This window comes from Hippopotamus amphibius, chromosome 6, assembly GCF_030028045.1.
Source record: "Hippopotamus amphibius kiboko isolate mHipAmp2 chromosome 6, mHipAmp2.hap2, whole genome shotgun sequence".
In the NCBI taxonomy this organism is placed as follows: Eukaryota; Metazoa; Chordata; class Mammalia; order Artiodactyla; family Hippopotamidae; genus Hippopotamus; species Hippopotamus amphibius.
The window spans coordinates 74,712,255-74,856,433 of NC_080191.1; the positions used below are offsets into that span (position 1 = coordinate 74,712,255).

Genomic DNA, 144,179 nt, shown 5'->3' on the forward strand with positions numbered 1-144,179 from the left:
TCTCTCTGGATGTCATCACTAATGAACCACACATGACCTCCTTGCTTTTAGATGAGGAAGCTTCCTGCTGTCATCCCAGGCCTCTGTGCAGAAGGGAAACACACTTGACCTCAACTGACCACATGCACAGTTTCTTTGTTCCAGGGAGCTGAGATATGTGATCCCCTTCCCCATTTCTAATCAGAGTGCTCTGTTTTTTCAACAACAGTGAAACAACAGATTGGTTACAAGCTAGAAAAAGAGAAACAAGTTGAAACTTGAATATGATTTTTCTGAGTTTCTGATGTGGCAGAGAAATGGATACAGTGAACCATCACCCCAATCCCAGACAGAAACCATGTGAAGAGATGCTTTCAACCATGGACTTTGGGCATAAGCACAGCGGGGGTCTCTGGTGCAAGGAGGCTGGGGTGGTGGAGGCCAGTGTTGCCTTGTGATGGGAGGCCATGGTTGGAAATAAGTGTGATCTCAAGACTGGCTTGAGGGTGCTGGCCGATCTTTTTCACCTGAAAGTTACCACTTGACCATGGTTTTCTGGTGTCTCTGAGAGCCTGTAAGGTCTATGGATTAGCACAAACAAGCATTTCTAGTGAAGCCCAGTAATCTTGACATCATAGAATTAGTGAGGCATGTACTGCAATGTGAGTTGGACAAAGACCATCCCAAGAGTGTGAAAGAGAAGAATCAACTGGTTTCTTCTTTCAGGTACGACCTGTTTCTGCATTTTCAAAATGTGCTTATTCAACCTCTTAAAAATAACCAATCAAGTTTTGTTGCTTTTTTTTTTTAAGGGACTCTGTTGGCTACAGTTCTTCTTTAATTCTGTCTCCCATTTGAGTTCTCCTGGCATCCCCACAAACCAACAGAAACTAGCAGGTCAGGAGGCTTGTGGTATATGTTTTAAGTAGCTATGTGAATTTTTAAGACCCTTTTAGAAAATAGGCAGCTTCTGCTGTCCACCTGTTCACTTCACAATTCCTTCCCCCTGTTTAATGTGTTACTGCCTTTCCTTGTTCCGCAACCCTTGGCATACAGTCTGACATGGAAATGCTTTGCATATTTATTCTGTCTCATTCTGTTTCTTCTGAGATTGGTAGCTAGTAGATGTTTCATTTCAGGCTATGCCTTAAGGGAAAAAGTCCATCCCTAGTTCCTTCTTTTCCTATTTATATCTTCTTTTGTCCCCAATATACTTTTCCCCCTAGTTCTTTTTCCTGAAGACTTCTAGGTATAAATCACCAGTCCCAAACTCTCTCCAAAGCTCCAGACTTCTAACAAGAAGAGATCTGGTTGTGCAGACATCCCTGAACCTTTCCTTTTGATATGTCCAAGAGGTTACCTGACACCTCCTCTTGGTTAGGCATTTCGAATTGAACCATGACCAATCCAAACAGAACTCTATTCCCACTGCTCCGTCCCTCCCCAAGCTGCTCCTCTGTCATTCGTTCCAGTAAGTGGCATCACCATCCACCTAGTTGCTCAGTCTGAAGTCACACCCCACCCCCACCTTTCACCCACCACCAGTTATCTCTACCTCCAGGATACATCAGAAATCCATTCACTTTTCACGACTTCGCCACCCTTGTCCACACCACTCTCTTTTATGGTGTGCATGGCTGCAATCATTTCCAAAGAGGTCTCCCTGTTTCTCCTCCTGTCCTTATTGTGGGACTTGCTCCATACAGCAGCCAGAATAATTTTCAAAAATGTAAATCAGGTTGCGTCATGCCCTTTCTTAACCACCCCTTGTGCTGTCCCATATGCTTGCTCCACCCATAAAACACTCTTCTTCTTCTTCGCATTGTCTATTACTTTTACTTCCACTGTAGTCCTGACCTGCTGAAGAGGTTAAGCCTCTTTACACTCTCTGGTTCCTTTTTCATAAGTAAAATGAGGGCAAGAATATTTACAGATCTGAGAATCCTTTAAAGTCTTTATTACTGTGCAGGTAGAAGGCTTGCTAGGTAACTCTTGTTTTTGAAACATGGAAGGTGGGAACTTTAGGGACCAGTGGTGTGGTTTGCTCTTATAATCTCACCAAGGATATTGGGGAGAGTTAAGAAAAATAGTGTGAACTTGGGGAGACAGAAATGGAGAATAAAATGGGAAAGTACAACATGGCACAGGGGTTAAAGAGATGGGCACACTGAATAATTTTTTCCTTTATAATTCATTTTATAGTAGAATTGTATAAATTGAATTGCTGTAGAAAAAGGAGTAATAAAATGACATTAATTAGCATCATACTAATAATTATACTATTTCTCCCTGAATTTATATAATCTTTCTGCAAAGAGCTAAAAATGGTTTAAAAAGCTCTAATAATATTATATTATTGGGTAACGTGTCTATAATAGACATTAATTGTATGGTATTAAACCAATCCACAGAGCTTTCTAAAGGTACAATAGGCTAATAAAACACCAGAAACCTAATTGCTACTCTAAGAATTTAGAATTAAAATTAGCTTAATGATAGGAAAATTTTTAATAGGAAAAAATATCCACAGAACACTCACTCTGATGTAGTTTTCCACTGTAAGGAAAATTAAAAAGATCAATAAAAGCAAAATAAGTACTCAGACTTTGTTACACAAATATCACTAAGTTTCTTCTTTTCCTATGCTATCTTATTGTGTGGTTTTTCAGAGCCTTTTATAAATCAGCCACTAGAGAGCAAACTTCTTCTTTCTATCAGGCTGTAGTTTTATTTAAAAAAAATACACACCACATATATTTTGGCACTCTTACAATAACATTATCTCAGACTGTAAAATCTGATCATATAGCTTCTGAATGCCTGGGGTGGTGGGCGTGGGGGATGGAAGTGGGGAATTTTAAGGCCTTTGTATTAAAAACATGAGAAGAACAAGATAAGATGTTGTAACCTGGAACTACCTACCTGGAGTGAAAATGAAACCTTCTGCTAATGGAGCATGAAGTCTTAGGTTTCATCCCATGTAATAAAATATGATAGGCATTGTTTGGTCTGACAGGCATCCTGGGCCTCTTTTCCAGGCGGGGAGTAGCCGGTGTGAGGTGGGGGTGGGGGTGGGGGTCTCTAGGGAGCTCAAAGAAATGATACTGTTTCCAGGTGAAAGGTGGATAAATTACATTGTCAGTTACCTCTACAGCCTTGAGTTCCAGAGGCTTGAGGCAGGCAAAGGAAAGCTGCCAGGTGAGGAAATGTCTCATCTATTGGATGAATTCCCACTCTTGACATTCCTTCCAAAGGTCAGTATGGTCCCCAAAGATCAATATGTAGGAGGATCAGCCCACTCAAAGGTGCCAGGGAACAGAAGAGGGAAGCAAGGAACAGTGGGGAATTTACTGCATGTAGAAACGCCGGCTTCTCAGGCCCCAAGAGGTATTTCTCAGCCAGCTTTTTGGCCCTGATTAAGCGATAAGAGTAAAACTGCTTTCTGTTAACAATTGGCCTTGTCTGCCTGACCCTAGGAACTCACAGCTGAACAAAGTCGTTGGAATCAAATTTCATCTCTGTTGTCTGGGCTTTGGGACAGTTGAGGCTTTATAGTCTAGAATCTGGACTTTTGGGGGTATTTTTACAAAATTATATTTAGTAACTATAGTTAGATTATAAAAGATATCCAAGAAGGGAGATTTCAAAACTTTCCAAGGAAACACTTTCTGGGGTTTATAGGTTATTCCAGTTAGGATATAAGTATATTTTTAGATCGAACTGACTCATGTGAAATGGTCAATATTTGAACAATTTGGCCTATACAACGGCAATTTCACAGGCTTTGACCTAATACTGTATTCTACGTGGCCTTCTGTGGCGAGGCCTCCATCCCACTGCTCTCCATTCAGTCAGGGATCATCCCACGTCCACCATGTGCTCAGCGAAGTCCCAGTGCGGCTCAACAAAGACCAGCAGGGAAGACTTCCCTTGCCAGGCACTGCCGTGAGCGCTGTCAGACACTAAGAGCAAGCAGACCAGTCATGTCTTTGCAGAGCTTCTGTTCTAGTGTGAGATGCTTTCACCTATCGCTCGCTCTAAGGAGAATGAGACCGTGCTGGGCTCTCCAGAGTTCAAGTGCTGTGGGGATAGGAATGGGGCTGAGATTTGGTCCTGACTGGGGGCCTCCAGGAAGATGTCACGGAGGTGGTGGCACTCCTGTTTGGGGGCTGATGCTTACCTGAAAGAGGTGGTTTTAACTGGGACTTGAAGGATGCCTCAAGATTGTTCTTAGAATTTCTCTCAGATATTTGCTGCTGTGATTGTTATTATTACCAGGTGGTAAAGTCTCTGTGGGGCAGGGGTCTGTCTGGACCCCCACGGAACCTGGCACAGAGCGGAGGCTCTGTTCTATGCTCCGGAGCTGGTGCATTGTAGTGGGTGAGAACACTTACCCGGGACCCAGACTGCCCTTAGTGGCTGTGTGACGTTGAGCAATTTAATCAACTTCTCTGTGCCTCAGTGTCCTCACCTGTAAAATGTGGGTGAATAATGTGGTCTCCTCTGGAATTTTGACACCACTGGGCATTTCCACGTGTCTGTGGGTAACCTAACAAAATTCTTCTCCCTGACACACTGAGCAAGCCCCAAGGCAAGAACTGCGGCGAGCTAGACTTGAGGAAGAAGCAGCCAGGCTGGTGGGTTGCCTCACTGAAGCCCCAGGGAATAGGGGGAGTCAGGGCAGAACATCTGTCTCATGAAATGTTCTCCTTTGGCCCAGTTCTGTGTACCAGTTCTTGTGTGTCTCTGTGTGTGTGTGTATTTGTAAACTTTAGGTTTACAAGCAAATAAATGAAATCCCAGAAGAGCTGTTTTTACCTAAATGTCTCTAAAACCCCAGGGTCCTGGTAGAATTTCTTTCATAGCCCTCAAACAGATGGTAACTCAGGGTGGCGGTAGGGTAGAGGGCAGCTGTGGTGGATTGACATTCCAGAGGCCACAGGCCAGTACTGTCACCTCCGAGGCCTCTGGGCTTCTGCTGGCTAGCAGAGGCGCCTGGCAGATCCTTACTCCGTGGAAGCAGCAGCCTCGTCTGGTACCACATGGGACCTGTTCTTGGACGTATTCAAGACAGCTCTTGGGAATGCCCAGAAATTTGGCGGGATGGAGTAGGGGTGGGGTGGGGTGGGAAGGCACGGGGCGGGGGGGGGGGGATGCGGGAATGGGAGCTCCTTGCAGGGAGAAGGGTTCTGTAATAGCTGTCAGGGTAAAAGTCAGCTGAAGGAAGGTTATGGCCCAATGTTGCCCAATTTGTATCTTTCAGGCTCCTGTGCTCTGCGCCACATCAGGTACATGTGAATCCCTGCTTGCAATTCAGCCACTTCCATTGTAACTCAAGGTCAGAAAAGTTTTTGAAAAGTTCTCCTCCTGCTTGAGAAAATCACATATCTTATTGTGTATAGTTACAAAAATATAGAGAGCTACAAAGTTAGATTAAAATTTCCCTTAGCTTATCATGCAGTGATAACTGCTTTTGATGTAAATGTATTTTGATGTATTTCCATCCAGATTTTACCCTGACGGAAGACATGCATATTTGGAATTTGCTAAATTTGGTGAATTTATTTAAATACTTATATATTGCTGTAAAAATTGTACCAATTTTTAGCCTCCCTTTTTCATTTACCATTATGTTTTGACTATTTTCCTACATTAACTATTATTGAAAATACTATTTAATAGATATTTCCTTATATAGGTTGCTGTAAATTTTAAAGGTCATTTTAATTTTTATTAAAGCATAATATGCAAATATTACATGCAAATAGTCTACAAAATGACACAGTGCTAAATGGTATAAAGAAAGAACAGTCCCTTCTCCACTCACCTTTATCTGCTCTGTCTCAAGAGGGACCATGTTCAATACTTAGATAGCAGCTTCTTTTGATATCTACCTCCATATTTAAAACCAATATTAATATCCTATTATTTCTTCATTTACCAAGTTTAGTGCATGTAGTGAGGACTTCTGCTTCCCTTTGCCCTCTCATTCTTGAATCTTCCTGATGTAAACATTTTCATTTTTAGCTAAATGATCACTATGTGTGTGTTGATCACTACTGACATAAGTAACATGCTATGATTATTTTTTTCTTGTGTATTTTTTTGTTTTTCCTTGGGTTTAATAATTGTCATTTTCCTTTGCTTAAATTTCTTTGGCATGGGCTATCTTCCTACCTTCCAATAGCTCTGTGAAATGGCTCTCTATACAATTTTCCACATGATCAAACTTGTTGTATAATTTATCAGTTCTATTTTATCCTGTAAAATTCCTTCCGAAGCCCTTTGACCTCCTGCTGCATTCTGGACTGCTTCTCCCTAGGCCAGCAGCCTCTAGATTTGTTAAGTGATGGACTGTTATCAATTTTTTAAAAAGCACATACCTCCAATATTTGTATTATTTATTTGTTTATAAAATATCTGTTTTTCTGCAATAGTGTGTACATTATGAAACATAAGTAAAAGTAGAAATTTTAAAAGACAAACATGAAAATAAGTAAAAAGAGAATATTGTTTCTTTCTTGTGCCCCAACGATCATCTTTTGCTCCCTTGGAGATGAGACCTGTGCTCTAGACTTACTCACAGTGATTGTCCTGGGACTCTTCTTTAATCTAGGGATTCCTTTCAGCTATTTCTTGTGTTGGACCTTGTCCAGTCCTCCCCTCCCGCACCCTCCTCCCCCTTGGCAACCACAAGCCTGTCCTCGAAGTCTGTGAATCTGTTTCTGTTTCATAGATAAGTTCATTTGTGTCATATTTTAGATTCCACATATAAGTGATATCATATAATACTTGTCTTTCTCTGTCTGACTTGCTTCACTGAGTATAAGAATCTCTAGGTCCATCCATGTTGCTACCAATGGCATTATTTCATTCCTTCATTGACTTTTTAATCTGCAGACTCCTCATGCCCAGTAGTCTTAAGAACTTTTCTTATATTATTTCCTTGATAATTTCCTACTGTTTTTTTCTCTCCTCTCCTATTAATCTGGACCTCTGGATTGATTCCCTAATTTTCTTATCTTTACTCTTTTAATACAGATCTCTGGGTTTTGTTATTATTGAACTCCCTGTTCTTTTCTAGATCCTATGTTCCAAACTTTTAATTGGATTTGTCATTTTTGCTGTCATTTCCCTTCTCTGAAGCTATTAATTGTAGTATCTTTGACATTTTCTTCTGCTTTCTGCATTGTCTCTGTGTTCCCCCTACCCTGCTGATTAATTTTGGTCTCTTGTATTGGAGGCTTTCCTCAATTGTCTGGTATAGCTTGTCTGTCCATTTGTGGTTAAGAATAGGGCACCAAAAAGCTGATTGGAACTCTGTGGATACGTGGGGCTGATGGACTGGTAGATGGTGCCGTGGGGCAATTGGTGGGCATAGAGACGTTTAATTGAGCTCCCAACGTGTTAGTATGCATGGTCTCTTCAGGTTCTTTTCCTCTAAGAATGGTATTACCATCTCCTGCCTTGGGGTATAATACTGGCTGCTTGAGCTCGAGAGTTGGCCGGGGGCAAGGCTGGAGTTTCAGTATCCAGAATGCAGGTTTTCACCTGGTCCCTCTGTTTTCACCTTAGTACTGCATCTCTACTGTCCTCTCTGCCTGTTTATTCTTGTCTAGAGAATTTCTAGTTCAAGCTCTCCAAATACTGTAGGGCAAAGATGCTTAAATTTCTCATTGTTGGCCACTGGGAGCCTCTTCAGGTCTACTCCTGAGTCCTTTTAACATTCTGCTAGTCTTTGGTAATATTCCTGCTATCTGTTATGACAAGGTGTTCCAACATGAAAGTCTCTCTTCTTGACCTGGAATTAAACGTTTTCTTCAAGGATTCTTGGTTCCTTTTCGTCAAAAATGGAATTTGGAGACCAAACCCTAGTGCTAGGATACTCATTGCTATTAAAAAAATCATTGCGGTAGGACTTTTCAATGGGCAGATCTAGGAAATATTTATTTTTTTAAGGTAAAATTAGGAGCTCATAGTGATATTTCCAATTCAAAATCAGGATGAGGCTTTTACTTAATATATCTTATTTTACATCTACACTTTTGCTCTTCTACACTGAGAATCCTGGCTCTCAATGTCACTGCAATGATAGAATCAGAATATCATAAAATTGCACATTTGTTTTTTCCCCACAGTACACACAGAGCAGTGTCAGAATATCAATACCAGCATCACTACCAACAGAATGATTACTGAAAATAGTTTACGATATTTTCTGTAGTTCCTTTTGTTTTTAGAGTCTTTTCTACTATGTGTGAACAGTCACATTATTGTGCTTTAAAGCCATTTGAATCGGTTGTTTCTGTATGGTTGTGTCACCAACCAAATACACATTGGGTTCGCTTTTTTAACTTCAAAAAGTACTGTTTTTTAAAAAATTTATTTTATTTTATTTTATTTATTTTGGCTGCGTTGGGTCTTTGTTGCTGCGCGCGGACTTTCTCTAATTGTGGTGAGTGGGGGCTACTCTTTGTTGCTGTGCTCGGGCTTCTCATTGAGGTGGCTTCTCTAGTTGTGGAGCACGGGCTCTAGGCTCACGGACTCAGTAGTTGTGGCACATGGGGTTAATTGCTCTGTAGCGTGTGGGATCTTCCCGGACCAGGGCTTGAACCCGTGTACCCTGCATTGGCAGGTGGATTCTTAATCACTGTGCTACCAGGGAAGCCCAAAAATGCTGTTTGTAAGTTAATTTTGTTTTATAATTTGTAAGATATATAAATGGTTCCAAAGTCCAATCGTACAAAACAAGATATATTCAAAGAACTTTAGCCTTTACTCCTGTTCTCTGAACCCCATTCCGTCTCTCTCTTTCATAAGTAACCATTTGTTTCTATTTTAGCATATATATGACTATATTTTAAAATATATATATTTAAAATCCATATATATGTAATATATGAATATATACGCGTGAATCTGTATCTTGGTGTGCATATGGACACACACACCCATATACACACAGTGGTTGATCTATACCCACAGGGTCTGCATCTGTAGAGTCAACCAGCCGTGGAGTGAAAATATTTGGAAAAAAAGAAAATTCTAGAAAGTTCCCAAAGCAAGACTTGAATTTGTACAACAACCCAGACCCTTGCCATCCTGTGCTTAAATGATATGACAGTTTTCTTCTCCCTTGACTTCCTTGTCTCCGACACATTTTATGTTCCAAAACTAGGTAGATAATCCTAAAATACTTATTTGACGCTGCTATTTCCTCATGAAAAAGTCTTTGGTAGATTCTTGATGTATAAAAAAATAAAATCCATATTTCTCAACCTGTTCAATGACCCCTCCCTACCACACCAGTCTTATTGCCGCCCTTCCGACTCATCTATGCAAGCTTTTGTTTTCGATTACAAATATCCTGCAAACACAGTTTTCATGTTTCCACCTCCGTGTCTTCATGTGAGCAATTTTATGTGTCTGAAATGCCCTTCTTTTCTTCTTTGTGCATCTAAATTACATAGATTTTCAAGACTGTGTTGGTCATCTTGCAGAAGCAGAACAGGGTGGACCCGTCATCCAATATTTAGTTCCCACCCAAAATACAGTTTGGATGCAAGACTGATGATGTCACGCATGCACCGAGAGGGTATATAAAGGTTTATGTTTATTACTCACTTACTGGAACCTTCTATGGAGAGCAAGACTGCCTCTGCTTTTACTGTGATTAGGGAGTGGGGGTGGATTAAGGGATCCCACGTGGGCCAGTTTTCGTGTGGTTTCAACTTACTGCCAGCACCAAAGGAGGGAGCCCTCGGGTTTCTTATCAGCTTGCCCAGATGTGGGGCAGAAGGGATCTGGGAGTGATGGGGCTTGTAAGCTCTCAGCTGTCACATGTCAAAGAGGGAGCCAGACTCTATTACAAAGACCCCACCCAAATCCCTCTGAGCTCCCCCGTCCTCAGTCCTCACTCTTCTTCTGAATTCCCAGCATTCAGCATTGCTGCCTCATACTGCTCTTATTTTTCCTGCTATTTGACTTATGGAAATAAACTTAATTATTTTAGAGTCATACCTCCTAGAAGCGAAACCAAGTTTTATACAGATCCTGAAGATTATACAGCTTTGGATGTGGCCCTTTTAATGAAAAAAGTGCAAAATAGGTACGAGGGCCTGGAAGGGGCTGTGCTTGACAGGGGCCCTGAAGCTTAAGCTTCATTGGCTGCATGGTAAATCTACCTCTGCATTCCTCTTACGCATTAAAAATATTACATCTTATAAATTTCACTTTTTGATTGGTTACAGTTCTATGAGTTTGTACACATGCATAGATTCTTCTTTTTAAATTTATTTCTTTATTTATTTATTTATTGGCTGTGTTGGGTCTTTGTTGCTGCTGTGTGGGCTTTCTCTAGTTGTGGTGAGTGGGGGCTACTCTTCGTTGCAGTGCATGGGCTTCTCATTGCGGTGGCTTCTCTTGTTGCGGAGCATGGGCTCTAGGCATGTGGGCTTCAGTAGTTGCGGCACATGGGCTCAACAGTTGTGACTCATGGGCTCTAGAGTGCAGGCTCTGTGGTTGTTGTGGCACATGGGCTTAGTTGCTCTGTGGCATGTGGGATCTTTCCAGACCAGGGCTCGAACCTGTGTCCCCTGCATTGGCAGGCAGATTCTTAACCACTGCGCCACCAGGGAAGCCCTGCTTAGATTCTTGTACCCACTGTGACAGGCAGGATACAGAGCAAGGCCAGCTTCTCAAGGAACCCCTTGTGCTGTACCTCCTTGTTCAGACTCTCCCTTGGCCCCTGTTGTCTATTTTGATTTTGCCGCTCTGATGCCTTGCAGGAGTTTGTTTTTGTTGATGATGATAGTGAGAAAAATAATTCTATTTTCATTCTATTTTCCAGCAGGAGTAGCTTATTAGTGCTGAACAGAGGCATTAAGCATATTCTCTGATAAGGATTCCATAGGAAGCCTTCTATTTGACTAAGTCAGAATTCACACATTTAAAAAATGACCATGTTTTGGTTTTAGACCCTCAGTGATGAAATTTGTGAAATTCAACTAGTTTTAGATCCCTCCCTTTGGTTGACATTTGACTCAATTAGCACAGCATAATGCCTTGAACATATAATAGAGGTTTAATAAATGCTTGGTGATTTAAATTAGTGGGCTAGCTGGCAGAATCAGAAGTTACTAAGGCTAAACTCCACGCAGCATTCTTTTAAAGTATACCTTTTCTTATCTTTGTGTGTGTGTGTACGTGTGTGTGTGTAAATACATTTTGACTTTGCAGACAGATGTATTTCCTCTTCTTTCAGAGTTCTAGAAACTAGATCAGGAATCACAGTACTGCAAATAAGATCCTTTAAGGTTTCTCAAACCTAGAGAAAGCTAGGCTTTTCAAATGAAGCAAGTTGAAAAGGGAGAAGAAAAAGTCTTTTGCTGAGGTATCAACTGAAATACTTAACTCCTTTGTAGCCTAAATGCCCCCGTGTCGCAAATGCTTCTGTACAGTACAGATCACATCAATTTCGCCCAAGCTCATCTGCAAGTGATGAATGCTTAACTTACTGTTTTGACAGAACCACAACTCCTGGAACCTAAATTTCCACTTAACCTGAAATGGGAAGTGGCTTTCCAACCTGTGAAGGAGGAAACAGAAAGCTCTTCTCCCTTCCTTAATGCCTGATGATGAATTGTTTTCAGATACTGCTGTGTAGCTGACCTTCAGCAGGAAATCGTGGTGCCTGGGTTTGCTCATTGCAGAGCAAAGAAGGGTCACACAACTGGGTGTCCCAGATAAAAGTCCAATTAGCCTCAAAACAGTTGCTCACAGAGTAAAGAGAAGCAGCAGAAGGCAAAGCTTTGGCTCCCGAGTGCATCTTCTTTCCCTGTGATTAATTGTATTAACCAAAGAGTGTTAATTCAGCCCAAGAGGAAGGTCAGGAGTTTGGTTCCCTTCTGTCTCCCTGCCATTCCCTGAATGTCTCCCCATCAGAGTTTTGTCAACAAAACCAGGTGGTTTGCTTGTTTAGCGGGACTCCAAACAGAAGCACTGCTGAGAATTTCAAGAAAAAGCAGTCTTAGCAGCATCTGGCAGCCAGCCAAGGAAGAGTTCTCTGGAGAACCCAAGACATTTTTATCCCCATTGCTAGGCCTGGGGATCTGAAATAGTGTGATCATTCCCGGAAGAAGAGCACAGGTTTACAAAATGCCATCTTGCGTAATCGTACCTTATTACGTTTTTAAAAGCTGGCTAACAGCTGCTTTATTCACCTTTCTGTGAAAGATTTATCTGCATAGACCAGGCTCGGCTGTGGATTATTTTCTATTGTGTCTAAAATGATAAGACTAGTTATTTCTTGTGTTCAACCCTTGTGGGGAATTAGGTGGCCATGCCTTTGCGTCTTTGGTTTCACTCTGCTTAATTCCCAGGCATTTACTGTCATCCAAATTGTATTTGATTAGCATAAGCTAGATTTCCCACAAGAGTTTTCTGCAGTCCAGTCCCACTTGGACACGGTAAGCCCCTCTTGTTCGTGCAGTATGTCATGCAAATAGATACCAAAGAGAGATGCATGCGATCCTTGGCGCTTGGCGATGACAGAAGAGTGAGGTTGCAGGATGCAGTTCAGAGACCAGTGCAGGAACAGTAAACATAGTGGCAGGAGAGACAACAGAGCCCTTCTGACTGATGTCCTTAAAATCCATGCTGTCAGCCCTCTGTTTAGGGACAAAAACTGATAGCAAGGGAGTTGTGATTTCTTTTTTTTAAAGAACAAAGTCTCTGTAAAATTCGATCAAGTAAAAGAAGACTTTATTGCAGCATTAAAGAGAGTCTCTGGGCTATCCAAGGACAGGAAGTTCGGAATGAAGGCAATTCTCTTTTGAGAGCTGCATGGTCTTTTTCTCTCGTGGTTTTTCCTGAGAGTAGCAGATTTTTCTGGAACTGTGAAAAAGCTTTGAGACTGAGGTTGAAGTTGGGACTACCAGCCCAGGCACTCTAGGAATGGCAGCCTCTGTTTGAAGCTTTTCAGACTACACAGCTAGCAGGGATCTGGACTGCAAGCCAGGTGAGGACTGGCTTAGGGCTGTGAACGTGGAACCACCCAGTCAGCATCAAGATCCAGAGAGACGTGATCCCTGCTGCCACCTTCTGTAGAATGGGGTTTATTTCTTACTCCTCTATATGTGCCCTGAAGGTGTGGCCCTCTGCGGTTCCAACATTATGTGAGGGGGTCTTCAAGTAGATTGCCCATCTTACCTGGGTCCTGGGCTCACTGCAAAGTTCAAATGCTCCAGGGTTTGGCAGAAACTTTCAGGGTGAAAACCAACTTTGCTATTCACTTACTAACCATGGTCCCTGCTCTGATTGAATTTTTGGGATCTACATAAAACTTTATTTTATTCCAGCTCACTTAGAGAAATTAAAAAAAAAAATTTAGCTCCTACTGCAGTTGTCCTAATCAGGGAGTTTGGGGGAAGATCAGAATTAATCTCACAATGTCTTTACTTCTCTATGAATATCTCTGTGTGTTCCTTTCTCTATGAGGCCAACTTGTTTTTAGTTTTCCAGAATTCCAACTTATTGTGGTTTGGACAACTAAGGCCTCTTTAGTTCTGGTACTGCTTTTGTTTCTGCCCTCACTGCTGTTTGCCTCTGTCACTCCAATTCCCAAATAAAAATGAACAAAGGAATCTAAATTTCAAGTTGAGCCATTCAGGTTCATAGGTTGTTGGTCACTGCTGTTGGGTCAGAGTCCACCCTGACTTCTGCCAGGTGTGGTCAGAGTGTGTGTGTGTGTGTGTGTGTGTGTGTGTGTGTTGTGGGGGTGGGGGAGCAGTGGTACGGCCTTGCGTTACGAAACATGGCCACCATTCCTTAACAGGGTTGTGGGCAGATGGTTTCCCATAGAAAAGGGTATGGGAAGGAATCATAAAACATCTTTAGTACAAAACCTATAAGGATAATACTCCCTCCTCCCCCTCCCCTGCCTTAAGAACAACAACAGAAAATAATTGGATGGGTCTAAGGCAGAGATGGCTTCTATCAAATCCATTCTTAAAGCGAGATGAATGTTCTTGCAAGGTGATAACATGACAGCCAAAGTGGAATCCTGCCTTAGGACTTAGTATTATGGCCCTTAAACCCAACTCTCCGTTTATGCCACCTGAAAGACCATGAAATTATTGCAGATACACATGAGAACCAAAATAGACGCACCAAGAGAAGTCGAGGAACTACATTAGCAACTTTTATTAAGTAGTCTTTTTAAAGTATGAACAAATGTCCAAGAGCTCATTTAAGATGCATATTTGTATTTCCACAGTAGTGCAATAATGAAATAAAATAAGGTACGGCATTCACCCCATGTCTCCCTCTTTACAGCTAAACTTGTTGAGAGAGTTGTCTACAGGCACTGCCTCCACTTTTCTACCTCCCGTTTTCTCCTCTGGTCACTGTAATTTGCACCACAATCCTTAGCAGAGCATGGCAACTTCATGGCAACAGGGACGCATCTGTTTTGTTCACTATTGTAGCTATTGTAGCTCCAGGGGTAACAACAATGCCTAACACGTAATAGGCTCTCAATGGGTATTTGCTTAAGAAACCATAACTGTAATGGAATATTAACCTCCCATTTAAATGAAGATGTTTATGGAGGGGTTTCAATAGTATTAGGAAAAGCTTTGATAAAAGCCTAAATAGGGACTTCCCTGGTGGTGCAGTGGTTAAGAATCTGCCTGCCGATGCAGAGGACATGGGTTCAATTCCTGGTCCAGGAAGATCCCACATGCCACGGAGCAACTAAGCCCGTGCGCCACAACTACTGAGCCTGCGCTCTAGATCCTGGGAGTCACAACTATTGAACCCATGTGCCACAACTACTGAAGCCTGCACACCTACAGCCTATGCTCTGCAACAAGAGAAGGCACTGCAATGAGAAGCCCACACACTGCAATGAAGAGTAGCCCGCGCTCTCTGCAACTAGAGAAAGCCCACACAGCAGCAACAAAGACCCAATGCAGCCAAGAAATAAATAAATTAATTAATTAAAAAAAAACCTAAATAGGAGAAAGGGTAGAAAATAAAATACTTCATGTGATCTCAGCTATTACAATGCATGGAAAAAAGACTGAGAGACTGGAAGGAAACATGCTGAAATAGTAACAGAAGGAGCAGGATTATAAATTATGACTACTTTCTTTTTGTCTGTTTTTTTTTACCCCATTCTGCCAGTCTTTAATAATGGTGGTTTATATCATTAAACAAAAATGAAATCCAAGCAACAACATAAAGGACATTGGTTAGTATTTCAATGTGCCTTACTTTCAGGCTCAAATAGCCAATATTACTGTACTTATTAGAGACAATGTACTGGGTAAGATCACATTTGATAAGAGCAGATTAATTGTTCAGATGATAATGGATTTATTGTTACCAATCATTGTAATTGTTTCAGTCTCATCTTCTAACCAGACAGCAACCACTTTACTATAAGGCAGTGGTCACAACAAAAAATGTTTATTTATTGAGTGGCGACTGTGTGTGGCACATACATTATCTTATTTAACCATCACACTAATCCTCTACGGAGAGTATGATTATTCCCAATGTTCAGATGAGAAAACTGAGGCATAGAGTGTGTATGGAACTGGCCCAGGATCACATTGCTAGTGAATGGTCCGGATCTAGTTCTTAACCAGAACTCTTGGGATCATGGGTTTTATCAGCCCCCTTCTGAGTAGTTTATCCTATGTACGGAAGCATGATGCCAAATTCCTACTGTTGCAGGAGTTTTTCAGGCTGCAGCATACATTGCTGTAGGTGTGTTATTTTCCCACTGTGGCTGGCAGAAGTGACAAAAGAGTTCATGGTTGGCTTGGATCAGGCTGGGTATTGGGCTAAAATCAGAAACACTTAGTGCAAATGATTTGAAGAGTTGTCATAGCTGAGGAAAGTATAAAAGCAAAAATATACTTTAAACATCTGCACTGCACACAGATAAATGAGAGCCACAGGAGCTGAGCTGGGCCAGGACACCACGTGTGGGCTGCTGGGGGCCCAGATGTGTGGGAGGGCACGTAGCACAGCCGCAACAGCCCTGACCCTTTGCCTCACAGTCTCTGGGCATGCCATTAAAAAAGAATAGAACTTTCCACCTTTTCTTTCTTTCTTCTTTTTTTTTTCAATTGGGAAAGTTACATGCATATGGTTAAAAAAAAAAAAAAGTGCAAGAGAAAATACAGTGAAACATCCCCCACCCACAACCCTCATTTCTTCTCCCCAGAGGCAACCATTGTTACCAATTTCTTAAGTGTTCTTGCAGAAGTATTTTATGCATAAAAGTATATACTCAGTAATTATATATATGCTTTTTGAAACGCACCGGCATGTTAGTTATCAAAGTACACCCACCTCCCATTTCTCCCCTTAATACATCTTGAAAGAGCTTCGGTATATAATTGTGCACAAGGCACTTGGCTAAGGGGAGAGTGGGAGCGGAGATTCAATCAACTGTGTTCTCTGGCAGGAGGCTGGGGCTGCCTGGAAGAGGAACCTGTTCTTCCTGAATTCACACACAGATACCATCTTGGGCTCTAGAATTTGTCTAGATCAGCACACATACATCTACTTCATTCTTTTTCAACACCGCAGAGAATTTTTTGTAGTGGGTGAAAAATAACTGGTTTCCAACCGGTGGACATGTGAGTTCTTTCTAATCCTTTGCTTTCAGAAAAAAATACTGTAACGAATTTCCTTTTCTAAACATTTTGTGCACCTGTGTGAGTACATCTGAGGGGTAAATTTGGGTCTGCCATTTTTGAGATTCTGAAACACTTGATCTCAAAGAAACAAAATACTTTGATTTGAAAAGACTTGAACTCCAGAGGTATTTCTTCTTTAATTTTTGTAAACAATATTTCAAATTCTCATCCATCATCAGCCTTGGTAATTGACTTCCAGCTGCCAGGGGAAGTGTTTGCTTTCTTCTCTTGGGTCCCAATCTTCCACAGCAGGTGCCTTTTCTCTCTTGAACCTGCCCTTATCACCCCCAGAATTGTCTCTGTCCACAGGGTCCTAGACTCCAGCAAGGCTCCCTCTTGTTCTTGGGGAGGTTCTTACTCCCTGAAGTTGGGAAGAATCAGAAATTTTCACCAGATTTTCATGGAAGGGTGTGGTTTATTCCCACACTTCTGAAGGCCTCCGTTTTCCTGCTATTAAATGTCAATAAATCTTCTCACTCTTCAAAGTACAGACAGTGTAAGGCTGAAGTAAAGGGATTTACATGACAGAATTTTTACTCTTAGAGGCAGTGTGGTGTAGTAAACAGAACAGGGCTTTTACAATCACAGAATGGGGACTAGAATCCTAGATCGCCCTGCTTGATGCTGGTTGTGTAAGGCCATTTGCATGTAGCTGGCAATCAGTAACTGCAATGAATAATGGTGATGAGGGTGACGGGAGTCGGGTACTCTTCGTGAATGAATAAGGAAACAGATCTGTCTGGAGCACTATGCTGGGTGTCCTATAGATGTTAACTGATGTTCACTCCATATAGTGAGCATCATACCTTCATTGTAAACACAAGGCCAGTTTGGGATTAACATATACACGCAACAAGGACCTACTGTATAGCACAGGGAACTCTACTCAATATTTTGTAATAACCTGTAAGGAAAAAGAATCTGAAAAAAAAAATAGATATATACGTATGTGTAGCTGAATCACTTTGCTGTACACCTGAAATTAACACAACATTGTAAATCAACTGTATTTCAATTAAAAAAAAAAAAAAAGACAAGGCCAGAGAGGCGAAAAACTTGTTCAAGAATTCAAAGCTACTAAGGGGCAGGGCTAGTGTACAAACCACACTCTTCCTTGTCTGAGCTGGTATTCCTTTCTCGTTACGTATAATAAAACTTTTTTCTTTTTCAGGAAGTAAGCAATGTTTTAATGATATTCTGAGCCGTGAGTTATATAGGTTCATTCTTTCTGCTTTCCGAAGCCTATTTCTTTTCAACCTATTTGCATATAGCATTTGGATCTTAGGAGTAGCTTTGTTGAGCAATGGTACAAAAGATGCCTTGTTAGGAAGACAGGTTTACTAGCAGAGTTTGGGGATCTGAAGAATTAATAAAGAAGTCCTCGTGAAGGAACATTTGATCTGCAGTTCTGTAAAGATGTATTGTCAGAGTGGAGAAGTGCTTTGCTGATCTTCTTTGTAGACCTGAATATTTTACTGTTATGTATTTTTCTCGGTATATACTTCAGCCCTAAAGAAACTTTCCTATTTTCTTTATCCTCTGTATTCATCTTTCCGGAAACCTATGAAACACATCGGGTCCTTAATTCCTTTCTCCATTGCTAAGCTGGAATCTAGACAGCTTATTTCTCTTATCTCTTTCTAACTCCATGGTAGCAGATTTTCTTGTTTCTTATCTCTTTTTTTTGAGAAATATGACTTGTAGGGTACGTTTTGGGGTAGCAGAAAGGAAGATAAGGTAGCCCTGGGGGAAATGCAGCTGTGAAGCTTTGCCTTTTGGAAAGTGACCTGTGTGGGCAGCTGTACCCCTCACATTGGCCTCCCCTCTGAACCTGACCATTGGTTATCATGTCCTTATAAGGCCGCTTGAGCGAATCACTTGTGTAATGCTGCTATTCAACGCGAAGCTGTTCTCATTGACTCTTCCTGACCGATATCTTCCTTCTTTTTACTTGATCGAGGCATGTTGTTTGCGCAAAAGGATGAACATTTAACATTCTGTCCCCCCACTGTTACCAAACACAAGGTCATGTGCGCGGTGCACAGTGAGGCCAAACAATCCGAAACGTTGGAGTCTGGAGCAGAGAAAGGTTTGTTGCAGGGCCAAGCAAGGAGAACCAGTGGCTCATGCCCCCCAAAACCCCGGATGCCCTGAGGGGTTTCAGCAATGCATTTTTAAAGGCCAGGTCAGGGAGGGGGCGTCACAGGATATGTGATCAGCTCCTGCACAGTTCTCTGATTGGTTGATCGTGAGGTAACGGCAGTTAACATGATCAATCCTTAGGTGCCAGAAGGTCTGGGGGCTCATATCATCAAGTAGTTAATTTCTTCCACTTGGTGCTGGTTTTAGTATCTGAAAAACTCAGGAAATATGCATGAGATACTATTATCTGGGTACTTCAGAGAGGAGCTACAGCAGAGGATATGGGGGAGGGGTCTGTCCTGAAGAGGCCCCGTAGAGTCCTTCATTTACACTCACGTGAAAGTTCACCTTTCAGTGCAACTTGGTGCATCCCTCCAAAAAACATTTATGAGGTGCCTACTGGCTACACAGCATGGAGTGAGGCGGCTATGGTGCCAGTGATGGTCCCAGTCTATTCTGGGCAGAGTTGCCAGATAAAAAACAGGATGCTCAGTTAAATTTGAATTTCAGATATACGACAAATAATTTTAAAGTATAGGATGTGTCTCATAGAAAACTTGGGACATACTTATACTAAGAAATGCCTTCCTATTTATCTGAAATTTAAATGTAACTGACGTTCTATACTTTAATTCACTAAATCTTCATTGTGGGAAACTGACATGTAACTAAATCACATGACAGTGGGATAAATGCTATGACTGGGATGCTCTAAAGCACCCCAGCCATTACCTCTGTGGTGTTTGCAGAGAAGAAACTGCCCTGGCATGGAGGGGCAGCCCAGCAAAAGGTTCTGTCTCCAGGCTGATGAGTCAGAGAGCTGGGACTGGCACAGTCTGGTCTTGAGGAATGAGGAAAATCAGCAGAGTTTTGTGAAGACACTGTGTAATCCCATATACAGGCTAATTAAAACCCTTTCTCCTCCAGCTCCCACCCCCAAAGACAACCCTCAAGAAGACTACTGGTGTTGACATTTTGGGTGCCTCCTGGTTCAGGTATTTAATTGGCAGTTGAGTTTCTTTTTTTTTCTTTTTTTCTTTGTACCGAGCCTTATTATTATTTTTTTTTAGAACTTTTATTGAGATACAATTGACATACAATAAACGGCAGTTGAGTTTCCATGGCCTCTGTGTCTGGCTCTCAAAAAAATGATGAACAAATATTTATGTGTTTAATAACGATAGTGCTAAAAAGACTGTATTTTTTTGATGATCCAGGAAGGATGGGGGGAAAGGCAGAGGACAAAGGGTACAAAATCATCAAATAGATTCTTGCTGTGTGCATGTGTGTGTGTGGGCGGGTGTGGGGGTGGAGGGGGTGGGAGTAGAGGGGGGCGGGGTGGAAGTAGGGCTTGGGGCGGGGAGAACCAAGAACCAAATACTAAAGAGCCATGCTATTTTGAGCAAAGCTAAAAGAATCAAAGTCCATCACAACCAAAGACCTGGAATTTGTTTGCACAGGATTCGACCTTGTTACTTCAGTGTTAAGGGCCTTGAGTAGGTCGCATCCAGCAAAGCTGCCTGGAGAAGATGAATTTGAGTTTGGCCTTAAAGATCTGGAATTTGAGTGGGTGTAGAGGAAGGGAAAAGGTACTGCCCACAGGGAGAGTCACACTCAACTACATATTTTGGTCACTGTGAGCTGGTGCGTGTGTGTGTGTGTGTGTGTGTATGTGTGTGTGTGTGTTTGTGTGCAGGATCATTGGGGCTGGCTGATGTGATGGTGGGAAAGTGAGGAAATCCAAAATGACTCCCAGAATTGGAAGTGGAAAGTTTATTCATTAGCTGATTAGATTTCAGACTCAAGAAGAAAGCAAAAGGAATTCATCTCATCAAACAGAAAAACTGATAAATGGAGATTTCTGGGGCAGGTTGGTGAAAGTAGGGCAAAGCAGTGATTTGAGCTGAGATAATGTCCCGGATAACTCAAGAGCTGTCCCACTTTTGACTGAATTCAGAAAATTGCTTCACAGAAGTTATGTTCTTGCAGTCATATTCTGCCAGAGGCTTCCAGCAGGTGGTATATTAGGAAAAATATTTACATAGAAGAAGATAAAGAGTCATTTTATTTTCCTCTTAATCCATGTTATACCGTAATTGCCTTATGGAAAAATCCTTTTTTGCTTGGCCCTCTTTCTTGCATGGAAATATAGATCATGAATGCTGGAAAACTGAACCGTAGTCTTCTGCCGCAGCAGGAAAATGCATTGTTATTGGGGTTGGTTGTTTTATTAGAGATTTCTGCAGAGGCTGAATATCTTTATCTAAAATTCACAGAAAAGCCTCAGGCCAAGATCCTAAAAAATTAGAATTACTTACCTGGAATCTCTTTCATTTACTCTGTTTTGCTCCTTTTCTTTCTCTCTTTTCTTATCTTGCTGGTTATTTTAGTGTGCCTCTGTACAGTCATAATAATTTCTACTCATCCACTACTTTACCCACCCTTAATTCAATGCAAAGAGAGAAATTGTTTGATTTTTCCTTTTTTCTTTGTGGAAATCAGGGAGGGTAGAAGAGTTTCACCCGAATATACTTTTTCCTGAATTAAGAAAGAACAATGGGCCTGAGTTCCCAGGAGAAGGTAATTTGGAGGCTCCAGACTCTAAAGAGTGTTTCAGTGGAGGTGTTTTCTCTGCATGTTGATTTCCCTTCTTGTAAGTTATCTCTTTATTGCAGAACCACAGACCTTGAAAGGGTCTGTGGAGGATGTGTTGGGATGGCTTGTTGCCTCAGGCAGGCACAGACCACAAGAAGGGTGTGAAGTTAGATTCTCCGCCTGAACAAACTGTTCCAGGAAGGACTCCGTAAACCTTTATTGTTCATAAATTTAGAAAGTTCTAATAGAAATGGCCTGCTAACTTTTGCTGTCAACATTTATAGCCAGTTACTAAATCACCCTTAAAAGCTCATCACAGTACCATTTCTAGAGATGTATGCTATCCAACACGGTTGTTGTTTTTAATCACATTCTACTTTTTAAGGTACCCTTAAAGTACATGAAACCACATATCATGTTTCCAAAGATTTTCATCTTTGTTAGAATTGCACAAACGCATTTTTCTTTCGCTTTCTTTGTTAGTGTTTAATACGAAACTCATATTTACACAGGCAAAGCACTGGTAAAGTAATCACTGTCTGGTAATTTCGACTATAACGTCACTTGACAAACACAAGTAATTGAGGAGAAATGATTTGGGGGAACTTGTAGTACCCAGAAGACTTATCTTTTTTTAAAATAAGGACATAGTTCCCTGTGTCCAGTCTGATTATAGAAAAAAAAAAATGCTGAAGTTGGCCTTCAACCTCCCTAGCCTCTCCTTCTCTTGTGAGGTTCTTGAGACTCTTTTTTCACGTATCCAGTGCCCCAGGAAGCTCTGAATTCCAGTGTTCAAATGAGTGCCTGGCAAGGGTCCTGCCAGCAATCATTTACATCATAGTGTAAATAAGGTGATATTCAAAGAGCTGCTTTAAGGCACTGTCGCTATTTCAAGCCTTTCTCTTTGTAGAATGTGTTTAGGCAATTCTGGTGGCTCTGAGTGAGTGAGGGAAGTGCTCTGGGGGCTGGGGTCTCCTGAAATCCCACCCCACAACTGTCTTTGCTTTCCCCTTCCTTTTCCTCTACTCTAAGCCACGAAGGGAAAACTATTAATCGAGTGCTGTTTACCAGCTCTAAGAATCTCAAAGCTCTTTCTTGCTCTGTAGTAACAGTCCAGGTGTGTGTGTACTGTTTACTAGATGGCAGGCACACTGTGTTCACTCCACTGACTCACAATGATTCCACAGAGGGTAACTATTATCACCCTATGTATGGCTGAGGAGATGGAGGCAGGAAAAGATAAGTAACTTGCCCAAGGCCAAGTGGGTGGAGCTACTGGGTGGGTGGAGCTACTAAGTGGGTGGAGCTACTAAGTGAGTGGAGCCAGGTTCAACCCAGGCAGTCAGTAGGGCCCCAGAACACTTGGCCTAGCTGCCCTTCTAGTTGCCCTTTACTCTGATACCTTTAGTTTTTGCCCACAAGTGTTACTTTTATTATTGCATGATTTGCAACATTTTAAAAGTGCTTGTCATCCAAACTAAATATCATCCTATAGTGAGTAGCTAGTCTAGGATAGCCAAAGGATTAGTTCCCAGCCCTTGTGTGTCAACTCCCATGACTAGAGCCCAGTGTCATTGGTTGAAATTTTTTCATACAGAAGCCCAAGTTCTATTGACCAGAAACAGATGACATATCTAATTTTTAACTTTTCAGAAAAGGTATTTCATACTCCACTCTGAGTTTGTGATCCATGATGACCCTTTCTGCCCAATCTATTCTTTTTCTTTTTCTTTTTTTGACTGGAAAGCTATTTTTAAAATTTTTTATTGGCATATAGTTCATTTCAATGTTATGTTAGTTTCTGCAGTACAGCAAAGTAAATCAGTTATACATATACATATGTCTACTATTTTTTAGATTTTTTCTCCCATGTAGGCCATTACAGAGTATTGAGTAGAGTTTCCTGTGCTGTACAGTAGGTCCTTGTTGTTTATCTATTTTATATATGGTAGTGTGTATATATCAACCCCAGTCTCCCAATTTATCCCTCACTCACCCCCTGGAAACCACAACTTTGTTTTCTACATCTGTAACTCTATTTCTGTTTTGTAGATAAGTTCATTTGTACCCTTTTTTTAGATTCCGCGTATAAGTGATATCATATATTTGTCTTTCTCTGTCTAACTTACTTCACTCAGTATGACAGTCTCTAGTTCCATCCATGTTTCTGCAAATGGCATTATTTCATTCTTTTTTACGGCTGAGTAATATTCCATTTTATGTATGTACCTCATCTTCTTTATCCATTCCTCTGTTGATGGACATTTAGGTTGCTTCCATGTCCTGGCTGTTGGAAATAGTGCTGCAGTGAACGTTGTAGGGTGTGTGTATCTTTTCGAATTATGGTTTTGCCCATTCTGTTTTTGGTACTTCTGGCTTTGCTTTATATATTCAAACCTTATATGGCAGATTTGGCATTTGTGGAGATTACAGTAGTGGGATTTTGTGTGTGTGTGTGAGTGACCCAAACAGGCAGTCATTTGTCATTTTACTGAAGCAAACATTTCAATTTCAAAAACTGCAAGGCTAGTGTCCAGGACCAGTCATGTAGGAAGTGCCTGTCCTGTCCTAGAACCATATCCCAGTGGGGGTTTGTTTTATCTAAAGGGGTATTTGGGAATTTGGGAATTTGAGGAGTTCTCTACCATCATCCCTCACTAATATCACAAGACACTGTACTGAAATCACAGTTTTCAAATATATCCTATGTTCAGTGCACTAGTTTTCTAATGTTTACCATTGATTTTTTGTCTTTGTTTTTGTCTGACTAAAAGTTTACTGAATATAATATATTAATATGATCAGACTGCTATAACAAAATAGCATAGACTGGTGGCTTAAACCACAGACATTTATTTCTCATAATTCTAAAGGCTGGGAAGTCCAAGATCAAGGTATTGACCCATTCAGTTTCTGCTGGGAGACCTCTTCTTAGCTTGCAGACAGCCACCTTCTCACTGTGTCCTTACATGGCAGAGAGAGAGGGAGAGAGACCAACCTCTCTGGTATGTCTTCTTATAGGAGCACTAATCCCATCATGGGGGCCCCACCCACATGATCGCATCTAAATTTAATCACTGCCCAAAGACCCCCCTCTCTAAATTCCATTACATTTGGGGTTGGGACTTCAATATGTGAATTTGTGGGGTGGGGACACAATTCAGTCCACAGCGTATAACATACAATACTATTGTAAGTATATGAATTGTAAGTATACAACTCAAAATATTTTCACAAAGTGGCCAGACCTGTGTAGCCAGGGTCTAGATCAAGAAACAGAATATTACCAGTATTCCTCCTGCGTTAAGGGTAGCACTATCCTGACCTCGAATACCATCGATGAGTGTTGCCTGTTTTGAGCTTCTAACTATTCCATGAAGAATATTCATAGCAGCACTGTTCATGATAGCCTAAAACTAGAAGTATTTGGGTGAATGTGTGTACCCTTTTCTGCTGGCTATAGACCTGGCCGTGGGATTACTGAGTCGTTGGATATATATATATGTTCAGCTTTACTGGCAAACAATTTCCCAAACTCATTGAACCAATTTCCATCCCCATCAGTTTGAGAGTTCTTATTGTTCCTTATCTTCACCACCATCTCATATTGTCAGTCTATTTTATTTTAGCCATTCTGGTGGTATATAACGGTATCATATATGGTTGTAATTTGTAGTTCCCTGATGGCTAATGAAGTTGAGCATCTTTTCTTATTTTTTTTATTACAGTTGCTTTAAATTAGGATTCCATGACTTTTAAGCAGCCCAACTCAACTTTGTGTCATCTGAAGGACTAAGGCATGTAATTTAAAAAAAAAATATGTATGTATTTATTTGGCTGTGCCGGGTCTTAGTTGCAGCACTTGGGATCTTCGTTGCAACATGCAGGATCTGTAGTTGCAGCTTGTGGACTCTTAGTTGCGGCCTGTGGGATCTAGATCCCTGATCAGGGATTGAACCCAGGCCCCCTGCATTGGGAGACCAGAGCTTTAGCCACTGGACAACCAGGGAAGTCCCTAAGGCATGTAATTTTAACCCCAGCTTTCATTTTGATATACTCTATGGCGCTTGGTTTGGGGTCTAGCTGTTGACCATTTAGGTGCTAAACCCTATCTTGATAGGTAATGGCTGAGAATATCATGTAGACCATAATTGAATTACTTGAGGAAATCAGCTCTAATTCTGCTTCCTTCATCCACATACCATGTAGATGAATACTGTGGTTGGAGAGCTGTATGGGCCTCCTCCCATCCTGGTTCTTCAGGGAGGCATGTAAGGTTATTTGAACCTGGCGTTTCTCTGGGTGCCCTTCGAATAGATAGGTTGATGATTTTTCCTAGTGTCTCCATAGGAATTATTGTTGGGGAGATGAGTTTATAATTGTCATGTTTTTCCTATCTTCCCTGGGACTGTCAGGGTAGTAAGACTGTTTATTGGTAGAAGCCTGGAGCATTAACTTCTTTCAGTGTTGCCATTGCCCAGGTCCTTCCTCTAAAATAGCTCTTCTTTTTTTTTTGTTGTGTCTGTTTGAAAATCTCAGATTTTTCAGATGACCAGCAACCTCTCGGTGCGGTCAGTTTGCTGTGGTGTACCAACAGAGCTGATTATGAAATTCAAGGCAAAGCTGCTGACTCTTGTTGAGCTTGGCCTCAGGTGTTTGCATAGTAATCCCATGGAGTGATGTATAACCTTCTCTCCAAAAGGAGCCACTCTAATAACACATTTCCCAGGGAAATTTGAGTTCATTTGAAAATGACACATTGAAACCACTTTGGACTTTGGAAACTACACGTTCAAACCTGTAAAGTTGTCTTTCCTTAAAAAAATGTGTTATTTGCAATCCTTTATATTTGGAATATCTCTTCTTAAAAATATTGGTCTTAATGTATTTTCAGAACTTGCAAGTTTAGACGTCTCTTTGAGTTTTGTGTTTAGATTTGCTATCACAGAGTTCATGTCTTTAACTTCCAAGAGAGAACAAATTGAATGACCCATTCGCTTCCTACCAGGGAGCTTTTTGGATGTCTGGGATTTGAAAAGGTACTTCACTTTGATTAGAAGTGTGTTCTTGTATTTTCTATTAATGAAGTACCAGATAATTATTAGACACATCGTTTAGGGGTGAGTGAGTTTTCTAGGGGGCTGATTCATTTTGGGATTCCTGCCGAGATGGTTATTAAGAAACGCCAGCCAGTGAGGAACTGCTCTGTTTGGCATGGAATTAAGACCTCTTTACTTCTCTTGGACCAAGAAACTAAGACCACACATGTGGCGTACACACACACACACACACACAAACAACAATGAAGAGAGGAGAATGCCTGCCGAGCAGTCTAGACTGGAATCAACTGCTTCTCAGTAAACTCCATGCCCTAGAAGGCATCTCCATCACTCTGATTCTCTTGACCCATCTTGATTCCGTGGTGGACAGCAGGTTTTCTGTTAGAGCTCTGTTTGAGCTCTTGTTACTAACGTACACCTGGTTAATTTTGATTGTCCTGCTGATTGGGGTGTGTGTGCTCAACTGTAGTAGTCATGTGCTTGTCAGAGGAATGGAAAAACAGGGCATTGAGTGGTGGTTTTCAACCTGAGACTCTTTAGGCAAATAATTGTCAATGAACAGACAACTTTTGTGAGATGAATAAGTATGGCAATTTAGATGTATATGAGCTACTGTAAATCTTTTCTGTATTGTGCTTTGAAAAAATGTTTTCAGATTTTTCTCCTTCCCATAGTCCCTTAAATACTGGGAAATAATTGATTTTAGATGATTAAACATAGCATTGTCAACTTACTTGTTTAGACAGTGTCATCTCAAATCCCATTTTTCGATTTCAAAGAAATAAAACAAAAGTTACATTTGGAAGTAGTTTGTCATTAGCTAAAGCAATAGTCTGCTTGGGTTACATTTTTTTTTCTCTCTCTCTCTATAGACCATCTAGAAACTTTCCACTTGGAAATTCACACACTGTTTCCTCTAAGAGGAGTTTATCAGTAGGCAGAAGGTAAGAAGACAAATCAGCTTGCCTTGAGAGGATCTCTCTGTTACTACAGGGAGAGAGGGGGGGAACTGGTTAAACCATGGTCTCCTGATAGTGGATCTGAAGCTGTAGTATTCATGAGACGTACCCGATATAGAAAATATAATTTATGAGTCCCACCTCCAGAGATTCTGATTTCCTAGGTCTGGGGTATGCCTTGGCAATTTACATTTTTTTAGCAAGCATCCCCAAAACTCCAATGTGCATGGCCCAAGACCACATGATGTAGAATACTGATTAGAACATGATGTAAGATTCCCAAAGCAGATGAGAAGACTGGCTATTGTGAATGATATTAACATTATGACTAAGAGAAAAAAAAATGTCTCTTTAGATCTAACTTTCTAAAATGTATGTCTTAGGCTGGATTCCCTAGGAGGAGAGCCTGAGACCGGCTTTTGGGTGTATGTGATTCATTGGAGTGCTTTCAGGAAAAACAGAATAAGGGAAGCAGCATAGGGCGAGGCAAAGCGCTGAGCAAGCATGTGATCTCAGCTGGAGGCCAGCTTTAGCTTGGTCACACAGGCAGCTCTGGGCATGAATTATGCCACATGGCTAATCCCATCTTGGGGAAGGAAAGCCAGCTCTTTGTACCCCTTGTCAGCCAGTCACTGGTTGTGAGCTGCCCTGGGATGGGTGATATAATCTCCTGGATCAGGTGATTCCTATTCTGCAGAGCGCAGTTCCCCAGGGAGGATATCTCTGGAGCCATTAGCAACCCACACTCACTGCAACTGGGGGATGGATGCACCAGCCAGGTAAAAGGGATCCAGGAGGGGTACCAACAGCATCCATTACGTTATGACCACCTGGAGTCACCTGAGAGGCTTTTCACACCGCGGTTCCCGTTCGTGGTCACCCTGGCCACTCTTGCTGTCATACCTCATAAGCTTACTACTCTTACAATGTTTTTTTTATAAGTACAAGGGAAAACGTGGACAGCAGATCTACTTACCTTTTGTTTTTTAATATTTTCCTTCTGGTACTTCAGTAAAAATTGTCATCCTGCAGCCAAGTGTAGAAAATATGGCAACCTCCTTTGTCAATGTTGTCTCCTGTTCTCAATAAAAGAAACCATGACTTCAAATATTGAATTATAAATCCTCGGGCTGTTGTGAAATCTTAATGTGTTTTACTCAAAACTTCATTTGCAGATGATTGCATCTCATGCTTCTTATAATGATATTGCTTGTGGGGGATGTTCCTTTGTTTAGAGAAATATGTTGTTCTGGAGATGATTGAATTGATTATTATTGGTTACTTGGCTTTATTAAATAAAACAGCCTCTTCTCAACTATGTTCAGTGGAACGTTAATGTCTTTTGTACTGTATTCTATAGAAGAGAAGTCCTATGGTCAAATAATTTTGGAGGCGAGGTGCTCTATATACTATATTTCCTTCTGGGAGACCTGCAAAGCATTCTGGCCTGTTGAAGGCTCTGTATATCCTGCAGGAAAGAAAACTATTTACCTTTGCTTGGCTGATTATTTCCCAAACCTATTTGCTCCTGGAGCAGCTTATCATGGCTGCTGCCTTCCTTTTTATTTTTTCAGAGTACACATTACCAGCTTACAGAACTAATGTTCCGTAGAACACAGTTTGGAGAATATGGAAATAAAACTTTATTTCTCATCATGTATTATCAGGGCTTCATAAGCAGCAAAAAACGGGTTCCACTCTTTTATCTGGTAAAACCAGCCTCGATATCTTATCTACATGCAAGGGGAGTGCAAAGCAGATTTGGGGATCAGAGTGGTCTCTGCGGAAAAGGAGAGGTTATTTGTTTGCCGTGCTGAAGGGGCCATAAAAATGGTAACGTGCCTAATGAGGCCTCACCATGGATATATTAGGCTCTATAAAACATTTTATTTAGCCTAACCTACAGGTACTTAACGGCCAGTGAGTTTCACAAACAGCCAGTCCCCAGCCTCAAACATTTATGAAGCATCTGTTCTTTTTGGAGTGACTTTGCTAGGGAGCGTCATGCAAGATTAAAAAGACAGAGTGTTAAAAATTCAGCCAAGACACACTAGGGCTGCCCTGATGATAACAGCTACGGTGGAACGTTTCTCAATCCGTATGGATCCCCATCCTGTTCTCAGTAACAGATAACGCAGCCGTTTCCCAACAATCTTTCATTAAAAAGTTATTTGGATTGTCACGGGTATATGGCATTTCTTTTTTGCACAAGACAAACCCTCCGCGAGTTGAATTTTTCCAAGACATTTTGAATTGTAAGAGACAGAAGTGAATGAATATTTACTTAGAGGAAAATTTGTAAGTCCTTACTTACATTTTGCGCAGCGCTTGGCAGTTTACAGAGAACTCCCCCCCCACCCCGCCCCACTATCACTTTTGTACTTAACAGAAACCCTGTGAGAATGGCAGTTTTACAGGCACCACAAAAGTGGCCAAGAACTCTTGGAAAGCTGTCCAGAGTAGCCTTAGAGAATTCAGACACTTTATCTGTATTCACTTTAACCATTATCCTAAGTGACATGCTCTCCTGGGTTTGCTTTCTTGCACTGTAAGAAAATTCTAGCAGGAAATCACAACAAGATTTTCTCTTATTTGCTCTTACTTCCTTCATGCTTAGTTATGTTCAACCAGGGTGTCATCCGACTCAGCCACGAGCTTGCTATTTCCTAATCCATTGCTTAGCAATGAGAGGTGGTAAGATTCTAGGGTATGTGTGTGAGTACATGGGTATGCAAACATGTAGGAATTGGTGGGGGATGAAGTACTCAGAGACCATATTTAGACAGAGTTCTGTATTCCCTGCTGAGCAATATGGATTTCCTCTAGTAGGAAGCCAGAGGAACCTAGGATCTTGGGTGCCTTGGGCAGTATAGAAGACAGTTTGATATCACAGAACCCAGTGAGGAGGCTGTTACATGAATACGGTGGACAGATGATGAGGGTTTGGGAAATGAATTTGGCTGAGACAGTGGAGGGGATTCCTGAGATGGAACTGACCACTCTGGGAGGTAAGGGAGATACAGAAACCAAGGATATAAGTGAGATTTCCAGCATTGGTGACCTCTAATGCTATTATCAGAGAAGAACACATGGGGGAGACAACTGGGTTGGTAGAATGGGGTGCGGGAGAGTCAAAAAGATAGAAGTCTCTTTAGGACATGGTAAGTTTGAAGTGAAACGTTTAGAAACATTTAGAGAGCAGCTAACTGACAAGACATCGTAAACCAACTGTACTTCAATAAAAAAAAATTAACAGAAAGAAATCAGCTTGACATACCACTCTAAATTACGGAGATAGAAAACAAAACCTGAGATTTAGATCTAGAGCTCGGCGGTATATAAAGATCTGGATGCAGACAAAAGCATCCGGGATGGGGTACTGGAATGAATCAGCCCACACAACTCACATACGTTAGAAATGTCATGTGTTTTTACAATTTGTAAGTCAACTTCATTTCACACCGAGCACCCCTCCTTTTAGTCTGGGGGGAGAACTTAATTTCCTTTATCTGAGTTTCCCTTCCTCTTATGCTGTGCTGAGGCACCAGGGTACAGAGTGGTGATCTTTTCCTTGGTCGTTTATCAGGGAGGTTACTGCTGAGGCTGCCATCGTTCCTACTAGATCCCTTTTTCTCTGCCATGGCTATGCCGTGTGATGCTGCCTGTGGTTCTGTCTGACTAGCTTACACTCCACCCAGCCCTTCCACTTGAAGTATTGCTGTCAAGACTGTGGGATCATGAGGGAAGCATGGTGGCTCCTGGACCCTTTGGTATCTCTCTTCTTTCCTCTTCTTCCTCTAGCCCAGGGATATCTCTTTCTAGGGCAGAGAAGAAAGGAAGGATGAAGCCCCCTCCCTCGTCTTCTCACACACACACCCATCTTCTCCCCAGATCACCAAGTTCTCTTAAAGTCTTAAACATGCCGTTGTGTGTGGGGGGAAGCCAGAAGGACTTGCTGGCTATTTCTGCTTTTGACCCCAATGCATGACTTCTGGAACTCGTGGAATATCAAGACAGCTACCAGCCTAAACTGGAGGGTGGAAACATACTAATACAGATACAGAGAGAAAAAAGATTAATATATGAAAATACTATCTAGCTACAGTGTTCAAGGGAGAAGAGAAAACAAGCAGGCTGTGGGTTACAGAGTGCAAAGCCAAGAGAGAACAGAAAGGTGACATCTGGGGAAGAAGCCAGAAAGCCCCCAGAGAGTACAACAAAAGCACCACTCTCGGGATGCCAAGATGCTAGGCATGGCCCCAGCTATGATATAATGGGACAGGTCAGAGGAGGGCAGGTGGATTCAGAGCCCAGGGCTTTAAAGTATGCCTGCAGCCCCACCTGTGGTTGCAAGGAAGCATCAGTTCTCAGATGGAGCCAGGTCCACCTTGTGCATGATTATGTCGTGTCACTTATCGTGTTTCCATGCGCTTCTCTGTTTCTCCAATGGTCTCCCTCCCCAGACTACAAGTTCCTCAGGAACAGAGCAATGCCCTTAATATGATGTCTGACACATAGTAGATTTCTTATTCAGGTTTTTTAAAATTAATTAATTAATTGTATTTTTTTTAATTTATTGGGTACATTGGGTCTTTGTTGCTGTAAGTGGGCTTCCTCTAGTTGCCTGTAGTAGGGGCTACTCTTCATTGCAGTGCGCTGTCTTGTTGCGGTGGCGTCTTTTGTTGTGGAGCACGGGCTCTAGGCACGCAGGCTTTGGTAGTTGTGGCGCATGGGCTCAGTAGTTGTGGCGTATGGGCTTCGTTGCTCTGTGGTATGTGGGATCTTCTTGGACCAGGAATCGAACCCATGTCCCCTGCATTGGCAGGTGGATTCTTAACCACTGCGCCACCAGGGAAGCCCTCCTTATTCAGATTTAATGAATGACTAAGAGCTAAGGTTTTCCAAGAGGTTCAGCATCTTATCTGCCCAGCCATGGGGCTGAAATAATCCAAGATCTCAGAGGAGTTTCCTTCTCTTGCTGTGTTCGACTAAAGCAAGAGGTGTGGCTCCTATGCTGATGAGTCTAATAATCTGTTTTCCTTTTTTCGAGTGATAATGGTCCCAAGGCACCACTGGGAGCTGCTTGTTTAGGTCCGGTGGAGTAAAAGATAGAATTTGGACACTTTCTGTTTTTACCCTCTCATTTGTACTCTAATGTAGACATTGGGGTCATTATATGTTTGAGAGAAAATTTAGATCATGGGTTCAATTCAGAAATAAAGTTCATCACAGGTCTATATACTCTCTGTACAAGGCATGCACGAGAGAAATTGGTGTAAAGAGAAGGAGTCTAAACACAGGTCTTATTTTTTAGAATCTTCCAATCTAGTAGAGTAGAATAAGGCAAGTCAAGAAATAGCTATCATCTTGGAAAAATAAATGTGCAAGTGTTGAAAAAATTAAGTATGGGAGGACAGAGCGTTTCTACGGAACTCAAATCATAGATTACACAGAATTTCCCATTTCTCAGGTATCTATTATTTTCTGGAAACTTACAAAGTAGAAAGACACTTCATTTTTATAGTATACTTACCCTCTACGAAAAAATCTAGGAAGCACAAAATAAAATGTACAGGTGGGGGTCTAGGTTATACCATACCAACAAAGAAGAAGGGCATAAGGAAGGGAAGGAAGATTATTGAAGAGGAGCCAGGACTCGCTGTTTCCATTTATGGAGAAGTGTATGATTTTTGCCAAGGAATTACACACAGCAGACTGACTCCTTTTTTAGCTTCTAAATCAAAGTTGGAGACGTACATGATTTGGAGCTGTTTCAGCTGTGTTTGAAGTTGCTCAGGGACCCTTAGGTGAAGGGTGGTGTGTAAACCCAAATAAATATTCTTGTTATTTCATTATTGTTGTGATGAGTTATGTTGTCAGGAACACTGGCTGTTGGAATCAGGCTGGGACCACAAAAAGGATGTATAGTCACCTAAAGATTGTATTTCACAGCTGTAAACACCCCAAAGAACTTCTGCTAGAAGATCTTCAGCTGTAAATTTACAACCTTCACAGGCATCCAAGCTTTGTTGAAAAAAATCCCTCGAAAATGTGTTCTTCCAAACGTCTGGCTTCTAATAGAATCTTATTTATGAATTTTTAGTATGCATGGGTGTGGGGAAGGGGCTGAAAAGGAAGGAGAGACTATCAGAAGCACTTGGAAGGCCCTATAGATTTTTCTTTGTTTTTTTGTTTTTCTTCCCCCTAACGAGCCATTTTGGGGGTTGCTTATGAAACTAGCCATTTGGGTTGAAATAGCTAGTGAAGTCATATTTGTTGAGTGCTGGCACATTTATTGGACCAGGGCTGGTGCTTTGGGGAAGAGATGTCTAAGATTGACCCTCACGATTTGGACCGTCTAGCTAGAGGAAAAAGACCAAGCTGTGAAAAACAACAGGAGACCTTTCTTAGAAGAGGAAATATTGAAGGGTGGGATGTGATTTGGAGTATCTGGGCAAGAGAGGGGAGGGTACGGCTCAGATAAGGTCTCTGAGAGGCTCCCTGCTCTTCTAGAAACAGAAATGACACTCATGGGGAAAATACGCGTTATCCACCGTAACAACAGAACCACTGGAGGAAGGACAGAGGCATGCAAATGCTGCCCTGCTTCCCAGGAGGTGATGGTAGCCTCCTCCTTGGTACCCAGAGCGCACTGTGGCTTTGGCCGGGGAAGGCGAGGATGTGCCCGGGTGCCCAAGATGGAGGATCTGGTCATGGGGAAAAGCAGACACCAAAGCTGAGAGCTCCTTTCACTGGGACCCTTTGCTCTTCCTGCTGTGAAACTCAGACCGTGGAGCTGGCAGCCGTGGGCTTGTCCTCTGGTCACGGCCCCTTTCTCAGACTTACTGGAGCTGTTGGACGGGTGGTCGCTCATGAGTGGTGACCTGGGAGCTTCTGGGGGTGGGTTGGACAGCATTATGCTCTCGGATTGGCATCTGAGAAGACTGCCCATGGCAAGAGCCCTCCAAGGTGATCAGGTGAACCTCTCTGCCCGAGCCAGATGCCCAAGCCGGCACATCTGGACCTTATTCAGGAAGATTTGCTTTTCCAGATGACCAGCCCCTGAGGGCAACAGGGCCACGTGAGCGCATTATGCCAAACTTGCCCGACTCACTCCATCTGCTCACGTGGCTTATTGGGTGACTGCCAAATGCCCCACAGGGATCCTGGGGGTCCCCAGGAGGTGCCTGTCACGCGCTCATGAGCAAGGTCAGTCAGTAATCCCTCGGTTTATGTATCGCAGACTCCTGCCCTGAGCCATCCAGGGCAGGCATGTCCCCTGCTAGCACTTGTCTTCCTCTGAACACCGTCCCCATGTGCTGAGCTCTCAAGGCGCCCAGCTGGGGAGGGGCTGTGCCCAGGGATCTGCCCACTTCCGGGAAACATTCTGTTACAGGGAATCCAAGGTAGGAGCGTCCTTGGGCTGAGTGCCCCCTGCAGAGCTCTCAGTGAACTAGCTCTTGTGGTTTTCGCTTGTACTTCCCTTTGACACGGCCCTCAGACAGAGGCCAGTGGAGGTTTGGCGGGAGGGGCGTCCTGTGTGCTGTGCATCTGGTGGGCTCTCCTTGCCTTCTGAGGACCAAGGCTCTGCCGCTGGGTCCAGTTGACTGTGTCTGGGTCCCTCCCTCTTGGTTAAGATGTCCTTCTAGTCCCTCATCCAACTAGTGCACTAGTCAGCCCCTCTGAGGAGGACATAGCTGGGAACTCACTTTTTTTTTCCCCTGAGAGACAGAGAGAAGTAAGGCTGCTTTTAATTTTGAAAACTATTAGAAAATTAATATTTCCAATAAAGTAATATGTGTATGAAGGCTTACAATGAAAAAATTACAGTCACTTGTTCTATCCTGTTCAATTCCAAATCCTAACCCCAGAGATGACCATTGTCAAATCCAGCTGTTTCTTCTGGCATTTATCATGTTTCTTTTCTTTTCTTTCTTTCTTTTTTAAGCAAAGCATTAGTATCAATAGCTTTTTTAAAAAAATTTATTTATTTATTGGCTGCATTGGATTTTCGTTGCTATACACAGGCTTTCTCTAGTTGTGGCGAGTGGGGGCTACTCTTCATTGTGGTGTGCGGATTCCTCATTGTGGTGGCTTCTCTTGTTGCAGAGCACAGGCTCAGTAGTTGTGGCTCATGGGCTCTAGAGCACAGGCTCAATAGTTGTGGCGCATGGGCTTAGCTGCTCTGTGGCATGCGGGATCTTCCTGGAGCAAGGATCGAACCCATGTCCCCTGCGTTGGTGGGCGTATTCTTAAACACTGCACCAGCCTAGGAAGTTCCTATCATCATGTTTCTAAGTAAAAAGTTTATATTGCACAGTTTTGATTTAATAATTTTGGACGTCATCTCTTAATTTCTTGTCATAGTAAATGAGAGCTGACTCTTGCATATACGTCCCCAGTTCCTATTCCACGACCCCCAATAGCAGTACCACAAATTTTGCTTAAATCAGTCATCAGGGCTTAGAGTATCATTGCTTGCAGCTGGGGGGGGGGGGGGGGCAGGGAATGATACAGGATTCAAATCAGATTGTGTATAGATTTGGCCCCATATCTTGTTTTCAGCCCTGACATGCCCTTCTGCCTCCTATAACTTGTGCCCCACGTCATACACTTCTGTAATTCTGGTCATCAGGCCATCTCACTTTTCGGTATTCCCCTCTGTATAAGCTAAGCTGTGCTTTCCTCCTCTCTGCTGAACCAAAATCACATGTCCATCCTTTGACCATTTTCAAACATTTGTTGAAACTTCTTATCGGTTCACGTCTTTTCAACTGGTCATTTGTTCTTTGGGGCTAAAATATTTTAAATTCCTTTACTGTCATTTGATGGAATTTAGGATACAGTCATGTATGTATCAATCTGCCATGTTTAGTCTGCTGTACCACATTTTGGAGACCTCTTCTGACTCATGTTCTGCTAGAGTCCTGGTTTCTGCTCACTTCAAACCTAACTGTGTGACATTGAATAAAGCACTTGAACTCTCTGGGCTTTAGTTTCTCACCTGTAAAGGCAGCGATAAAAACCTATGAACAGCAAAGCGAGTGCCTGTTTTGTCAAGTCCGTGTTGCTGTGTAATTGAAATGAGATTGGGTACGTGGGAATGCCCTGGAAAAAACAAAAGTGGGATGAAAATTAAACGTATTGGGAGTAAAACTAAGAAGCAGAGAGAACCTCTTTTTACAAATGGCAAAGGGCCCTTTCCTCTCAGATATCCTGGCTTCCCTGGTGTCGATGTGCACAGCATATGCACGGGGTGTTCAGCTAATAACCTTCTACTTGTTTTGATCCAAATTCCTTTCCGTCACTTCAGCAAAGCTCACTTTAGCATGGCTTTTGGTTTCATCGCCTCCATCATCCTTGAATACCTCGAGGAAGGTATAAGATGTCTCTAGTGTTCTTTGGTCCCCATTTGAGCCCTCTCAAATTTTTTTCTATTTAATTGCAAATTTATGTCCCAATACTGTAAATCCATGTCCTCCTACACTGTCTGTTGGGTTATATTACTTGTATAAATCAAGGAAAACAGTAGAGAGAAATAAAAATGAAATGTTAAACACAGCTGTAATTTTATAACACAAATTGCAACTTGCTAGAATCTATGGCATTAGCAGGCTGGACCTTCACAATGGATTACTGTGAGGTTGAAATGAATCATGGGAGGAAGTGCTTTGTCAACCATCAAGGTCTATAACCAATGTAAGAAATAGCTATCATCACTGTCTGTCTCTCTGGGCCTTAATTTGCTTGTCTGTGAGATGAGTTGTTTAGAGTCTTGGTTCTACTATGGTGATTTAAGCACCCTACAGCTTACGCCACCCGCTGATGGCAACTAAAACGTCAGGATAAAATTTTAAAAAGAGCAACTCTGAAAAGCCTTATATGTAGTTGAACTAGGCAGTTAGCTACAGGGCGGGATCGAATACTCTGCAGCTCTACTGACCTGATTTGTAGGTTTTCTGTCCAGGTCCTGAAAACCTATCTTGGAGGTTAACTTTTGGGTGTAAGGAAAAAAAATGCCAATATTCCTTGGAAAGTTAACACCTCTGGGTGATGCTATTAATATTTCATTATGTTAGCTCAGCAGAGGGGATTTGAATCCTGTGAAGAAACCCAGATATGAGCTCTGCTTCATCTGTCCCATAGAGCAAGCACCACAAGAGGACACTGTTTATGCTTCTAGGTGAGAAATGCAACCAGATTTTAAAGTCCGAGAAGTAATGTTGTCAATTTATTGATGTAGTTCCGTCAAGCAGGCCCTTTCCTGCTGAAAATTAAAAAACCATTTTCTGTGGTTTTTCCAAGATAGAAATTTTACTCTCTTGATTTCCTAGCCTTGGAAGGTAGCAGGTTTCTCCATGAAAAGAGAGAATTTAAGGAATCCTAGAGCTGCCAAACTTTAGGTGAGAATTAAAGTGTTCTTTATAATAATGCCTAGTAATATTACTTTATTTTTTTAAATCCAAATGGTTTTATGCCTTCTCCATATTAAAAAATAACAATATTAATCAATGTTTCTCATCGTTATCTCTTATGTCAGAAAATATTGAGGTGGCTTTTATTATTTATTGTACTCATTTTGTTTCCCTATTTGTGTTTCAAAAAGCAAATAAAAGCTGATCCAACATTCAGAAATCAAAGTCATCCACCACATCAACAAGCCAAAGAAGAAAAATCATATGATCATACTCATTGATAGGAAAAAGCGTTTGACAAAATCCAACACCCACTGTGATAAAAGAATCTCTCAGCAAATTAGGAGTAGAGGGGAACTTCCTCACCTTGATAAAGCATGGCTACAAGAAATCTCCGGCATGACACGGTGTGGTTCATGGGTTGGTAATCCTAGCTATTCCACTGGGAGGACAGCGTGTTGGCACTGTGGTGGCAGGGGTGGGGGTAGGGAAGGCACTGAGCATTGTTTTGGGGAGACACTGAAAGTGGAGAGCAGTGCATTGAGATGGTGATGGTGAGCATTGAGTCAAAGTTATACCAGAGTCACCATTTCCCAGGAGCCACCTGGCAAGGCTGTGGTGTTGGTGTTGCTCTCTGGTCCGCAGACATAGCTGTGCCTAGACATGAAGAAATGATGCCAATAAACATGTGAAGTGGAAGGGACTGTCTGTCTCCTAGGTCTGTTTAGCGGTCCCGTTTCAGGACTGACTTGGCCAAAAGATTCTGCCTGTGTTGTCAGTATTTATAAGCACCAACCTGAAAATAGTAGAGATTACATACTCAATGATACCAGCAGATATTGGCCTAGCAGTGTTCAACTGATACATCTGGTACAGTTAAGTCCTTCCCCCTTTACCGTTTCTTTTACAGTAGCTGTTGAATGTTTTCTTTGGATTTTGCTGAACATACCTCTTGGTCCACGCTTCTAAAATTTTATCCTCATTGGTCCAGAGGGATGTTTTCAACTCAGAAGCTCCATTCTTACATGAGAATAAAACTTCAAACCTTATTCTTCTTCTTTGGTGTGATTCATATACTGGCTTCAAAATACTGCTGTGTGATGACTTACACCAAAGAATGCCTCATAAAGGTCAGTTATAATATGTTTTACAGCAGGTAGGCTCCTTTAATATATCATGTTTGTGGTATAGCATCCAGGTACACAGGGAGTGTTGACATTACCAGAATTTTAGGAGACCTGCCAAAATATAAGCATAAAAACCATAGGTGGGGCAAATTTTCCTTGTCTGGAAGTCCATTATATTGCAAGAGGAAAGAGTAGATGGCTTTTTCCTCTCACTTCCAAAGTTAAGAAGACAGAGTCCCAACTCTACATCCTCCTCGGGAATTCTCAGTACGACTGAATTTCAGGGTTTTGGTTTCATTTGTGCTGCTTAAGTCACTACCAAGGTTTTGTCTTTAATATCCCGAGTATGAGAATCAGCTGTAATAAGTTGGAGTTGTGTTGTCTGGCTGCCCATGTTCCCAAGATGGTAAGCAAATTTATTTTCTTCTTTGCTATTATTTTACTTAAGGCAACCTTTAAAAATGTGTTAGTTTTACTTTAGCCATTGAAAAGACAAGAACATAAACCAGAAACTGAACTTGCTACCAAAAGGCATATTTAAACTAAAAGGAATATGGAAACCGCTGATTTAAATGATACTCTCTCGCAAACACACCAGATGTTTTATATACCAAATTATCTCTGGGTGCTGAAATCTAGATCTTCTGACATCCAAATATTGCTATTGCAAGTGTTGAAATATACCCAAGTTTAACATGTGTAAGGAAACCAAGCCTTTCTCCAGCTAAAACTATGCAGTCTCTAACCATCTGAAGAACTGTGCTTTATTTAAGGGATTGCAAATATGCGATAAGGCATAAAAAAACGCCATATGACATAAGGTGTTTAGGTTATAGTTAACATGTTTATTTTCAGAGGTTCAACAACATTAATCCATGACAGGTGTGGGGCCTGTGATTTAAAACAATTCTATTTTAAGCCATTCATATCACTGCTTAAGAGATGATTTCATCCTTCTCAGTTACCATATGTCTTAACCATGCAAATGAGAAGGAAAAGAACCTCTGGTCAACCATTGTTATCTCGCCTGTCACACAGGACATGTGGTATCACATGTGCTTCTCACCGGATACCTTCGGGACGTCAGCATGGCCAATGGTTTCATATTTTACACAGCTGGTGCATTTAGGACACACCGTCAATCTTAGCTCAGTAGCATCCTTACGCCTTTGAGTTTTTATTGGGCTTTTGGTGATGAATTCCATTTGGGGATTATGCAAACACCTCTCCTGGAGCTTCAAGTGAGAGTAGTATATTTGTGTAACGACAACTCTGTATAATTTGACAGTTTATGGGTAGAAATGTAGCCTAGGAAGAGACAGTTTTTTGGAAATTCTGAATTGGGATTTCAATATCTTAGTGTTAATACTGACTTTATTTTAGCATCCTTCGGAAAAATTCACTGAGCTCTGTGTATCTTTATTTAATCCCTTGTAAAATGTAAAATAGTCACCAAATCATCCTGACACTGTGCTAGTCATTGGATGAGGCTATAATACCTATGGATGTCATCATGTACAAAGAAAACAACCTCTTTTTTAGGGTGCATGTTTGAAAGATTTTCTTAAAAAGCATGATTTGAGAATTACAGCACAAGTTTGAGAACATATTTAATCACTGTGCTACCTCCCATTTGGCCAGTTTGGTCATATTCTTACTTGCCTACAGCAAATCTCGGCATCTGAGGGTATATAGTGTCTTGGGGTCAGTGACTCATTCTTCACCACTGCTAAATCCATCCTGCAAAGGAATGTTTATTCAGGTGAGGAAGCCTTAGTCCTAATCTAAGAAAAGTACATGGGTCATCAGGATACAATTAATATCTCTAGACTTATCTATCTTTTACTCTTCTGAACTGAGGACACTTTTATTGTTCATTTTTTCCCTAAACCTGTGTTTTTCTTGAATAACGCCCAAGTAGAATCATTTCTACAATGTGAGGAGTAACTAAACTGGGAGGTTTATTTTCAGATACAGATACAAATATGGAAATATATATATATATATATTTCAAAAAATTAAATTAAAAGTAAGCAACAATCCAGATATTCAGAACATGTTTAAATCATGGCCAGTATAAGTACAGAATACATTTTCTTTGTTATTTCTTTCCCATTAATATTCACACGATTGAGCAAAATGGGGGTTTTCTTTTCTTTTCTTTTTCTTTCTGCATAATCAATTCTTTAAGAAGCTGTGAGAGCTGGACTATATTTTCTTTAGCTCTGAATGCCAGCCAGCACACTGGGGGCAGTTAAATAATAAATAATAACAAATACTGGGTTTATTGACTCCTGAACCCTTGAATCAATCAATTAATCATGATATTATGGCAAGATCAAAGGGATAAAATTCTAAAACTGACTGCAAGATGCAAATGGATAAATCTCCCAGCAGGAATAATTGCAAACCATTTTGATCAAATATAAAATGATGATCAATTATGCTCTTTAGTCTTGGTAACTTAGGTTTACTTAAGTGCTGTAAAGTACATCCCTCCAGGATCTAATAATCTCCTAAACATCACTTGTTAGGGCAAAGCATTGTCATCTAATCACCCTAAAGTCCGACGGCACAGATTCACAGTGGTGAGCACCATCTATATTTTAAAGGATAATTTCCCTGAAAAATGTCTGCATTTTTCAGTAAGTCTTACAACTTGGTCAGTTTCTGTTGTTCCCATCAAAATTAACTTTCCTTTTCCGAGCCTCTAATCATTGGCTAAGTATTAAGTAAGAGATTTTATGTGAACATTTTGATCAGTCTGCAAGAAACAATGTAGATGGTACTAAGAAAAAGAGTGAGTCACCAGGCAGAGAAAGAAGCCCCAGGTCAAAACTTGCAATATTCAGTAATAACACTCAGCCACAATAATGTGCTCGAAGGTCTCCCCTATGGCCACCGGACTCCAGAATCATAACTGCTGGAGGTTTATGCTGGCTATTATGGATTTGGTTTCTGAGTTCACTGGCTCACCCCTTGAGGAGTGTATCCGATGTGTAGTCCTTACCCAGGGGAGATTTCTGTGAGTTCAGAGAACCCCTCTGTGTATTGCCAGCGGAGGTGGCCTTTGCAATCGCCGGCTCAGAATACAAACAGCAACCCTAGAAAGAGGGTGTCTTTTGGACAATTGAGATACTGCCTTCAGGAAATCTATTGTCCCTTTGATTCTGGGGTTGCCTGGTTATAAATAAGGACATCTAGGAAGTCTTATTTTCAAGGCCTCAGGAAGTTAGAATTCAGGGTTGAGATGTAGATGTGTTCTTGGGTTTTTCCTTTTTAAGGGCCAGATTGAATTAATTCATTTATCAACAAACATTGCTGAACATCTACTGTGTGCTGCATAGTATAGATTCAAATAGGAATAGGATTTGATCACTGTACTTAGGGATTTATTGAACCATCTCTTAGAGTCAAGCAGTAACTCTCACATCCATTATCTCCTTTAATCAACCAAGCCATTCTCTGAAGGCTGTATCATAGTTCAGATGACAGTGCGGCTCAGTGAGTTGATGTAGTTTGCCTCAGGTTGATTAGTTACTGTCAAAATAAGGACTTCACAGAGTTCTGCTTTTTGGTCTGGTGCTCTTTCTTCTAGATTATAACATAGATTTCCCCTCTGAGTCTTGGTTTCTTCTTCCATATATTAAGGCAAAGAGACTTTTTTTTGTCAAATTATCTTCTATCTCTAAACATTCTGTGTTTCATGCATAACCAGTATTTGGCTGTAAGGAATTAGACAGGACTTTAATCTCAGTGCCTCATCACCTCGCTCAAAACACATTGGGCTTCAGCAAACCAGCTGGCACAATGCCTTCCCAGTCCTGGGCTTCCTCAAGTTCAGTGAGTTTATCCCTGAGGGCTTTTTGGTGTTGGTCTCCCATGACCTGCCAGAAGAGTTCTTAGAGGAGGGTCTGGTTCTGAAGCCCCTTCCTCCCCTCGTTGTATAGTCTGTCCCTTCCCTAGGTCACAATGATTGGGTCGTTAGTTGATGGTGTTTGCTAGGGATCTCCTAGCCCTTCTCTTCCTGAGCCACTAGAACCACAGCTCTTTTCCTTGTGGGTTTCTCATAAGCCATCCCAAGCTGCTGGGAGAACAGCATCTTCTGGCATGAACACCATCTCACCTCTTGTTATGGGTTGAATTGTGTTCCTTCAAAATTTTTTATGTTGAAGCCCTATTCCCTGGTATCTTGGAAGGTGACACTATTTGGAAATAAGGTCAGTGCAATTGTAATTAGTTAAGTTAGGATGAGGTCGTCCATACTACAGTAGGATGGGTCCCTAATCCAATATGATGGTTCCCTTATAAAAGGGGGAAATATGGACACATACACAGGGAGAGGGCCATGTGGAGATGAAGACAGAAGTCAGGGCAAGGCAGCAGAAGCCCATGAACACCAAAGATGGTCAGCAAACACAAGAAGCTGGAAGAGAGGCATGGACCAGAGTCTCTCTTACAGCCTCAGAGTGAACTTTGATTTCAGATGCCTACCCTTCAGAACCGTGAAGCGACACATTTCTGCTGTGTAAGCCATTCGGTCTGTGATACTTTGTCATGGCTGCCCTAGCAAAGTAACATACCCCTTATGTAACAGAACTGGCTTGGAGAGTAAGCGCTTCTCTTGGCTCAGAATATCTCCCTTAATTCTCACCATTCATGAAAGAATGTCCATTCATACCTTTCTGCCTGGGCAGTCGGTCTTCCTCAAGTGATCAAATCGTTACCCAAAGCCTTATGCATGTGACCTGGAGCACTGGTCCTCACTTCCTCTTGTATGTCTTTCTAAGACCTGCACATAGTGTTCACTAAGGCCTTTCTGTTATACTTGGACTCCACAGGCCTTTGGCTACTTGGAGAATTCATGATGATTGCATAATTCTCAGTATGCTTCCCTTAGGAGAAAAGAGAAGGCTGTGATTTGATTTGTAAAATCTGTTACTAGTTGAGATGCTACTTTCCTCCTGACTAAAGAACACCAATGGGTGTCCTTCATCTCCCTCCCCAAATGAGCCCAGAGCTCCCTCCCCACAGCTTGATTAAACTTTGCATTCATTCGTCCTTTCATACATCAAGCACTTATTAAAGGCCAACTGCCTGTTGTCAATATGAAGAAGTGAGCAGAAACTTGCCCCTGCAGAGCTTCCAGTCCAGTAGGAGAGACTCTCAAAGTCTTGTGGGAGAGTCAGACACGGAAGGACTTGTTCTGTAATGACCCTGTGATGGCCAACAAACACATGAAAAGATGCTCAACGTCACTCATCATCAGAGAAATGCAAGTCAAAGCCACAATGAGGTATCACCTCACACCAATCAGAATGGCCATCATCACAAAGTCTGGAAACCACAAGTGTTGGAGAGGGTGTGGAGAAAAGTGAACTCTCCTGCCCTGTTGGTGGGACTGTAAGTTGGTACAGCCACTATGGAAAACAATTTGGAGGTTCCTTAAAAACTACAAATAGAACTACCATATGATCCAGTAATCCCACTTTTGGGAATATACCCAAAGAAAACCATAATCCCAAAAGAAACTTGTACCATAATGTTTATTGCAGCACTATTTACAATAGCCAGGACATGGAAGCAAGCTAAATGCCCATCAACAAATGAATGGATACAGAAGATGTGGCATATATATACAATGGAATATTACTCAGCTATGAAAAGGGATGAGATGGAGCTATATGTAATGAGGTGGATAGAACTACAATCTGTCATACAGAGTGAAGTAAGTCAGAAAGAGAAGGACAAATATTGTATGCTAACTCACATATACGGAATCTAAAAATGGTACCGATGAACTCAGTGACAAGAACAAGGATGCAGATACAGAGAATGGACTGGAGAACTCGGGGTATGGGAGGGGGCGGGGGGTGAGGGGGAAACTGAGACGAGGCGAGAGAGTGGCGCAGACATGTATAGACTACCAACTGTAAAATAGTCGGTGGAAGGTTGTTGTATAACAAGGGGAGTCCAACTCGAGGATGGAGGATGCCTTGGGGGACTGGGGCGGGGAGGGTGGGGGGGGCTCGAGGGGGGGGAGTCAAGGAAGGGAGGGAATACGGGGATATGTGTATAAAAACAGATGATTGAACCTGGTGTACCCCCCCAAAAATAAAAAAATACAAAAAAAAAAAAATTAGAACAGTTCAACAAGTACTAATTTGGTTGTGGACCCAGCAGGATGAAGTATTTATTTATTTATTTATTTTTGGCTGCGTAGGGTCTTCATTGCTGCGTGTGGGCTCTCTTTAGTTGCAGTGAGTGGGAGCTACTCTTCGTTTTGGTGTGCAGGCTTCTCATTGCAATGGCTTCCCTTGTTGCGGAGCATAGGCTCTAGGCACGTGGGCTTCAGTAGTTGCAGCACTTGGGCTCAGTAGGTGCAGCACGTGGGCTCTAGAGCACAGGCTCAGTGGTTGTGGCACATGGGCTTAGTTGTTCTGCGGCTTGTGGGATCTTCCTGGACCAGGGATCAAACCCATGTCCCCTGAATTAACCACTGTGCCACCAAGGAAGTCCAGGATAAAGTATTTAAAATCAAGGTTATTTAGAAACATTTACAGAAGCTGTACACAGGGGCGATGTAGGAAAGAGAGAATGAAAGTGTAAAGCAGGGCAGTGCAAGTTGGAATGGAGAGAAAGGGAGGCATTTATGAGTTAAAAAGGACAGAACAGATGATATCTAATGTGGGAGTAAAGAAGAAACAGGAATCAAAGGTGGCCTCCAATGTAGAGGATGGACTTGAGGACACGGGGTGGGCGGAGGGGTGGTGGTGAAGGGGAAGCCGGGACGAAGTGAGAGAGTAGCATAGACATATATACACTACCAAATGTAAAATAGATAGCTAGTGGGAAGTTGCCACATAACATAGGGAGATCAACTGGATGATGGGTGATGACTTAGAGGGCTGGGGTAGAGAGGGTAGGAGGGAATCACGGGAGGGAGGGCATATGGATATACATATAAATACAGCTGATTCACTTTGGTGTACAGAAAAAAACTGGCACAATAGTGTAATGCAATTATATTCCAATAAAGAGCTAAAAAAAAAGGTTGCCTCCAGATATTTTATGTGTCCATAAAGATAACGGCAGATGGAGATACTAAGATAAGAAAAAAGAGGAGTGAATTTCCTGAGAATGCTCATGGGTTCCATTTTGGAAGGAGTGAATTTGATGTTCTTATAGAGGATATGTAGGGAGAGAGAACTATAGGTGGTTGGAAATACTGGACAAGAGCTCAGAAGGGATTTTTTAGGAATAATTATAACAATAACAATAAAATAATATCTACATGTTATTGAACTCTTTTGATATGCCAGATACTGCTGCTCAGTCCCTGGTGTTCATTATTTCATTTAGTCCCTTCTACCATCCAGTGAAGGATTATCTTCTTTCTATAGATGCAAAAACCCATGTCGTCGAACAGCTAGTAGGTAACAGAGCTGGGATTCCAACCCGAGTCTGCGTGTGTTCTCAACCCCTCCTTTCTATAGACACCACCGCATGCGTGTCCGTGATACTGTCCAGATGAGGCCGTGCAGTGTCTGTCCAGGAAAGGGAATCCGTAACTGTCTGCTAAATAACTGAATGGGGCTCTGGGTGCCACCGTGGAGAGTTGCAGGAAGAAAAGGGTTGCACAGTTGATTGAAAGTCAGCAACAAACGACAGACACTGGGAGTGAGAACACAGGGTCAGCTGCTACTACACGGAGTGGGAGACACAACAGCCTTGTCCCTGTTGGAGGAGCAAGTCTCCATGGTCCTTACATCTCACAGAAGCCCCCACTGAAGATGGGTCCACCTAACGGGCTGAGGATCCCTTGGGGCATGTAGTCCTCCAAGACTCCCTTTGTGATTCTCATGACGTGATATGTACTATCTTGCGCTCCTCACCCCAAGCCAGCCAGGAGATCCTCTATAAGTCTGCGGTCCTGGGGAAAGCAACAGTTAACAACCCCAGCACTTTTCTGGGGGATGGAAAAAATGAAAGTAGATTTTTCGGGTCAGTTTTCCTGGTGTGTAATCTGCTAGAAGGCCCAGGCTTTAGGCCTGCCTGAAGTCTATTCTATTCCTACTTCCTTAACCCACCCATGTGGCATCAATAGAGGTAAACACACAATACCACATTCCTTTAAAAGGGCCTACTTATTAAGGAGGCAGTGGACCAGAAATAAAAATAGTGGCAGCCACTTTTGTCCCACTTCCAATTGTACACCTTCGATAAGAAGGTGTAATAGCCAACTCTTTGCACGTCTTCGATCAGCTGGATATAGCTGGTAATATACATGACAGTAAATTCCCCCACTGATTGCTCAAGGGGGCAGCAAAAGAGGCAAGTTAGTCTCCAACTGTCATCACCTGAATAGGCAGATTTAGATGCCCATTGTGGCAACTCGCACTTGGGATTCAAACTTTCTAGTTTGAATCAAACTTCTGATCTTTTTCCTGACTCTTGTATTCAGAAATGGGGCCTAGAAATTGATCTATCAGAAAAGAGGGCTTTCTTCTTACAACTTTAGTTATTTATTTATTTTAATTTGTTTGTTTGTTTGTTTCTCTTGTGGCTCGTGGGCTCTAGAGCGCAGGCTCAGTAGTTGTGGTGCACGGGCTGAGTTACATCAGGTCCAACTGTATTTACTCACAAGGTCCGTTTGTCGGAAGTCCACGTGCACATTCTTGTGATTCAACTGCTTTCTATAGTGGAGGGGCCGAGCTGCTCAAAGTGGGGCCCCAGGCCTCAGCATCAGCATCACCTGGGAACGTGTGAGAGATGCAGCATCTCAGGCTCTGCCTCAGACTTGCTGAATCAGGATCTGCCTTAGAGTGATCTCAGGAGGTTAGCACGCACATTAGCATTTGACAAGCAGTGGTGTAGAGAATCCAAATTCAGGGATATGAGAAGTTAATACATTCTGGCAGTCAGGAGCAGCCAACACGAGCTCATCAGCTTTGGTTTCATCACTAGATTTTCTGTTGATGTTTAAAAAACATCAACGTACATTCTCCCTTCCTCACCTTTCAGGACAAGATAATCACAATCGGAACGTTATGAAACCCCTCTACACAAGCAAGTAACTAGAAATGAAGTCTGCATTTTGAGGCTGTGAAATGGATATCCAGATTTGTTTCCCATTCGAATACGTGTATCTAAATTCTATCAGAGTTACCCGGTGTTTCTTAAAAACCAAGGGTACATTGTCTCTGAGAAGAAAAAGACCGCATTCTATTGTTAAGCAACTAAAATCAATGTGATGATTGAAAATAATTAAGAATGATTTTTTTGGCTCCAGATACACTTCTAGGAGTTGAGATGCGGGTCATCAACAGGTGAGATGCCAAGGTCAGCCAATCAAAATGTGAGGGAAAAAGCAAGGAAAATAAGTGGGTACCAGGCTGAGTGCTCCTACAAGATGAAAGAGGCAGGAGGATGAATTCTGTTAGATGATATGACCATCAAACACTGAGTGAAGTGACAAGAAAAGTGGGTTTCGTGTGGACACCACTGGAATAAACAAAGGCTGAGATTCTGCTATGATATGCCTACATGGAAGACAAAGAATCAAGGACACTAAAATTCAAAGGAACCTGGAAGCAGAAATTAAAATCATGTAGTAGCTTTCTTTATAGCATTCATCAAAATTTACATACCAAGAAGAGTAGAAGAATTTGAACTTTCCATCTAACACTGAGACTTGCTGAGACCCTCAGTCTCCTGAACAAGTCGCTGTGGTTCTGCCAGGAGAACACCCTCCCTTTTTAAGAAAATATTTATTTATTTATTTATTTATTTATTTATTTATTTATTTATTTACTTATTTATTTATTGGCTGTGTTGTGTCTTTGTTGCTGCACATGGGCTTTCTCTAGTTGCAGAGAGCTGGGCTACTCTTCATTGCAGTGCGTGGGGTTCTCATTGCGGTGGCTTCTCTTGTTGTGGAGCATGGGCTCTAGGCTCACGGGCTTCAGTAGTTGTCGCACGCGGACTCAATCGATGTGGCGCACAGGCTTGGTTGCTCCACAACATGTGGGATCTTCCTGGACTAGGGATCTAACCCTTGTTCCCTGCATTGGCAGGCAGATTCTTAACCACTGAGCTGCCAGGGAAGCCCAAACCCTCACTTTTTAAGGTCATTTGTCTCAGAATAACGTTGAGCCTGAGGACATTCACAGAAATGTCAAAGTTGTCAAGAAAACCTGTTAAAAGTTGGGAATACCTTTCTGATTTTTGTGTTTTGATGACTCTGTTGTTAAAAATGTGCCTTGAGAAATATAAAATCTTTCAATTCTGGATCAAGAATGATTTTTACAATGAACTCACTTTTGGGGAAGAAGGGCTGATAAGAGACCTTGTGAAAAGTTAGATTCATAAATTAAAGTTAGCTTGGAGATAAAAGCTAAAGTTCTGAAACTTTGTGGCCTGTAGCTTTGATGTGCAATTCTCACTTTCTTATCTGGACCTTCTGCTTTAACATCCTAATCTTTTACAAGAAATGTATTCACAGAAGCAGTAGAAACTACAGCACTGACAGGTCACTTGGATTGAGTAGGTGTTTTTATTTTAATTCAATAAGTAAATTAAGGTTGGGTTTCTTGCTGTGAGCAATGTTTACGCACCATAATAATGGGTGTAATATGTTATGGGTGAGATCTTGTGCTTCTTTCAGAAAAAGGATGTTCCTTTCGTAAAGCCCCATTAAAATATATTTCCTTTCCTGGACCTTTGTACTCATTTCATGACTGAAATAGAATTCTATAAATAAATAATTATAATGTGTTTCAAGCAACTGTGAAGTATAATTACTAATATTATCTCTTAGCTCTCCAGATGATTAATTTTGCCTTGAATCATAGTGACCTGGGATTTTTAAAAATTAAACTAGTGGTTTATAGGCTTTATAATCAGATAATCAGAAAAGCATCAGAACACACGTACATATTACATATATAGCCATAAATGTACACAGTATGTGACTTATGTCAGAATTTCCCTGAATAAATACTTATTTGAACCTGTAAGTTTTATGGTATTTATGACCCTCAGTCTTTTAGGAACAAGTACGTATACAGTCACTGGAATCATTCACTTACTTTTGGTGACGTTAACAGGAAACTCTGGGATAATTTCGTGACCTGCGGTATAAGTTCTCAAATTTCAATGTGTGTATTAATCAAGGTCTGGTTTAGAGAGAGAAACAACACATTAATTCAAGCAGAGAAAGTTTAATGTAAAGAATTATTAACTAGTAATGGGACATAACTCCTAAGGGCTAAAAAGAACTCTAAAGGAGACAAGAATGACGACAGTGGGCCAGTCAGTAGCTCTAGGGTTGAGACCGAGTACACAGGAAGTGAACACATTCCCCCATCACTAAGGCTGAGAGGCAGACCTCTTTGAAGAGGGTGTAACTGAGGGCCATTGGATGCTGGAGAAGTTCACTGAGGCATCACAGGCCACGTGAGTGGAGTGACAGTTCCACGCAAGAATATCTGCAAAAACGTCAAAGGGGTTTGAGAACTTGCAGTTGTATAAATGTTAGAACATTTAAACCGCTTCACTAACTTCTAGGGGCTTGGGGAGCTTTTATTGATATTGGAATAATAGGAGAAATGTATTACATTTGTGTTAAACTTTACGCACATTGTTTCATGTATTTTTTCTAATTTAAAACCCACAGGTCTATATACTTTGATATGCACCCCCCCCACCTTTTCCTAAGGATTAGGGCCAAATTTCTTAGAATGACTCATATGCTTTCAGAGCGTGAATCTAACATATTTCTCTAGACTCATTTCTCATCAATTCCTACACGCCATTCCTAAAAGTTATAATGGAGCCTTTCTTAATCCCTATTTAACCCCCCTTATGGGATTTATAATATTCTCCATTCTTTCTGTAAAACACACTAACTAAGGTTTATAGCCTGCAGAACATACCTGATTAGGAGTACACTCTCCAGTATGTTCAAAACTCCTGCTTCTACTGGTTGGAGCTGTATACTCTCAGAGAATCAGATAAGTGTGTATGTGTGCTCCCAAATGTGTTCAAGTCAAACTTATAATTATGTGATTTAATGAAAGTGAATGTAAAGCATTGTAATATTAGTACAAAAAGAAAGTTGCATGTAAGAAATACAATTTCTGGTTCCAACAAGCTGGCAAGCAAAACTGAAAATTCTCCTTCTAACAGCTTCTATACATGCTGGATAAAAATACAATAAAATCATTAGACATGTATAACTGTGTTTATGAGAAAAATGGAACCCAAGTTCCCAGAGATAAAGAAGGAACTGTAAATTAAATGAGTCTGAGATGATGTTTAGTCTTTTTGGAGGCTGGGAGGATGGCTTTAATGCCTACAAGGGAGAGGAAATGAGGCTAGTCCTGGATAACCAGAGAGTTCAAAATAAAACCCTTGTATAAAGCCTGGATTTTGAAATCCTGCCCCTTCTGTGTAAAAGCACACTAAAAAATAATCCACCCACCAACATAAAGAGATGATGAGAAAGCTTATCTGCCTGGAGTGAAGGAAAGAAAGGAAAATCTCTGAGAACCTGGTTCTAAGGTTTGCAATGATAATATCCACATGTTCTGGGCACCCTTTAAGCCAAGAAATTCTGTGAAAATTTCAAGAAAATTGCTGCGAGCTAATGATGTCCCTGGAATACTTTATAGAAGCAAACAGAAAACCACTTTGGAGAAACATACCTTCACTCTGTGGCAGAGGATTTCAACAGAACTTGCTGAAAATGAGGTCACAACCCAAGATCACAAAACAGATGAGAAAACAGCACACCATGAATGACACCGCCTGGTACAATAAATAGGAGAATGAATCCCCCAAACCTGCAATGGGAATGATAAAATAAGTACATTTAAAATAATTAGAAATGTAGAAGAATGCATTAAAATCATAAAACATAAGATACAATGAAAAGACCAGACATGCTTGCAAATAAATCAACTAGAACTCCTAGTAATGACTACTCAGGTCATTGAAATGAAAAATCCAATGGCTGAGTTGTGAAGGGAATACTTTGTGCAATACAGTATATGTGAATTGTGTGCCAGTGTGGGCATGCTGGTTAGTGAACCCCCAGGTGGCAACTTCTGCTTTCTTCTGCATTTTTCATGGTCCTCATGTGGTATGAGTACACAGGGATATAAAGATTATTCCAAATAGATTATGTAATTTAGGTGTTTAAGCTTTGTTCCTTAGCCATTGGGACTCAGACATCAGAAGGTGTGTGCTAGCTGAGGAGAGAGTTATCTTCCCATGCATGGAGTCCAGTACTGAAAAACCCACAGAGATGCATGCTCATATAGGCTGTACTATGACTAGGATCTCTGTGGTGCTAAGATTTCAATTGATAAAGGCAATGAGACCCAAGACTATTGGTTTGCTTATAATGAATGAAAAGTTTGACGTGCACTGTGTCCAACCTAGCTCTGTAACTTAGAGAAGACATTGAAGCTCCAGGTGCTATGTCTCATCCCGTTGGATAATGTTTTTTTTTTTAATTTTTATTGAAGTGTAGTTACTTTACAATATTGTGTTACCATTGGTGTCTTGTTATTTGGAGTTTTTGAGAAGGTATGGCAGCTGTTTTCCTGTGGGCACTTGAGGAACTTTCGTGCAATGCCATGTTTAAGCAATTGGGTTTTCCTCAGAGGGTGCATGGAATTCTTTTCAAACTTTTGCCATAACTCTCTAGCACTGAATGAAGCGTCAAGTCTTTATACCTGTCATTCTCAAGTGATAGTGGCTGAAAAGTTGAAGGTAAATAACAGAGTTAGCTACAGTAGCTAGGCAAGAAGTTTCAAATGGAAAATATAAGTGGGAAATTTTAAAATATTGAGGATAAGAGGAGAGGGTCCAATATAGGTCTAATAAGAGTTCCAAAAAGAGAAAAGAGGGAGAATAGTAAAGAGGCAATACATAAACATATAACAGCTGAGAATTTTCCAATATTGTTATGAGAACATGAATAATACCAGAAGCATGATGAATATAAGACAGGATAAATATGAATAAATCCACAACCATACACGTTACGATGAAATTTAACTCTACAAAGAAAACATGGAGATTTTATAAACAACTAGAGAAAAAAGTCAGCTGACAAAGGAATGACCATTAAACAGCTGAATTTTTAATATCACCAACTGAAGTCTGAAGCCAGTAGAATGATATATTAAAATGCTAAAAGAAAAGAATTGTTATCTAGAATGACCACGCTAAACTATCACTCAAGAGTGAGGACACAATGAAGACATTTTTGGAAAAACAAGATGGAGTGAATCTAGCATGCGCAGAGCCCCACTACAAGAACTTATTTGAGTAAGAAGAAAATTTAACCCAAATGAAGGAGTGGGAAACAAAAAACAACGGCGACCCAAGCAAATGATAAATTTCAATAAATCTAAATAAGTACTGACTGAATAAAGCTGTAATAATAATGCTGAGGATAAATGGTGGGGGAGCAGAGTTTAAAAGCAAGGTTGAATTTAAATACCGGGCAAAAATAACAAGTAAGATTGAAAGTGATCTCAGAGTTAAAATATTCTGAATTTCTTTCTTTAGGATGAGTGAAGATGTATTGATTAATTTTATAGTTACTATTCCAATATATGTTAAGATATGAATAATCATTAAAATATCAACAGATTGTATAGCTTCCAAACTAATATAAAGAATAAAACAAATAACCAACTCAACAGAAGTTAAGAAAGGAAAAAAAAGGAGTGCATCAAAAGCTTGTTTAATAGAAATTTGAAAATAATAGAGTAGAAATAGATGGAAATATTTCAATATTATACAAATATAAAGGAACTAGTTTCGTAGCTAAAAGCAGAGAATCTTGGATTAGATTTTTTTAATGCAGCTCTGTAATAATAAAGAGATTCACCTAAAACTTGACACAGAGGGCTAAAATTAAAAGGTAAAAAAATGTATTCTAGGCCATACTAAATAAAGTCAATATCGACATGTTAATAACAAATACTCTTTCAGAATTAAGAGCATTATTCTTCAGTTATGAAGAATTAAGAGCATTTTACATGATGGTAAGGAAGAACATTTCACTTGGAAAACAGGTCACTTCAAGCCTCGTATGTACCCAATATCATAAAAAATGGGGGAAAGATCCCAAACTCATTTTTTGAGGCTAGTATATTTTTAATAGCAAAATTGGAAAAGGACAGCACGTAAATAGGAAATTATAGGTTATGTTGACTTATGAACAGATCAAATATGATTATCTCAAGAATAGTCAATATATAAAAATTTTACAGCACTATTAAGAGAGAATCCTCTAGTACGTCAATATTCGTGAAAAAATTCTGGAAAAATATCAACACTTATTTATGGTAACATCTCTTAGCAACTAGAATAGAACACAACTTCTTTAATTGGATAAAGGTATCTAACAAAAATATGTAATGAATATCATTCTTAAAAGTATTCTGGGGAGGAACAGGACAAAGATATCCTCTCTTCTTACTCGTCTCTGGCATTGTATTAGAAGTCCTAATCAGCACAGTAAGAGAAAAAAGACTGATTGGCATTTGCCATTGTTTGCAGTGTCTGTATAGAAAATGCAAGATTTTACAAACCATTAGAATTAACCAGTAAGGCAAATCTCCTGTTTGATATATCAACAATATCAAAACATCAGAAGTAATTCCTTTATCTCAGCAAGTAATAATTAGAAAATATCATTTTAGAAATATATTTGTAATTGTGAGAAACAATCTAAAGTACCTAAGAGCAGATACAAGAAAAGTTGTTCAAGACTTCTATAAAGAAAATAATAAATTTTATTAAAAGACAACAAGGGAACCTAGATGAATGAAGAGCCATATTATGTTTCTGAATGAATAGATTTAGTATGGTAAATTCTCCTCCAATTAACACCTCTGTTCAACATGGTTACAATCAAAATATGAGCAGGATTTTTCAGGGAATCTGGTGATCTGATTCAGAAACTCAAACTGAAGAATAAATGAACAAGGACAAACAAGACAATATGGAGGAAGAGGAATAACTGGAGGGAGGGATATTGTCTGTCACCAAGATTTACTGTAAAGCTCTAGTAATAAAAGGAGTGGTATTGATATATGGATAAAAAAATTAGACCACTGCCAAATGTAAAATAGATAGCTAGTGGGAAGCTGCTGCAGAGCTCAGGGAAATCAGCTTGATGCTTTGTGAAGACCTAAAGGGGTGGGATAGGGAGGGTGGGAGGGAGGCTCAAGAGGGAAGGGATATGGGGATATATGTATACATACAGCTGATTCACTTTTTTGTACAGCAGAAACTAACACAATACTGTAAAGCAATTATACTCCAATAAAGATAAAGAAAAATTAGACCATTAGACCGTGAGATTTTGGTCATTGACGTTACCACCTAGTGATGCTAGGACTACTAGGTATCTACATGAAAAAAATTACACCTCTATCTCATAACACACACACACACACACACACACTCACTCACACACACTCACACTCACACACACTCACATGTACACACACAGATGGATTAAAGACCAAAATTAAAAAAGCAAACATTAAACTCTTTAAGAAAAACATGTTGAAGAGCTTCATAACTTTGGTATAGGAAAGATTTCTTGAATAAGACACAAAAAATACAAGCCAAAAGAGAAAAGATGGTTAAAATTGACTACATTAAAACCTAAAACAAAATTGAGAAGAACCCACCATTTAGGAGAAGATATTTGCAATGCACATACAGATTAGGATCTAATGTATATTAAGAACTCATAACTCAATAAGAAAAAGAAAACTGCAAGAAACATGGAGAAAAGATATAACATGTAATTCACAGAGGGTGAAACCTGACTGGCCAATAAACGTATTAGAAATGTCCAACTTCTCTAATCACTCAAGAACTTTAAAACAACAATGATATACCATTGTGTTATTAGTGAGATTAGCAAAAATGAAGAAATCGGATAACTCTAAATATTGGTGAGGTTGTGGGAACATTGCTGGTGAAACTATAACTAGGACAACTACTTTGAAGAACTGTTTGGGAATATCAAGAAAAATTAGAACTGAGTAAACTTTGTGACTCAGCAATTCCGCTTCTAGGTATGCACAGGGTCTATAGCACGGAAGAAACCCAGGAGCCGGGTGATGCACAGCCCTTCACATCAGAACAGATCTCACAAACGTGCACAGAGATCGTTCGAAAAAGCTGGAGGAAAAACTAGGGATTTGGAGCTCATATTCATTAGAAATTGTCCTTCTGCTCCCGCTCCAGTTTCAAGAAGTTGAAACTGGAAACTGTAGCCATATTGTGATATTTATGTAAGAAATAAAATCTATGACTCCCATCAAAAGATATATACTGAAGAAAAAAGTTTCTTGCCCTATATCAAAAGATTGAAGAGTAAATATACCTTGATATGTTTATATAGGAATGTAAAAGTTCTGAACGAAACAAAATGCAACATCCCTTTGTTTTACAAGATAGTTGCATTCCTGGAAAATGAAAAGTATTTCCTGGATATTTGAATGGTCCAAAAAAAAAAAAAAAAAAAAAGAAAAAGAGAAAAACAAAACACATCTTTTGTGGTTTATATGTAAAACTGAGTTAACATCAAGGCTCAAGTAATTATAACAAGTATTTTACCTCCTAAATTTCTGGCATGATATTTGACATTTGAGTCACGTGGGAAGCAGGACAATTCTTTGTGTGGGGAACGGATCCAGAGGGAGGGTAGTTTGCTTCCCTGACCTCTACCCACTAAATGCCAGTTGTGCCCCAGTCCCTGAGATAATAAGCCCCGTAGACCCAGCTCAGGCAGTTTTTCCTTTCCGGAGAGCTCTTTTATTAGTAATTTCTCTGTGCCGCCGAAGTGCCCCTGACCACTATAACGTTGACCCTTTTGTATAACAGTGAGCTGTTTACATATCTGTTCTCTCCTGCAAACCACGGTTTCCCAGGGGACTGGAACCACATGTTATTTTATATACCCAGAGCCTAGAAGTGCTCAATAAATGTTTGTAGTATGAAATATAATTTAATCAAATGCAGCCTTTTGGGTTTGAGTTTCTAGCGTGTCACTGGACTACTTGCTGCCTGTCTTTTTTTCCCCCTTCCCAATGCAAATATTTATCTATAAAAGGCTAAAAAAAAGAGTCATTTAGCAGAAGGCATCTTCATTTTTTTTTTTTTTTTAAAGTCTATTGTGTACTGCTGGCACCTCAGATCAATCCCTATTAACTGAATGCCTTCATTTACAGAGAAATTAGGTTAAAGAGGGTCGTGGCTCTTACTAGGGAACTATGTATGTGTATCTGGCCAACATTTGAGAAATACTGGAAGACCTGGATCTTGCATGCATTCTTTACTCCTCTGTAGGGCAGGCAGCCCTAATTGTCCCCCCTTTATTTTGGCTATATCTTTGTCAACCAGCTCTCATTCAGCCAGTTCTGGGCCAACATTTGTCATAAAGATATACTCTGTGGATCTAGACGAGACTTCACCTTCTAAGGTACATGGATTGATGGGATGGTGTTACTAACTGAAATAAGATTTTTCACAATCTTTAAATCATAAGTGACATTAATTGAACCTAAGAAGAAATCAAGGGGATTCATGAACAGATTTATACATTTTCTTCTTTCTGCATTTTAATTATACTGGCATTTTAATTGCATTGTAATTGCACTTTAATTGCATGTATTTGTATAAATTAAAAAATAATTAGAGCTCTGCAGCACTATGGGGAACTAATTTATGCATATAGACCTTTAAAAATGTACACATGGAGAATGATTTCATAGCTCTCACCATGTTAGACACTTTAAAATTGTCCTTGCTGAAAGGTCTATAGCTATCTAGATGGGTGTGCCTTTCCTGTTCTTTCTGTCACTGAGAGAGAGAGAGACAGAGCTGGAGTTTGAATGGAGGGGAGTGCTCGATATTTATGGGACTCCCAGCTTGGAAAGTCCTTTAAATATTAAATATACATATATATGTTTTATGCAAGAATTACAGTGTATGACTCCTATATGAATATATATAATATATATATATATTCTGTTTTCTGATAGGAGTCAGGCATCTTATTTCTTACATAAATCGTATATATATTTAATACATTTATATATATTATTTTTTCTAGCTTAGCCCTGAGAAGTTTCTGTGCTCTGATTGCGTGTGGGTGGTAAGGACAGAGGATGAGTCACTAAATTAGGGCAACAGAACCAATGAATTTTTAACAATATTCCTGGCACAGGTTATCATGGCAAAGCATATGCGAAATGTAGGGGCTATTCATTCAACAGGCATTTAATGAACGCCTACTGGGTGTCTGGCACTACTGAAGTATGGCCCTATCCCATTTCATAGGTCATTTACCAAAAAGCAATATGGATTTTCAGCCTTTACTTCCGTCTCCTTACTCAGTGTCTTAGCTTTCATTGGAAACCTGAGCATTACATAATCTTGGCAAATTGTAGATTGGGCTCCCCTTATCCTAGTTCTCTGCTGCTTCAAAATATACTCCTCCCTTCATCTAGCCAATGTCCCAGAGAGTTCTTAGTGGCAAGTTTATTGCTTAAAATTACATTTTTATCTTTTTGGAAAGAAAAAAGCTAAAAAGCTTAATAACTAAGATTGTGTTACTCCCTTGCCTTGAGATTATAGCACCAAAAGCCCTTGTAAGCAAGAGGATCCAATGAAAGTAAACTTCCTGTCCTCTCCTAGCTCAGGGTCTCTACTTGAGCTGTTCTCTCTGCCTGCCCTTCTGGGCGATCCTCCTACACAGACAGCATTCATTCCATCCCTCCCAAGAAAATTTCCTGGGTGCCCCATGTAGAATTATTCCTTCCCTGTCTTTTGTTGTTATAGCACATTCTACATCCTTCTCTTTTGTAACACTTAAGTTAGAGTTCTAACTGGCAGTACCTGGAGGTCAGGGACAGTGTCTTATTTCTTTTTCACTACCTGAAGGACTCAGTGTGTGGCTTTGTCTCTGATAGACATAACTTGAGTCTGGGATTCAAGGGGCAAATATATTTTGGAGTGTGTGTGTGCGTGTGTGTGTGTGTGTGTGTGTGGACTACAAGCCCCTATTATAATTTTCTAGAATCTTTTACTGCATGAAAACACAAATCAGTCAACATTCTCAAAGGGAATTTGTAGGTTCTCTTCTGGGCTTTAGCTGGGTTTCCTGGCTCTTTTTTTTTTTTTTTTTTTTTTTAATTTTTTATGGGGCTGCTCTTTGCAAAAGGAAACTCATCAACTCTTAAAACGTTTTGCAGCCAGATGGCGTTCCAGGCCTTGGAAGCATGCCCCTCTCTAAAGGGCATATGATGGGGAGAGAAATGGAGGGGAGTTACATCTCCTTTGGACATTATTCTTGGGCGTATCCTGGAGAGAAGAAAATCCAAAAAGGGGTACTTCCCATTCAAGGCAGGTAAAGCTTATCACAAGAGTCTTCTGTCCCTTGCAAACACCTAGTCAGAGTAAAGCAACTCCAGGCTCCTGCCCCTTGGACTGAACCGTATTCATATCTAGATACTGTCCCTGAGCTTCAGAACGACTGTGTTTACCTTTGGCTCAGCCAACTACATGAGTTAGTGTAATGCCAGCTGCTATTACAAATAGATCCCACAATGTATAATATCTCAAACCAACAGAAGTTGATTGCTTCTAAGGTAGCAGTCCCAAGCAGTGGTTCCCCTGTTGACAGATGTCTCCTTTATGAAATGATTTTGACCCAGGCTTCTTCCATCCTGTGGCTCTGTCAACCCACAGAGGTTGACATCTGCATCCAGCCAGTGGCATTAGAAAAGGAATGAAGGTACAGTAACTGCTTGTGTGCCTTGGTCTGGAAGTGATGCACATCCTTTCTGTTCATGTTATATTGTCTCCTGATGCAAGAGGGCTGGAAAGCTAGTCCTTTATTGGGCAGCTGCTCTCCAGAGACCAATCACAGCTCTGTACCCTAGAAAGGGGGTTCTGAGTTTAGGGTACAGTTAGCTGCTTGGGTTGCTCTGTTGCTTTTCTAGGACAACATCATTTGTTGTCCAGTGGCCCAGATGCTCATCTTGCATCAAATGGTTGCTGCTCACTGCCAAGCTGTCATCTCATTACCGTTGAGCCACTGAAGCAACTTAACTTCTGCTTCCTAACAGATAATCAGAGTGTCTCAAACGTACACCCAGGTCTGTTTCCACCTGTCTTGGGAAGAGTGGGGAAGAAAGCTGACCTCTCTAATAGGTACTTAACAATGGGGCCTGATGATGCGGTTCTCACCCTTATACCAGGCATTGCTTATCCCTCCCCTTCTCATAAGGGGCACAGCCCAGTCCGTCCTGTTGGTTCTCCCATGGCTGGAAATGTGGGGTGAGATACTTTCTAATGAATTTCACCTAAGCTTATGGTGCCTCATTTAAAACAATTGCCTTGGCAGAAGGCCTTTGTCTGTCTCCTCCAACTGAAGCTCAGCACTGTGCACCTCTTTAGTCCTAGAGTTTTCTTAAGTAGACTTCCTGTGAAAATGATCCTGAGGGACCTGGTCCTGATCTCTCTGTCCCTTTTCCCCTTAGGCATCCTTTTTTACAACTGTTGGACCTCACAAGTTATGACCTATGCTGGAGGTTTGATTTAATTGAATTTCAGCGTTTTCTTGAGAAATGAGAAATGTTATGTGTTACAGAAAAGAAAATATTTCATAAGAATTTTACAGAGCAAATACTACATCCTGTGTGGCAAGAAAAAGGCTGTGGGATATATGAAGAAACATAATTTATGGTCTGTGCTTACGAGTGCCTCATAAGTTAGTTAGCAAAAGCTGCTAATCACCCAGGAAACAAACAAAAAAAGTGGAGTGAGCAACAAGGTATGGATTCTAGGCTACCACCCAGATATAAGATGAATTGAGGGGGGGCATCTTTATTAAGTGCCCTTCTGACAGTCTTCTGTGTCATCCTTAATCTGATAAAGTGTAAAACTAAGGCTGTATTTTGCCTAACCTTCCCAAGTCTGATTGAAAAAGAAAAATTGAAACTAATGTTGTTACTTTATCTTTCAACTTTAGAAATAGTGTTCATTTTTCCCAGCTCTGAGGACGTGTACCAAAATTATTTTGCACTGAAACATTGTTTTAGGATTAGAAGTTTATTTTATTTAATTCTTGCTTATGGTAAAACTGTAAACAGAATTAAAGAGTTTATAGTGAGGGACTTCCTAGGTGGCGCAGTGGTTAAGAATTCGCCTGCCAATGCAGGGGACGCGGTTCCATCCCTGCTCCAGGAAGATTCCACAACTATTGAGCTCGCGAGCCACAACTGTCGAGCCCATGTGCCACAACTACTGAAGCCCACGCACCTAGAGCCTGTGCTCAGCAACAAGAGAAGCCACCGCAATGAGGAGCCCACGCACTGCAAGGAAGAGTAGCCCTGCTCCACGCGCTGCAACTACAGAAAGCCTGTGTGCATCAACAAAGACCAAATAAGCCAATAAATAAATAAATAAGTAAATAATAAATTTATTAAAAAAATAGTTTATAGTGAAAAATAAATTTCTCTTTGACCCTGTACCTCAGACTTATCCAGACTCTCATTCCTTGAGTACTTGCTGGGCACTTCATTATTCATTTTCTCCCAACTTCTTTCTCTCCATCTGTTAGGTCAGTTGTTCTTAAGTTTTATTGTGCAAAAGGAATACCTGGGGGAACTTCTTAGAACTGCAGATTCTCTTTTCCTGGAGATTCAGTGAATCTGGATGAATTCAAGGAATTTGCATCTGTAACCTGGTGATTCTGAAGCAGGTGGTTCAGGGACCCTAGTTAAGACATTGTTTTAGAAAATAATTAGGATCTCACTGCACTGGGGACTCATCTGGTGAAGTCACAGGCTGTGGTAGATTTTACCTATTCCTATCATAATGCCGTGTTCACTCTCCCAGTCTTTGACCTTCACTGGGATTACTTTCCCTTTGGTCTCCACAGTGATGCACAGAGGTCTTCCGCATGTAATTAGCCTAAGGATGTTGGTTTGTTCCATTGCCTGGCTGACTGCCTCACTGCTGAGCTGCGGAGTGTCATGAGCTAGACGGAGAAAACTAAATTTGTTTTTGCTGAGTGCAAAAAAAAAAGCACAACCTGAAAGTTGAGAGTTATGTTTTGTTCAGTGGACAAAACTGAAGAGTTAAGCCTGCGACACAGCATCTCAGATAACTCTGAGACTACTCTGAGGAGGCAAGAGTAGACAAGCCAGGATATATAGCAGTTTTTGCAACGAACACCAGGTAGTCAGAACATCAAAAGATTACCGTTAATTAAGGAAAACTAGATATCTCAAGCTAAGGAATTTAGTGCTTATCTATGTACAGGAAGAGGCAAGGTCTGGGCTCATTGAAATCATTCCTTTTATATGCACCTCAGCTATCTGGGGCCAGTATCCTGTGCTATCTCATCTCCTCAGCAGGCACTGTCGGGTGTGGCTGTGGCGGCTGACTGCTAGGTGAGGGTGGGGGTTAACCTGCCTCCATTCTGTGGTCCCCCAGGGCTCACCATCAGGGCAGCTCTAACGTGATGGCTTGGTGGCTGCAATGCCCTTTGTTTACTGATATGACAGGTGGCATTTTTAGTTCACATTTTCTTTCTTCCTCCAGTTGTATGATTGCCATTAGCATCAGTTTTCTTATATCTCTGACGAACAAGTGACAGTTACAAAGCTGTAGACTTTGGAGAGATGACAGTAGTTACTGTTACCATTGTTTCAGCCAATCTGTAGGTGGGGAAACTGAGGCCCAGAGAGATTAAGAAATGTAACTGAGATCACAAAATAAATTAGTGGTAGAGCTGACCAGAAACCTGGTTTACTAATTTTGAATCTGATGCTCTTTTCTCATCTTAAAACAATCTCAGTTAAAATCACAGGGTCCCTGAAAATCATTCAGTTTCTGTTCCCCAGTCATACCACCTTGAAATGTGTCCTTCTGTCCCCTGTCCTCCCCGCCCCCCCCCCATGAGCCACACTAGCCCTGGTTGGTTGTCTCACTCACAAGGACGATAGTGTGAATTTTTTCTGAACTCTTGAACACAGCAAAATTTCATCTACTTGAACCTTAGGTCACCAAATACAGCAATTTTGAACTGAAGGAGCTGTGGTTACTTTAAGTCTCCATGGGAATGCAGGAGCTCATCATTCTTATTCTCAGCTTCCTCAAACAAAGACCCAAGAAACAGTTCTTATTACTTTTCAGAGGTTGGGGGAGGGTCGAGGTCACGCAAAGGTTGCTTGGTTTACAGTCTCATCCTGCCTCTTTTGCTATTGACCAGGCATCAGGATGGTTTATAGATTGCTGTCTCCCTTTAAGGCCTATTTGCTGATGTTTTGAGACATTTATCCAATCTCAAGAAACTCAAGGGACCCGATTTCAACTTTGAATTATACATTATCCATATTTGGGATGGAACGGGCACTTTTAATGGAAAAATCTCATCCATCAGGCCAGGGATTAGGCAAGGTTTTGATTTATATGTTTGTTGAAAGCATCTATATTGATGTAAAATTTTTACAGTTCTATGAATTTAATAATATTTAACCTGAATATGATTCTTGACCCCCCCCTCCCCCCACATACATGTATTCTTCCTTTTTTTTTTTAACCTTTGGTGAAATATTAACTTACTCTTCCATACATCTGATAACATCCCCAGATATTAGCCAGGAGAAATATCATGATATCCTTGCAGAAATGTCTGTCTTGATGAGAACAAGAAAGATACCAGGAAAAAGGCTCAGTTCCCGAAATAAATGACTGTAACTTCAGGAAGGAAATTAAGTATCTGTTGAAAGATACATTTATTAGATTGGTGACGTTTCCCACATCTTTGTAATTCAGAATCTATATTCAGGAAAAGGAAATTAACTGGGGTTTTTGGATGCAGATGGTGAGGAATGGGAATTAGATAGCATTTGCAACCCTATAGGCACATATAGGTTTATACTTCTGTAATTAGAGCTGTTGGTGAATCACTCCAATACCTTGATTGCTTTAGTTTGCAGTCTTTCAAACAGGTATTTACCTTAAGCTTGAAGATAAGTATAGGCATGAAAACAATGGTATCTTTTTAAATCTATTGTCACATGTAGCCAGTAAATCAGCTTCTCTCTAGCTGTAGGATAAGGAATGATGCTGTTTTGTTTATGTGTGTTATTCTTGCAGTTCTGCACCCCTGAAGAGGTTGTCAAAGGTTGCATTCATCATGCAGTGAGGCAGGGACAAAGAATCCAGGCGCACACTCAAGGTAGAAATCCTGCCATAAATGTGTGCTGCCGGTACTCTACGCATCAGTACTTATCATTTCTAAGGACCAAAAATGCCCATTGCTATTTTTAGTCCACTTACTTTCTTTTGAGGATAATGGTCATTATTCTGACATTTAGTTTCTTAAATACCCCTCTGCTCTCTGGAAATCCAAGTAGATGATTAGTTTTCCATCCAAATGTTTTCATACCTTCTGCACAGTTGGACGGGGCTCATTTGCATTTACTTTTCTTGGGAGGGCTAATGATTTTTAGTTCCAAAAGGTCAGTTGCTGACACACAACCTATAAAATACTTAGCTGTCCAAGATGTTTTTCACTCCATCCTCAAACACTCAGTTTAGTTTTGGTCTTTTTAATTCACTATTGAAAATCAGTTGCCTCAAGGAATTTCAATATTACATTACAGCATAACAAACTATCCAATATCACTAATGGCCTATTTAGGAATGAAATGCTGTTTTTCTGGTTTTAAGCAATTTCTAATTTTGATGAGGATCAGGCACCATCTATAAGGATGGAGTTAATAAGTCCCCGAAGGGACACATCAGTGGCCAGGTCATAAAAATCACGCATGACTTGCTCTTTCAGCCATAAGGCAAGAGGAGAACAAATACATCTATTTTCCCCCACCATTACATTTGCGGTCTGAAGATGCTTGAAAAATTATGGTCATTATATTATTGATGTTGTTGTTATTTCTTGCAGTGTTTCTAAAATCTGGGTATTTATATCTGTTTATCCATCATCTATCTATTTAGTACTTACCTCTTTATATATTTTCCCCAAGGATTTACTCTTTAGGATGTCTTCTCTTAAAATTATATCCAAAACAGAATGCAAGTGCTGGGGGTGAATGTAATATACTATTTGGAACTTGGCCACGTGAAGCTATTGTCTGGAAAATTCAGGCAAAAGAAGTAGCTAGTGAGGGACGAAATTACTCAACATATTTGTTTTGGCTGCCTACTTTGATCAGATTTGTGGGATAATAGCTTTAATTCCCTGTGACAAAACAATCCTGTCCTCTCCCATTTCTGTATTGTAAATGTACCCCAGTTTGACTAAGACAAAATTGATCCAAACGCAAACGTGTTTGCTTTGTCCTTGTAAACTGTGCTTGAGTACTGAGCCCTTCAGGGTTGGATGGAGGGGGCACAGAGCAGCAGAGGAGGAAACAGGAGTGGGGTGGGCTGAGGGCAGGATTCGGGACCCCACCTAGATGTCAGATGATGGGAAGAAACTGAAAAAACATCTTAGTGCTGGGAGAAGAGAAGGCCAGACAGTGCGGTGCAGGAAACTTGCTAAAAACTAGAGATAGGTGGGGATGGGGACACATGGCCTAAAGATGTTCTCCTCTATGCGAGGAGAGAGGTGGCTGCAGGGAAGCACCTTGGATTCAGATCACTTAAAACCCAAGCAGATATAGAAAAATGGTACATATCAACCAGTTTCCAAGGCAGAAATAGAGACACAGATGTAGAGAACAAATATATGGACACCAAGTGGGGAAAGTGGGGGGGGGGGGGTTGAGGGGGAATGAATTGGGAGATTGGGATTGCCATATATACATTACTAATAAGAAAAAAAATATCAAATTGTACACTTTAAATATATGAAGTTTATTGTATATCAATTGTATCTCAATAAACGTTCTTAAAAAAAAAAAAAAAACCCAAGCAGATTCAGAAGATGCTCAACATCACTGATCATCAGGGAAATGCAAATTGAAGCCACAGTGAGATATCACCTCATAACTGTCAGAATGGTTATCACCAAAAGTCTACAAACAACAAATGTTGTTGAGGATATGGAGAAAAGGGAACCCTTGTACACTGCTTGTGGGAATGTAAATTGGTGCAGCCACTGTGGAAAACAGTATGGTGGCTTTTCAAAAAACTAAAAATCGAACTACCATATGATCTAGCAATTCAACTCCTGGGTATATATCAACCCCCCCCCCAAAAAAAGCCCCGACTAGTTTGAAAAGATATGTGCACCCCAATATTCACAGCAGTGTTATTTACAATTGCCAAAATATGGGTAAAGAAGATGTGATATACACACATACACAATGGAATACTACTCAGCCATAAATAGAAGGAAATTTTGCCGTTTGCAACCACATGGATGGACTTGGAGGGTATTATGTTAAGTGAAATAAGTCAGACAAAGAAAGACAAATTTTGTATGATATCACTTGTATGTGGATTTTAAATCATACAGCAAACTAGTGAATATAACAAAAAAGAAACAGACTCACAGATACGGAGAGCAAACTAGTGGTTCCCAGTGGGGAGAGGGGAGGGGGAGGGGCAAGATTGTAGTAAGGGATTAAGAGGCACAAACTATTATGCATAAAATAAGCTGTAGGGATATATTGTACAGCACAGGGAATATAGCCAATATTTTATAATAATTATAAATGGAGTATAACCTTTAAAAATTGTGACTCCCTATATTATACACTTATCTAAGGTTGTACATCCACTAAAACTCAATTTTAAAAATCCCAAGCAGATTCAGAAAGGACTTCATTTTCTCCAAGGAGAAAAGAATTAATGTTTGTTGAGCTGCTACCAATGAGCCAGATCTTCCACAGATATTTTCTCATTTAATTCTGCACAGTATCCCTATGAAGGGAATTCCAATAATAAGAGCTAACATTTTTTACATGTTTACTGCATGCCTCATAGAGTGCTCAGTGCTTGTTTTCCATTGCTTCTGCATCACAGTCCTTTAAAATTGGGGAAACAGACTCAAAGATGAATATAACTTACTCAAGGATGCACAGTTAATAGAGCTGGAATTGATATCCAAATATGTCTGACCCAGAGCCCAGACTTCCTGGTTTACCATGATGCCTCTTCAGTGAGTGAAAAATCCACTGGAGATGGAAGAGCTGCTGTCTGTTAATCTGTGGTACATTGTTTCTGGTGGGTAAACTGGATACCTGCCATTTACTTGGTTATGCCAAGTCTTTACCTAAATCCCTCAGGATGAAGTCAAGGTAATAGTCAAAGGATGTTTTATATATGTATACACACATACACACACATACATATATATTTGGGGGACCTCAAGAACTTTATTTAATTATTTTATTTATTTGTTTATTTATTTATTGCATGTGTTGGGTCTTCGTTGCTGTGCATGGGCTTTCTCTAGTTGTGGTGAACAGGGGCTGCTCTTCATTGTGGGCTTCTCATTGCAGTGGCTTCTCTTGTTGCAGAGCACAGCTCTAGGTGCGAGGCCTTCAGTAGTTGTGGCGCATGGGCTTAGTTGCTCCGTGGCATGTGGGATCTTCCCAGACTAGGGCTGGAATCCGTGTCCCCTGCATTGGCAGGCGGATTCTTAACCATTGAGCCACAAAGGAAATCCCAAAGGATGTTCTTTTTTTTTTTTTTTGACATTTTATTTTACTTTATTTTTTTTATTCATTATTTTTTTGGGGGTACACCAAGTTCAATCATCTGTTTTTATACACATATCCCCATATTCCCTCCCTCCCTCAACTCCCCCCCCACCCTCCCTCGAGTCCCCCCCACCCTCCCCATCCCAGTCCTTTAAGGAATCTTCCATCCTCGAGTTGGACTCCCTTTGTTATACAACAACTTCCCACTGGCTATCTATTTTACAGTTGGTACTGTATATATGTCTGTGCTACTCTCTCGCTTCGTCTCAGCTTCCCCTTCACCCCCCGCCCCCCAAAACCTCGAGTTCTCCAGTCCATTCTCTGCATCTGCGTCCCTGTTCTTGTCACTGAGTTCATCAGTACCATTTTTAGATTCCGTTTATGTGAGTTAGCATACAATATTTGTCCTTCTCTTTCTGACTTACTTCACTCTGTATGATAGACTCTAGGTCTATCCACCTCATGACATAGAGCTCCATCTCATCCCTTTTCATAGCTGAGTAATATTCCATTGTATATATATGCCACATCTTCTTTATCCATTCATTGTTGATGGGCATTTAGGTTGCTTCCATGTCTTGGCTATTGTAAATAGTGCTGTAATAAACATTATGGTACAAGTTTCTTTTGGGATTATGGTTTTCTTTGGGTATATGCCCAGAAGTGGGATTACTGGATCATATGGTAGTTTTATTTGTAGTTTTTGAAGGAACCTCCAAATTGTTTTCCATAGTGGCTGTACCAACTTACATTCCCACCAAGAGTGCAGGAGAGTTCCCTTTTCTCCACACCCTCTCCAACATTTGTGGTTTCCAGATTTTGTGATGATGGCCATTCTGATCGGTGTGAGGTGATACCTCATTGTGGCTTTGACTTGCATTTCTCTGATGATGAGTGATGTTGAGCATCTTTTGATGTGTTTGTTGGCCATCTGTATGTCTTCTTTGGAGAAATGTCTATTTAGGTCTTCTGCCCATTTGTGGATTGGATTATTTGCTTTTTTGGTATTAAGCTGCATGAGCTGCTTGTATATTTTGGAGGTTAATCCCCAAAGGATGTTCTTGAGTAGGGTTTCCATGACTTATGAGGAGGCAAGGGCAAGGAATGGAAATATTTGGCCAGGCTTTATCCCTCGGTTGCCTCCGCATGACAAATAATCAAACACATGAAAACAAAAGACTCCAAACCTTTAACCATTTGAGTGGTAGTGATGAGAGGAGTGTTAGGAGAATGTGGAAACCGTTGATTGGAAGGTACTTTGGAAAATGTTATTTCATTCAGCATTCCATGATGCCTCTGGGCTTCACAACGGCCCTGTAGCGGTGAGTGTAATTCTGCTTTGTGACTGTCTCCAAATGTGAGGAGAGGGTTGGGCATCTGACGAGGGGGCTTTTTGGAGCATGTCTTTGTGTTGAGCTCACAGATGGATGGGCTCTCCCATAGCCTCACTGGCTTACTGCAGCAATATTGGGAGATATAGCCTGAGGGGGAGAAAGTTCAAAGATGCCAGAATCCATGGGGTCAGTAGCTAGAGCAAGGCCACCCCTGCCCCACCCCGCCCCGCGTAGATTCCTGTGGGATTAAGAAAAACTTTCATCGCTGGGTTTCCTTAGCTTCTGATGATGCAGGATGTGGCTGTGGTATGCCAGAGTATGGTTATTTTGCAATTTGAGGTTTATGCTCAACTACCTCCAAGAATTCTCAGTGGGTGGCATTGCCTGTACTCTTTTAGACTTAAATGGGCAAAGAAGTGGGTTCAGAAAGGAGCTTTTGTCTGGAAAAGGCAGCACTTTCATGATTAAGTTATAACTTTTACAAATGAGGCAGTATCCTTAAGCTGTGGTATGTAATCGTTTTCAGCTAGAATTTTGCGATGTGCTTTTAAAAACAAACAAACAAACAAATATATCAGGTCTATAAAATGAACCTGCTAAATTCTGAACTCTTTACACCTTTTTTTCCCTTCAAAATGCCCCAAACTTCATGTTATACTTTTAATGATAAAGGTTTTACTCTTTAACAGGTTGGCAAAAAGAAAGAGGTAGCATGGGAGTTAAGACTTCCGGTTATCTGCACTTTAAGCTAATTTTCTAAATTTCGCGCTGTACCTAACGCCCTGTCTGCCACGTGAAGTGGAAAGTCACAGATGTCCCCTGAACAATTATTTAAAGGTAAGGAGTTTTGAACCTCCTTAGTTGAGAGAACAGGAGAAGACCACCTGGGCATATAGAAACTATCTTCCATTTCAAAGTGGAGTTTGAAAACATGAAACACTCTAAAACATACCCTAAAACCATGCAAGAAAAGTAAGTTTTACTGCAGAAATAATTAGGATTGAAAATAAATATGCCCCGGTTAAAGCCAAGGGGCTGGTTGCCAGAGGAGGAGAGGAAACTGCTATCCAGCTATTAGACATGTTTATGAAAGTGGGACAGGGCAGGACAATCCCAGCGAAATTGGGCTAGACTCTAGGTTCGTAACCAGGGATTGTCTGTTGTGACAACTTTTTAAAATGAGGGTTCAAAAGTGTAGCAAGAAATTATATTGGAGGACAAAAGAAAAAATCTCTAGAACCATCTATGTGGTGAAATGCCAGATACCATGGCTTTGACAACAACAGGAATTTTTTGTTCTACCACTTTCAGAGTTAATTTTCTTCTCCTCTGGAAATCAGAAGGAATTACAAAAATCTTTTATATCAGATTCTCAAATACCAATGTTACCCCCCCCCTTCCTTTATCAGCTTGCCCTTTCGACAGGAGGTGCACGGTAAAATGAACAAATTCAGCATATTTTCCTGTTCACCAAGCATAAATTATTACTAACTGCGGAGAGAGGCTATTTGAAAAGCTGTTTTATAGAGGAGGCTTCTTTTATCTATAAAGGATTCTGTTTGAAATCAAAGTAGATATTATCTTATCTTTGTGACCTCAGGAAACTGAACTATGATGACATATTTCCATTCTAAAGAGGGCAGTGAGAGAGTTCACGCATAAACTGAATCAGCTCTGCTAATCTGTTTCCGCTCTCGGATCAGATTCCCAGTCTTTGAAATACTAGGAGAATCACCAGAGCATTTGCATGTGATACGATACCATCACAAATTATCTGATGAGTGGGTTCTAACGGGCAGACTTCAGCCCTGGGTGGGGGGATCACTTCAACGGAAACGTATTATATGTCCTTCATACCATAGACCTTTAGTAATGGGCGTTGCTCTGTTATGTTTGCTGGCCTTTCAGCTCTGGTGCATTGTCATGACTTCCTTCAAAGACACTCTGTGATTCCCACACCTGAAAGGATTGTAGCAGTTTGGGAAAGTACCATCTGAAGTAGCACTAACAAAATGCGGATCTATCCAATCATTATAGCTTTTATTCACTGCCAAACAGCCGGGAAATTTATAAATAGTTTTCACGCACATTTGTTCAGTTCTTATTTTGTCTGACGCCTGTCTTCTGCCTAGTGCATTCATCATAATAAATTGGACACTGAATCATTGAGGCTGGCATTTAGTATTAACATGTTATAGTGTACTCCTCACCATTTTGCTATTTCTTGGTTGCTTTTTCATTTTTTTCTATTTATTTATATTTTTATTTTGGAGGAGTGCAGAGAGGATGAATGATTTCTGAAAATGAACATTTGTTTTTAGTGAAGTATAGTTGAATTACAATGTTGTGTTAGTTTCAGGTGTGCAGCAAAATGATTCATATATGTACACACACACACACACATATTCTTTTTCAGATTACTTTCCACTAGCTTATGACAAGATATTCAGTATAGTTCCCTGTGCTATACAGTAGGTCATTGTTGTTTATCTATTATATATGTAGTAGTGTGTACCTGCTAATCCCAAACTCCTAATTTATCCCTCCCCTGCTTCCCCCTCTGGTAACCATAAATTTGTTTTCTATGTCTGAGTCTGTTTCTGTTTTGTAAATAAGTTCATTTGCATGATATGATAATGAACATTTTTAACGCAGCCGCTTTGGACTCTGACTTCTAACTATTCAGGCTAAAGAAAAGAGATTGGGCATTTTGAACCTTGCGTGGTAAGGCAGGAAAGAATCCTGAATCAAAGCCTCTTGGCTGTGAGCAGGGCTGACTCACACCCTTGGCTCTTCCACTCAGCAGGAAGCAGACCTCGGAGGAGCCTGACTCACTTGCCCAGGCGGCACGTGCGTGAGGTTGGACAGTGAGACCAACTGCCTGACAAGGCGTGTTGGTTGTTCTCTCCGTGAAGTGAAAAGCATGTGAAAGTTATTCATCCTCATATGTTAGGTCTTAAAATAGTTTGCTCTGTTAATCCATTTATAAGAAACGTGAAACCACTTTTCTCAGCCCACCTGGGTGAAAGGTCAAATGACCGAAAGCACTTCGTGGTAGAAACACATGAAGTTTAAGATGTTGGGGTTGATTTTGAGTACAAAATAGTTACCCCTGAACTTCCTTATTGTGGAATCCACCCCCTTACCCAATTTAAGCCCTTATGACCTCTCACCTGTATCATTGCCTTGGCTTTTAAAGGGCATAAAGTTGTTGGGGTTCCTTGGCTGCAGGCAACAGAAACCAATTCTGGGTAAGAAAAAGGAGTTCCTGGAAGGACACACAGACTCAGCAGGAGATGGGCAACTGGGTTTGTGAATAGGAAGGAACGAGGCATCTCTGGAAGCCAGGAATCAGAAAGTACAACACCTGCTTCACAGCAGGGTGAATCTGATTGGGGTCAGGACAGCTGTGGCCACAAATGATGGTACAGCCATTCCTGCTGACCTTGTGTCACTGGTTTAGAACCCAAATGACACCTTTGTCCCTGGATATGTTGGGGAGAGAAGAAAGAAAATATGATCCCATGGCTTCCCGGATCCCTGGAATTCCTGTCCCTCTAAGAGGACACATAACACATGGTGAGATGAGGTAAGGACCAAAAATAAAACTGGAGGGCCACTAGAAAGTGGGAAAGGATGCTAGGTGACAAATATCAATGAGAGGGCATTTTCCCCCTCCAATACTCCGCTCTCCAACTCATTTCAATTTAACAAACGTTTACTAAGTGTCAACCCTGCACAAAATGCTGTATTAGGTATTATTGGGCATTCTGGGAAAAGGGGTCCTCTATACTTTGCTACCAATTGTATTGCATTTAATGGGGCCATGTACTCCAATGGCTTTTTTTTAAAGACTATTTTTTAGAACAGATTTAGGTTCACAGGAAAATTGAAAGGAAAGTGCAGAGATTTCCCATAAGACCTCTGCCTCCCCCATTATCAGCATCCCCCACCAGAATGGTACATTTGTTACAACTGATACACTTACATTGTCACATCATAATCACTCAGAGTCTGTAGTTTAGTGAGGGTTCACTCTGGGTGTTGTATATTCTGTGGGTTTTAATTCATACAAATTAATAATGACATGTATGTATCTTTATGGTACATAATGTACCTTTATAGTACAGAGTATTTACACTGTCCTAAAGATCTTCTGTGCTATACCTGTTTACCCCTCCCTCCCTCCCTCCAACACCTAACCACTGACCTTTTTACTGTCTCTACAGTTTTGCCTTTTCCAGAATGTCATATAGCTGGAGTCATACAGTATGCAACATTTTCAGATTGGCTTCTTTTACTTAGCAGTATGCATGTATGTTTCCTCCATGTCATTTCATGGCTTGGTCGCTCTTTTTTTAAAGTGATGAGTAATATGCCATTGCCTGGATGTACTACAATTTATTAATCCATTCAGCTACTGATGAGCATCTTGGTTGCTTCCAAGTTTTGGCAATTATGAATAAAGCTATAAACATCCCCGGGGAAGGTTTTTGTGCAGATGTAAGTTTTTAATTCCTCTGGGTAAATACCACGGAGCTTGGTTGCTGGATCGTGTGTTGGGAATAAGGTTTTGTAATCCCATGGCTTTTCGTGGAGGAGTGGGGATGAAGAACTGACCACCTCTGACATGCATTCCAACGCTGTCCTCTGAGATTATCTGAAGTCTTCCTCCTGCATTTCCCATCTACATCTCTCTCCGGGGTTCTTCCAGGCCCTAAAGGGCACTCCTCCCTTCCCTTCCCCTGTGTCTTGGTCTTGCTCTCAGCTACCTGTTGAACAGTATCAAGATGTTAGTTGCAAGCAGACATAAGGGATCGTACTGGGGTGCCGGAAATGTTCTATATATGGATTGTGGCGACGGTTGCCCATCTCAGTAAATTTACTGCAAATCAATACCGTTTACATTTAGAACAGGTGAATTTGATGGCATGCAAACAAGACCTCATTTCAGTTGTTAAGGAAAAAAGATGTCAGGAGATACTGAAGACTGGAAAGTGCACTCCCTTGGTTGGAAAAGCCTTTTGGAGGGCAAGGAGGTGATGGAGAGTGGTGGGATAATGGAGGCAGGGTTTGACAAGCCTGCCCAGGGCACAGACAGTGCTGGGACTAAAGACAAACTCACACAGGGTTGGGGAGCAGCCTAACTAGTTACTTTGTGGTTACATTGTGATCATTTGTCATCACTCTGCTTCAGGGAAATTGGGGCTCAACAGGTGCTCACAAGAGGTACCTTGATGCTGGTCCATGAGCTGAGACTGGGCACCACATGCTGAAGGAGCTTCTCAGGAGGGGTGCAAAGCCAGAGGTGTGGTCTCTTTCTTGTGAGAGAGGACTGCTGTTTTGTGTCCCTCCATCTCCTCCCAATTGCACCCCTCTTCATCCCTGGAAGTACATGTGGGAGGAGAGGATGGGTGGAGGTATAGCACACTCCCCCTCCCTACAAGAGGTTCCCAGCCCCTGAGGTCTATCATAAGAAAAAGAAAGACAAACTGCCTTGTAGGATTAGAAGGTTTGCTGCAAGAACTCTAAATCCCAGAGATTCCATGACTCTAACTTGGAATCTTCTTCTTCATATGTTGTTTCATGGCCCAAAGACCATTCCATTGGTAGGATTATTTGTTTCAGTAGATATGTCTGTGCTAGAAAGTCCGTCACAATCTACGGTGCTTACCACATCCAGTCTTAATGACTTTTCCTTGCTTTTGGGATCCCCAGCAACTATCTGCATCTTAACTCTGTGTTTTCTCTCACTACCCTTGACATTGGCTTCTCTGCCTGGACCGGGTTTTCCCTCTTCCCTCCCACACCATTTTCAGCCCTCATTATTATCCTCTTCCCTGCCTGTGATGATTTTCCTTTACTTCCTGCTCAGGCTGGGTCAGGTGACACTTCCACTACTATCTCTATCCCACAATCCTCTTCTATTCCTCTCAACCTAACAATGATTATAATCCGTATCACACAACTTGAACTTGATTATTCTATTATTCTGTATCTTTCTTATATTTTTTTTTCTTGTTAAATTTTATGTACGTTTGATGCCCTGCCCTACAAAGGTAGGAACTCTGTCTTTTATTTCTTTGGCATTTCCCATAGCAAGTAGAGTTGTGTTAGGACATTAAAAATACACTGTTATTCTCTGCTGGCCTCCCTTAATTTCACTGAGTTGTTAACCTGGGGCTATGTGATAGCCTTTCTCAAAGGCCACTCTGTACCTCTATGTTTACAGTGATTTTAGGGAGGGGACTAATTATTGACCCCTCTGCCATGTTTTGATGGAGGATAGAGCTTCTCTCTTACCCAACAGGGCCACACCAGAGTCAACCCTTCCTGACATTTTCTCCACCCTCCCACCTGCTCCTCCCCTTGGGTGAGTGAATGGCTAATAGAAATGGCCAAAATTTGATATTCCTTTTGGCAATTATAAGAGGATGGACTTGTGTTTCTCAGAAGAAAGTGGGGATAGGGACCTTTTCTGGCAGTCCATTGGTTAGGACTCTGCACTTCCACTGCAGGGGTCATGGGTTCAATCCCTGATTGGGGAACAAAGGTCCCTGCATGCCATGTAGTGCATGGCCAAAAATAAATAAATAAATAAATAAAAAAGAAAATAGGTATCTGCACAGCAGTGGAGTGGAAAATGGGTGACTGTTAGTTTGGGAGCCCTAATGCTACCTTATACCCTAGTATAAGTCCAGGAATGGGGTTGACCAGATGGTTGTGTAATTTTAGCTGCAAATGGCCTATCATCTTAAGTAGGAAGGGTCCATGTGGCATTGGTGGATGCATGTATGTGTGCGCGTGGTAGAGTTCTCTCTCCCATAGCTATTCAGAGCATCTGTGGGCTGAGATTCTCAAGCAGGCCATCAAAACTGCCAGACCATGAGAGCCTGCATTGACTTTGGGGGGACCCTGCTAATTTGTGCAACAACTGCTAAGATGTTCCTGAATTTGTGGTCATCTATGTTATTTAATTCCCTTCCAAACCTCTTCGCCAACATTTGCAACACCTTCCACATCCTGGTCTCCCCCAGCCAGAGTGGAAACTGCTGACAGTGACCTGCTGTTAGCAGCACAACGTGGGAGGAAGGAGACCCAAAGTTAGCATCCTTTTCAGATGTGAGGACGCATTTCAACATACACACACAGGCACGTAGAAATACACTCAAACTGGCATTGTCCCAAGTCTCACTCCCAGCCCATTTAATCTTTGGAAATGGAGCCAATCCCTCTCTAGCTTAGTGGTTTTGTATCTCTTGGCGATTAATTGCTATATTGGAAACGTCTCCACCTTTCTCCCTTTTTAGTGGCAGACACACTCATGACTGGGGCTATTCAGGATTCCTGTGAGGCCCCCCTGAACTCTATACCTCCTCCCAACCCCAGATGGTTCTACATGTAACAAGTGAGAGATGGTGGGATAGAGCATGGACCCTGGAGGGCCTTTCCAGCCAGGAATACATTAACAGGCTTTGTGGACCTCCAGGCTGAGAAACCTGTTTATTTTTATTACTAAAACTCCATATTCATAAGCAAAAGCATGACAACAAAAACAATCATAATAATGCAGGACTGTGCTGGGGCTGAGTCTTCATTTCCTGGCATCAAGGAGCAAAGTGCACCCTCCCCCCTTGGCCCCCTGCTTGCATGAAGGTGAACGAGCTTTGAAATCCCTTTGATTCTGAAGGAGCAGCAGAGTGAAAGGGCCTTCACTGAAAGCGGGGAGGCTGAGCCAGCTTGCTGGCCCTCCAGCCTCCTCACTGAGCCCAGCGGCCCGACCTTTTGGCTCTGCCACTGGCCTGCTAGTTAAATGCGACCGCTGAACAATCACTTGACAGGATTTCCAGCTTATTAAAATTGGAGTGTGGCCGCCAGGGATCTGAGCAGAAAGGTAATAAAAGAGAACCTAATGAAAACTTAAAAGCGTGCACACACGCATTCCCTGGGAGCTCCATCTTAACCCCCACTCTCCCCGAGGATCAGGACTTGAAGACCCAGGATGAAGAAATGAAACCAGAGCTACAACTCTGAATTGTTCACCCTGCGCTTTTTTGATTTTCGAAAATTGTTTTCTAAATGGTGGGGCATTGATGCTAGTTATGTTGCTTATACCTACTTTGCATTTGATGTATTTCTAGATGTCGGCACTAGTTGTGTAAATCAGTAAAGGAATGTAAACATTCAGACATTTCATAACAAAACCGTATCTTCTAATTTTAATGAATGAAATGTGTGATACATGTAGGAAAATCATACTGTCAGCTTCTATAACCTTGGATGGCATAGATCTTATGACAGGGTACAATTTATCTGTCATTGCCCTCACGTGCTAGTGAATAAAAATATAAAAAATACACTATCTGAAAACCTCCCGACATTGTCTTCTTGCTACTTCTCTGTGGTTTCTTCTTAGGTAACTTTAAAAGGGATCTGGTTTTCAATGTGATGATCAAAACATGTAGATGTCCCCCAATTTTATCATATAAGTGACTGTTCCTTGCTGCCTATCATTCAGCTACCTTTTATACATTTTCACATTTTGCTCGGAAAGGGAAATGCTGGTTCCCCTCTTCTGGAGCTCTGAGAGACTGTTGGTGCCATGTTTATTAAATTCTGCTTCTGAATGTGATTAGAGTTAGAAAGAGGTCAACACAGGGAATATTGAGCTAACCGCGGATTGGCCAGTGGTGACTTCTGTAACTTCAGCAGAGCAGTGAGGAGTCAGATTCCAGAAGCCAGATTTTCCTTATCAGGCAGAAGGGGGCAGTGGACACAGCTGAGAACCAGCAGGCAGGGGACCCACCTCACTCTCCCTCTTCTGCTAACAACTGTTTCACTGTAGACACGACCTTTCATGTCTTTGTCCTCCGTCTCTTCATCAGGGACATGGGGGTGGGTGAGGTAGGGCTTGGTAATCTCTAGGGTCTGCTTTGACATTCTGATCATTTGACTAGAGAATCAGAACCTGAGAGTCCCTCCCAGGTTTGGCGAGCTCACTGCCTTGTGTGATAGCAATGCCGTACCAACAGCACTCTGGATAAAAGGCAACCTGGTCCAAATCAGTGATAAAATGGTAACTCATTTAGGGAGTGCTTTCTAGGTGGGCATCTAGCACACATAATGGAAAGAAAGCTCTCCACTTGTTTCTACCTAGAGGATGGGGAAGAGGCTGCTGTGCCTAGTCTATAAAAGGCAAGGGGCTGCCTGGAGGTTTGTTCACTGTTATATTCCAAAAGCCTAACAGGGTGTATAGGAAGTGAATAAATATCTGTTGAATGAATGAATGAGTAAATGAAGCATCCATAGAGTCTTTGTGTGGCTAAGGATTTTTAAGAGATCTCTGGCTTCCTAATGGGTGAGTTTCTGATACCAGGAAAGCCCAGTAGGATTAATTTGTAAATGAGGGAAAGGGCTAGAGAGAGAAAGATAAAGGAAAGGAATTAACACTGCTCTGAATAATAATATGAGTCTGCCTGTCTTGTAATTAAGACTGAGTTAGGAAAATATTTTTCTTCTTCACCATTGGCAATATCTGAGAATGAATGTGTGTGTGTGTGTGTGTGTGTGTGTGTGTGTGTGTAAGGAAGAGAGACAGAAACAGAGACAAACAGAGATCCGAAAGTTACCTGCTAACAACAGGGATAGGCATGTCTTCAGCTCACCTCTTGAAGGGGAACCCACACCTATGCTGTGTTCCGTTGCAGGGCTTAAGCGTGTCAAAGCCTCGACAGACACACATCTTGGGACGTGAAGTACCAAAGGCCATTGTGATCTACTCTCCTGAAGGCACCTGGTTCTTAATCTAGAAGAGTATCTCAGATGTGGGATGTCCTGCTGCTGGAGAGGGGGATCCCATGAGTAGAGAATGGGGTTTCTCAAAAAGTGGTCAGAGAGGAGAACAGATTAGAAGGACGTTGATTTTGAAGACATGGGAACATGGGAGCAAAGTTAGGATGGAGGATTTCCTGAGATGCCACCATGAAAGGCTGAACTTCTTGGGTATTCTGGAATATAAGACAATTTATGTTTAGTGCAAGGGTGAAAAATGTTCTTTTCTTTCTGGTGAAATTTCCCTTAATTATTCTAACCTTACAGGAGATTCTGACATTCCCACTTCTGCCATTTCAGGAGATTAGCAAAGAATAGAAAAGTGCATTTTTATTAACGAGACCTGTCTTGTTTGTTTATTTACTAACTTTCTTATCAAAGCAGCAGAATCCTACAAACTCACCTTTGGTACTTAAGAAGGTCCAGGGAGGCCCAAATAAATACATACACTGAGTCACTGCCCCCAACAATTGCCTGGGCTGGCAACGTTGGGATCATAATTCTCTTTCAAAATCAATGCCTATAAATGAGTTTCACCAAATTTTTGAGCACTTAATGTTTTCATTGTATAATTAACGGATGTGGGAAAAGCAGCTGTGGCTTAAGGAACATGTGAGTTCAAGAAATTACTATTACTCGAGGGCCATTATTTGCCCAGATAATCCTGAATGCCTCTTTTGGCATAATTGGTTATTTTAAAAAAATGTTTATTGGAGTATAGTTGATTTACAATGTTGTGTTAGTTTCTGCTGTACAGCAAAGTGAATCAGTTATATATATACATATATCCACTCTCTTTTAGATGCTTTCCCATATAGGCCATTACAGAGTATTTTTTTAAAGCTCTTTATTGGAATATAATTGCTTTACACTATTGTGCAAGTTTTTTCTGTACACCAAAGTGAATCAGCTGTATTTATACATATATCCCCATATCCCCTCCCTCCCGAGACTCCCTCCCACCCTCCCTATCCTGGCCCTCTGAGTCATCACCCATCATCGAGTCGATCTCCCTGTGTTATGCAGCAGCTTCCCACGAGCTATCTATTTTACATTTGGTAGTGTGTATATGTCAGTGCTACTCTCTCACTTCATCCCAGCTTCCCCTTCGCCCCCCCCCAACCCAGCGTCCTCAAGTCTGTTCTCTACATCTGCATCTTTAAACTTGCCCTGTCACTGGGTTCATCAGTACCATTTTTTTACATGCCATATATATGAGTTAGCATACGGTATTTGTTTTTCTCTTTCTGGATTACAGAGTATTAAGTAGAGTTCCCTGTGCTATACAGTAGGTCCTTGTTAGTTATCTATTTTATATACAGTAGTGTGTATTTGTCAATCCCAATCTCCCAATTTATCCCTGCCCCCCTTACCCCCTGGTAACCATAAGTTTGTTTTCTACATCTGTAGTTCTGTTTCTTTTTTGTAGATAAATCCACTTGTACCCATTTTTAGATTCCACATATATGTGACATCATATGTGATATTTGTCTTTGATTGACTTCACTCAGTATGACAATCTCTAGTTCCATTCATACCGCTGCAGATGGCATTATTTGTCCTTTTTTATGGCTGAGTAATATTCCATTGTATATATGTGTCACATCTTCTTTATCCATTCCTCTGTTGATGGACATTTAGGTGGTTTCCATATCTTGGCTGTTGTAAATAGTGCTGCGATGAACATTAGGGTGCATGTATCTTTTCAAATTACGGTTTTCTCTGGATATATGCCCAGGAGTGGGATTGCTGGGTGATATGGTAGTTCTATTTTTAGTTTTTTAAGGAACCTCCATACTCTTCTCCATAGTGGCTGTACCAATTTACATTCCCACCAAAAATGTAGGAGGCATAACTAGTTATTGAACTGGACTAGAATTAACAACAAAAGCAGCACAGGAAAATAAAGATCAAACTTTTTTTCTCATTTAAAAGGAAATATTTTGGAAAACAGGAAGATTTTCTGGTGTGTCTTGCTTTCCTGGTCCCCTCATTCAGGATGTCATCCTGAGCTCCACAGTAATTTCTGCTTACCCATGGATCATGAAGATTTGGAGAGGGGAAGCTGCCAGTCTTGAAAATTCTGCTCTTCCCCTGTAAACCAAGGGAACACACAGTGCTGGTATCTTAGAGTGCCATTTGCGCATGAAAATAGAAGTTAAGTCAGGCCTAGACATTAAAAGCTGCTTTTTCCATCAGGCAAAGCCATTCTTCTGTAATGACTTGAGCCAGAAGTTAAATCGGAAAGACTTGTTTGGGTTCTTTCTTGATTTTTGTTGGTGTTGTTGCTAAGATGGCTTTATATTCCTTCAGAAGACGTTACAGCCCTGTCTCGATAGCTTAATTTGAACAAATTTTTTCAAAGGCATATGAATTAATGTCCTGTTTTGTTTATAATTATTAGGATCAGTGGCTGCCCCAGGCTCCCATAAAGCCAGGGGTCTATTTATTGAGGAAAAGAAAACAGAAAACCAAGCCGCTTTGCCTGGAGGGCTTCCACAGGCTAGTGGTTTGAGAGTGGTTTTCTCTCTCTAATAAGTGTAATATTAAAATTAGGTGAGTTCAAGAGGTTTTACTTTTGCAGTATTTGAACTATATACACAGACATCTGCAAATGCCAATCATCTGATTTTGCGGGCACAATGTATTTTTTATGCTTACTCATATGCTGACAGCGTTGCTTTTACGTACCTGCTTCTTCTCTGGCCCCAGTTTCCTTCGATCTTTTGATTTTGCTTTCGTGTGCAGGCATTTGCTAAAGTGTAAGCACTCAGAAAGCATCTGGGTTCACGTGAGTTTTAAAACTGAATCCACATTTTAACAGTTTCTCACCCTTCGATCTGGATTAGAAAAAACCAAATCCATCATAGTAACCAATATTAATAGTTCTTTCACATTCCAAAATACTTACATTTGCTTCTTGGTTATAATCTTCAATTTGGAGTTTGGTTCCCTGCTTTGTGGCAGGTTCCCAGGGGCCTTACAGTGAGGCTGAACATTTGCATAGCACTTTTAAAGCCCCTTTCAATCATTAATTCATTCATTCATAAGACGTCTTTTCACAGTTTCCATTTAATGCATCCATAAGCAAACTGGGCCAAACAGAGGTTAAGTGACTGGGCCAGGGCCACCTGGGGATTTGGTTAAGTCCTTTCATTCTTTTTTTTTTTTGAGTTTCTAGGAAGAGAGATACATTTTAATTCCAGTGCTCACCCAAATTTGCAACTTCAATTTGACACCATTAGGATCAGTCAATGAACTTGGACAATCTGGGGAGATAGTTGCTCTTTGGAGACTGTTAGGTTTTCAAGTAGAAATGAGACTGCTGTGACTTCTTCGGGACATGGCGACCTCCCTGATCCACACACAGGCTCAGGCCGAGCCTTAGAACAGAGCTGAAGTCTCCAGCCTTTTCTTGATGAGAAGCTATTTTTTGAAACCTAGAATTATTGCCCAGGAAGGAACCGGGATGCTGATAGTGCCAACTGAAGACAGGACAGGAAAGGCTTTATACCTCGGTCTTCTTCCCAAGAGAACTTTCCAAAGAAGGGAAAATCAGGGTGGCAGCTGGAGTGCAGATTTAAGTTTAAGATTGATAATATGCCTTTTACCTCTTCGGGAGCCCATGGTGAAGATAGGAATGGAGGAAAGCAGGCAGGGAAGGCTCTCCCAAGTTCTCATCAAATGCCTAAGAAAATCGTGCTTTTCCTCTCCTTGTCCCCCTTGGGCTCTGCCTCTGGTACCCCACGGGGCTTCAGTAAAGACCTGCTTAATTGGCTGTTACTCTGAGCTCAGAATAGCATCCAAGCTGGGAAGAAAAGCTGCTGCTCTGGAAAAAGAGCAAAGAAAAGATGGAAAACAGAGACCCAGGGGGAGGAGGTGTGTCTACACTGGGGAAATGGACCGGAGATAAGAGGCAAACTCCCAGAGAGTAATAATCACTTCTGAGACAGTCACTAGGTGGCCTTTACCCAAGTGTCCTGAGAGTACTAATTCAGACGTTGTCTGGGTTTCCTGGAGCCTGCTATAACAAATTGCCACCAATGTGTGGCTTAAAACAACAGACCTTTATTACTTTACAATTCTGGAGACAAGAAACCCCAAATCAGGCTCAAAGGGAGAGTGGCGTCCAGTGGCGTCCGGTGGCTGATGCATCACTCAGTCTCTGCCTCTGTCTTCTCCCGGCTGTCTTCTCTCTGTGTCTGTGTGTCTCAATCCCCCTTTTCTTCCACTTTTAGGGACTCTAGTCATTGGATTTAGGGCCCACCCTAAGTCCAGAATGATCTCACCCCTTTAATTTAATCACATCTTGCAAAGATCCTATTTCCAAATAAGATTTCCTTTACAGGTACAGGGGGTTAGGACTTGGTTGTATCTTTTGGGGAAACACAATTCAACGCAAGGCAGATATCATCCTTCAAACCTTGGGTCCGGGGAGAAGCTGAATAGTCTCTAGATACTGCACACCTGGGTCTCTCCAGTGAATCCAGACAGACCGACAACGAAATTTTTTGGAGGCAGAGCTGACCAGTGTTTCCTTCTGCTTCTCTCTGTACTGTCCTATCCACCTAACTCTACGACCGACTAGAGGGAGGAATTACTTGGAAGCTCTCAGGACTCCTTACTGCATCTAGTGTGCACAGGAGAATCTATGGTGTCATCCTGTGCACGACAGATGGCAGACACCTGCGCTTCCTCCTGGCTCTGACTCCGACCTTAGGTGTGTGGTCCAGGAGGGAGGCTGGCTCTATGATTCCTGGATATATGGGCCTCGAGGATAGGAGATCATTCTTTCTTTGACCATGGTAATGTATAGGACACCAATCTGGGTCCCCTGGAAGTGTCTTTGTACAGTCCTGATCCTTCTGTTTCTTCCCAAAATACCCCATATCTGCTCTTTGGGGTGTTCCACAATTCTCCCAGCTACCCAAGTTAGAAACTTGGTGCTTCATCCTGGGATTTTCCTTCTCTCCTGCCCTACATCGAATCAGTCCCTAGGCCATGTTGATTCTCCAACTTTCTGTTTCCTAAGCCATCCCCTCCTTTTCATCCTCATCAGCCCTGTTCTCTTTAAGGCTCCCATCACTGTCTCGTGAACTATTAACGTTGGCTGTTTCTCTGGTTGGCCTGCCTGCAGCCAATCCTTCCTTCCAATCCACCTGCTACTCTACAGCAGTGTTGATGCTTCTGCCGATTTTTAGGCACTCTCTTACTTTAAATCTTCCAATGGCCTCCTTGGCCAGATTAATGCCCAAACTCTGCAGCAGGCTACAGAGCTCTTTATGACAAACTCGACTAGGCTTGACCGCTGTCCGTGAAGCAGTCATGCCTTCTGCTAAAAGGACCTCTGGGTGCTCCAGTCCTGAGGTGGATGCTCTAGCACATAGCGGACAACACTCCACACAGCCCAGTATTTACTCCATCTATATCCACCTGCTGCTAAACAGTCAGCAATCCCCAGGAGACTTTACCTTTTAAATACAGGGCATGAATATTTTGTGATCTATTTGGCTTTTAAAAAACGTACCTCTTTCTTTGTTGCCTGAAATCTCATCTCTCAGAGCCTACTGTGTGTGCTGGATTGGGTTTCCTACTTAGCAGTAGAAATCTTTTCCTCCGAGTGTTCCTCCCTTAAACTTTGCTTATTTTAAAATTTATCTGCAAGTCCTTATGTTTCTTCCATTTTCCCCTAAGTTTCCTGGGTTCTGCCTATTCAAAAATTTTTGGAGTTCCCTGAGCATTCATGCTTTCATTCCTCCATGCCTTTGCCCATGCCGTTCCTTTTTCTGGGAACACCAAGTGCCCTGTGCATACCTGAGTCTCCTTCAAGCTTAGGGGTTAGGTCTTCTGACTCTCCCAGGCAAGCTGAGGACCGCCTCTCGTGGCATTCCCATGGCTGTCTAGGAAACACCGAGAACAGAACCTAGCACATCTATCCAACCTCAGAGTGGAGTTTTTAAAACTGTGTGTTGATATCCCATTAGTGGGTGATGACATCAGCTTTTTAAATGCAATAGAACAGAAAATATCAAATACATTGCACTTAGTAAGGGTTGGTATGTGGGACTTTTGCTGTTGCTGCTGGTGTGTGTGTGAGTGAGCACACATGTGTGTTCTGGGTCTAGCAGTATTTCTTTTTTAAAAAAATTATTTAATTTAATTAACTTTAAAAATATTTACTTATTTATTTAGGCTTTGCTGGGTCTTAGTCGCAGCATGCAGACTCTTAGTTGCGGCATGCATGCAGGATCTAGTTCCCCAGCTAGGGATCAAACCCAGGCCCCCTGCATTGGGAGTGCAGAGTCTTACCTACTGGACCACCAGGGAAGTCCTGTAGGAGTATTTCTTACTGTAAGTCATGGGCACTAGACAGTTACTTGAGTGGCAGGATCTTGCCTCCATCATCTTTGTACGCCTTGGCCCTGGTCCAGTGTTTGCAGAGAGTTGATAGTCAGCAAATGTTGGGTGAATGAAGTGACTCAGTGCAGCTGTGAGAACCCTGCAGAAAGTTCTCAACACATTCTCAGGAGGCCAAGAAGAGTCGTGACAAAACACTGAGGATTCTAGAACCACTTGCTAGCCCTACCCATGCCTGCAAACAGTTGAAGCCAGAAGCTCGGGGTGAGTCATGCCTGTGTCTTCTGCAGGTTACAACTCAGACTCTGCTCAAACTTATTTAGCAACTACCTCTTTGCCCCATGCCATCTCATTTAATCTTCAAAAATGTTGCAGTCATGAAACTCCTTTTTTTAGTGCGTGACACTGAGGCACAAAGAGGGTTAAATGTTGCTTCGAGCTGTACCACAAACAAGGGCTGCTTGAATTTGCACCTTCTATAACTTAGGTGAGCGTTTGTTCTTTTGTATCGGGAGATGTACACGTCAGGGGTGTGGCAGCTTCTGGAAGGCTGTGGAGGAGTTTAGGGGGAGGAACAGGGCAGTAGGGCCACTTACTCAATTACAGGAAACAGCCATGCGGAGAAGAAACACGTTACCACACATGGGTGAAAAAGACTCGTAGGGCCTGCGAAGAAGTGATTTGAGTAGGTGCGTCACAGGACCATTCACCGCAAAGCAGAAGACACAGCTCTCTGAGTATGATGGGAAGGATTTGTCATACAGTTGTACTGTCACGGATGGGGGCCATTGGCAGCTGTTGTGTGCTGCTCGCACATTAAACACACAAGCGTGGAGATGGATTGGGAAGCCTGTTCCCTGAAGCCCTCCCCTGCCTGCCTTCACCTGCCTGCTCCCTCCCCGCTCCTCCACTGCCTGCTCCCGGCCTGCCCCCCCCCCCCAGCCCACCTCCCACTCCCTTCTGGATGCCTCCGAGCAGATGTGGACAGAGCCATATGCTCCAGGCTCTGACTCACGCTGCTGTGCTTCTAGGTTGGCTCACGTTGGCTTCTGATTAGTATTTATTGTTAGCATCTCCAAGTCAGATGGTGGTGATGGCTACCGACTTGCCCAATACAAATCTCTCTGCATTAGGAGCCTTGGACACAATAAAAGGAATTCACTGAAAGACGAATACAAAACATTCATACTTATTCATCTAAAATGGGCAAGTACACATAAAAAAGAATGAAATAATGCTATTTGCAGCAACATGGATGGACCTAGCGATATCATACTAAGTCAGAAAGAGAAAGACAAATACCATATGACATCACTTATATGTGGAATCTAAAATATGACACAAGTGAAACTTATCTACGAAAGAGAAACAGACTCACAGTCATAGAGACCAGACTTGTGGTTGCTGGGGGTGGGGGTGGGGATGGGACTGGGAGTCTGAGGTTAGCAGGATGTAAACTATTATATATAGAATGGGTAAACAACAAGTTCCTACTGTATAGCACAGGGAACTATAGTCAATATCCTGTAATGAACCATAATGGAAAAGAATATGAAAATGAACATATATATATAAAACTGAATCATTTTACTGTATACCAGAAATTAACACAACATCGTAAATCAACTATACTTCAATAAAATAAATTAAAAAATAAAAATAAAATGGGCAAGTACAAGACTGTGTCCCTGACTCTGTCCTGCTGAACATTTTTATTAGGGACTTGGATCAAGACATAAAAGACCTGCTGATCACATCTGCACTTGGCACAAAGCTGGGCAGGATGGCTAATAGGCTAGCTAAGAGGACAAGATTTTTAAAAGATCTTGACAGGTGGAGCAAAAGGCCAAAACCAACACAAAAAAATTTAATAAGAAGAAACTTAAGGTCCTGCACTTAGAGTAAAAAAAATCTGCTTTAAAAGCATGTAGGAAGGAAGGAAGAGATCTATCTTTGTAATAGTTCTAACAAAAACAAGTAAGGAATATAGCCCTGATGTGAATTAACCACAGAGGGGATGTAAGGTAGGCTGTCCAAATAGAAGCACAGTCAGTGTCCTTCCCAATGAACCCTGTGCAGGTCCAGCCAATAAAAATAAAAATCAAAGTAAATATATCACTTATTGATTGATTGAAAATTCTTTTACCAAACTCCTCTTCAAAAATTATGCAAGTGGCAAATGTTAACTGCGGCTAAGGAAATATGATTCGGTGTGTTTGAAAAACCAACATTTTCTCCTTTCAACATCCCCAAAACCATGTAACTTGTGTAAATAGCCTCGGGTGCATTTTCCCACACTGTCATTCATGCTGATATAAATATATCAAAACAAAGCCATACAAATCCATAAGATCTGCAAAGGAATTGTTTTTTATAAAGTGGGTCCTGTAAAACCCATTACTCTCCAACTGTCTTTCTTCAATTAAGGATACATCATGGACAGCTCTCTGGGTTAATATGTATAGATAGACCTAAAGTATTAAAAAATAATGTTTAATATTCCATGATATGGATGTGCTGCCACTTAGTCTTTCTCGGTGTCACATTTTAACAGGCATATTGTCAAATAGGGGAGGGGATGGATGGCTTTCCGGGGTTAGAAGACGGAAGATGGTTCTAGAAGCCTGACATGCAAAGAAGCATCCAGAGATATTTAACCGGGAGAATCGCAGGTGGGTGGCTGAAGGGAAGGGTGGGTTGGGTTCATTAAATAATACTGGGGTTTTGCTCAGCTGAATTGTTGTCAGTGTTTCCCTGTTCAGTGTTGGGGTCCTTGTCGGGACAGGGCTGGGGAAGGGGAGAGGGCAGGGACCCCGCTTCCTTCCGGTGGTTGGAGGGATGGAGGGGTGGGCAAAATAACAGCTTTGGGGGTAACAAGCCTTCCCCCCCCCCCCCCTCCGGTCCCCAGACAGCTGGCGGGCACGGAGCAAGCTCCACAGTAAGCACATTATAAAAACATTAGGCGAAAATAATAAAAAATAATGACATTAAAAAGAAAAATCATTGTAGAAACCAAACAAACCCAGCCCTAGAGCTGAGACGGGCACCAGCCGGGAGGTTGTTGGCATGTTCGGGAGAAATTTGATTTCGATGAATTTCATTGTCAGTGTAACCGGGGCATGAATCACCCTCCTCCGCCCTTTCTCATCATTTTAATACCGCAGATTTAGGGAACATGGCATTAGAGAGATAAAGAGGTTCACAAACAGCCTCAGCCAGGAGCCCCCTGGGCCCCCGGGCGGCGCTGGACGCAGGCAGAAGGCAGTTCTCGGCGGTTATGGCCCCATAAATCTGGAGGCAGTTGAACCCCTGCGGGATTTGAAGCCGTCAAGCCTGAGATGGGAACCGGTTCTTTCCGGGCTCCGCGCCCTCCCTGCCCCCGCAGACCTCCTGACTGAGGGCTGAGGAATGAGTGTCTCGCTCCGAAGCAAGGGGGCCTGGCAAAGCCGGTGCTGGAGAGAGGCGGCTCTCCGTTGGCTTCCAGGCTTTATTTCCTGGTTCCTGAACGTCCCCTCCTGAGGTGTGTGGGGAAAGCCACCTGCCCCAGCAGAGACACGGGGCCGGTGCCAGCCTGGGGGCCGGAGGCGGCCCTGGGCGCGAGGATGCTTCCAGCCTGGTGACTGGGAGTCCCTGCCAGCCCTGGAACCACGCTCTCGTTTTATTTTTTAATGAGCATGTAGTTGATCCTTCCCTGGGTGCCAGGCTCTTCGCGTGGGTAACTGCTCCATCCTCCCGCCCCTCCGGGAGGTCCTACGCAGGGGGGCTCCCCTCACTCAGTTAGCCAGGAGCTGAGGCTGGCCTTGAACTCCAGCGTCTGTACCCTTTCCCTTAAGAGTTGATGATGGCATGGAAGCAACTAGAGACAATCACACGAAGTGAAGTCAGAAAGACAAATACCATATGGTATCACTTACATATGGAATCTGAAATATGACACAAATGAACCTATCTATGAAACAGAAACAAAATCAGGGATGTAGAGGATAGGCTGGTGGTTGCCAAGGGGGAGGGGGATGGGAGAGGGTAGGAGTGGGAGTTTGGGATTAGCAGGTACAAACTGGTATATACAGAATGGATAAACAACAAGGTCCTACTGTAGAGCACAGGGAACTGTATTCCATATCCTGTGATAAACCATAATGGAAAAGAATATGAAAAAGAATGTGTAATATATGTATGACTGAGTCACTTTGTTTTACCGCGGTGATTAACACCACATTGTAAATCAGCTAGACTTCAATGAAGAAAAAAGGGTTGATGATGGCACAGTTAACGGGAAGGGTCCATGAGAAGTGAGCCTTCTTAAAGCCCGTGCTTTCTCTCTTCTGATTATAAACCCAACCAATTTCATGTGTTCCACTTCAAAATGCTCAAGCTACCCTCATTTACCTAACGTTCATTACAGGCTTCAAGATTGCTTAGGTAATGGAGGACCTGATGTATACGTATCTGTGCATCAGGCTATTACCGTCCACACAGGTAACTGACACAGGACCTGGAAATTAGAACTAGAAAAAAAATCCGCAGGGTATGGAGGCTGGCTGCCATGTGGTGTTTTTTCTTCACGGAGAGGCAGTGAGGAAGAGTAACCAAGAATATAGTCATTCAACTTGAATTCTGGAGACTTACGATTTGGTTTTACCTGTAATATTGGGTGAGTTACTTAACTGTGTACGGGGTAGAGATAATAACAGGATGAAATGAGATCTTGTCTATAGCGTGCCCAGCCCAGCACCTTGCACCAAGTACCTTCCTGTAACTGTTGTCTACTGTGGGTGTTACGTTGTCCTCAGGTACAGAGATGACACTGCAGAGGCACTGTCATTAAGATGTGTATTTGGAGCTGTTTTTCTTGTTGTGGGAATGTGCTGTAGTCGATCCATTTTTGCTTCTAAGTCTGGCATTAGTCGGGGACTCTTTTGGAAACTGCATGGCCTGGGCAGAGAGAGGCACGTCAGGTAGGAAAGGATCCCAGGCTCTGAGATCCAGCATATTTGGTTCCCAGTCCTGGCTCTGCCGACCACCGACTGGGCCCTTTGTGAGAGTGTCTCCACACCTCAGAGCTTCCAAGGAAGGATCGTAAGAGCCATCTGGACTAGTCCTTGTCCATCTCAAATGAGGGCACCAACATCCAGAGTGGTCTGGTCCCCAGAAGATGAACAGTGGTCATGACGTCCCTTCTGCTGTGGCCTGACCACCAAGCGTCCCAGACCAGACCGCAGGTACCCCAGACTTTCCCAAGACTGTTTCAATGAGGAGGACATGACATCCTCAGGCACTTCGATGACCCTCCAGGCAAAACTGAGTTTGAAGATCGAAAAGTCTCATCATTAGAAGGAATTCAATCACTAATTCAATCAGAATTCAAGCAGGACTCAAACTAGATGAGGAAATTCTTTCATTAAGTAGTCAAAAGGCTTTTGAGGTCTGAATTTATGCAGAAGTAGCGAGAGGGGTACCTATCACTCACTTGAATTTCACAAATATACATCCAGCTGGTCCCTTTTCCTGACTGTTCCCAAGCAGGGGCCCCTTCTGCTATTAATAGGGTTGTGTGCACGCTGGCAGGTCAGGACCCCCAATCCAGGGCCTCAGAGTCATCATCTGAGAATGGAAAACTGGGGTAGATGTGGCCCCTGTGGTCACCAGGATCCTACAGTTCCTTACCTCCCTCTGCTGAGGACTCCCCCTAGGAGGCCACTCATCATATCACCTTGTCTGACACCCGCAAAGATTTCCCACGCCTTTCCAGGAGCACCCCCGCTCCATGTGACGCACACTTCTTTCAAACCTCTGCACTTGACAGTTTACCATTATGGTCCCCCTTCTAGTTGTGAGAACTTAAAAAGTAGAAATTCCATTTGTGTTTAGCCCTGAGCTCCCAGAATCCAGCTTATTGGCTGGCACATGGTAGCTGTTAATTTATATTGTATCAAAGGATGGATGTTGAAGAAACAATAAACGAGATGCTTTAACCCACTGTAGTTTCTTTGTTCTCACCTGTAACATGGGGGATAATAAGAGTATTTGGTTTCATATGGTTTTATGAGAATGAAATTCGATAACCCTGCTTAGCACAGTGCCTGGCACGTAGTTGTCACTCTATAAATATTAACCATCACTGTTAGTATTGGTGTCCCCATTTTAAAAACAGAGTGACTGAGACACAGAGGAAAATGACTTGCCCTCGATAACCCAGAGGGCCAAGTACAGCGCCAAGAAGAGAGCTGACATCTTTATTTCCTGTTCAGATTTATTTTTTAAGCTTTTTTTTTTTTTTTCCAGGAAGCACCACGACACATGTGGGTTCCCCAACCAGGATCAAACCCACACCCCTCAGAGTGGAAGCATGGAGTCTTAACCACTGGACCACCAGGGAAGTCCCCGTTTTCCTGTTCAGATTTTTAACTGCAGTATTTATGAGGCTTCTGTCTGACAGCCTGGGGTTTTAAACCTTATTTCAACCTATTGTTCACCTGGCAGAATTTGCTGGAGCTCAGGCAGGAGGAGAGTGAGGAAGGATTGTCTGAGATCCTGAGGAACTAGCTTTTCTGGCCTTTGAGGAAGGAATGAGAAGTACTCTTGGACCACTCTTTGACAAAGCTCCCACATACAACATCTTTGAGCCTGTGGCTCAGGAGAAAAGAGCAGGGGAAACTATTCAGGAGAGAAATGATTTTACATAAAAGTCATGTCTGGCAACTATCACAGTGTGCAGGAAAGAAATAAATACTTCTTAAAACAGAAGGTGAAGGCACATGTCTCTGGAAATTTAGAAATGTTCCTAAGAGTGATCTAGATGAAGGATCTATGGGAGGAGACATAAGAACACTCTGGACAGAATCATTCATGCTGAATGTGAGCTCAGAAACCTGAGCTGAGGTCATACTGCACGCTCGGGAAACCGCCGAAGAAGCCCATTGGATCACAGCTACCAGCCTACACTTGTTGCCCCAAGATCGATACCAGTATCCCTGTAGGTAGTCACCTTATAGCTTGGTGATTGCATTTAAAGTTTAATAAGCCAGTAATCAATGATTTTTATGGTTTATTATTTTCATATGAAATTCCAGAAAGAAAAGAAGCAACAAAATAAATGCTCAACAGTTTCAGCTTAGAGAGTGTTTGGAAATAATTAAATGTATACATTTAATTAAGCACTATTTTTTGATAAAAGTATGTTTTTCTCTCCTTTCGTCTTTCTGTTCGTCCTTCCATTCCTCCTTCCCTCCTCTCTTTATTTTATTCTAGAGACAATGGCATAGGTTTGCCCAAACACTCAAATAACCCATTCTCACTTTACCTGTGTTTCATCCTGTAATATGTTTATAAGTACAGAGATCTTTTCCATTTACTTTCTTTTTTAAAAAATAGGTTAGTTAATTAATTAATTAATTTTTATTTATTGACTGCGTTGGGTCTTCTTTGCTCCACACGGGCTTTCTGTAGTTGCCAAGAGCAGGGGCTACTCTTCATTTCACTGCGTGGGCTTCTTATTGCAGTGGTTTCTCCTGTTGCAGAGCACAGGCTCTAGGCACTCGGGCTTCAGTAGTTGTGGCACTCAGGCTCAGTAGTTGTGGCTTGCGGGCTCTGGAGCGCAGGCTCAGTAGTTGTGGAACATGGGCTTAGTTACTCCGTGGCATGTGGGATCTTCCCAGAGCAGGGCTTGAACCCGTGTTCCCTGCATTGGCAGGCAGATTCTTAACCACTGCCCCCCAGGGAAGCCCCTCCTGCTTGCTTTCTTCGAAGCATCCTTCTGTGGATGTTAGGAGAATTGCATAAAGAATATTTTAAGAAAGACTAAGGACTCCTCCACACAGATCATGGCCTTGGGGTGAGTCTTCCCTGTGCCTCAGCTGCCTCACCCCCACCACTGACACAGAGTAAGGATGAACCAGTTCACATCCCAGACTAGAACCCTAGGTCCCTATGAACTTCTGCTGTGAAAGGGCTCCTCCTTCCCTTTCTCCAGGCACAACATGGCTCTTCCGAGGTACTTTGGAAGCAGTGACTTGGAAGACCAGCAGGTGGCACACGGGAACCAGAATACACACACCTCGGCTCAGGACAAAGAGATGGGTGAGGAGTCGAATATAGTGCAAGGTCAGGTCAGCTGGCTGACTTCCTCAGTCCTGAGGTGTTGAATGCTGCCCACGAGGACCACAAAATCCTGCATGACTGCAGGACCTAAATGATTAAAAGGCGGGGAGGGCAAGATAAGAACGACACTAAAGGGTGGGGATGTTATAGTCGTTCTTTTAACCTCTCCTAATCCTCTCTCTTAGCCTGAGTTACCTCCTATGAGGATTGTGAGCTGAAGGACATAGGGTAGATAAAGCAACACGCCTAGCGTGAAGAGCTCAACATCGGTAGCTGTAAAATAATTATAATCTGGTTGGTGTGAACACAATCTGGTGGTATTATTTAGGCATTTCTGATTAATATAGTGGTTGCATTTAGGTGTTTCTAATCATTGATCTGCTCCTTTTTTTCAACCAATGCCTGTATATGGAACACCTACTCTGGACTTGGCACAGGACTTGGGCACATGAAGGTGAACAAGACCCAGGTTTATCTTTTCAGGAAAGCAAAGCAATTCACTTGGCAAAATCCATTCAAGGATGGGTGGTGGATTTCATTTCAAACCAATGATTTAGCTTGATAACCAGTAGACTTCACTGAGTAGGTCAGTATTGGGAGAATGGTTTGGACGGTAGGAAAACTAGGACAGGAGCATGGGGGAAAAAAAGGACCATGGGGCCATTTATAAACCAGAATCATCTCTTTTTTTTAATCGAAGTATAGTTGATTTACTGTGTTATGTTAGTTTTAGGTGTACAGCACAGTGATTCAGATAAACATATACAGATATCTATTCGTTTTCAGATCCTTTTCCATTATAGGTTATTACAAGATATTGAAATTATAGTTCCTTGTGATATATGGTAGGTCCTTGTTTATTTTTTATACGGTAGTGTGTATCTGTTAATCCAAAACTCCTAATTTATCCCTCCCTCGCCCTCGCTTTCCCCTTTGGTAACCCAGAATTATTTCTCTGTTACAATAATCGATATGCTCACATTTTAATCAATCCTCCTCCTTTAGCTGGACCTACTGTTGACTCTTTATCTCGTAGAAAGCAATATTTTGAGGATAACCTAATCTTTTTAATAATATGCACAATTCATGAGGGGTTACTTTTACAGAGAACAGTGCTCACTTTCTCCGTTTCCAGAGTAGGAGAGGAGAGGAGCTCCAATCGGAACAAGAGGAATAGATAGGATTGGGTGGCACTGAGAACCGTGAATCCTCACGTGCCGCCCCCCAGAGGATGGGCATCGTTTTGGCTGAAGGCCTTTCAGAAAGCAGAGATTGCCATCTATCTGGGTGAGTTTAGATGTGGGTCTCTCAGGGGGAAAGAAACCCCAGATAAGAGTGATTTTTAAAGACCCTGCACATACTCATGATGAACAGAAACTGCAGCAGGCAGCTTGATACAGTTGGCCCTCCTTTTCTGCTGGAATCCCTATCCGCGGACTCAACCAATCACGGATGGAAAATATTCGAAGAAAAATTCCCGAAAGTTCCACAAAGCAAAACATGAATTTGCCACATGGCAGTTATTTACATAACATTTACAACTATTTACGTAACATTTTATTGTGTGAGATATTATAAGTAATGTAGCGATGATTCAAAGGATGAAGGAGGGACTTCCTAGGTGGCACAGTGGTAAAGAATCCACCTGCCAATGTAGGGGACATGGGTTTGAGCCCTGCCCTGGGAAGATTCCACATGCCATAGAGCAACTAAGCCTGTGTGCTACAACTATTGAGCCTGTGCTCTAGAGCCCATGAGCCACAACTACTGAGTCTATGTGCCGCAACTATTGAAGCCCATGTGCCTAGAGCCCCCGCTTCACAACAGAGAAGCCACTACAATGAGGAGCCTGTGTACCACAAAGAAGAGTAGCCCCCGCTCTCAGCAACTAGAGAAAGCCTGTGTGCAGCAATGAAGACCCAATGCAGCCAATAAATAAATAAAATAAATAAATTAATTTAAAAAAAAAAGGATGAAAGAGGATGACTGTAGCTTATGTGCAAATACTGTGCCATTTTCTATAAGGCACTTGAGCATCCTTAGATTTTGGGCATCCGAAGGCAGGGAGAAGGGATCCTGGAACCAATCCCGTGCAGATAACCAAGGGACCACCGTATTGTGTGATGCTCTTGGGGTAAATATTGAAAAATTATGGAATCTCTTTAACTCAAGGGACATAGGTATTGAGCACATTTTCAATGTGTGCTTTTAGGGCTGCAATTTAAGGTAATTACTAGGGATATTAGTTTCACCTTGTGTTTTATTTTTATAATCAGCAACTAAAATCTTTTTTCTCATTATGAAATGTCAGGCATTCATGAAATACTATAACATATCTCAAACATATCAAGTATCCAATAACCACGTTCCTACCGCATAGTTCAAAGTTTTACATTTTGCTATATTTCCTTCAGGCATTAAAAAATATAATTTTACAGATATGAGTAGCCTTTGTGTAGTAGTATGGAAGTATGTGTAGATGCTGGTGCCTGAGCTATCAGGGATAAAGTAGCGGGAATTCCTGAGTGAGGTGGGAAGTAGACCAGATCACCTCCAAGACCCCACTACTTTGGAAATTTCTCAGTAGTTGGGTAGATGACCTCATGTCTAAGTTGGTAAGGATGGTGAATTCCTAAATGAAATCTCTGAAATACACTAGGTTCTTACAGGCTCACCACAAGGCTAAAACCAAAGTTCGCACAAATCATTAGGAAATGATGCATTCAACCACAGGTGATGTTCTTAGGTAAAAATGGGCCACCATGCTGCCTTTGCAATCCTACACCCAAAATGGTAGAAAATCTCTTAGACTTTTTATGACATACAGTGTGGATGCTACTTAAAGAGCAGAGGAAAAACTGCATGGGACTTAAGGATCACAAGTGATTCTGTGGGAGAATTCTGATAAAGATGCAAGGTAGAGAACTGGGTGCCTGAATCCTTCTAAGACTGATCCTTTCTTCTGATGGAATTAAATATACAAAGATCAGTAGTGTGGGGATAATAACCAGATTTATTAGTATCTGAGCTAATATAAGCTCCCATTTATAGCACTACCACCTCATCTGCCCTGAGCGAGGTATCTTTGGTTAAATTGAACTGGCGTGGGCTTCCTAGGTGGCGCAGTGGTTGAGAACCCGCCTGCCATTGCAGGGGACAGGGGTTCGATCCCTGCTCCAGGAAGATCCTACATGCCACGAAACTACTAAACCCGTGTGCCACAGCTATTGAGCCTGCACTTTAGAGCCTGTGAGCCACAACTATTGAGCCCATGTGCTGCAACTACTGAAGCCCATGTGCCTAGAGCCCATGCTCTGCAACAAGAGAAGCCACGGCAATGAGGAGCCTGCACACCACAACGAAGAGTAGCCCCCATTTACCGCAACTAAAAAGAAAGCCTGTGCACAGCGAAAAAAGACCCAACACAGCCAATAAAATAAATAAATTTATAAAAAAAAATTGAACTGGAGCATGTGACTCAGGCTGAAGGCCAGAAAGGGGCCAAAGGGCTTCCTCTTAATAGGAAGGGCCTGCCTGTCCTGATTCCCACATAGAGCTGGGAGAGCAGGAAGAGGGCCAGGAGACCCCCCCCAGGTCTGCCCTTGAAGGCTGGGTCTTCCTCAGCTGCAGCAAGCAGAAGACACCGTGCTCACGGCCACCCAGCGCTGTTCAATGCAGTGGCCCTACCCAATGCTTTAGCACCTCTTCCTCCTGTGGAAATGAGCGAGTGACAGGGTGTGGAAATAAGGGCTGTGTGTATAAGTCAAAGTGGAAAAAAGGGGATAGGAAAAAATTCTCCCAACCAAATGCCCCCCTCGAATTCCTGTCCCCATTAATATAACCCAGAGCACTGTCCATCCAATTAATGTGAACATTAACTAATAACACCTTCATTTTGACAGCCTGAAATGAAAATGGACTCTGGATGCAGAATTTGTAATGCTTATTATCCCTGATTTCCTCAGCTGAGCTTTAAAATTCTTAAGTTGGATCCCATTTCAGATAAGGACCGAGAGTGAGAAGAGGTTCAGAAGACACAGGCTTCCTTCCTGTTTCAGTGCAGGCGCATTTCCTCCCCAAGCATGCTAGAAAAGTACATACCAGAGTGAAAATGTGAAATATTAAGAACCCTGATGGCTAGGAAACTGGGGTAAAGTACTGGGCTGAGAATTCTCTCTCAACATGACCTAGACTCGCAGGGATTGCAAAAATAAGTTTCAGGAAAGGCAGACAAGGTTTGTGTCATGCATATAACAATTCACCAAACTGTCAAACATTTGTCCTGCCTGTGATCATGGCATTCAATCATCAGGGGAGAGGTGCATCTAACAACAGGTAGACAAGAACAGAAAAATAATAAAAAAGTAGTCAAGGGAAGCTAACCGCCTTTGTGGAAACAGGGGCTTCCTCCTCTTGGGTCATGTTGCCTCTTTTCAGTCTAGATACCAGAGACCGCTATAGCAATGCTGGGCCCACACCATCATCATTAGTGCCCTCAAGCCCTGGACTTCATGTGATAATCAGTAAAGCCTCTAAGTTGCTTGGGTTGATAGTAATGGAAAAAAATTTAGTCTAGAAGCCAGTAAAGCCACCTGGAAGGAAGCCAAAGCTGGGAGCTCTGTGTGATTGATCTACCCCCCCCGGATCTCTGGAACAGGTGTCCAGAACCCCTTCTGCAGCCCACCATGAGCACCTGGGCATCCTACAACCCTGGAATCTCTGGAGCTGGCTTCCTCTGAAGGAAGTCATCCATGTATCATCCCTCCTCCTGCCCCCTACCCACTCTGTGTTCCCATATCCTTGCCCAGCTAGCCTGCCTGGTACTCCCCACCCTCTCCCCCCTACTCTCTGCTTCTTGCCACTGAATTTCCTGATCACACATGCCGGCTTCTACCCCAGCAGGCATTGTAGCAGCAGAAGCATCACAGGCAGCCTACCCTCCTCCTCTTCACATGGGCTCTGAGTTTTTCTTCTAGAATACTTTCCTTAGAGCACTATTGTGGATTTGTTATAAATGCAGAAATGCAGTTTCCTGACCTACTCAGAATCTCTGGTGGTGGGGCCTGGGAATCAGCCCTTTATCCCATCCTCCCAGTAATGTAAATGTGCACAGAGGTTGGAGAAGCCTGGCCCTGGGAACAGCTGGGGTTTCGCCACCCCAGTCCCACGTTCCATGATGCAGGCTGCACCACAGTGACTGTTATCAAACACATTGGTTAGTTCTGGAGCTGAAGGGCTGTTCCACACCAGCTATGAACCTCCCCAGTCTAGGGGAGAGATGGTTTCTTAAGACAGATATTTCTTGTGAAATCTTTGATGATCCTTTCTCTCCTTGACATTAGTTCTGAATGTTTTTCTCATTCAGGTGTTATTGACTGAAATGTTTGTTCTCCACCCCCCCCAACTACACCCCCCCCCCACACACACAGATTTATATGTTGAGGCCTTAACTCCTCGTATGGCTTCAACCAGAGTGGAGATGGGGCTTCTAAGGAAGTAACTAGGGTTAAATGAGGTCATAAGGGTGGGGCCCTGATCCAACAGGATTAGTGTTCTTATAAGAAGACTAGCCAGAACGCTTGCTCTTTCTCTCTCCTTGCCCACACATAGAGGACAGCCCATGTGGGCATTCAGGGGGAAGGCTGTCATCTATGAGCCAGGAAGACAGCTCTCACCAGGAACTGAATTTGCAGGGACCTCAACCTTGGACTTCCAGCTTCCAGAATGTGAGCAAATAAATGTGTGTAATTTAATCCACCCAGTCTGTGGTATTTTTTGGGCAACCTGAGCAAACTAACACACCAGGTATACTCCTAGTAACATTTGTTGAACACTTACTATGCACCAGGCACTGCATTAAAAGCTTTCCATGTATCAATTTATTTATCCTTGTAACAGCTCTAGGGAAGAGCTACTGTCAATATGTCCACTTTTGAGATGAAGGAACAGGCTCAGAGAAGAAAACTTGCTCAAGTTGTCACAGCTAGTGGGTGGTGGGGTTGGGATTTGAACCCAAGTTAGTCTAACTCCAAATTTCTTACTTTACTCTCTTCTACTCTTTCTCCCAGGGGATATGGATCATAAATATTGAGCAAATGGAAGCATAGAATCCTATAATTTTTAAAGTACTTTTAACCATTTTCAGGCTAAAGATTCCTTTTATTATTTCTGTCATTCATCAATGCATATTTTGATAGATTACTAATCTGCAAATTGATATGAAATCCATAACTTTCCATGACTTTTGGAAATACTGACAATAACTCAGGAAGCAGAAATCCTGAGAGAAGAGTGGCTTGTGAGTTACAGAGTCAGGAGCAGACCTCAGTTTCCTCCTTCCTGTCCAAGACCTCGGTATCCAACATCGTGCTAGATCAATCAGTCGGTCATTTAAGCTGTCACTGAGCACCTGCTTATGCCTGGTAGACAAGACTGTGTGGAGGGCATGGAAAAATCATAGCTATAGCTTCTGCATTTGATAAATTTACAGTCTATTTGGGAAAACCAGGCTTAGACATAAAAGGCAATTACATAAAATCACAAGATAGCATGTTTCTAAAGACATGTTTCTCATCCTTGGCTGTACATCAGAATCACCCAGGGAGCTTTCCAAAGCTCCAGAACCCTCCAGAATAAGGATTTTCTGGGGTAAGGGCCCAAGGATATATATTATTTTAAAATATTCCTATCAGGGTTGAGAAACACAGTTGTAAAGTAACATATTCTACAACAGCAGCTACAGATGCTCTAGCAGTAAAGTCAAGGTCAAGAATGGCTAGAGGGTCAGGAGACCTCTGATGACTAGGGAAGCTTTGGAGGGGATGGAAAGTGTTTGGCTAAGAGGAGAGGAGCTGGGGGGAAACATGTGAGCAATTCTAGGAAGGAGAAAGGAAGTGAGAAGACAGAGGAGCCAGTGAGGCTTGTGGGTGGCAGGTTCTCACCTGGGTTCCGGGAGGCAGGGGTGGAAAGGGAGGGTGCAGTCAGAGTAGGGGGTCTTCCAAGTTAGTCAGAGGAGCTCATTTTTTAAATTAATAAATATCCATGGATTCTTTTTTTTAAACTTAAATTTGATACTGATGCATGTTATAATTTAGCCATGAGATAATAAAAATAAAGTGTGTAATTTCCATAAAAGAAAGATTTAAAAATGTAATGCCAGAAATAATTACTCTAACATGAGGCAAGAAATGAAAAAAGGAAACAAGAAACTGGTGAGGACAACTAGAAATTATAAGATGTGTGGTAAAGCTCTACACCAAATATTTTGATAATCCCATTGTGTGTAAATGTTCTAATAATCTGATCAAAAGATGAATATTTTCAGATCTGATGATTGTCATCAGATCAGATTTTAAAAAGCTCACTTTTTAAAATTTTTTAGATCATAAATTCATCTAAAACATTCAAAAGTAAAAGAAATGATAACAATATGTATAATACATAAAACCATATTTTTTTCTTTTTCAAGTTTTATTGAGATATAATTGGCACATCACATTGTATAATCCATGGGTTCTTGAATAAAGATCTTACATAACAGAGGTGTAGCATTAACCCATCAGAGAGGAACTTTCCTACAAATGTCCAGGATATCTGGGTGACCTTGGAGAAGCTAGCTCTAGGGCTGGAGGGAGCCCAGGCCGACCAGGTTGTGAGGCAAGTCCTCACTCTCTCTAGGAAAAAGGGAGGGCACTGGCTCTCAGATGAGAGGACTGGAGTAGGGAGAATAAATTTAGGAGAAAACAGGAGGCGGGGGTGACTGTGCCTCTGAGCGCCATGGTCCACAGTGCCCCAAGGAGAGAAAGCAGGTGCAACAAAAGTGCTAGACACGGAGGGCAAAGGGAAACTTCTTTGGGCTGCACAGGGCGGGTCTCTGTTTGATAGCAAGTGAACAGGGTGCACCCATGAAGCAGTTCTTTTTTTTTTTTTTAACTTTTTGGCCGTGCCACGTGGCAGGTGGGATCTTAGTTCCTCAACCGGCGATCGAACCCATGTCCCTTGCATTGGAAGCTAGGATTCTTAATCACTGGACCGCCAGGGAAGTCCTCCATGAAGCAATTCTGACCTGGATCACATAGGGTGAGCTCCTGGGCCTCTTTGGGGTACAGGGCTGTGTCTCCTTCACCTCCCACTGGGGGGCTCCACTGAGGCGTGGTTTCTGAAATGGAGCAGGACTCTATGGTCCTCCCCCCCCCACGTCCGTCCCATGTCCTCCACCTGCCTTTTATCTGTGGAAAAACTTTAGTCAAAGAATAAGTTTAACCAGAGAAGTAAGAAAATGCGGAAGCAAAGAAAAGCAATCAGACAGGACAAAACAGGTTATTGAGTAAGCAGTCAAAGACCTTCAGTTCCTTCTCAAGAGCTATGGAGAATATTCTGCACCATATCCTGCGAGCCTGTGAGCTGTCTTATAGATACTGAAACCTCCACCAGGTGGAAGAAGTTAACTACATGATGACTAGACTTAAGCTGTCACAATTCTGAGAACTGGCCTCAAGGATATGGGAACAAACCGATGCTAGAACTGAAGATTAACTGTACTTAAAACTATCAAGATGATGCTGGTCAAACCACTGATGACCAATTTCAAGATGACTGTCAGAGCTGACTGTGCTGTTTCTGCATGTAGCCCCTTCCCTAGGCCTATAAAAGTTCTCGCCCAGTGATTGTAGGTGGGAGGTGGGGGAGGGGGGGAGTTGGCCTTTGGACAGGAGTCCGCCCCCCTGCCCCCAGGTGCCAGCATCCAAAATAAAGCAAACTTTCCTCTCCAGCAACTTGGCCGCTTTATTGACTTTTGAGTGGCGAGAAGCCAGACCCCACGTTCGGTTACAGTTCTCTGCTGCCCGTAGAATAAAATCCAAGCTATTTAGCACTATTTACCAGGTCCTCCATCCCTGTCTTGTCTTTATGCTCTGGTGACACTCAACTTTGTGCATTACTTCTCGCGTACCATCTTGTCACCGTGTCTTGCTTTTGCTCTCCCTGTTCTCTGCGGTGCCCTCTACATCCTCCTCTACTGACTTATGGCTACTTGTCTTTCGGGACCAAGCTCAACTCCAGGAAGCCTCCCCAGACTCAAAGGCTGAACTGTCTAGGTTTGCCCTTTTAAAATCAGGTATATCTGGGAACATGGGCAATGAATCCTCTGGACCTCTTTAAATTCACAATATTTGTGATTTTATTCCCTAAATAAATTCAGTTGTTTCTAGTTATATTAGGGAAAAGAGGAGATATAACCTGGGGGTTAAAATATACATCCCAGCTGAAATAATTTTCAAACAAAGAGGGAGACATGAAGCAATTAAGTGTCCTGTATCTGCAGTTCCAGGAATGGGTATTGTCCAAACGCTGAGTTCTTTGCATGGATTGCTTGGATAAGGGAGGCTCATTCTTTCTGCAGAAGTCTGGGTCCCTTTCCCATCCCTGGGGTAAGATTTGGTAAGATTTGGGGTGAGACCCACCTAAGTTCTTGGTCAGGCCTCCCGGGGTAATAATGGGCACCAAATCTTCCCTCCTGGATGAGATGGTGCTGCAGAAACAACCAGGAAAGACAGGCTTGTGTGCAGGCCCCAGGGAAAGCAGTAGAGTGGAAGACTGAGAGAGGTTTTTGCTCCCTGGGGTATAGAAGATGTGATGCTCCCTCTGGTATGAAACTGGGCGTCACTTAGTTTCCTGATGTTCTTCACGCTCTGCTCTCTAGGAATAATCCAGTCTTCCCCAAACAATCCCAAATGACTAAACTGATCAAGTCCTCTGAAATTTCCGTGGGAGGATGAGAAGGGTCAGAGCCCGCCACGCCATAGTTGGCTGCCACGTTCTTCTTGGGGGGCATCCGGCTCAGGAGTTGGGGTTGTCATCTCGTGTTGGCATCTTGACTTCCTCCTCAGTTTACAGTTTCACATCCTTCTAACCTGCATCAGTCTCAAAGCTATAGTCCCTGGGACAGAACAGAAAACAAAGTCTATTTGGTATCAGGCATCAGCGAGTACTCAATAAATGTTCATTGCTGAGGTTAATGATCACCAAATGGAAGAAAACATGTTTTCCTGGCACCGTCTCAAATAGCCGTAATCTCCGTCCTCTACTAGAAAATAATAACAACAACGATAATACAAAGATTCTCAGAGAACAAAGAGGGAACCGAGATAGCATCTCATTCAGGAACCAGTGAAGGGAGACAGCTGCTGTGGAATGCCATTACCTTTGCAAGACCTGTTGCCCTTGGAGGGAGATGATGGCCAATGTTGGTTTCCAAACCATGGCAAGGTCAGTTTGCCAGTAAAAGGCTGGAAAGGGAAAGGGAGGAGAGAGAGAGCATCCTTGGCAAAAACCGATATGACACATTGATGAATCAGCAAAGGCTTCTATGTACAGAGCTGCTCTTCTACACAGATTCTCTTTATTCCTGGAAACTGCTAGACACCAAGTTGAAAAAAAAAATCTTCCCTCTAACAGGACCCATCACTTGAGATCAAGCTGCTAACTGTTAATATTCCATTGACATGAAATCGAGGAGGGAGGATTTGTAAACAGAAGAACTAGGTTCAAGTGACTGTAGCATTTCTGGCTGTGTGATCTTAGGCAAGACAGTTAACCTCTGCAAGTGTAGCTTTCTTGTAGATAAAATACAGGTAAGGTAGGCAAGATAATAGCAGCACATACCAGTGATGAGAATTAATTGCAGTATTGGATGTGAAGGTGTATTTTGCCTCTAGAGGATCGCGCAGTTTAGGACATTCTGTCTTGAATGGGCCGAGGAGGAGAACGAAGTGCAGAGACTGCTGGTAACGAACAAACCTATTTCCGACGCCCCCTCCCCACCAAGAACGTGCTAATACATTCACACTTATGCAGACTGGTGTCAGGGTCTGCATTCATTAGCCAATTTAAATCATTTTATATCTTAAAATAATTATGGCATTTGCAATACTATTTCCCAACACATTCAAGGTCTAAGGCGAAATGCCCCAAAGACAACCACATGCAATTGACGCATTTCTTTCACATTTTTAATGAACCTCCATGTTCCTGGAGCTCTATCAGCATTCCCTGGCAGCCTGGGTTCCGTTTTGTGTTCCTTCGTGGGTTCAGAGGGCAGCCTGCCTGTTTCCTCATCCGCATGTGCATTTTAACTTCATCGGAAGTCAGAGGATACGGAGAAGTTATCTCTTCTCAAAACGTTTTTCTTTCTTTCCCAAATTACCAACCACAAACACCTGTTAAAAAAAAGAAAAGATGTAAATACAACGAAATAGCTATATGTGGTTTGTTTCTCCACTAAAGTAAACAGTGCTGTTTTTGCCCTGTACTTGCTTATGATGATTTTAGGGGCTGAGGGTAACATCCCTTCCATGAATCCACCATTCCTGTACTGCTCTCTGTGTTCAGAAAACAGTATCAGTAGGAAGAGCAGGGGCCACATATCCCTGGCTTCATCCCGATTGAGCAATCCCAGGGATGAGAGTGATTTAATAAAGACTGCACGCACACGCTGATAATGGCTTCGGCAAAAAAATAGGCAACATATAAAACATGACAGGACCTGGGGTTGCACCACGCAGTCTTTGTCTAGACTGTAGCTGTTCTAAGAACTTTCTTTCCCATCTCAAGTGTTATTCAACCTGAGCCTTACAATAATATCGGGTCAGGAAGGCAGACATTATTACTAACAATGGCCTGTAAGCCCCACAGGATCTGGCCCTGCCATCTGATACCACTCTTTACGCTGCCAACACTGCTTTCTATGTTCTATTCATAGAACACAGACCTCCTTTCTGTGTCTTGAACATATCACGAGGGTTCCTGCCTCACGGCCTTTGCACAGACTGTTCCTGCTATGGAATGCTCTTTCCCGACTGTATTCTTCCAAATGGCTATCTCCTCACTGCACAGCTCTCAACTAAAATGCCTTCTTCTCGAAGAAAGCTTCTCTGGCCGCTCTGAAGAATCACTGCTCTCACCCTATTCCCATCCCAACAATGCTCTCAGTTACCTTACTTTGTGTATTGTCCTTAAAGGCCATATCATTCTCTGGAATGCTTACCTTTATTCATTTGTTTATTGCTTCTGTTCCCCCATAGCATGGAAGGGCCATGAGGGAAGGCACTTTGTCTGGTTCACCGCTGAGTTCCCAGCATCTAGAATAGTACAGAGTGGATGCTAAAAAACTATTTATTTATTGAGTGAATTCCAACTTGTTCAAAGAGGAAAGCAAGACCTCAAAGATGAAGTGATTTGCTGGGATCTAGTTAGGGCAAAACTTGAACATCTCTTAGCTTTCAGATCTGTGCTTTTCTCATTAGGCAAGAAAGTTCATGGCTGGCCCTTTGGGTAACCCAGAATTAACATGTTATCCTTTGGCGTGACATAGACGGTTGAGATTTCTCATCGTCAGAGACAGGCAACATGCATCAGATCAATCCAGAGGTAGGAATGGCTGGTCCCACTGTCAAGATGTGCTTGTATAAGATGTTGACTCCAGGGCTCAGTGGTATTGTTCGGCCCCAGTTTCCCAGAGTTGGGGGGTTTGGGTGTCATCTGGAGTGTACTAAGTTGGAGAAGCAGCCTGAAGGGTTGGAAACAGACACAACCCAGCTTGAGTCGTGACCAAATCATTTACAGCCAGGTGACCTTGGACACTGACCTTGAGCCACTGACCTCTCTCTGAAATAGGAGTAACTTAGGCTTCAGGCTTCATGGTTGTCCTGAGCTGAACGAACACGCACACACAGAACACCCAACCCCGGATCAACTGGGGTCACGGGACAGGCTTAGTGGATGCTTCAGAGTTTTTCTTCATCCAATTTTTGATTGAAGCTTCCTCCTTTAGGATGTGGGTTGAGTTTCTCTCTGTCTCGCTCTCTCTCTGTCTCTCTTTTAAGTTGGCCAAGTGTCTAGAAACCCACTTTACCATAAACACAAGTGGTTTGTTGCTATCTGGTGATTACCTAATGATGACGGAAAGGAAGGTGGTGAATCTCAGGGGTGACTGTTATATTTATACTCGGTATTTATCACGTGGAGTTGATTTCTGTGACACTGGGGAAAATATGACGAAGAATATGTGACTGCCTCAGGGCTAGTCATGGATAGATGGAGAGCTCCGAGTATCACCAATATGGGCCTCCTGGTTAGGGCTACCAGCATGGAGAAGGCCAGTCAGAACGGACCAGAGCCTCCACCATCAGGCCAAGGTGAGAGGGTAGAGCTAAAGCAGTGCCTAAGAGGCAAAAAGGGAGATGTCTAGGAGGTAAGTTCAAATCCCAAGTCCCCTAGGTTAAGTTTCGCAGGAAAGCTTTATTCTAAAGGTCTCTTTGTACACCCTGGAGCTTTGAAGCATGGCAGATTTGGGATACAGTTACCACAGTGGAACTCTGGAATTCCAGGCTGAGGAAAGAGACAGCATTTAAGAAAATGATGCTCTGGATAAACAACAAGGTCCTACTGTAGAGCACAGGGAACTATATTCAATATCCTGTGACAAACGATAACGGAAAAGAATATGAAAAAGTATATCTATATGCGTATAACTGAATTGCCTTGCCGTATAGCAGAGATTAACACAGAGATTAACAGCAGCGTTGTAAGTCAACTATACTTCAATAAAATAAATTTTAAAAAATGATTCTCTACCTTGCTGAAAAAGCTTGACAATGGTCACGTGGAACAAATTCAGTAGGTGTGATGTGTGAGCTCCAACCGCAGGCTTCCAACCAGCTGTGAGTAGATGACCTGCTTCCTCACAGAGTTACGGGGAGAATTGTTATGGGCAAGTGTGTGTTAAGCTCCTTGAATCCTAGATGTTTTTATGGTGATGATTTGGTTGTGAGGATGGCTGACGCTGGAAAGCTGTCAGAAAAAAGTGGGCTGTCCAAATGCTTGGTCCTGCGTTTGCTTCAGGCTCTCAGAGCTCAGTGACTTACTCGGCTGTAAATAAACTGAGATGCACTGGCTTGGCTCCCTCCCCTCTCCGCCCCTCTCCCCTCCTTGAAATTGTCAACAAGGTATTGAATGGAAGAGGAGAGAGACTTGTACACTTGGAAACTGCCTCTAAACAGTACCGCTCAGAGGTAAAGCACTTAAAAAAAATCCGAGTATTAAATACACTGAATCGAACAGCAGAGAATCTGTTGAGATGAAGGGGGGTAGGCCTCTTTCTTCATTAACAAGCATGATCTATGATGAAAGCATTTATTTGACTCCATGGAATTCGGGGCAGAGAAATAAAAACCTTCACAGTGAACTGAAGGAAGCCAGCAAGGCTTTGTTCTGGCTCAGACCACGTTGCTGGCTGGCAGCATGCAGATACACGAAAATAAAGATGATCCAACAGAAGAGTGTGATAGATCGACTCAGACGTTGCCGGGGAAAATCTGTCCCATTCCGGGAAAGAGACAATTGTAACCTCTCCAGGTGCTGCTGCAGCCCCTTGGTCCACACGTCACGTGACTTGACATCTTCATTCACCGTATCAACCCTCTCATTTCCTCTTCATCTCCTGCTCTGGGGCTTAATTCTTTGGCGGACATTCTTATTCTCTTTACTAACAGGCAATCAATATTACATCATCCAGTTTCTCTGCGATTCCTCTCACACGATGAGATCTATTTAAGCACATTCCGCTGGGACTTGTTTTTCAACTCCCAGATGCCTGGCAAAGTGAGGCTGTAAGGGTGCCATGCAAAATACTGAAATTTGATTGGACCGCAGCCCAGACAGCCTGAGTCCAGCAACATTCTTAGTACCTCCTTTCTGTGAGCTGGTGGCATCCACGGACAGTTACTTGTGCTTTCACCCAAGGTGAATAAAGAATGAATAAGGGGGGGTGGGGGGTGGGGAGGAAGATACCAAACTAATTAGAACTGTCCATTAATTAAAAGGGTTTGATGTGGCTCTCTTACATTCAGTGGTTTATGCCACTGTCAATATATGAGTTCATTATAAAGAAAGCAGTGCTTGGGATAAAAAATACAAACAAAAAGAGACGCACAGTACCAGAGGGATTCTCCATCTCGGTCCTGTATGTATTTTGGGTTGGATAACTCTTGGTTGTGGGGGGTGTCTTGGGCATTTTAGGGTGTTTAGTTGCCCTGGTCTCCACTGACTAGATGCTAGTAGTACTCCCCGCCCAAGTTGTGACAACCAAAAATGACTCCAGACATTACCAAATGTTCCCTAAGGAGCAAACTTGTCCCTGGTTGAGGACCACTAACAGTACCGTAAATAAAACATAGCCTGTGGCCCCCCTTTGGGTCCTGCATCATCCCTTTCCCCGTGACTGCTTACAGAAGCTGGTTGTCAAGCTACAATGAGAGCATGATATTTAGACACAAAGCTGAAAGCAGTTGGTAGTTTAAGAAGGAGAATAAATAGTGTGACACGTCTTCAAATCATCGTGTCTTACCCATGTCCTCTGGAACCCTAGGCTGTCTTCTCTTACTCTGAACATTAAGGGGAAAACGTGACCTTGACAAAAGCCTAGCCACTGCTTCCGATGGAAGGGTTTTCAGCTGTTTCTAGAGCAAAACTGATCTTTAACATGAATTTCTCTTCCAGAATTTTTTTCTTTCTTGAATTAGTCCTCTTTACCTAGCCTTTCACTGCAGCAAAATGGCACTTAATGGATCTTTGAAATTTAATATAGTATCCTATGTTGCAAGACTGTCTGAAGTTTAATAATAACACTTTGAAATGATTTGGAAATAGGATTTGAGAGGAGAAAGGGCTTTATTTTTGTTTGTGTTAAGCATTTTCTCTGCTATTTTAGTGGATGAGCAATCTGATAGGCTTTCCCCCCTCTCTCTCTTTCCTCCTCTTATTCTTCGTGAAGGATGACAGAATGAACCATGTTACAGAATTTTACACGTACTCTGCAATTTATCAGACACAACCAATGAATCCACAGGAGCCAGGCAGCAGGAGGAAGGCTTGTCATTGGATCCACAGGAATGATCCCCAAATCTTCCATCTTTACTTCCATAAACAGACACATAGTTCCTGGCCCTCCAAGGCTCTCAACATACCGCTCTCGAATAAATGATCTTTTCAAGTATTATGACAAACGGTTCCTATTTTTTAAATCAGCACTCACAGAAATCTGTGCTGACCTGCAATATTTATACCAGCCCTGTTTCCTCCTCTTAAGTTAGGGCTGGACACAGAGTAGGGACGTAGAAACCATTTTTTGAGTGCAGTGAAACCGAACACAAGCAGCTGCTCTCACCACCAGCCCCTTCATCAGCACCAAGGACTCTCCCATGTGTTTTCTTTACAATGATTTTGCACCAGCGAGGACAGAAAAAGATGTGGATACCTCATTTTACAAATGCAGAAGCAGCCACTCGGGGAGGCACGATAATTTGCCTTTATTCATAAGCAAGTATGTGTCGAAGCGGGAATTTATGAGCGCTTAAACATTACTGTTCAAAGAGAGAGACCAGGTCTCTCTTCTGCTGTGGTTTTAAAATAGCTCTGAATACATCCCTTACACCATTTTGTACTTTTTCCTTTGATTTACTAGCCTACAAGGAAGCTTATAATTATTAGTTTGACCAGACTGTACTTTCCAAAGCGGGGGCAGACACCATTCTGTCTGATTTGCTACCACAGACCCTGGCACATAGAAGGCACTCAATAACAATTTGTTCAATAAATTTGTTAAAAGAATTTGTGTATTGAACAAACCTTAGGAACTTTGATATTAAGAAAGAGGTAGCCTGGAGAACAGATACAAATATCCAGGCCCTGGAAGGCATGTTGCTCGCTTTATGTGAATATAAATAAAGTGTTGATCTGCCTCCTGTTTCTCTCTCATGGGTGAGTCTGATTAGTTTAAGCTGGTCATCCTGAATTGCTTTCACTTCAGGAGCACCGACAAACTTATTTTTCCAGTGAGCAAAGCTGAGGATGGATCATGGACCTTAATAGCTCTATGAGGCTCTGAGGAACCAAAGCATCGTTCATCTTTCTTCTCTCTTACATTCAGCATGCACATCCTAAGATGCAGATGTAAATTGCGGTTGCTTTAGTGGATACGCTCCCCTTATCCTTACCCCCTCACCTCGGCCTTGGAGCCCAGTGGCTTGGAAACCCTTGGAATTCCTGGGAGTGGAACCAAATCTGGGGTAGAAAGAGCACCCCCGAGGCTGACAGCTCTCTCCCTCAGTCTGCAGGCCTTCATGAGTGGATGATGGAATTCACTGCCTCCTTTCCAGTCAAGACTGTCTCCGCTCATAGTGAGCGGGGGGTCAGAGCGACTCCAGCTCTGGCTGTCGCCATCAAGACAGGAGGACGAGGAGGGGGGCCACTGCCCGCCCTGTCATCCAGACGTTTCCCCGAGTCTGTCTCTCTCTGGTTTGGGCTGGGAAGTACGGGTGGTGCCTCTGGCGATCCCGTTCCTCGCCCAGGTCCCCATTTTCTAGGGTCTTGGGAGCAGCACCTTCTGTGAAGAGATCAGTTACACTGAAAAGAAACCGAAGCTGAAATGTGGGACCCCCTTTCCCTTACAGATTAAGATTGAGCATCTATAAAGCTGTGTGGCTCCTCTAAAACGGTGGTTCTCTTCCGTGGGTGATTTTTCTCCCCAAGGGACATTTAGCGATGTCTGGAGAACTTTCTGATTATTACAGCTGGGGCAGGGGTTGAGCTACTGGGGAAGACAGATAGAAACCAAGAATATTGCTAAACACTCTCTAGGGGACAGCTCAGCTCCCATGAAATGCAAAGCAAAGGACAACAAAAAGGCCCACGGAGATCAGAATTCGTCTAGGTCTGCTGAACGAAGTCTTTTCAGAGTTAATAAGTTCACACAGCTTTCACTTAGAGGTCTGTGGTTTGTACTGAATCCACAAAACCGTGGGTCAGCCAGAGCAGGGCATCCAGGACTTGGTCACGGGGATTTTGCCAATACCTGTATACGATACCCAGTGCGTGGGATGCTTCAGAAATACTTTCTGAATTAAGTACCATCATTGGGCTATTGTGACTCTATTAGGAAGTGACTCAGTTGATTAGCTAGCAAGGAGGGAAGAAGGAAAAATGATGTCACAAGAGTTAGAGGTGGGGCAGAGCCAGGAGGCCAGTTAGGCTGCTGGACTTCTTGGGTTGACTGTCCAGAGAGCAGCCAAGTATCTAGGGATCTGAGGACCAGAACTTCAGCCACCGAGACAACTCTGCCTGAGACGGTAATGAGGTCAAGGTCCCAACGCACACAGAACTGACCCTGACACCCTCCTGCCCCTTCCTCAGTGGAGAGACTCATGCACTAAAGGTCTAGTACCTTCAGTAGCTCTAGGGGTGCTTGAGAGAGGGCGAGTCACCAGTGCTTCAGGAGCCAAGGTCTAAGATCAAAGCTTGGCCTGGACGGGGCCTTTCTTGATATTCTAGAAATTCTTTCTTTCTCTTCCAAACTCTCTACTCAGTGTTTCCAGGTTAGTTTTCCTATGGTTGGTCCTGATATATCAAGCCCTACTGTAAAACTGTCAGCCACTCCTCATGTTTTACCAAATAAAGTCCAAACTCTTTGCTCATAGAGTGTATGGAGCTCTCTGTTTTCTGACCCCACTGGCCCTTTCCTTGACATTATTTTTTCTTGTTACCATGTCTCCTTTGATCCTTTTATTCCTTTCCATTCCATCACTACTACTTCTCTACATATGCCCATAACTGCGGGCAAACGGGACTCTCTGCTTTCTCATGAACAAGCCTGTACCTTCTCTCCTTGATGCCATCGCCCCAGGGCAGATGAACATTGTCATCTACTGGCCACCACGTGGCCCTAACGGCAGCTGACCTCGGTCCTGCGTCTTTCTCTTTTCACTGTGTTCATTTTCCAGGGGTCCTGCTACTCCCATAAATATGTAAATCGTTCAACACTAACGGAGTCAGAAACGCAGAATAAATACCTACTGCCTATCTACTGCTTGCATAGGGGATGTGTGTGAATTAAAGAGATAATGCCGTCTGCAAAGTGCTTTCATCTTCCCCGAATGAGCTATATTCCTTCAAAGCATTATTCAGATTTCACATTGGTGCCCACATGTGCTTAGCATAGCAAGGAAGACCAAGCCTGCTGAGAGCAGGGCCTCGGTGCTTTGCTGAACTGTGGTCTGAGCTGAGGTAGATATTTATGTCATTGTGAATGCTCTCGAGTTTCTTATTTACTTCAAATTCCAGGTGTAAGTTTAATGGAAGGCTTTCTCTGTCATGCTGGTATCTCATAGCAGACACATTTCCACCTTCAGGAGGTAGAGACTTTGAGGGTGCTAATGAAACCCCAATTTTATGAAGGGTTTGATTAAATATGTCATCACTCTTTTCCACTGTGGAAATACACTTTCTTTTTAATATGGTAAAAATACATTAGGAAACATCAGTCCTCAAAGACAGAGTGTGATGGGGGTACAGGGTGGGCAAATATGATCAAGAGTCTGGGTAGCCTTGTTCATCAAATCCCAGAACAAGAGAGGTAGATTGAAAACTCCTCAAAGATGGGAGCACAATGAAAAGGACACCTTGCTTCCCACGCAGAATCCTTGCTTCTCTAGATGCAGAGCCTAGGGTCACAACACAAAAGTGAGAAAAAGGAGCGTTTGTCACAATAGCAATAAAAACAGTATTCTACCTGCAGTGCCCGCTAGCCAATATGGGATTTTCAAAATATATATATTTTAATTAATTAATTTATTTTTTGGCTGCGTTGGGTCTTCGTTTCTGCGTGCGGGCTTTCTCTAGTTGTGGCGAGCAGGGGCTACTCTTCCTTGCCATGCATGGGCTTCTTATTGCAGGGGCTTCTCTTGTGGCTTGTGGACTCTAGAGCACAGGCTCAGTAGTTGTGGTGCACGGGCTTAGTTGCTCCGTGGCACGTGGGATCTTCCCGGACCGGGGCTCGAACTTGTGTTGCCCGCATTGGCAGGCGGATTCTTAACAACTGCGCCACCAGGGAAGCCCCTCAAAATATTTTTGAAGCTACCTTTCCAACCCCTCTCCTACCACTGAGGATCTCTGAGGCTATCTCATGTGCAACCATGGACCCAGTTCTTCGGGCTACCATGTTGCATTCTCTATTCCCCCATGGGCTGCAGGGGGCTGCGGACACCTGCCACCACTGGAGATGCCTGTCCATGTGGGCCACCAGTCCCCAAGCTGTGGCCACAGATATCTGTCCAGAGAGCTCTAACTACTGTTGATAACCTTGACCCTCCTGTGTTGTACCAGATTTTGTGGTGAAGTGCTGGGAAGAATTCCTTTCCCTAGTATAAGAATTACTCATTGACTTGGATGATGAAATAGTGATGTTTTTGTAGCCAAAACTTACAGTGCTTTTTGTTGCTGTTTTTTTTTTTTTTGGCTATTGTTGTTTGTTTGCTTGCTTTTTGCTTGTTTTTGAAAGCAGGACTTCATTTCAATCCCCTCATCAGAAGACTCAGGGTGGGTTTTGCCTCCATCAAAGCAGTAGTAAGGCAGTACTCTACTAAAGTGCTCTGCATTTCCTCTGTCCTGGGCATTGTTTTTGGACCAAACTTACATGCCTTCATTCTCTTTTACGTTAGGGTGAATTCTTTCCCAGAGGCAAGAAGGCTCCTTATGCAAATAGATACACAGTAGGTTGACCCCGCCAGGCTTGCCTTGGTATATTAAGCTGAACAGGGAGTAGGTCTAAACTGGGACTTAGATTATCCACAGAAGAGAGCAACTCGTGCACCTTTTAGTTCCCTACATAGTGTAGGTTAAAAACATCAACTCCTAAGGTTTATTAGTTTTAATCAGAACTTGTTTGATCAACAGGAACAGGAACCCCCTTAAGCTCACAAACCAACAGTTGATGTCACTGATAGAGGCACTGAGGACAGCTAGAATTCCTGGGAGCTGTACCTTGGCAACCTCTGTGCCCAGAAACTGGGCTCTCTGCCTCTTATAGACTGTATGTTCTCCTTTCTGCTTTCACAATCTCCTCTCCCTCTTGCTCTGTTTACCAAATGGCCTGCAGCCCAGGTCCATGTATTTCCCACAGGTTCAGCGATATACAGCCCCTGCCAATTATAACTTTCATGGAAGAGAATGTGAATAGGCACCAGCTGGCCATTAGAAGGGTCGGTTTGGGTTGGGTGTCCACCCCGCTTGAATCAGAAGTTTCTGGGGGTATGTCATACATATAGACATTGCTTCCCTACCCCCGCCCCCCCAGACAGGGTTTTGAGAATGGGACCGTGGGAGGGACGGTTACCACGCTCTGGAAGGACCGGGGTTGTGCTACAAAGCATTTTCCCAAAGCAGATACTCAATAAAGGATTATAGGAAGAATGGTGAGTAAAAGGGTCCCTGTGGTCTTGGGCCCTAGGACCCAGATGGAAATTGGCTGTGTTGTAAATTAGGTTTGCTTTCCTATGGGGTAAGGACACACCACTAAGCCAGAAACCTGAAAACCTTCCTGATGACAAACTTAAAAAATAATAAGGTAGCTAAGGGTGTATCCCACTCCTGCCAATACTGGGTTAATAGATTTGCAGGCAGAATCTTCTAATCCTTCTGGATACAGTTTCTTTCTCAAGAGGCTTTAGGCACTGGAGGAATAAATAACACTGAGAAACTTTGGGTTCTCTTCAGCTGGTGCTCTGCCTCCACTGCCTTTTAAAAGGCACTGTGATTAACAGCTTTGAAATGTTTTTAATGAGCGTTTCAGTCTGGGTTTACATATCCTTGAAAGAGTTAAGATTTCACCCAGGAGGTTTTGGCACTGAATTAGCATGTGTGCTTATTATTGCTTGAATCTGCAGCAGCAGACTTACTGTGTTTTCAGCAGAGGGGGAGGCGGCTCTTAAGCTTAGGGCTTGGAGGGGTTGGAGTCCATCAGAGCCCTAGGAGAGCAGCTCTAAGGACAATAGTGAGCTCTGTTGGTCCAAATCAGGAGGTGTGACTTTAGCGCCTGCTCAGATTGACAACATGGGCATTAAGCATCCTACTGTGGGCTGATGTAGAGACAGAAATGATGGGCACTTGGGTGCGGGGATCTGATATATGCCAGAGAGGTGCTTTTATCTCTTGATGTGACATTTCTGCCACAGGGCTTCCAGGAAACATAAGACTCCACTTGTTAAGAGTTAGTTTTCTTGATGTAAACATTCTGTCTCGTTTTAAAACTATAGTCCCTACTCATTTATTAATTTACTTTAGAAATACCTATGGAGTGTTTGCTGTGTGCCAGATATTATTCTAAATGCTTTAGAAATATTGATTCATTTCATCCTCATGACTAACTCCTGAGATAGGTACAATTATGCTTATTTTACAGATGAAGACACTGAGGTTCTGAGTGGTTAAGGAACATGCCCAAGGTTACACAGCCAGTTAGGGATGGAGCTGGGATTTGAACCCAGGCAGCATGGCTCCAGTGTTTATGTTCTTAAATCCTATGCTAAGTGTAATGATTCACACTGAATTATTAATGTCTTAATCAGGCTAAATTTATCATGTAGATTTCAGAGTCTGCCCGAATACTCAGAAGGAGTGAGTGGGTTGGTGGAAGCATGAAAGCCGTGGGTCTTGACGGAGGATGAGTAAGGATGGAAGGGCAGGGAGAGTAATACAGAGAATTAAGGAAGAGACATCCAAAGAGGAGAGTTGAGGAACACTTTGGATAAGAGTTATTAGCTTCACAATTTTGCTACGGGCAAGCTCCTCAGCCTCCAACATTTTCACAGCAAAGTCTGACGTACATGCACATGAAGAAAACCCTCCCCCGAGGAAAGATATATAACACAGCCAATTAGCCACCATTACTCCAAAGTTCCCTCCACTGGACTACAGTGCTTGTATAACATGGTGCAATTTGAGATATAAACTTATATTTATTCCCCTTGTGTATATCCTTGTGTACTTGACCCCTTCCTTCATTTAGTTGCTGGCATCCCTTGCCTTAATGAAGAGTTAATACAGAAAAGAGAGAGGGAAAGAGAGAAAATACGCTTGCATTCAAGAGCGAAGACAATTCAAAACAGCTTTATTGACATAAATCATACATATTTAACGTGCACAATTTTATGAGTTCCGACATATGTATACACCCATGAAACCATCCACACAATCAAAATCATAAATATATCCATCACCCCTAAGTTGCTTTGTGCCTTTTTGTAATCCCTCCTTCCTCCCTCTCTCCCTGCCTTGTTTTCCTAGACAGCCCTGATCTGCTTTCTGCCACTATAGATTAGTTTGGAGGTTTTCAAGAATTTTATGTAAATAGAATCATACAGTACTTACGCTCTTTGTCTGGCTTACTTCACTGAGCATAATTAGTTTGAGAATCATCCAGGTTATTGTATCAATAGTCCATTCGTTTTCATTGCTGAGTACTAATTCATTGTATGACTATACCATGGTGTGTCCACTCACCTGTTGGTGAACATTTGAGTTGTTTTTAGGTCTTGGCTAGGATAAATAAGGCTGCCATAAACACTTGTGTACAAGTCTTTGTATGGACACACGCTTTTATTTCTGTTGGGTCAATACCTACGAGTAGAATGAGTCATGCAGTAGGTGCATGTTTAATTTTTTAAGCAACTGCCAAACTATTTTCTAAAGAATTTGTCCATTTCACATTCCCAGCAGCAGTGTGTGAGTCGTAATTGTTCCCTTGCCAACACATGGTATAGTCAGTCTTTCTAGCTGCAGACATTGTAATAGGTATGTGGTGGTATCTGATTATGGTTTCACTTTGCATTTCCCTAATGACTAATGGTGATGAGCATCGTTTTCTGTTTTTACTTGCCATCTGTATTTCTTTTTTGGTGAACTGTCTGTTCAAACCTTTTGCCCGTTTGAAAAAAATTGATTATTTTTAAATTGAGTATTGAGAGTTCTTTAAATATGGATACAAGCCTATCATCTATTCAATTAGCAAATATTTTCTCCCAGCCTATGGACTAGTTATCCTTTATCTTTTCATCCTCTTAAAAGTGTCTTTTGAAGAACAGAAGTTCTTCATTCTCATTAAATCCTACACACACACACACATATATCAAGCACTGTTATGGATACAGTTCTTAGTGTTGTATTAAGAAATTTCTGTCAACCTTAGGTCACAAAGATTTTCTTCTGTGTTTTATTCTAGAAGTTTAATAATTTTAGGCTTTACATTTAAGTCTATGATTTTGAGTTAGTTTTAATTTAGTGAGAAGTATAGATTGAAGTTTATTTATTTGCTATGGATGTCCAATTGTTCCATTACCAGTCTTGGAGAAGACTATCCTTTCTCCACTGAATTGCCTTTGTCCAAAATTATTTGTCCTTACTTAGTAAGCCAATTTTGTTCCATTGTTCTGTTTGTCTATCTTTACACCAATACTGCAATGCTTTGATTTCTGTAGATTTGTGTAAGTCTTGAGATCAGGTGCTATAAGCCCTTCATCTTTCTTCTTCTTTTTTTAAAGTTTTGTTTTGTTATTCCAGGTTCTTTGTGTTTTCATACGATTCTTGATGGTGATGAGCAACCTCTCTTGTCAGCATCCAAGCTGACAAGGAATCAGCTTGTAATTCCTACCAAAAAATCTGCTGGGTTTTTGATTGGGGTTGCACTGAATCTATAGATCAACTTAAGAAAAATAAACGTTTTAACAATGTCTTCTGACTGAAGAACAAGGTAAATCTCTTCCTTTTTTGGTTATTATTTAATATCATTGAGCAATGTTTTATTGTATTTGTGTACAGACCTTCACATCTTTTGTTAGATTTATCCGTATTTCATATTTTTAATGTTTCTGCAAATGGTATTACTTCTTAAAATTTCAGTTTATGAATGTTCATCGCTAATGCAAAATTCAATTACTTTTTGAGTAGTTATCATGTATCTTGCAACCTTAGGCTCACTTATTAGATTTCACATAGCCAATCATGTCAGCTATAAAGACAGTTTTATTTTTCCTTTCCAATATGAATATCTTTTATTCCCTTTTTTTTTTTTTTGCCTTATTTCATCATCTAGAACTTCAAATACAATGTTGAATGAAAGTGGCAAGAACAGACATTCTTGCCTTGATCCTGACCTCAGGGGAAAGCATTCAGTGTACTGTCATTAGGTATGATATTAATTATAGGTTTCTCATAGTCATCCTTTATCAGGCTGAAGAAACTGCCTTCTATTTGTAGTTTGCAGAGATTGGGTTTTTTTGTTGTTGTTGTTTTGTTTTTGTTTTTTTTCAAGAATGGGTTTTGGATTTTTTTCTTGGACTTAGGGTTTGCTGAAATTCTGGGAAGTGTGAGTTTGTAGTGGGTAATTTTCACTAATTACTTAATCAAATGCTTTTTTCTGTCCTCCTATTCTCTCCTCTCCTTTGGGAACTCCAATTTCACAAATACTGGGATACTTGAAGTTATCCACAAGTCCTAATGCTTGCTTCATTTCTTTCAGTCTTTTTTTCCCCCTATATTTTATATTAGATAGGTTCTATTACTACAACTTCAAGTTGGCGAGGCTTTATGTCTGTAATGGCTGATCTTCCATTGATCTAATCCAGCGTATTTTTCATCTCAGACATAATTTTCATCCCTAGAAATTTTGTCTTTTTTATATCTTCCAGGTTTCTACTTAACATGTTTAATCGTTCTTCTTGTTTCCTGAACATATGGAAACCCATTATAATAATGTTAAAAAATTTTAGGTACTAACTCTATCATCTGCTTCATTACTGAGTCAGTTCAGTTTTTTTTGTTATTGTTTTTAATCTAATGTTACTGGTTGTATTTTCCTGTTTGTTTGACTGCCTGGTAATTTTTGATTAGATGCCAGACGTTGCAAATTTCACCTTGTTAGGTGATGGATGGTTTTATTCCTATAAATATTATTGAACGTTTTTCTGGGAGCTGGTTGAGTTACTTGGAAACAGTTTCATGCTTTTGAGTTTTGCTTTTAAGCTTTCATAGGTAAGACCAAAGCCGCCTAATTAGTGTGGCTAATTTTTCTCTGCTACTGAGGCAAAACCCTTCTGAATACTCTACCCATGCCCCGTGAAATATGTTTTCCCCTATGGCGGATGGGAAAAGGAACTGTTTGCAGTTCTAGATGAGCTGTGGGATTGTTTCCTTTGCTTCTTTCAAGTGGCTCTTTCCCTAGCTTCAAGTAGTTGTCTCACACCTGAACTCATCAGGACTCAGCCGGGACCTCTTCATATCTCTTGAGCTCTTACTCTGTGTAGCACTGTCCTCTGCAGTATGTTGCCCTGTGAATTCTAACATTTGGCCTTCCTGAACTCCCAGCTCCATCTCCTCAAGTTCTGAAACTGCTGGGCTCCACTTGGATCTCCAGGTGTTGTAGCATGGAAACTCTCCAGGTAGCAAGCCAGTACAATTGTGGGGGTCATCTTGCTTGTTTTCTATGTCTTGGGGATTACTTCTCTTTTTTCTCCCCCTGATATCCAGTGTTTTAGAAACCATCACTTCATAAATTCTGTCTAGTTTTGCAGTTGTTTCGGGAAGGAAAATAGATGTTTCTATTATTTCATCTTGGTTAGAAGTGGAAGTTTAAGAGCCAAAACTTTTGATTTAAAAGAGCCTGGTGTTTGACTTTCAAATGCTAAGCCTTGAAAGACTCAGGGAATAAAGTCCAAAGTGTGGATTTGGGAGTGTGCTTAATTGTGTGAGTCAGATTTCCTTTCCCAGATGAGTTAAGAATACCTAAGTGGGAAAGAGGAAGATAATTAGAGGGGAGGAAAAGCCTTATATGCTGGTGAATGTCTCTAAAGAGAGGTCTTACTTTTTGTCCCCTACCCTCAAAACTGAGTCTTCAGTGGTGTAATGTGTAATGGAGGAGTGCACATGATAGCCACCTCAGTTAGGTTTGTAGGGATTCAGAGCAGAATGAGCTTGTGTGTCTTTTCCTGGATAAAATGCAAGGAGGTGCAAACCTCATGAATTGCCCCAAAGACTGCAAGTAGATTAGAGAGCACTACTTAGGGGATGTAGATAGACCTGCCCAAGGCCACCTTGAAGAATTTTTCCATACCTAGAATGATACAGGTAGAAAATATTTATCAAATGTCCAAGAAGGGTATTGGTATAGGTGAGAAAAATCCAGACCTGGAGAGAGCTCATGTTTGGGCCAGCTCCACAACAACTGTGGAGACCATGACTGTATAGCTGCCTAATAGGACATAACATCTCCAAAGAATCTAGCAGTGATATGTGGCAACAATCAAGGATCAATTTTTAATCTGTTTTACACATTACATTTTCATTTAAGATTTTTATTTTAATAAAGGGTTTTCACAGCTGAAAAACAAATATGAAACCATTGGTTGAGATTGGGTAGGGACTTTGAAGGAGGTCAACTCAAAATTTCAAAAATGATAGCTTTGCTCAAGATATGTGCAGAATTCATATTCTGGAATCTTCTTCAGAGGCTACAGCACATTCTATTGAATCTTCAAATTAATGACCGATTTTTATTCTTTGAGCAAAGATTTGATTTCTTTGGTAGCAGCCAAAATCACTTAGAGTCATGTCTAACGAATAAAGAGGGGAGTCAAATTGGGTAATACTATTTGTGGTCAGAAATGAAGTGTGACTAAAAAGAAATTAGACTGAATTTTCTTGGTAAAGATAAGAAAACGAACAGATACTCCAATAATGATTTTTTTATTTTTTTTAAAACTGAGATAGCCTTTCTTGAAACAAACTTTAAATGGAATTTTAAGCAAATGAAACCAGTAAGAGCAGGGCTGCTCTGATTAAGGTGCTATGCAAAACCTGTGTCTCTTTTCTCAGACCTTCCCACATTTCTGAGATGCCCTTGACACTCCACACGAAAGTACATTAGAAAACCGTTGCTTGAAATGATGGCATGTTGGAGATACAACCTAAGAAATAGGTTCAGGCAGGTCACCTACAGCCATGTCAAACAGGGAATCGCTACTATGAGAGACTTTTCTGAACCAGAAGAAGTAGAAGGAGATACAAGATGTGACTTCTAAGTAATAACTGAGTTATTTTCCATAATTATAATAGAAAGAGGGCTTTCAAGATAGCCACCCAGAACAGCTAAACTCACCACACTTTACTTATACAGACTGCCACTGCCATCTCCTAATCTTCATAGGGAATGTCCCTTACCTCTTTATTTATGGAAGGCTCTCTAAAGTATACTGTTAAATGAAAAAAGTATGGTATAGAACACCTCGTATAACGTTCTACCATTTGTGCTAAAAAACATAATTGACAAATCTTCCTGGAATGTATCTAGAAGCACAACTAAAACTTAGTAGCAGTAGTTGCCTCTGAGATTGGGTGATTGGGGGACAGAGGAGTAAAGAGACTTACTTTTCCCTATACATCATTTCATACTTTTTGAATTTTGTACCAAGGACATACAATATCTATTTATAAAAATTAAATTAAAATTCAGATCAAAGTAAAAAAAGTTATGAATCCATATTTGAAACAACGAACTTTTTAAAAACATGGATAGAAAATTTAATAAAATGTATTCTTCCCAAATAATAAATAGCAAAAAAGATGCCCCCAATCTGAGGTTTCTGAATAGCCTGTGTCGGTTTAGGAGTGAAAGAGATGAATCTTAAGCCTGTGATAGATGAAATTTTCACAGTAGTACATTTCTTCCCAACCAAAACCTCCCAGGGAAATCAGCTGAATACTTTATACTGTAATTTTAGTTTTTCATTTCCTTGTGTAAAAACACCCTAGGAGGTTTGCTGCAAAAAAGGAATTCCCTGGGATTTTAAACCAGCATGGTTTAGTGAAGCCCTAACTTCAAAGTCAGGTTCCCTGTGTACCTACCCCTGGGTGGCATCCTTCAAAATAAATTAATTGGAATTCGGTGGAAGTCGTGGCAACCACCCCTGGTGTTTGGTGTTGAAACAGGCAGGAAACGCAGTCTGACACTCGGCGACACAGAGCTGTTACAGAGAGCATTGTCCATTGAGTGTGTCCTTGATCAATCTGAAATGACGTTCACATTGACTCTAACATGTATATGCCTTAAGACCAAGTGTTAGGAATGTTTTCACAAAGAAATGGGGCGGGGTGGGGTGGGGGGGACCCTTTCCATGGCGCTGAGTGGGTGGAGGGTAGTGCCTGCCCACGGCCACCAGCTCCCTTACGTTCCTCCCCCACCCCCAAAGCCCCTGTGATCTTGATTCAGAGGATACGGTGAGGTGGGCTTCTTATAATACGCCTATCCTTGCAGCGTTCTCTCCCTTCAATTCTAGCTGCTGGGGGCCACACTAACCTCGTCTACGTGGTGGAATTAAAGACCAAAATATCAACTCCACTGCTTGTCAGTTCATGATTCTACCTTACTTGGGTCTTGATAGTTTTCTGAGCTCACATTTTCCATTCCCAGGAGGGATCTCCCCTTGAATTCTAATTACCTTGGTTAAGAAAAAACTTTGGAAAGACGTGTTGACATCAGCCCAGAACATGAATGCAGGAGAATCTGGGAAGGGACCAAAGACCCACTTTGCTACATCAACCATTTATCAAGATGGGTCCTAGCTGAGTACTAGAAAATCATCTTCTATACGCGTCAGCTTGGCTCAGATGCTAGAGGACCCTGACACAACAGCTGGCCTGTTTCTGAAGCGCCTGGCACCCTCTGAGACTCAGTACATTCTTATTGATTAATGCTGTTCTTAACTAATTGACCCTCTTTAAAAATGGCTATAATTGGTTTTTGAGTTCTGGAGGGAAGTTGTCATAAAGAGTTCTATTTCCAGGTAGAGACAGCACTTGACTTTTCAGAGGCTTGTTTCATCTTCTACCCTTTACTAAATTTTTTCCCTAGTAGTACATCTTGGAGGAAATAAAATAAGGGGGGAATGGAGGAAACTCACCTTTGTCAAAACGGTTCTGGTAAAGAATTTTGTCATCAAGTATTTATAACCGCCAGCTTATAAAGGCTTGAGATTAACTCTGGATTTAATTTATCTGAGCTATATATTTCCCAAGTCCCCAGTAAGTGACCACAAATTGATTCTGGGTGGTGACAAATCTGGTCACCATGACATCTGGTGTCCCTTGGGGATTAGCCAAGGCATTGTAATACCAAGGAACAAAACAGGTTCCCGTCCTGCTGCTTGCTATGGTTGGCTAAGAATATACACACTGAAAGGAAGGAGGTTATGAAGTGGGCAAATGCCTGACACAATCTGTGCTCCTGACCTGCTGAGACCCTTCAGCCACTGCACGGTGGTCCCTAGTTCTCCTGGAATTTACCCCATCAAATTCAAGTGGGGACACACCTTCTGGTATTCACACCAGTGTTTGTGAAGAGTCTACATTGATGCCTGGGTTTTCAGTGATGGTCAATACCTCAGATGACAGTGGTGGAGACATGAACGGTTCTGGAGGCAGAAATGATGGGATGCTGAAAAAGGGCCCCTGTGCAAGGAGATTGGGTCCTTCTAGGCCACTTAATTCCCGTTACTAACTGTGGCTTCTTCTCTTGCTCATACGGGGGTCCACGTAATCTCCTTAACCACTAGATCACGTTTAATGGCATTCAAACTAACACTGATCACTGAGGATCAGCCTAGAAAAGCTGACCCTGGACCTCCCTGGAGGTCCAGGGGTTAAGACTCCATACTTCTACTGCAGGTGGCACAGGTTGGATCTCTGGTCAGGGAACTAAGATCCCACATACCACGTGGTGTGGCCAAAAGAAAAGAAAAGAAAAGAAAAGCTGACTCTGCTTTCAGGTCCCCAAAGGGTGCTTTCCTTCTGACATTCCCCCATTTCCTGCACCAATTATTTCAGCCTCCTCCTCCTCTACCTCTTGACTCCTCTTTCTTCTTGCCAGTCCAATGAGGCAACTTTCTAGTCTTCTTTCCAGTCCAATGAGGTAACTTTCATTTTCTTAAAATACTCAGGCAATAAATACTTTTTCTTCTAGCAAGTCTCAGTCTAGTCCCACGGTCTTTAATGGAATTTAGCCATTCCTCATCTTCAGCTTGGCATGGTCTCACGCTTTTATCTGCGTCCAAGGCACCTTCCTACTCCCCAGCTTCACTTGCTGTCTCCAAATCTAGATGGTATAATTATGGTCATCTCACTTCTTGTAACCTGGAATAGCTTTCCAATTAGCATCTTGGGCACGCTTTAGAACCTTACTTCCAGATCTCCTTCATAAAAGTCCTAGAAACCCACCTAAGCATCAAAATTCCACAGTTCAATGCATGTCCTTGTCCTGTAAAACCACATTCAGGAGCGACGAGCTCTGCCTTCAGTGCATTTACGACTTCAAACGTGGCACATTTCTTGAGCTCACTTTGACACTCATAAAGAGCCTGGAACGGAAGGCCGTGGGTCTGTGGAGCTTTCAAGTAGAGAAGAGGGCAGGCCTTTTGTACATTCAGACAGAACAGGATGAAAGTGAATGGGCTATGTAGACACTTTAGTCCCGCTAGAATTCTTGTCCATTAGTCAACAATTTTAGGCAGTCAAAACCTCAAGTTTAGGAAAGAGGCAGGGATTTTGTCATGAGATGCACATGTCCGTTTTTGGCAACAAGTCTGTTTCAATTCATATGTTACATATTTTTCCTTTGAAAAAGCACACAGATAACACAGAGGCACCCAGACTTTTTTCAAGGGTACAAAGATTGGGGCATTGTGAAAGAAGGTACAAGAGAGGTGAGATTTACCCTACACCTCCACGCCCCAAAAGAGAGAAAGCCATAGTGCTGCATTATATAGCCCTGGGTGTGTGTGTGTGTGTGTGTGTGTGTGTGTGTCTGCACACGCACACTGTGACTCGTGACTCAGAAGTAACGCAGCAGATTGCAGCCTTGGTTTTTGGAATCTTTCTTATTACATTAATATCTCAGCCTGTGCATATGGGAGTCCTATTCGTAGAAGTATACATGTGCCCAGACACATAGCTCACAATACAAGATCCAAAGTGCTAACATTAGAGCCTCTGCAGTGAGATGATGGAAAGTGGGCTTTGAGTTCTGTGCGTTTTATGTTTACATCAAGATTTTGCGTCCCGGGACCGGCTGTTTGCACAGTGGCTGCCTTTCTGGGCACAACCGGGTTGGAAACGCTACAGTCCCTGGCAGACAGGCTCCCTCATGAATAGGCAATGAGAGGCTGCTCCCCTCCTGGAATATTCTCTCCTTTAGAAAAGGAGAGACGTGTGCTTAACTTGTAAATGGAGTTTCCAGTGCTGCTCAGAGGATTTTTGTTTTGAATCACAACCCGGTTCTTTTGCAGAGCAAGGCTCGCTGGTGCGCAGCAAGGCGCCCTTACCGCCGCGTCCTCTCCCGGTGTGAGGCCCCGCCTAACACAACCGGCTCCCGAGGAAGTACGTAGTAAACATAGGAACATAGTTTGTTCTCACATTACAAAAGAGGACGAAAACACACAGAGGTGCAGATTTGTGCAACAGTTTTCAGCCACTGCGGAAAGGCTGTGATGCGCCGGGGTTGGAAGACGGCGTGGGCGCGCCCGGGGGTCCGTCTCACCAGCCGGGGACCTTGAACGAGCAGCTGGATCCCTCTGGGCCTCAGTGTCCCCCTCTGTACGGTGCAAATCATGTGATTGTTGGGCAGATTAAGTGAGGTCATCCAATAGAAATGCTTGGAATTCCACCTGGTGCACAGAAGCGCTCAGGACCGCCTCTGCTGTTGCAGAAGGCAGCGTTGCTGGCAAATGGGTCCCCCACCTGCAGGTTCTCATGGAGATCTAAGCACAAACACTCCTCAGGAAACGCAGTGCTTTTCCTCCAGATCTTGGCCTGACTTTCTTTTTCTAGGCAGTGCTCGTATTTTACTTTTTTCAATCAGAATTGAGCCCATTATAAGAAAATTCAGTCTAAGAAAGCCAGACCCTTTGCCTTGCTTAAAACCCTTTACCAGCTCCCGCTCATCTAGAGGAAGAAAAATCCAAACTCCAGAGCCAGACAGCAAAGGCTGTGTGCAACGTGGCTACTGATCCCTTCGCTACTGTCATCCCGCTAGGCGCCCCTCTATCTGTATGTTATGCGGCAGCCCGGGTTCTGCTACACCACCGTCTTATTTCCTGTCCCTGGGCCTCTGCAATTGCTGCTCTCTCCGCATGGGCTGCTGTCTCCCCGTCTTTGCTTTCTGGGACAGTTCTGTCTGGCTTCGCCTCTGGCAAGTCTTCTCACACTCACACTTCCCTACATCATTTGCCTCTAGCCTCTGCATCTTGGCCATATTTTTAGTTTTGTACTTATTACCTGGTGTGGCAATGTGTTTATTTATTAGTCTCCCGCATTTGATGATGAATTTCCTGAGGGCAGGGTTGAGGTCTGATTATCTACATGCCAACACTGAACAAACAGCATAGGCTCAGTGACGACGAAAATGTTTGTTTCACTGTTAAATTGAAATAGAGAGTAACTATTTCCATTCTTAAAGCAGACACTGCACAGTTTTTTGGTTTAATTTTTTTGTTGCTTTCTTTTCAATAATGATGCCAGCAATTATATTTAAAATATTTTGTTGAACAAGGCACATTTATATAAATGAAGGGTAGTTGACGCAACAGCAAGGCTGGGATTTCTAATTTTGTTCACTTCAACAAGTATTGCTGTATGTCCTATGGGAAATAATGAAGATGGAATAAGATACATTGTATTTCCTCAAGGAGCTTTCCATCCCGAAGCAGAGAAGTAAGGAATAGAAGGGGATGGGGGCATAGAGGAGAAGTGGAGCAAAATCATGCCATTTGAGAGGAACCAAAAAGAGTTCTGGAGGTTTGAAGGAAGAGTTAGTCAATGCAATTGGGGATTAAGAAGAAGTGCTGTGTGGAAGTGGCGATGCTGGAGACTGGCCTCGGTGTATATGGGGTGTATGGGCAGAGACAGGCAGGAAGCGGCTCCCAGGCAGGAGGGACAGGGTGTGTAAAGACCTAGAGGGGACTAATGGATTGTCTACCTGGAGACCAGCAACCATCCACCTGCCTCCATCTCACGCTCAGTGTAGCGGTGTGGTGGGAGAAGAAACAAAAAAGCAAGTGTGTAGACATTCTGGAAAGGTTCCTGAGTCCCAGAATGAGGAAATTTAACTTCATGTAGCAGGCATTGGGGGAGCAATCAATATTTTTGAGCAGGAGAATGCTATAAATAGAAGAATGCTTAAGAAAATTCTGATTGTCTCTGCACGTGGAATGCGCTGGAGAAGGAGAGCATAGCCAGAGGGATGGGAGGTAAGAGAGCACTTATAGGCTTGGAAATGGGAGGGGCCAGCCGTGGGATGGAGTACCTGAGGGGCCTTGCAGAATCAAAAGGAAGAGCCTGGGGTGGTTGTTTTGATGTGAGGGTGAGTGAGGAGCGAGTCCCACGTACCTCTCAGGTTTAAAGCCTGGGTTCAAAGAGAAATGGTGGTCTTATTAAGAGAACCTGAGAGGTTATGCTGAGGAAGTTATATTGTTAGAAGAATGGTGAGTTTGGAGGGACATGTGGAGTTTGAGGACCGCCAGGTAGGTCTGACATTGAGGAGAGAGGTCAGGGTGAGAGCCGTGCACTTTTAACAGTCACTGACGTTGGGGGAGAGAAGCTGTGTTGAGAAAAGGACGGTAAAGAGAGAAGAAAACCAAGTATAGAACCTTAGGGAATTGCCTGCCTTTGAGAAACTGAAGCGAAAAGAGGGGCTGATGAAGGAGAGCAGTGGTAGTAAAAGAACTAGGATACACGTGTATATGGAATTCATGGAAGAGGTTTCAGGAAGGAGGAAATCATCCCTGGAGGGAACTCAGGTTAATTCACTTCCTGACACACAGTGTAGGAATTCATCTGGGTTTCCCCAGCTCTTTGGAGCGTGAGCTTCCTTTGTAATTCTTTGTGTATATGTCTGTTTCCCCTTTCTAGACTGGGAGCCCCTCCACGGTGGAAACTTGTCCTACTTGTATTTCGATCTCTAACAGTTAGCAGAGTGCCTGGAATATAGCTCAGGCTCAATGAGTGCTTGTTGAATGACTGAGTAAAAACCCAAAGTAACAGAGAAGATGAAGACAAGAAAAAGCCCATTGTACTTGAAGAAGAGGTATAGCTCCCAAAATAAAAGAATGAGTGTTTGAATAATTTTCTGCTCTTGAGAAAGGAAGAAACAGTCTATGAAAGGGCGGTTCAAATGTGAACACTTGAAAATGTCTAAAATTCTCAGTCTTCCACTATGATGTGAAATTTATCATCCAAATTCTCATAGATTTAAGCTTCATGATTTGTGAGGTATTGCAGTGAAATTATCCAGGAAGTGAAGAGTTCTATAAGTGTCCAGCTGCCTGAATTCAACTGGCCACATGATTAATGACACTGCGAGTCACATCCAGGGCCTTCCATTTCCCAAGCACTTTATAAACATTGAGTAATCTCACAATGCCCTTGTGAGATATTATCATGTTCATTTTCCATATGGTTAACTGAGCCAAGGAGGTTAAATGACTTGCTCAAAGGCCGCACTGGAAGTCAATGACATCAAACATTCAGAACAAAGGCGCTCCCAGGTCCCACACCTCATAGTAGACTGTTGAACCAAATCTCACTTCTTGCACCATTAAGAAGCCTGACTGACAGGCCAGTGCTGTAATAGATCATACTTTACAGCTGAGATAAGTGAGGATTAGCGTGCTGTCTCATGCAGGTCAGGGCTGGCCCCTGGAAAGAGAGAAAACGGTACTCTGCAAGACCACGTGATGGAAGACGTGTCTGGAAAAGGAAGAGCAGAACTAGAGATGGGTGAAATCTCGTCTGTGAATTTCCAAAGACCTTTATTTACCAAGATGGGGGAGGTGGAGTGTGAGTGGAGACAGGCAGGCTAAGGGCAGGCTTTGGCCGATGAACATTTTAAATCTGAACTATGATGCCTTTACCTTTCTTATAAATATTTACATTCTTCTTTACCATTCAGTTTTGATTTTAATTGTCTTTTCATACTTCTCCTAGCTCCATATTTCTCAAGCTGATGCTCCTTTGGTCTAAAAAAATGCCAAAATATTGTCATACTGTCAACTCCTATGCACATGACCTTTAAGAAGACCACAAGCTTCTGATAAATTGGTTCACATAAGGTGAAATTTGACAGCCTTTGTAACTGAGTAGCTCACTAGGTTGGGATATATATCTTTGATTTGCAATTATATATTTTTAGCCAAATCTTAAAACTTCTTTGTGCCTGAGTTTTATCCAAATGCAGATAAGCGCATGAAGAGGACGCTGTGGGTGCCCTGAGTATACTCCCCCGGCCTTCCCACATGGGAGCACGCAGACCCTGTGACTCCTACACCAAGCCCCTGTGCCTTTTTGCCTGTGGGCTTTCTCTGACTGCTGGAGCAGGTCAGAAACATGGAGAGCGAGTGCCCTGAGAGTAGACCTTAACGGGAGAGTGATGGGAACTGGGGCAAGACTGCACCTTCCTCACCATTTGGGTGTGTTCTATGCTGCCTCCCAGAGGTCCTCACCTCTGTTGCCCACAGCAGCAGTAGCTTGTTCCTGAACACGCCCCTGTATTGACTATCTTCCCTTTCCTGTCTCACTTCTCAACTCTCCTAATAGAGTTTTCTGGGATCACTGTCCCAACAAACCACTTGCACCCAAATCCCTGTCTCCGGGTCAGGGCCAACCCAACCTAAGGCTTGTAACTATGAGTTATAAGGACATCAAAAGATAGTGAGGGTTTGAAGTCCTAATAATAATAATTACACGTGTGTGTATAGCACTGATTACAAAGCACTTTCATACTCATTTTCTCATTAGATTCTTACAACCACTGGTGAGTTATGATGACTGTTATTTATTCCCATTTAATGTGGAGGCCACTGAAGCCCCGGGGGGTTAAATGCCTTGTTAAGAGCTAGGAAGTTGAGCCTGTGACCTTTAATTCAGACCTCTGTCTCCAAAAGGCCACCTGTTTCCACCTCTTCACTGTATCCTTGGGTGCTGCTAGCCAAGAAGGCTTGTAAGATGACTTCCAACGCTTCTGCCAAATGTAGATTCCATTAGTGTAGTTGAATAGCTATTTAACCTCTACTTACATGTTAAATTTCATTGATACATGTTAACTCTGTCCATTTGAGAACTTTGATTAGCCACTATTGTGTTTTAAGGTAAATTAAACATTTAGATTTCAATTTAAATTATATCTTGATTCTCTTTAGAGAAATAAACATCATCACAATCAGTGGGCCTTTAAACATTTTTATGAATTATTTTTTATAATTTATGTGTTTTTTTTTTTTAAAAAAATCATAGTTTCCTAGAGTTGGAAGAGATTAAAATTTAGAGATGCTGAAATCTTATCTACAGCATCTCTGACAGATCTTCACCCAGTCTCTACTGTCAAGTTTCTTATAATGAGGAGGTCACTGTCACACAGGGGGTTTATTTCGTTGTTGAGAAGTTCTGGTTATTTAAAATTTCTTCCTTTCATTGAGCCAAATGGCTTTCTCGTCATTTCCCTCTCATTAGTGTGGTTGAGACTTCTAGAAATAAACAGAACAAGTCTAATCATGCTCTGGGCTTGGGCCTCTTTCTACATGAAAATAATTCTTTAAGTCCATCATTTTTTCCTGTGTTAGCATCTGTGTGCAATTTTGCTCTGCGTGGGAGTGGCTGTGCTGGTTCGTCTAGTACATAACTAATTCTTTATGCTGCTGCAGTGGGTCTCTTTATAGGTGATGTTTTCATTCCTCTATAGGGGTCCCAGCATTCACGGCACCTTTTAGTATGTTGGTATATTCTTCTACAATTATCATTTCCTCCTAGGTCTCCTTTTAAACCACAAGTATGTTAGTTTATCCTTGTTGTGAGTTTTTTGCTTGTTTGTTACTGGATTTCTTCTCTTAGTTCTTGCTAATTTGCTTTTCTCCTTTGCTTTTAAAATTATATGTATTAATTGAACCCATATTTAGTTTGAGACGCTCTTTTTCTTTGAGGTTCGTCTTTCTAGGTCTTATTGTTTCTTCTTCTTGAAGTTGCAGTTGGGGGGGATTGATTTGTTTAGAAGGTGTAAAACATTCTATTTCTCCATATTTCTGCCCTAGATATCCTATTTAAAGACAATTTTTAGCCTTGTCCCTCTTCCTCAACCTTCCCCCTACTCGCATAACCTTCTTTCTTTAGGATCTCCAGAATACAAAGGATATGGAGTTTAGAGTCTAGCAAATATGGGTTTTAACTTTGCCTCCAGCACTATATTAGTTTCCTTGATCTGCTGTAACAGATTATCACAAGCTGGGTGGCTTTATACAACAGAAATGTATTTCCTTACAGTTCTGGAAGTTAGAGTTTGAAATCAAGGTATTGGCCAGGCCGCACTACCTCCCGGAGTTCTGGGAGGGAATTCTTCCTTGCCCTCCCTGCTCTGGGGGCTATTGGCATTCCTGGGCTTGGGGCTGCATCTCTCTCTGCATTGTCTTCATTTTACCTCCTCCTCTGTGTGTGTGATGCCTCATCTCTCTCTGCTTCTCACTTACATGGACAATTGTGATAGCATTTATGATCCATCCTGGTAATCTCAGATTATATCCTCATCTTAAGATCCCTAATTTAATCACATATGTGAAGACCCCTTTTCCAAATAAGGTAACATTCATTCAGCGGTTGTAAGGATGTGGACCCGATATTTTTGATAGACACCAGTCAGCGCATTACAACCACTTATTATTACTGTGATTTTAAGCAAGCATATGAGCCTCAGTTTTTCCATCTATAAATTGGAACAAACATTGACCATTTTATAGTATTGTATTGAGGCTTAAACGAATTAATAATAAACAAAGATATATATATATAGTCCATTTATATATATGTATGTATATGTGTGTGTGTGTGTGTATATATATACATATATATATATATATACATATAAAGACTCAGTAAATTTTAGTTCCCTATCCTGCCTTCTAGTTTATTGACCTCCTGGGTTCTAGGTATATCATTCAGGAACAGACTCTTAATCTTTCCTAACTTCAGTCTTCTGAATCTTTATACTTAGGGATTGAAACATTATCTTACATCTTTGGGAGGATAAAATGAGATAAGTCAACCAAAGACACCTATAAAAATGTAAATTGTTACCATTTTACTGTCATTATTAGTTTATCTTGAAGCTGCGGCCAAATATAAGTCTCAGGCATCCTTCCAGTGAATGGCCATTAGTCAAGTCTCTTCTAGCCTATATTTGTTTAATTGATTTTTTGAAACCAAATATAGTATTTTGTAGCCTGTTAAATTTAGTCTTGTTTGTCTTGGGCTGGCATCCTGTCTGTCAAGTTTGCTTTGAGTCTGTATTTGAGAAGTGTTTAGTGGTTAAGCTATTCTTGACAGCTCTGGGGCTCCTGCTGGCAGGCACACATTAAAGTAAAATACCCTGAGCACTCGAAGATCCGAGTTCTAAGTTCTCCACCATCACTCCCCCCACCTCACCTCTCCTCATCTCCTGACTTTCCTCAATTTTAGAAGGCCATAAAACTCCCCAATTTAATCTCATTTTTGATTGAATATACATATTAGACACTAATTGCTCCCACTTCACCAGAGTTTTTGAAGGCTCTATATAAAGGCCTTGAAATTTAAAATAAAGCTCCCAAAGTCCGTTGTATATATACATATCCAGGGACAAAGCAACCAGAAAATTGTCTTAATTTTCCTAGGAGAGGACCAGAAAAGCATTTGTTAGTATCAGATGGCTGGATTTTTAACACTTCACACACACACACACACACACACACACACACGTCCTTGATCACATACTTAACATGTCATGGGGTCTATGTTTAAAAGTTCCTATATGTTACAACATTTGACTTAAATAGTGTTTGAGTACCTCCATTCCTTTTTAATACCATCCTTTTAATGATCATACACATACAGATAGAATACACACACATACCTATGCACAAGCAGAACCTAATTGAAGCAGTGTCTTCAGCAAGGATGAATTTATAACTCAGGGATGAACAGCTAACGCTCCCATCATGGCCTGTCACATTTACACGGCAACAGAAACTGTAGTGCTTCGGTCTGACCTGGGGGTCTGGAAGCATTACAGTTTATTAGGAAAAGCTTTTACGATACCCTCATTTGCAGTGATGTTTCTGTCAGAGCAATATCAAAATGTCTTCTGAATGAAGAAAATGGGAAAAGCTGTGAGCTTGTCAATCTTCCGTCTTTCAAACGTAGCATTTCACAATTTTGTTATCTGCCGCAGAACCTTAGAGAGGCAAGAGTCTGATGAATATCGTTCAACTCCTATTAAGATCAAACTCAGCAGTCTGTGCCTTGTCAACCGTCATATTCATGAAGAGCAGTAGCTCACCTCTGAAACCGTCGAGATTAAGTAAGATGGTGGTTAGATAAAGGTTATTGCACAGGAGTCGAATATGGAATGGAATCTACTGGCAATTTAAGATAATGTGGCATTACAATATGTTCCACTTTTTTCCCCCAGAAGTGTAGACAGAGGTTGAGAATATAGTTGCAGAGTTGTAGTTACTGCGCTTGAAACTGATGTGGATATGATTGCAAATGAAAGGAAAAATGATTTTTTTTCTCCCCAGAAGAGATGCCTTTTTGCCTTTCTCTGCATATCAGACTGAAAAGACAAGGATACCGCTTCCCCAAACTTAATGCCACACCTTATCCAGCTAGTAACACATTCATTCAAATTAAGTTTTAAAGACCAAACTCCAATCAGCAATCCCAGTCAAGGTATTATTTCAATCAAAAGAGTTTTTTGAAGGTTAGATTGATTAAGGAATGAGTTTATAAATACAAATAAAGGAGTAGGATAATAACGTAAAAATAATCCTTCTGGGGCTTAGAAATGATACTTTCAGGGCTTAAAAATAAGGAAAAAATTTAAATATCAAGTACTCCAAGAGCACAAAATTCTTAAAGACATTAACAATTAATATGGCTTTACTAGTTAATCTCCCCTTGGCCCAGCCCTGTTCTCCTCCCTAAGAGAATGATTGCTTCTCTTAACTGAAGGCAGACTGATGTGGCTTTGGGGGCAGGGAAGAGAATAAGCCAAGAGGTACCACCCCCTCCCTAAGAAGAGATTCCTCACCAGTCCTTGACAGTTTAGCCTCTACATTTACATTTTGAGTCATTTTATCTTGCCAAAGTCTCAGTAAAAATGGATCTACCTGGAAACGCTGGCACTCATTGACCCAGAAATTCTCAGACTTTAATATGCAGGGGCTTGATGATGGGGAGCTTGATGCTGGTACAGAACCTTGGACCCAGCTTCAGAGATTCTGTCTGGGGTGGGGTCTAGGGTTTTGCTTTTTAAACAAGTTCTTTAGGTGAGTCTGATACCTGGACCACATTTTGAGAAACCCTGCCCTTGTCTATTTTAGCAGGCCACAGTCATAGCATATTTTAGAAAGAGTAAGTAGAGAAGTGGAGAAGCAGGGAGGGTATAGGAAGGAACAGGGAATAGGAGGCAATATGGAGGGCCTGGTTGGAGTGGTGGGGGTTGATTTAGGGCAAGTAAGGAAACACTTGAGAGGTTGGAAAATAGTGACCAATTATTCAACCAGATTTTTAAATAAAGGCTATACAAATTTTCACCCACAGACAAAAAATCCCTGGATTTATTAATTAGAAGATTCCATCTGCCCTCATAGTACTCCCCCCCCCCACTACCACCATCACCTCTTGCGCACGCGCACACACACGTCATTCAATGCAGTTGTTTTGCCCACTAGATTCTAATTCTCCTTGTCCATTGGAGGGTCAGCTATGTGTAAGGCTATTTTCAAACACTGTGTCTACATAATACTTCATATTCAGCTGAAACTGAGAAAAAAATCAATAAAACTAGTTACTTGAACTCAGGTGGACAGCTCATCCCATTCCTGTGCCCCCGCAAAAATTTACAGATTTTATCCTTTTTTTGCCACTGATCTTTTTTTAAACTTCATGGTAGTTGACCTTAGGCAACAAATTACGCTGATATTGACATGCCCAAGGGAGCATTTTTTCTTCTCCTGGTCAGTATTCCAGCTGAGTTGTGTTGATTCTCTTGATGTGGGGATGGGTGGAGGAGAAGTCATTTCTTAGCTCTTGACCTCTGTTCAGCCAGAGCATCTTTAATTTTACCTTCTTTATTTGAAAGTATATAATTTTAAAAAAAGTGAAAATCCTTCCAAATTGTAAGGAATGGGAGCAATGCATATTTTTCTTTCTAAAAAAACTATAATTACCAAAATAATATAGGTTTATTGTAGAAAATTCAAAGATGAACAATAAAGAAAATAAATACCAGACATAATAGAAATAATTCCTGTTAACCTTCATGTATATTTCCTCTCAGGCTTTTTGTTTGTTTCTCTACATATATTACATAGACTGTTTTAAAAATCAAAATGGCATCATACTTTACTTACAGTTTTAAAACGTTCTTCACCCAGTTAACTATATATTGTCAGTGTTTCCCTATATTAATATGTGGATTAATATATGATTAATTCTCCTATGAATTGAAAAGGCTATAATTAATTTCCCAGGCTGTGGATAAAATATAATTTATTGAACGATCTTTTTCTTCTGCTAGCTATTTAGGTGGTATTCAGTTGGTATAGTTTCTCCATATTGGAAATAATGTTCCAGTGGGCAAGGCAGTACATCTTGTGCACATTTATGATTACTCCTTACGGCAAATTCCTAGAAGTGAAATTTCTGGAACAAAGGTTATGCAGTATTTTAATGCTTTGGAAACATACTGTCAAACTGTCCTCCAGAAATAATGTACTAATTTACACTCACAGCAGCAGTGGGTGAGAGTGACTGTTTCCTGTACCACTGCCACCACTGGAAATTGTTATTTTAAAACATCTTTGTCAATTCCCACTTAATGTATAATTGATGACAATTAATTCAGTGAAAAAAGGTCCCTTTTAAATAAATTCACTGACTTTGATAATCAAATATAAAATGTAGTTGATTCTTGGCTTATGCGCTGGAGTAGTGATTGACAAACATTTTCTTTACCAGATAGTAAATACTTTATACTTGTGGACCATATTATCTCTGTCACAGCCACTCAGTTCTGCCATCGTAGTGCAAAAGCAGCCACAGATAATATAGAAATCAATGAGCATGGCTGTGTTCCAACAAAACCTTCTCTACAAACCAGGAGGAGGGTGGGATTTGGCATGGGGGCTACAGTTTGCTGGTCCCTGCTCTAGACATATTGAAAACTCATTACGAGTTAGCAGCTACTGTCCTAGAAACTGTAGAAGAGGCTCTGCTGAGCAGAGATGATGACAGAGTATGATGGCGTGATGACGAACAGATCCCTCCCTAGGTGCTGAGTCAGAGAATAGGACAGAGCAGACTCTCGAAGGCCAGGTCAGGGTTAGTCAAATGAAAGCAGGAAGGTTTGGAAAGTGGGGGTGGAGAGTGCAATGAAGGGCATCCAAGGAAGAGAAAACAGTATGCGCAAAGGTGCAGAGGAATCAGAACAAATTCAAGAAAGTACGTGTAGTTTCCTACAGAAGGTTTGTAGAGCTGAGGTAGCATATTAAATTTATTTATTTATTTTATTGGCTGTGTTGGGTCTTTTTTTTTTTTTTTTTTCTGTGCTTGGGCTTTCTTTAGCTGCAGTGAGAGGGGGCTACTCTTCGTTTTTTGGTGCACGGGCTCCTCATTGCCGTGGCTTCTCTTGTTGTGGAGCACAGGCTCCAGGCACGTGGGCTTCAGTAGTTGCAGCACATGGGCTCAATAGTTGTGGCGCACGGGCTTAGTTGCTCCGTGGCATGTGGGATCTTCCTGGAGCAGGGCTCGAACCCATGTCCCCTGCATTGGCAGGCGGATTCTCAACCACTGCGCCACCAGGGAAGCCCTGAGGTAGCATATTAGAGTTCTGCAGAGAAACAGAACTGTGGGCATGTGTGTGCACACGCGAGGTGGGGGCGGGGGGATTAGGGATTTATTACGAGGAAGTGTCTCACCTGATTATGGAGACTGAGAAGTCCAAGCATCTGTGGTCTGGGAGCTGGAGACTCAGGAAGCCAGTGGTGTAGTTCCAGTCTGAGTCCAAAGATCTCAGGAGTGCCAATGGTGTCGGTCCTGGTCTGAGGGCAAAAGACCAATGTCACAGCTCAAGCAGTCAGGCAGAGAAAGTGAATTCTTCCTCCTTGTGCCTTTTTGTTCGAATCAGGCCCTCAACAGATTGGAGGATGCCCGCCCACAGTGGCGAGGGCAGTCTGCTTCACTCAGTCTATAGATTCAAATGTGACTCTGAAACATCCTCACAGACACACCCAGAGCTAGTGTTTAACCAAATAGCTGGGCACCCTGTGACCCAGTCAAGTCACTGTAAAATTAATCATCACAGGTAGAAAAGCAGTGAAGCGGAGCAGATCAGACCGTGGAGGGCACTGCACTCCCGCCAAGGGATGTGCACTATCTTGAAGGTGCTGAGGGCCCATGGGAGGATTCTAAGTCAAGACATGACATGATTAGAGTCTGGTTAGAAAAATTCTTTGGTAATTGTACTACTGTCATAGATTAGTATTAAGGGATGCTGGCTGGGTGGTATATGGAAACTCTGTAGTGATTTTGCAGCTTCTCTGTGAGTCTAAAATTATTTCAAAATTGAAGGTTAAAAATATCCTTCTGGCAGCAGCATGGACGATTAGTAGAGATGTAGGCTGGAAGAGGGTATGTCAGTAATCTAGGATGAGGAGGGTCTGAAATAAGCCGGCGGCACTGGGCACGGAGACAAGGGGGTGATGAGAGAAATTAGGAGCAAGTAGAGGCAGGACTCAGTGACTGGCTGGAGGGGTTGGACACAGAGACATCACAGGGACAAGGGCTTGCATTAAGTGACAATGTGTCCTCCCTGGTAGGAGAAAAGAGGCCAATTTTTAGGTGGATGTGGAATAAGACCAAATGTTTGTGAATGTTTAGAGACACCGAATGGCTTCCTTCTAGGTGGATACGATTTTCAACTAAATGATAACTTGGTCTCTCACCCTTTATCACAAGGAAATACACAGCATTACTACTGCTTTCAAGAGCAGAGGAGGTGGCCAGGCGGTTAATGTGTGCACTGTGACTTGGAAAGAGTAGGGGGGGAGTCACTAGACCCTACAGGAATGCACTATTAGTCAGGCAAGTGATGTCTCATACCACTCTGAGTGCTTCTTTGAAAACAGTTGAGTTTATAGGGTAGCCTTAAGAAAGATTCATGAAGTGTGTCATGTTATGCGGTCTCAGTGTGTAGTTCTCACTGGCTCCCAGCCTTGGGTAAAATCCTGTAATGGTTTTTCCTTTTATCATTTCATCAAATGCAGCGACCCTAAAGATATCAGCTAGATTGAAGAGAAGGTTATTCTTCCTCAGGGAAGACATCTAGGAATATGCTTTACAAAGCCATTTCTCGGGGGTTATCTTTCTTCTCCTTTAATTCATGGCTGGCCATATGATGATAAGATGATTGCCTGAATGTGAAATATGTAGATGTTTGTTTCATACAATATTCCAAATGGGCTCATTTTATAGGCTGAATTTTTTTGAATTAATCAATTATGTTGCCGTCATCCAATTATTTTGCTGTCACCCACTCTAAAAGTATCAACTTTTCAGACAACACTCCTAATTCCTTTGAAAAGTTCAATGTGGTCTGTTTTTTAAAGGATGCCTCAGAGCAGTTAAGAATGCAAATACATACTAAAAATGTAGATTCTGTATTTCACATTACATTATTTGATATATTTTTCAAATGATTTAAAATATTAGAGGAAAATGAATTCGGAAGCTATCAATATTGTTTCCCAAATCTCAAGGTTGGTACTAATTAAGAATGCTTTCTGTCTGCTAAGAAGCAGGATGCTATGGAGAATGTAAAACAAGAAGAAGAAAGGAAAAATCAAAATGAAAGAAAGCATAGTCCGGGACCTCAAGAATTTATAAATAGTAAGATGAAGGCATAAGTATCTTATCTGCCTATATAGAAGAAGAAAAATAGAACTTTGATTTCAGGGTCAAGTGAAACACAAACTGAATGTTTTGAAAGTGCTCATTTAAATGCTACATAAGAATATATTTATAAACATCCACAGTTATGACGACTTGTTTTCCGAAGTATAAAAAGATGGTCAGTGTAATCACTAAATGTCCGCTGGATGAGAGCCCAGGCCTCCAGGAATGCTGCTGCCAACCAATGCCGTTTGTACTTCCTGATCTTGTTCCACGAACACCTGACCAGGTGATGATTTTGATTCACTACTCAGCCATTCGAAAAAAGAGCAATGGAAGTTAATCTGCTGGGTAACATAGTTGCTTGAATTTTAACCAGAGATGTCTGAGTCTCCACCTCCTACATCATGAGCTTCAAGGAGACGCTTCCTAGGCTGTCCTGACAAGTGTGGTATTGAAACCTGTGCTGACCTTTGGCTAAATTTTAAGATGAAACATGTTTGGAAGACTCATAAATAAGCTGACCCCAAACTGGCCAGGATGAGGGTCTCCCTATGCCTTCTCATCAATTTATAGTTCACCAAAAAGAGCTATAGTTTGCTTCTAGATAGGAAAAAAGAAATTTTCTAACGGGTCCTCACATCACAGCTGCCTTGGACTAGACAGTAGGTTTTGATCTTAGCAGATGAAGAGGAGCCTTAGTTGTACACTTTTGACTACTTAACTCAAGGCTTTCAAAAGGAAAACATTCAAAAGAACCCCCAGTGAGTCAGCAAAGACTTTGAAAAGATTGTGTATATTTTCTAAAGCATATTTTAGAAAATCACGTACAGGAGAAAAGTGTAGAACATGTACCCACAAGAGCTAAATTTAAAACATGTGCGTAGCAGCGAACACATGCATAGCATATGGATGTGGCTGACGGAAGAGTTCCTGGCTTCCAGTCAAGACACCACTCCAAGCAGATGCACCGCCATAAATCTGAGCTACACAAGCCACATCCTCACTCGCTGGGTTCCAGTCAGTTGTCTTGGAATCCAGTACGGTTGGTGCACACTGCGACTCCGGCTTCCATTTTGGTTGGAGGGAAGAGAAATTCCTCTATGAAAAGGCCAACACACACAAATCCCATACCAGGCAAATAATTAGTCTTTCGTTCCCCACCACTCCCAAGACATTGGCAAGTCAAGTCCCTGGCAACTTTTCATTTCAGCTTTTTTGCCTAACAGATCTTGTCCAGCAATCTGTCATCTGATTCCACTAGTACAGCAAGGAAGAGCAGCGGTCCTTGCTAGAAACCGCTGTAGTTTTTTAGGATTAAATTATACGTCTCAAGCAGATTAAAGGGCTCTGAGTAGAACATCAGGATAATCCTTATCACTCTTCCTTTCATTTTACATATTTATAAAATATGTAAAAACTTTACAAGTTAATATTTTATGAATCAAATAAATATTTAAATCACCTCTATGTGGACCTACAGATGCCACTAGTGTGTTGGAGTTCTCTGTTGACTGATTCAATAACCCAAGACTCTTATGATAAAAGATGCCAGATGTAGCTGGACCAACCAGCAACTGGCAAAATGTCCTCTCTCAACACATCAAATAGATGGTCATTTTGACCCTTTGCTGGATGGGTAGGTAGAGCAGATGTTGGAAAGGAGGAGGCTGCTTTGCAAAATCCTTTTGACAATAATTCGATCACTCTGGCAGAATTGAATCTGCTAATTTGATTCTTAGATTTCTAGGTGGTGGAACAGTACCAGATGCCTCACAAAATATTAGCATCCCTGTTTCACGGCTCCTCATCACATCCTGTTCACTCCTCCTTCGGGGAGCTTCATGTTGAATTAGATGCAGCTGCTGAGTGAAAGATTTCTTTCATGTTCCTATTTAGTATGAAAACAATAGCAAAAATAAACATTCAATTTCCTAACTTTTAGGAATTTTTCCTTTGGTTTTGACTTTCCCCCCCCCCCTTTTTTTTTTGATGGAAGGGTGGTGGTTTGATCAGGGTACTGTTTTAGAGACAGACAATCTGACTAAAGGGCAACCTATTCACCACCACCACCCCTCCAGCAAAACTCACTAAATATGCCTGGGGTTGCACTTTCTGCAAATAATTTTTCTCCTTTCAAAAATTACATATAAGTATGTTATTTTCTCTCTGACAATTTTGCAACACGTGTTAATCATTTGATGCATTTTAGTGAACTGGACATCAAGTCTACTTTAACTTAATTTCCATTGCTCAAGGAATAAGTTATCATTTGTGTGTTACTAGGTTTCAAAAGAGAATACACTTGGGGAAAAAAATGGAAGTTTCATCCGTGGTCTGTATTACAGCTTCTGACATATTTTTAGATGCCAGTAAGTAGTGTCAGAGTAACAGCTGTTAAAATGATCCTTATTTAACGCCCATAAAAGAACGAAGCTTTCCACAGAGAGCTCTGTGTACATACTTGGTTGATAATCAGAGGATCTGATACCCGTTTCTCTCTTTTCTCCTCTTCTCTGAGTTTTCTTTTCTTTTATTGCAACATGGCAAGTGGCAAAGAACTGCTGTTTTTCAGCTCACTTCAGTGGAATAAGGGGTAAGAGGAACAAATCAAACAGTCATCTTTCGTCCTTTGCTGGATGGGTAGAGCAGATGTTGGAAAGGAGACCTTGCTCTCTTTGTGTCATCAAGCCTGTGCTCAGATGGCCCAGACTTTGGAATAACTTAATTTGGAATCTGTTTCCTGAGTTATATTTTCCTGTAGATACAGAGTAGTCTACAGGGCAAACTCGGACGGCGAAGAAGCCTGGAATAGGGTCTTTTTTTGGGGGCTTTTAAATCTCTAAGTCATTAATACTTCATTGACTACCTGTAGAATAAGAAATGTTTGGGTAGGCTGGTTCTAGCGAAAAGTATCTTTTCGCTCTAGATTGGTCTCAGTGGAGCTGCCATTTCCTGCTGACTCTGAGAGACAAGACAGAGTGCCAGACTGTCATTTAGTTTAATTCCATGGAAATGAGGTAAGGGAATCTGACCATGACTAAACCTTTGTAGCCAGCAAAAGAACAGAGGGCAATGAAGGCAGGCGGCTGCTGTCCTAGGAGGACGGACTGTGGCTGGGTGTGCAAGATGTGCTAGGCAGGCAGAGGGGGAGGACACAGGAACGTGGAGGTGACACAAACTCTTACAGTTCATTCATTCAGGCCTTTCCTTATGCCAGCACTGAAGCACTTCCTTGAAGGAAACTGCCCTAGAGACAGCTGTGGCTGGCTTTCATCACCAAGAAAAGGTAAACAGAAAAACTGACCCAGTGGCCATTGGAAGAATGAGTACAATTCTCCAGGGAGGACTAGCTCAATTGACTATTCCAGCTGCTTTCCTTTCCTGATTTCTCTGTGGGTGTGGTACAGGTGTGTGCGTGCACGCGCGCGCACACACACGCACACACACACACACACACGCCTTCATCCCCATAGGTACTCCAATTCTCCTGCTCAGTTGCCTTGTACCGGACTTAGAGGAAAAAAACAAACTAACATCCAAATACACTGAGCATTCTCGCTCTCTCTCCCTACCCTCTCCCTCCCTCTAGTTAACTCTTAAATTGCCTAGTTTAAATGAACTTATTTAGAAAGGTATCAAGAAATTTATTTCGAGTAATAACACTTTTTTTATTTGTAAAATACCTTAAGTCCATTATAAGAGCACATTTTTTATGTCAGTTGGGCAGATAAGATGTCAGAGTTTCCTGGGCTAACAAAAAATATTTCTGTTAGTCTTCTCACATTTATTATAGCATGAGTAATACGTGGCCCAGTGTGGACCGGTCAGCACATGCACCCAGCCCTGAAGGTGTAGAATGTGGTTCTGGTTTCATGGGCTAGATTTTAAATTTCTAAACATCTTCTTGCTCATAGTCCAATTTGTATTAAGCACCAATTTAATTTCTTTGAGGTCTCAGGTCTGTGGCTTCATGCTAATTTGCCAGGCTGCTGGTGTTGTATTGATTAAGTAGTTATATTCTTAACGACTTTTCAACTAATAGCAAATTTATACTTATTAGTTAGCTCCATGGGGTAAGAATACTCAGCGTGTTGCCTAAGTTTCAGTTTAGCACTTCATTTTGCAAACTCTTTTACACTGTTATTTTTAGAAATTATTTCTCACAACAGTTCTTGGAGATGGGTTAATGCTGTTGCCCGGAAGCTGTTTAGGTTTTAGAAAGGGTACATGATGTGTCCTGAGACAGCGGCAGCACCAAGATTGGAATTCATAGTTCCTGGGGCTCAGGCGGCCAGGCCTTGTCAACCTGTCTGATGTGTCCGCCTCCTTTAATTATGTTAAGTTTTGGTGCCATTGCAGAGTCACAGATTAAGATAAAAGCACACAGTCTAAATGGAAATGGAGTCCAGTCCGTAAAGGCAGAGCCCAGCATTCAGAGGCCTGAGTGGTACCTCACTGGGGTGGATCCTCCCATCCCTTCAGTGTCTCTGAGATGAACGGCTCCCGCAGAAGCTATTTCTAGTCTTTTTCTGAGTCTGGCTGTTTGAACTGGAAGATCATTTAATTCAACCCCTTGTTTTGCAGGGAAGGAAAGTCAGGTCTGGAGAGACTGACTTGTCCAGGGCTTCAGGACAAGCTCAGGTCAGGATCAGGAAAAGAACCCAGGTCTCCTGATGCTGGCTATAGCACTCCGCCCTCTAGACCCTCCTGTTTCGCAAGACTGGCTCCCAAGCTACAGTGCATGGAGTTAGAGAGTGAACAGAGGTATCAGTCAGTGTCCACACAGGCTGAGTTTGGGATGTTTCCTGGTTCAAATGAAACCCAGAGGTTGACATAGATTGTAGGTGAGATTAAAGTCAAAGAACTGGGGAGTAACGTCCTCTGTTTCACCAAGTAATATTACTTGTGTAACTAGAACTAGGTCTACAAAAC

The 144,179-nt window shown here is 42.0% G+C and overlaps 1 long non-coding RNA gene across 1 annotated transcript; it reads left to right on the forward strand.

Annotated features, from left to right (window-relative positions):
- The first annotated feature begins 5,269 nt into the window (after nucleotides 1-5,269).
- Nucleotides 5,270-92,314, forward strand: LOC130856102 (uncharacterized). The gene is made up of 3 exons (XR_009054435.1): nucleotides 5,270-5,317; nucleotides 87,802-87,919; nucleotides 91,533-92,314. It is a non-coding gene; the product is annotated as an uncharacterized LOC130856102 (long non-coding RNA).
- Nucleotides 92,315-144,179: the final 51,865 nt, after the last annotated feature.